Genomic DNA, 144179 nt, shown 5'->3' with positions numbered 1-144179 from the left:
AATATATATGTAATAAACCTAAATCAACAATTTTAATTAAATACTTTCCCAACTCTTTGTAGCCGCTCAACTGCACATCCTAACACTGTTGGAACATATCAAGGTACAGCAGATGCAGCTTGCTGCTGCCATTAGTAATCTTGCTGCACGTATGGCGACAGACACCATGTCTGAAGTTGAGGAGTGGCTTAAAGATTCAAGAAAATCGCATGCTAAGCAAACCATGGTATTGTAACCTTTTCTAATTTAAATAATTTAAAATGTAAATAAAACTGCATCATTACTGTGCCAATATACTGCTTATATTGTATCAGATCTCTGAATATTGACTACTTTCATCGTTTACCATTAACATACAGTAGTTCATGAAAACAGCAAAACCGAATAATAAATTAGGTTTAACGTTCAGATAAACCCTGAATTGTTTGTATGACATGATTTGATGCACAATCAGGAGCTCCTACAGTTGGTTTTCACAGTTTGTATGTACAGTCGAACCTCGTTACAACGTACCCCGTTTATAACGTTTACACCAATACGACGTTCAAATTTCTATGTCCCGAATTCGCGTAATGCATTATTCCATTTGCCGGTATCGCTTAGAACGTATACCTTTACAGCGTAAACTTCGATATAACGTATGATTTTCAGAGGAAAATAGGCAAACTGACCTTCGTTACAACGTACAGCCTCATCTTCCGAGCGTGCGCACAATTCAGAATCGGCTGTTGCCGGCCATCTACATCACTTAGCAACGCCTAACTGTATGAACCTATCCTCACGAAGCATTCCACGCCAGCCGGACTCCTTGCATGCAGCCCCCGTTTTTTCATGGTTTTGCATGGTGTCATGCTGCCGCATATCAAGCAAGATGCCTGCTAAAAGGAAACGGATTTCGCTGACCGACAAGGTGGAAATAATTCAGAATTATACATGGCAGACTTATACTGCCGATGCGAACTAAGTTCTGAAACTGTGTGGTTATTGGGGTAGTTGTGTGACATATAGTGAAAGAAATTAACAAAAGACAGATGTCTAACACATGTATCGAAATTTATTTCAGCCAATTGAATCATATACAGGTGCATAATTTCGGTTTGACATTAGGTTACAGTAGGGCTGGACAATAATTCGATATCAATATATATCGCGATAGAATTTTTTTCAATAACGGTGATACGATTTTTAAACACATTTCCGATATTTCGATATACATTTGAATATATATATATCATCACGCAATTCTGTTCTGCTCTTTCTGACGTCTGAGCACTGAACGTCATTCAGTGACAAATGCTAATGTATAAAATTATATATATATATTATCAGATATATATATATATCTCATTTTGTTGCTAAAACTTTCCGCGACGGAGCTTAACCAACTACTGCTGAGCGCTGGCAGCGTGTCTGTGATGTACGTCATCACGCAATTCTGTTCTGCTCTTTCTGACGGCTGAGCACTGAACGTCATTCAGTGACAAATGCTAATGTATAAAATTATATATATATATTATCAGATATATATATATCTCTCATTTTGTTGCTAAAATATTCTGCGACGGAGCTTAACCAACTACTGCTGAGCGCTGGTAGCGTGTCTGTGATGTACGTCATCACGCAATTTGTCACTGAATGACGTTCAGTGCTCAGCCGTCAGAAAGAGCAGAACAGAATTGCGTGATGACGTACATCACAGACACGCTGCCAGCGCTCAGCAGGAGTTGGTTAAGCTCCGTCGCGGAAAGTTTTAGCAACAAAATGAGTACCCCTGACCGCAATACAGATGTGGATGAACAAGCTTCCATAAGTAAGAAGGCAGACGAAATAGTTGATAAGACAGGAAAGACTAATTCAGTGGTGTGGAAGTGGTTCGGCTTTTTAAGTTCGGATAAACTTCAGGTTTCGGTGCTCTGCAAAATGTGCCGGAGAGTGGTGCCGACTAGCAGCGGGAACACATCAAATCTGTTCCACCATTTGAAGCAGTTCCACCCGATAGAACATACTGAGAGTCAGAAGATGAGGCATCATAAAAGTTTAAGCCAACCTGTCCCCGGACCATCACCACCACCTCCATCCCCCTCCCCGACACCAAAACCAGAGAAGTCAATGAAGCAAACACAGATGGCTGCATTCCTACCTTATGACAAACAGTCTAAACGTCATAAAGACATTACTAGGGCTGTTACAAACTTCTTGGCTAAGGACATGATGCCATTTAGTATGGTGGATAGCGTGGGCTTCAGAAAAATGATGTCAGTCATTGACCCCCGATTCGAGCTCCCTAGTCGAAAATATTTTTCACGCACGGCTATACCTGCACTTTATAGTGAAGTTAGGGACAGGGTGGAGGAGCAACTTAAGTCAGTGTCGTATTTTGCGACCACAGCTGACCTCTGGTCTAGTCGAACCTCGGAACCGTACTTGAGCCTGACAGTCCACTTTATTGACAAAGGTTGGAATCTTGTCAGCTTATGCCTCCAGACGGTCTACTTTCCAGAGGATCACACGGGCGAAGCAATTGCAGCCGGACTTGCAGATGCGCTCGCCTCCTGGGGACTCAGCGACGAAAAACAGGTCTGCATCACCACAGATAGCGGGACCAATATCATCAAAGCCGCTGAGTTGAATGGATGGACAAGACTACAATGCTTCGGGCATCGATTGAACTCGGCCATTGGTAAGTTATACACAGTTCATGCAAATGCTCGCCATTATATCAGCGCTGGCCGCTTCAAATAGATTTTCATAAAGGCTTTGACTTCGCTAAATAAAAATGTGGCGCTGTTTTTTTTTTTTAAAATGAATGTGTCTAAAAAGGAAACTTACTGTATTCAGAAAAGTTTCTGTCATTTTCATTTAATTTTTACTATAATTCATGACCACTGCGCTACTTTGTGTCCAAATGTTACCAGGAAAATGTGGGAAACAGCACCTCCTGGAAGAGGATTAATAATTAATTGGCGTAGTGGCATAATTTTTATTATGATTTCTTTCCCTCTTTTTAAGCGATTTTATAGGGAATTCATTTAGTCTTTAGTCAAGACATACATATTTGTATAGATTCTTCACAGTTCTCTCAATTAAATTCAAATGTGTTTTACTGGCATGGGGAACAGATGTTTACTTTTTTTTGCCAAATCAGATGTGAAAATAATTAGATAAATTATTATTATTAAATAAGCAGAATTGTGAATTTTTCTGCAAAATAATATCTTATTAATAATATCTAATATTATTAATAAAAAAATAATAATAACAATATAAATTGTAGTTGAAATATAAATACAAATGATAACTATTGCAATCTGGAATCATTTTTTTTCTCTCTGTTTGCAGAGAAAGTTAACCAAGACAAGCGAGTGGACAGAGCTATTGGAGTCTGTAAAAAGGTAGTGGCTGCCTTCTCCTATTCATGGAAGAAGAAACGGGACCTGGCAACTGCTCAGGAGGAGTATCACTTGCCAAAGCACAAACTCATCAGTGAAACACCAACAAGATGGGGCTCCCGTCAACAAATGGTGAAGCGGGTTCTGGAGCAGAAAAGGGCCATCACAGAGGTTCTGTCAAAGGACAAGAAGACCAGGCCACTGATTCCTACCTGGCAAGATGTAGATGTTTTAGAGTCTATAGATGCAGCTCTAAGCCCACTCCTCGAATTCACTGATGCATTGTCCGGTGAATCCTATGTCAGTGTATCATTCCTAAAACCGGTGATGCATCTCTTCAACACCTCCATCTTGAAGGAGTCAAAGGATGACACAGAGCTCACCAGGACCATAAAGACAACAGTGATGGGATACCTTAACAAAAAGTATGATGACCCAACCATGGATGATCTACTTGACATGGCATGCCTCGTTGACCCAAGATTTAAGCTTCAGTACACTATGGAGGAGAAGAGAGAATACATCAAAGAGAGAGCTGTGTTGGAGATGCTTAAGGGAGAGAGAGCTGATGTGGTAAGGGAAGAGGAGTCCACAAAAGAAGCCATGGGAGATGCTTGTGCACCAGCCAAGAGAACAAAGCGGTCTCTGGCTAGCTTTTTTGCAAACAGGCCCACCACTACTACCAACACAGAAGGCTTGAGTGCACAGCAGGCAGTTGAGAGGGAGCTCAGCAACTACCTTCTTTCTCCAGATGCTGACAATGACTCAAACCCTCTGGATTGGTGGAAAGTCTATCAAAAGAACTTCCCCAGAGTAAGCCAACTGGCACAACATTACTTGTGCATTCAAGCCACAAGCTCCCCCTCTGAGAGAGTTTTTAGTACAGGTGGCAACATTGTCACATGTAAAAGGGCATCACTGAAGCCAGATAATGTAGACCAGCTTGTATTTCTTGCCAGAAACCTCTAGAGCCTGTCATAGGGTGTCATCAACACTCAACAATGTTCTGGCCAGAGCAATGTGTTCTTGTTGTTGCTCACTCTTTATTTATTTTATTATTTTTGTTTCTTTATCCTGGCTGAAGCAGTTTGTTTGTTGTTTCAATTTATATGAATAATCAGCCTGTTCTAGTTTAAATGGAAATATAATATTGTTAAGCTGAGTCTGAGAGTTTTATTTATTTGATAGTTTATTTCACATTTCTTATTTGTAAAGGCTAAATACAAATAAAAAGTGAACCTTATTTTTTTTTGTACTGTTTTTATTTAAAAAAAAAATTATATAATTTTAATAGGAGGAGTCTGGAGGTATTATAGACTTTGCAAATTCAGTTTGCAGACATCCATTGTGCGTGTCCTCGGCAGTTTTTTCCTGAGGCTTTTTAATATTGTCCATATCGATATCGGAATTATATCGTATCGACCAAAATTAAAAAATATATCGTGATATAAATTTTTGCCATATCGTCCAGGCCTAGGTTACAGTAAGGCGATTTGAACGATAAGCTGGCAGTGGATTTTGCGTTATGTCGGCTGTCTATGAGTAACTGAGATTAACCTAGTTTGAAGAATATAGTTCCTATTATATTCTTCAAACTACACAAGCTGTATGTCATAGTGTCAACTTGAGGGGCGTTTTCTAAAAGTTTTTTTTATATACATTTTGTGTTCTATCATTCATTTTGAGGGACTTGGTTACAACGTATTATGGTTATAACGTACAAATTCTTAATGTCCCCCGAGGTACGTTGTAACGAAGTTCGACTGTATACTTATCTTTGCCTTTTTATATGAAATATTTTTCTCTTCTCAGATTTCTGCTCTGGGTACTACAGGAGGACAAACACTAAGTCACATGGAACATACTTTCAAGGTTTTTCTCAGATGCAGTAGCCAAAAAAATAAACTGGAAAGGAGTTAATGGGAAGAAGTGCTTTAAAGAAATGCATACAAGAAGTTTGTTGATCAGTAAGTATGGTATATACACAGAAGCTGGGTATTAGACACCTTTCCTGCAGGGCTGTTTATTTTATGGTACATAGGGCAAAGATACTACTTTTTTTTAATCAGTTTTTTTTTTTTAACTATGTGAGTTTGTGTTTCTTTTAAACATTTCAACATTGCAAGAACTCAGAAATAATTGGACAATTGGCTATGAATGTTTCTTGGGCAGCTATGTTTTATTTCAGCATTAGGTCACGCATGTCTTTGAGTTGACTGATGGTTGAGAGTTTCTATTTAGATTATACACAACAGGTAAAATATAATGCAAAAAGTCCATACACCTCTAACTCCGTCCCTGCAAACAGAAAGGCACAGCATGTAGTAATTCATCATGTGTAGTAATTCCTCAAGTTATGCCTCACGTGACCAATTTTGATCAATTAAAATTAATATTTTAATCACTGACATAGCTGTTTTTTCCTTAGCTGATCTGCATTACACCAAAGCTTTCAAAATACAGTGTAGCAGATACTGAGAGAGATTCTTACGCCGTCCATTGGTTTAACCGGGCATCTGACTGGAGGTGGCCGGAAAGAACGTGCAAGAGCCAAAGAGGCTTCAACTGAGGTCAAATTTAGAAGGAAGAAGCATTATGGCTGTGTGTGTTTTTTAGCTTTGAAGATTTTTGCACTTGGTTCAATTTTAAAAATGTGACTTGGGTTGTCTTGGTTAGTCTGAGGCTTGACTCGTGTTCACAACATAGTAAGTATGTGGAATCGTATTTTCTGAGCAATAGCTGCTAACCTCCAAAAAGAAAAGGACATTTAGCATTTAATGTCATACCCTGCTACAATAACAGTGCACCCTGAGTGCAGCTGCAGCACATTTGTATGGCAAGATATAATGTTACAGTATAACCATACAAAATACATTTCCTAAATGGCTGTCTGTAGCTGTGTCATGCAGCTCCTTGATGACGCTGAGCGAAACTTACACAAAGCCTACAGTAAATTGTATTCTGGACCTGCAAAATGCACCGTCATCTTGGGCCCGGGTGTCAAAGCAACACCAGTGCTCTGCCTTGCTGCCATGGTTAATGCGCTAGATTTATGTTTCAGTGAGAGGAAGTGCCATGTGAATGCAGTGCAGGACTCAAGTGTGGCTGCCTGAAGTAGCTCACAGGTGTCACATTATTTAATGCAACATTATAGAGGTAAAGTTTACATAACATTAAAAAGCATGTTCATAAGACATGCTCAATACATTAAGAACTATAAAAATAAGATTTTTTAAGACTTAAGCACCCGCATAAACCCTTTTAGAAACAGGAGTTGGACAACATAAAATAACTATTACCTCACTCTCCTGAAATGATTGAACGTCGGTTAATCGCCCACCTTTCCCTCATGTCACCTACAAATCAAATTTGATTAAAACTTCAGATTATTTTAGTTTCATATCCTTCATACTTTTTTGCCAGTATGGATGTGAAATGTCTTACATTGTCCCCAAAGAGGTCTAAAAAGATTTTAGTCTTAAATTTAACTTTTTGAAACTTAAAGAAGCCCTGAAATTTATGTTTGTTCCCTCTTGGGAATTAAACAGCATTTATGAAGTTTGTGTATAATTTTTCATTGAATTCACATTTAGTATTAAACAATTTCTAAATTTACAGTTAGTGAATTTTTGTATGTTAAAAAATAATTAAGTAGTCATAAATATACAGTCAGTACTTGTGCTTGTAAAACTGATGTAATTTTGCATAAAGTTTTCTTTTTTTTGGTCCTCTGTGTCCTGCAGTTGGGACAGCGGACCCGTCGTCCTGAGGGGAGCCACTCAGTCTCCGGGCACAGAGCATGGGAGGGGTCCTGCAGAATCCTACACGCTGTTCTTAGAGTTTGCTGCTCACTCAGGGATGAAACTGCTCTGCCTGGGAGTCGGATGATCTTTTACTGTCCTGTGGAAAGCAATCACTGCAGCAACAAATGCAGCAAGCAACTCTTTGGGAAGCTTAGTGATGCTGCCACTGTTGGGCAGAAGCGTGGGAGGCGTGGGCGCAGGTGTGGTGAAGGTGGGGGCTGAAGGTTTGACTGAGAAGAAACAGAGGGGACACTACTGTTGGACAACCACTGCTTTAAAACTGGGCCAAATGCAGTTTCAATATAAACTGGATGGAAACCTCACCAGTCAGTCGGTATTTCAAGCTGGTCAAAACCTTCTTGTTGCTGTCCATTAAATGGCACTGGTACAATCCTTGCTGGTCCAAGTTTATGTGATTCAGCACCATACTTGATGAAGAGCTGGCTGAGAACTGGTACAGCTTGTCTCCCTTCACCAAGTTGTGCCAAGGAAAAGAGCAGTCCAGGACTTTTGCAGCCTTTAAGGCTTCAATATAATACTCTGAGTGGAAAAAAAATCTGGTCACTATTGACAGTCACAATCAAGACTACAGCTGATAAGTGTCACACCCACCTGGTCACGCCCACTTCTGACATCAGCAACAACTGCCGGTCCTGCCCACGAATGATGGGACTCCCTATTTGAGCCCCGCACCGGCAACAGGTCGGTGCGAGGTATTGTTGGCATGCCACTACTGAGCACTCTAACTCTGTCTTTCCCGCAGTTACGTTACGTCTCTCTGGTCCTCCCTGAGTTACCCGCACCTCCTGCCTGCCCTCCTTCCCGTCCGCCCTCCCCATGATTCCCCTCGTGGATCTCTCCCCTTCGTGTGTCTGCATCCTAGGACAGACTCCCTGGCTCTTCGACCCATGGAATCCCTCTCGACTACGGCATCTGGACATGTTTTGGCTTCAGGCGATACCTACCGACGGACTCCTGGAAAGACCTCGCTATGACCTCTGACCTCTCTCTGTCTCATCCCAAATAAACTTGGTAGCTCGGAATATTCTGTCCTGGTCTTGTGTTCCAGTACAATAAGTTCGCAATATTTTTGAATTTATAATTAAGAATTGCATTACTTGCAATTTGATAAATACAAACTACTTTTAAAAATGTATAATTCAAACGTGATAAGCACAAACAATTTTTAAATAAAATAATCTTTATAATTTATCAGTACATGTGATACAAGTGATAACTATGAACCATTTTTAAATGAGCTAATAATCTAAATTATGAAATCAAGAAGGAGCAGCTGCTGTGAAGCAGTAATGTGTGCTTCAGAGTGGATCTGTGACGTAATTTCCGGACCAACAGTGGACTTCCTCCCTGTCAATGGATGTATCATAGAAGAGCTCCTCCGCTCTAATTCGCACTAAACTGCTCTGCTCAACACCGCTCCTTGCTCCACTAAAATTTCCTCCTGCTCCATCAAATCGCTCCACCCTCGCTCCAATTTAAAAGAGGGACAAATAATCTGCATGCCTAACAAATGTCACCTCAAACCAAAGCCTTATATCTTAAATAAATATGAGTAATGGAAACATTGCCACTCAGAATAGAAAATATTTATTTTTAAACAACATATAGGTGTAATTTTATAAAAATTTATAAAATGTAGCTTCCAACGTAATAGTATATGAACTGAAAGAGATAGGTACATTGGGTTTGCATTTTGAGGTAAAGATGGTGACATTTTAAGAATATCAAGTCTGGGAGCCCAGGGGGGTATTCCAGAAAGCAGGTTATGTGACATACCCGGGTAAGTTTAAGGGTAAGTTAGTGGATAACCTCATCTTTCAGTTCCAAAAACGGAGGTTAACTTTCTGGGTATGTACGTAACCATAGCAGCTTACTCTCTGAAGATAACCTGCTACTGAGCAGGTTATGTTCCAGGGTCGGTTTGTTGCAGAAGGTTACTGAGCATGGCGTGCCCTTTTGATGACGATCCTGTGGACGTGGAGGCACAAATTATACAAGGTTTTTTTCGCCGGGAGAGAGTTATAAGACCACGTATTGATATCTTTTCATTTCCTAATGATTATTTAATGATTTTGTATCCTTAATTTTTTGCCTTGTTACAATCATCAAACTCATTACTTTTTTCCACTAACTATAGGTAATCATTACAGGACAGTACAATGCTGGTTACCACTGGTTGCCCTCAGAAGGGGTGAGGGGAGGTGGTGGTGGGCCCCCGCCAGTTAGACGGGCTTCAGCCTTTTTTCTATTAGCTACATGACAGAAAGAATATACTAAATCGTGTTTAATAAATAGTTCAGTGATCGTGTAATCAAATATTACCTTTTTGCAGAATGTTTTTGTGTTTCATTTTGACTTGGCTCAAAGTTCTTCTGGCTCCAGAAGGATTACACCTTATTAAATAAGAAACCATATATTCCTAGTCGATACACATTGTTATTTTAACCTAAAGAAATGAATGGCAGGACAAGTAAATGCTTTCATAGTGATTTAACAGTCAAAAGGATGCGGAAGCGGTGTTTAATTATTTTGCATTATAATAAAAGGGGAGGCGATGTCAAATTTGCAATTTAATACACACGCATTTACTCTGTCCGTTATTTTTTGCCAAGCCAACTCTCTTTCTTTAGCCGATGCAGCCGTATTGCTTTTTTTCATTATTATTGGCTTGAATTCCTCATATGCGTGCATTAAAACTTCCAACTCCGCCTCTGTGAAGTATGCCGCTCTCTTTTTTTCACTTTGATTTTCCATTTTGACTCGTGAAATCGGCGATCAATTGAAAACGTCTTTATGTATGCACGGTGCACGCGCATTAACTCTGGGTAACCAATAGGAGGTTGATTGAACTTACTCTTCTCAGGTGTTTTGGAACCGACATACTCATGGTATGCGGGTTTGGGGTATATCAACCCAGAGGTTATGATTTACCAAATGGTAAGTTAACCAAGCTTTCTGGAATACCCCCCAGGTGTCTGAGACATTAACCTTTTGTCTTTATGGACTTCCTGACCACTGGGTAGGGTCCCAAAGTAAATGTGAATGCTAATCTTTGTCGCTATGATAATGTGAAGGTCTGGGTGATACTGTCAGGCTGATTAGATTAGCACCTATGCATTTGAAAGGCACTGCTATGCTGATGAGATCAGGGCTGGGGAACTTCCAGGCTGATGCCTGGACTATACTTTGAGAGAATGTAATGTTGTGATAATGCGCTATACAAAAATAAATTTGTTGTTGTCGTTGTTGTTGTACTATGCTTTGTTTAGATTGTCTCCACCTCTGTGTATCCCTCCGCCCTTCAAACATATAAACTCTCCCGAGCTGAGTTTTAGTCAGACTTGGATGACTACAGCGACACACGGCAAGTTCTCAATAAAGAGTAACTTCTGCTTGAAAGATATCCCAAGGTCTCCTGGTCTCTGCTTCGACAAAGGAAAAAGTTTCCAACATAAGCAACAACGGACAGGTTTGCCAATGGCATTCCACACAAAAATAGGCTTAAAAATAAAGGAATCATAAGAACATAAGAACTATACAAACGAGAGGAGGCCATTCGGCCCATCAAGCTCGCTTGGGGAGAACTTAACTAATAGCTCAGAGTTGTTAAAATCTTATCCAGCTCTGATTTAAAGGAACCCAAGGATTCAGCTTGCACTACATTATCAGGAAGACTATTCCATACTCTGACTACACGCTGTGTAAAGAAGTGCTTCCTTAAATCCAGTTTGAAATGTTCTCCCGCTAATTTCCACCTATGGCCACGAGTTCTTGTATTTGAACTAATGCTGAAGTGATTATTTGGTTGAACAGCATCCAAACCTGTTAGAATCTTATATACCTGGATCGTGTCCCCCCTCAGTCTCCTTTGCTTGAGGCTGAACAGATTTAGCTCAACTAACCTTTCCTCGTATGACATTCCTCTAAGACCAGGAATCATTCTTGTGGCCCTACGCTGCACCTTTTCTAAGGCCGCAATGTCCTTTTTAAGATATGGTGACCAAACCTGCACACAATATTCTAGGTGAGGTCTCACCAAGGAATTGTATAATCTTAGCATTACCTCCCTTGACTTAAACTCCACACACCTGGAGATATACCCCAACATCCTATTGGCCTTTTCTATTGCTTCCTCGCACTGGCGAGAATGAGACATGGAAGCATCAACATATATACCAAGGTCTTTCTCATAATCAGTTACCTTTATTTCAGTAGGTCCCATAAAATACCTGTACTTTATATTTCTGCTCCCTACATGGAGTACCTTACATTTATCTATGTTAAATTTCATCTGCCAGGTGTCAGCCCAGTCACTAATTAAATCAAGATCCCGCTGTAGCTGCTGAGCCGCTAGTTCAGTATCTGCTACACCACCCACCTTGGTGTCATCTGCAAATTTCACCAGTTTACTGTATATATTGGTGTCTATATCATTTATGTAAATTAGGAACAATAGTGGTCCTAAAATTGAACCCTGCGGCACCCCACTATGAACGCAGGCCCACTGTGACATTGTGCCTCTTATAACTACTCGCTGCGTCCTATCTGTTAACCAGTTATCAATCCAGGTCGCTACAGTTCCTAAAATACCTGTCGCTTTGAGTTTAAGTAAGAGCCTCTTGTGGGGGACAACATAAATCAGTGGGCTTAATAGCATAAAGAATAAACAGGCTAAGCATCCACGTTTTAAATTCCTCATTTTTTTCTGTTGATGCTGCTGCTGCGTCTCTATAAAATAAATTTTCACTGACAGCATTACGTGAAATTAAAAAAATCCTATTAGACCTACTTTGAATGAATTTTTTGATTACCAATATTTACTTTATTTAGGAATAAACTGGTGACCTGCAACCTCTCCACGTGTCAGCTGTGAATCTCTTCACCTGGTGGAGACGGTGTACTCCAACACAGCCTTGCATCAGGCCACGCAGGCAAATCATACATCAAATTAAAGTAAAGCATTTGTAGTCCACAAAGAGCCCAGACACATGCTTATAGCCCCAGTAGTTTTAGAGTAACCCTTCAAAATATTAGGAGCATTATACACTGGGCCACTACCAATCTGATGCATGGCACACTGACCTGTAATAGATTGGAAATACACCAACGCACATTACATACTCAAACACACACCCCGTCTGCTCACGGAATCATGCTTTTATTTTACAGTTTGCAAAGGAATTAGCAAGATAACCATAGCAAAATCACAGAGGTCAAAACAATGCAATCAGTGAAAATAGCCTAATTGATCAGGGCTGATCTGCAGCAGCATCACAGACAATATAAAATGTACTCAGGCAAATAAAGCTGAAAACCTACAGTATCTGTGGAGCATAAAAACATGATGAATAATGGGACCATTTAAGGAAGCCTCAAGAATTACCAGTGTGACCCACAGGACAATCGTTCACATTAACATCTGGGATGAGGGGACACATACCTGGGATGGGCTTGCCAGCCTAGGGCGATTGTTTCATTGATGGCTGTTTTGCACCTCTCTGCGATGCACATGCAGGGCTATCCATCCCCCAACAGTCTGGGAACACAACAATTAGGCTGAGATCACGTAAACAGCAGGTCACGTAATAAAGCAGAGTGAGTCAAATAAATGTATTAACACTAGAACTATTGAGCTTTTTATTTTCTGGTGAAAAATACCTAGAACTACTAAGGCAGCACAGATTTCCACAGAGCCATCAGCTCAGACTTTGAAACAGACAGACAGACAGACTGTGAGGGAGAGTAACCACTGAGACAAAAGACAGAATGCTCCATGTTATCAACCATGGAGCATGACTTCACTCAGCTTATGACATTTGGAGTGTGTGGAGTTTAAGTCAAGGGAGGTGATGTTACATTTATATAATTCCTTGGTAAGACCCCACCTAGAATATTGTGTGCAGGTTTGGTCACCATACCTTAAGAAGGACATTGCTGCCTTAGAAAAGGTGCAACGGAGGGCTACGAGAATGATTCCTGGTCTTAGTGGAATGTCTTATGAGGAGAGGTTAGCTGAGCTGAATCTGTTTAGCTTTGAGCAAAGGAAACTAAGGGGGGACATAATCCAGGTCTTCAATATGCAGTGGTGTGTAAGATTTTAACGGGTCTGGATGCTGTTCAGCCAAATGGCTATTTCAATATTAGTTTAAAAACTAGAACTCGTGGCCATAAGTGGAAATTAGCTGGAGAACATTTTAAAACAAATTTGAGGAAGCACTTATTTACACAGCGTGTAGTTAGAGTATGGAATAGTCTTCCTGCTAGTCTAGCGGAAGCTAAAACCCTGGGTTCCTTTAAATCAGAGCTAGATAAGATTTTAACAACTCTGAGCTATTAGTTAAGTTCTCCTCAAACGAGCTTGATGGGCCGAATGGCCACCTCTCGTTTGTAAATTTCTTATGTTCTTATGACTTTTGTGTACAAACATACATTGGAGACTTATGGGTAAGTATGTTTTCACTCTATTCGTTTCATTCTATTAGCAACTTTTCATTTCATTTTCACTCTATTTTTTATAAATAAAACAGACTTGTGTTTCCATATATTTTGTGAATATGTGTCTTTCATATTTGCAGGTCAGTCAGTGTGTGGGATATTTTGTATAGATATGGCAGGCTTTTGTGAAGGTTTCCATGTCACACACAAAGGTTTGGGCTACCAGTCTGAGTAAATGCAAATGTTTCAGGTTTCACAGGTAATTGGTGTGTTTGCACAACAAAAGCAGGAGGGCAATGAAGCTAATGGCTCAGCGAGAATCTGTGGCAGGCCTAGTAGCGCTAGAAAATATACGCAGATTTGTGCAGGTTTAGTACTTCTAGCGTTAATGACATATTTTGGAAGGTTTTTTTCTTTTAACCAGTAATGCCGATAGCCCCATTGGCTGAAGAGCAATACACCAAAATTTTAGGAACATTTTAGACTGAGCCTATCCTCCTGCTAATACTAGTAGTCACTGTATGTCAATTTGTCTGTGTCAGAACAGTACGGATTAGAACAATCTGTGGTACCATCTGTAATGCGATCTGGGCCCTTTAAGGCTGGCTTGCTTCAAATAGTGAGCGAGTGCGAGTGTGCGTTAGAGCAAGACGGGGGCGGGGTGGCAATTTCAGGCAGAAATTTCAGGGTAAAAACGGGGAAATCGAAATTGGATCATACTGGCAATGTTGCTCAGAATCGCTGTAGCTTTCCGATGGTATGCGGGGCGTTGCAGTGACCGACACATAAGAAAACAAACATTCATTATTACATTCTATTTATGTTAAATTGCGATCTTCCACATTAATCAAGAGGTAAAACTGACATAATTACAGCTCCGATAGCTTATATTAAAATCACCCCACAACATGGTTTTGAAATGGCAAAGACAGACACAAATCAAATGTATATGAGCAGCAACATAAGGGATCTGTTGTTTGGGTAAATTATATTATAGTATACTATATACATATGTGGTGTGGTGGCGAATTAGTGCAGAAGTTTTAGAACTTTACTCTATTTAGAAATATAAATTCGGTTCTTATCTTTCTTAAAAGTTACTTTGTTTCACATTTGAAATCGTCATTCAAAGTGTCCCTCACAATGCCACTGGGGGTGGGGTGGGCGGGGCTACGTGGGGGGGGGGGGGGGGCGGTCAGAATGGTATATTAAGAGGAGACCTCCACATGTACTGTTACTCTACCTCTGCTTCCAGCGAGACAAGAGCTAAAGACTCTGTAGAAGATTTCATCTATTGTTGAAGAATTTATCAAGAATGGCTTCCAAATTGTAAGTTATGATCAATTTATTATTGCATTTGAATCTGTAATAACTGTGGATAAATTTGTTCTTCCTTGTATGTACTTTACTGACACTGTGTAAAAGTCTGACTATTTATTGATTGTTAAAACTTAAACTGCATCCATTACAAAACTAAAACAATTTTTCGAAGCAATTTAAGGGTAGAATACTATTTTTTCATTTGACTAAATAGTCAACATGATTATGATTAAGAAATTTATTGTCAAATGCATGGTAAAAACAGTCAGTTACACCGTACAATGAAAATCTTACTCCCACATGTTCCGTCGCATCGCCCTAAACATAGAACAGTAAACACAGAGTGACAATACAATGTGCATTACAAAAATAAATAATATTTAGACAAAGGCAGAGAGAGATAGAATGCCGGATTCGTCAAAATGACAGGTTGGGTCAAAGGTCACAAAGGTCAAATAAATCAAAAAGTGACAGGTCCGCGCTGCAAGCCGGGTGACGTCATGAGGTAGTGGGAGGGGGGGCTTTTTTTTTGGCTGTGAGCCAGTTGAGCATTGGGATAGGGGTTTATTTGTATATAGTTTATTTATTTATTTATTATAATTATTATAATTTAATTATTTATTATTATTTAATTATTTATTATTATTTAATTATTATTATTTTAATTTGAGGAGAGTGCTTATGAGTGTGTTGTTTTGTCTGCATCCACCGGGTGCCGAGCAGGGGACTGAGCAGGGGGGGTTGGTGCGTTAAGGTCCCAAACACTGGGTCTGAGTGGGTGGGTTACCTGATGGAGTGTGAGCGTACGCTGTACCACCGTGGTAAGGTCCCGTGGCTTTGGATAATCCGCAAAGGACTCGGAGAGAGCGATGCCGGAGAGCTGAGAGTTGTGCTGCGCGAGACTGAAAGAAATCCTGTGAGAATGAACAAGTTGGAGCTAAGAATGAGAGGAGGAGGAGGGTCTGACGTCCAGTAAAAAACGCTTAGCAGTAGTTTGACCATCTGTGTGTGTCTGTGTGTGTGTCTGTGTGTGTGTGTGTGTGAAAGCCGACACCCCCCTGCAGCAGTAGCAGTTTGGCCTTGTGTTTTTCCTCATGCAACCTATGTACATCCCGATAGGTCAAATCCCGGTCAAACTGTAATTTCGGCCACACATCAAGTTTGACACTTTGTATTTCAGTAAATTTTGGTTGAAGTTTTGTCTTTTACCCCTGACTCCCCGCCACACATCAAGTTTGACATTTTGTATTCCAGTAAATTTTGTCTTTTCCCCCCGACTCCCCCCATACCGTCTGCACAGTTAAAACGTACATCGAAATAGACAACAGATAAAACTTGACAGGACGTATATTTCTCCTTAAATAAATCCTAAAAAGTAAGCAACCGCAGATATTTTTATTACCTTGAGAAGGGTTTCCCTCCTTTGGTAAAGAGACACAAGTACCCCACACCCAGTATCATCAACGCCTTGCCCTACTGGAAAGAGAAAACTACACGGGACCTGCATAGAGTGAGTATATTATTTCTTTTATACGTGTTTTATGATAAACACCATACAATAAAATAACTTAAAATAATTATTTTATTTTTAGAGATTCAGCTATTTTGGGTTTGTTTTTTTTTTCTCTACGGGAGACGCTGCGGATAGAAAACTCCATATAGTGAGTATATTATTTCTTTTATACATATGATAAACGCTATACATTAAACACTATACATTATAACTTATTCTAATAATAGGTATTCCCTGTTTTCTATGTACAAGAGAGACGGCGCGGACCGGTCAAGAGAAAATCTACGCAAGACCTGAATCAGCAGGTATGGACGGAGCAACACCCCCCTCCTATACCTGAAGCGCTATTAAATGAAATAGACAACATCAACAACGCTAATAATGATGAAAATGATGCGGTTTACTTTGCTCAACACGACTCGCCACCCGCAGCGTCTGGTGAAGCGACGGCCCAAGAGCCCTGTTTGCTACCATCCTTAGAGACATTATTAATAACCTTCCTGTGCTGTTAGGGTCGGCACCGACCCATTTTTAAGTTTAACATGCATAAAAGCACCACATATATTTGTGCATACTCTTAAAACGAAAGGCTCCATATTGAACCTTTTAGATTGGTACATATATGACACTCCTTGGACATTCTCAATTAAAAGAAATGGCACCTTTTTGAAGGCAATGGTTATATTTCCTCTGGTTAGAACCCCTATAGTTCTATATAGCACACCCAAGAACCTTTTTTTCGAAATATATACTGCATCAAAGCTTTTTGACTTTGTCAGGAATCTCTATTTAAACTAAATAAAAATTAAAACAAAATCAAGGTAAGGCATCCCCACACATGTAAGGTAATATAAGACCAGTTCAGTTTATTTATATAATTCTCTAGAGGTTTATTTTATCATTATTTTTTATTGAAAACGAGAGGAATGCTGTCAAAAGAAAGGTCCACAAAGCCACACCAAAAATATTAAAACCAGTCTTTTCATGGATAAGGAAGCCTAACAAGGTAACCAAGAGGTAAGAAACAAATTGGATGATAAATAATTGTTTTGAGGGTATCTTATGGCTGATGTAAGACACGTGCTGCTTGACACCGACCCGTCTAACATAAGAGACAGGAACAGAAAGCTAACATAGGCCGAAGGTTAAGCGTGTTAAATGAAAGGCAGCGGGATAATTCCCCATAATGCCGCACTATAACAAAATCAAACGCGACGTGAAAATGTTTAATAAATAAATAAAAATGTCAGGGACGTCTACGACAAACGCAGATTGTTGACTAGTGCGGAAACTGCCTTTTGGATACCGAACTGTAAAAACTAGCAGCATCGCAAAAAGGGTGTTGTAAGTCTTTAAAAATATTTCATCGAATGAATTTGTTAGTGTAACATGAAAGTGTTTCAAAGATGTACAGATGTTTTAAAATGTAATATGAAAGTTTTTCAAAGTAAGATGTACAGATGTTTTAAAATGTAACATGAAAGTTTTTCAAAGTAAGATGTACAGATGTTTTAAAAAATGTAACATGAAAGTTTTTCAAAGTAAGATGTACAGATGCTTTAAAAATGTTCGGGTGTTTTATTTTCTAGACGCGTTGTACAAAAACGTTTTGTTATGTGTACGCAGCGCAAGCATGTTTGTACAAAGTTTTATGCATTCATTTTGCGAATCAGTTTTGAAATCTAATATGAACGTGGCTTTTATTTTACAAAAACAAAGTTGCAAAAAATTTGTAGGCTCTTTATCAAAGCAGATTTTGTTAATATAACAGTTAAACAAGTTTTTTTTTTATTTTCAAAGTTGCACAAGGGTTTTAAAATGTAACATGTACACGTGTGTTTTATTTTTCAAACTTGTACAAAAATGTGTGTGTACATTTATCAAATGAGTTTTAAAATGTAACATGTACAGGTATTTTATTATTCAAAATAAAAGTTGTACATACATTTTGTTATATGTATGCAGCACGGTCATGTTTTTAAAATGTACTAATTTTTGCGGGGTGGTGGGCACCTCTCGTGGAATCTATCAATCTTTCGCAGCTTTTGAACCCTGAGCCACAAGGGGACTGGGGCTTTTAACCGTGAGACTCGACACCTACACATTAGATCCTTACTTCAGCAATGGTTCCCATGTACCCAGTGTATAGGGTCAGGTCCATCGCAAGAGAATGTCTCCGCCGTGAGAGAACGATCCACCAGCATTTTGTGTATCAACGAATCTGTAACCATTCTTTCCATTCATTATATGCTGAGTTTTCCAAAACTGTTTTTTAGCTGAAGCATAAAAAGCTGTAACTTCGAGTGCACCTGGTTTAATAGCATTTTATTTATAACAGTAGGAGCTTGTAAACTGCATTTAGCGGTCGCATTAAAACACATTAAAAACTTTAAAGAATAAAGCCTTAGTTATTTTTAATAAAGACGGCTTTCTAGTAAATGGTTTTCCTACAAGGTGATCCCGTGGCCTATACTTAAGACATCCGGGCGCCTGATTTGAGATGTTTACTGAGGACGGTATGTTAAGTTAACAGTAGTGACTGAGTTTTTTGCACTATTTGTTTATTGTTTGTTGTGTGTTCTACATACATGTTTTCACTGGAGGATCTGCATTTATTCTCATTGTACATGTGTATAGTGACAATAAAAAGGCATCCATTCATTCATATAATATGTCGGACACAATGGCTCTGAGCACGAGGGAGTCTGCGGTGAGGTGCACGAGCTGCTAGCTGATGTAACGCTGCGAACAGTGGGGCTCTGACATTCTTAAGGTGCGGCTAACTATCCCCGAGACACTTTAGCCAGGATCGTGTATATTTGCGCTTAATGCTGCTGTCAATGTCAGGGTTTTGCTGACTCTTATAGGGAGCTGGCGAGCAATAACATTTTTTAGCTGGTCCTTTTCATTCAGTACATACACGCTTTAGAAGAAAACCTAATCACCATTAAAATAAATAAATAAATAAATGTACAAAACTATTGAAATCTCCCAGAAGCATGTGCATATTTTTCTGGTTTGCGTGTGTTTGTGTGTGTGGGTGGGTGGGTGTGTGTGCGTGGTTGCCTAAGCCCAGTCGGCCTAGTGTTTGATAGGTGATGGAGAAGCGTACGGTCGTGGGGACAATAAACTACATGCGCCTATGCCAACATGTGTTTAAGTACTGTATAGCGACAAACATGGACGCTTTCTTTAACGTAAAACAGTTAAAGGCTCATTCGGTTTTGTTAACATTCTTAATTTTTTTAATTTCAAGTAGCCTCTAATCACCTTACATTAGTTCTGATTTACCGTAGTCACCAATTAGAGTATTTTAAAACAATGTCACCACATGTTAAAGCTATCAAGGAAACATGATTATATCAGCGGAACAAACCAGTCGCCGGTATGTATAGACAGATCATGTGTTGCTCATCAATCGACAGCATTTTGAAATCTATTTGTATTTAGACAAATATATAGGGAATAAAGCGTTGTGTTTTAAAAGCAGACATTGAGGCCGAATTTAAATTGGTCACAATTGTATTTTTTTCCGCAGCTAGAAGTGTCGGCTGAGCCTGATTTTAATTGGCATGTCGGTTTAGGATTCTTGCAGTAGAAGTTATGCAGTGAATTGCGGTACTCTGAAATTAAGTGATATGTGTATTAGAATCGTGAAGCGTCATCTTCCTTTGTTTTAGGTTCACCCCAGGCATTTTATGAATTGTAATGTAATATCAGACAGTGTGTGATGAATTTCTGAAGGCATGTTATATATGACCATTTCGTGGAAGCGTCTCATGGAAAAATGTAGTTGCAGTTTGTCAGGACTAAAGGCTGGCTAATATGACATGGTGAACAAGTCCTGTGGTTAAAGAATGCTTGCCTGCTGCTTAAAACATTGTGTTGTATGCCGAATATTTCTTGCCCATAGACTACATGTTGCTATACTGTTCCTTTGTAATATTCAAGTATTATTTTTTAAATCATTTAATGAAATAGGTAAATATCTCATCATTGATGACTATGGTCCACCTGAGTGACAAGTAACCTGTCCTGGACAGAGGTTTCTTTAAGGCCTGTTGTGGGAACCCCATGGTGTAGCATTAAGAGAAAGAATACAGGGAGTGGTACAAATGAGCAGTTGTCCTGCCCCCTTTTACTCATTTTGGATGCTTAAATTACTAAATTGTGATTTTAATGCTAATCTGTATGATTCTATGGTCTGAGTGAGTCTCCAGTACTACATGAATGGTAAACTTAAAAACTCTACTTCTCTTAGCTTAATGATATTTTCTTTTACTGTGTACGATTGGTAGAAATGAAAATCGTGATTTGCCTCTCAGCTTGTGTGTGTGTTTGTGTGTGTGTGTGCATGCGGTGTATCAACAATGACAATTAATCACTAAATTCTAAACAAACCCACATATAAAACCCCCTCCCCACCCTCCCCAGACACCTATAAAGCACAGCATTCTTGCTCTCACCCCCCTCTCATTTTGTGAAAAGCATGTCTGTTGCCAAGACTACAGCTCGTGTCTTGAGTCGTACATACTATGACCCCAGCCACCCGGGGTCATACGGAGGGGCCTCCAGACTGCAGAGAGCCGTGCAGGAAGATACGGGGAAAAAAAGTAGGTACTGATGACATCAGAGAGTGGCTGTCTATGCAAGACAGTTATACTTTACATAAGCCGGCTAAAAAGAATTTCCCCAGGAACAGAGTGTTTAATACCGAGAGCCATGTATCAGCGGCAGGCCGGTTTATGCGACATGTAAGGGCTGGTGACGTACAACGACAGGTTAAAGTATAAGGGTGTTATATTAGCATGCTTCCAATCTGATGGTAGCACACCCGCACTTTTCAAGCTGTAGGAAAATACAATTTGACTTGGACATCCTCTCTTTTAACGTTTGGTTAAATGGTGAAATGGGTGATTTTATTACTTTTTAAAAGTTTCTGAAAAGTTCTTTCTTCAAACTCATTACCCGCATCCGTGTGTAACTTGAGGGACACGCCTCCTCGGTTAAAATAAAATCAAAGGCCTCCGTTACAACCACCCCTGTCTTGTTTCTTAACACACGCAAGTAGGCCTTTTAGGAAAAAAAATCAATCACCGTAAGGAGATACTTTAACCTGTCGTTGTACGTCACCAGCCCTTACATGTCGCATAAACCGGCCTGCCGCTGATACATGGCTCTCGGTATTAAACACTCTGTTCCTGGGGAAATTCTTTTTAGCCGGCTTATGTAAAGTATAACTGTCTTGCATAGACAGCCACTCTCTGATGTCATCAGTACCTACTTTTTTTCCCCGTATCTTCCTGCACAGCTCTCTGCAGTCTGGAGGCCCCTCCGTATGACCCCGGGTGGCTGGGGTCATAGTATGTACGACTCAAGACACGAGCTGTAGTCTTGGCAACAGACATGCTTTTCACAAAATGAGAGGGGGGTGAGAGCAAGAATGCTGTGCTTTATAGGTGTCTGGGGAGGGTGGGGAGGGGGTTTTATATGTGGGTTTGTTTAGAATTTAGTGATTAATTGTCATTGTTGATACACCGCATGCACACACACACACAAACACACACACAAGCTGAGAGGCAAATCACGATTTTCATTTCTACCAATCGTACACAGTAAAAGAAAATATCATTAAGCTAAGAGAAGTAGAGTTTTTAAGTTTACCATTCATGTAGTACTGGAGACTCACTCAGACCATAGAATCATACAGATTAGCATTAAAATCACAATTTAGTAATTTAAGCATCCAAAATGAGTAAAAGGGGGCAGGACAACTGCTCATTTGTACCACTCCCTGTATTCTTTCTCTTAATGCTACACCATGGGGTTCCCACAACAGGCCTTAAAGAAACCTCTGTCCAGGACAGGTTACTTGTCACTCAGGTGGACCATAGTCATCAATGATGAGATATTTACCTATTTCATTAAATGATTTAAAAAATAATACTTGAATATTACAAAGGAACAGTATAGCAACATGTAGTCTATGGGCAAGAAATATTCGGCATACAACACAATGTTTTAAGCAGCAGGCAAGCATTCTTTAACCACAGGACTTGTTCACCATGTCATATTAGCCAGTCTTTAGTCCTGACAAACTGCAACTACATTTTTCCATGAGACGCTTCCACGAAATGGTCATATATAACATGCCTTCAGAAATTCATCACACACTGTCTGATATTACATTACAATTCATAAAATGCCTGGGGTGAACCTAAAACAAAGGAAGATGACGCTTCACGATTCTAATACACATATCACTTAATTTCAGAGTACCGCAATTCACTGCATAACTTCTACTGCAAGAATCCTAAACCGACATGCCAATTAAAATCAGGCTCAGCCGACACTTCTAGCTGCGGAAAAAAATACAATTGTGACCAATTTAAATTCGGCCTCAATGTCTGCTTTTAAAACACAACGCTTTATTCCCTATATATTTGTCTAAATACAAATAGATTTCAAAATGCTGTCGATTGATGAGCAACACATGATCTGTCTATACATACCGGCGACTGGTTTGTTCCGCTGATATAATCATGTTTCCTTGATAGCTTTAACATGTGGTGACATTGTTTTAAAATACTCTAATTGGTGACTACGGTAAATCAGAACTAATGTAAGGTGATTAGAGGCTACTTGAAATTAAAAAAATTAAGAATGTTAACAAAACCGAATGAGCCTTTAACTGTTTTACGTTAAAGAAAGCGTCCATGTTTGTCGCTATACAGTACTTAAACACATGTTGGCATAGGCGCATGTAGTTTATTGTCCCCACGACCGTACGCTTCTCCATCACCTATCAAACACTAGGCCGACTGGGCTTAGGCAACCACGCACACACACCCACCCACCCACACACACAAACACACGCAAACCAGAAAAATATGCACATGCTTCTGGGAGATTTCAATAGTTTTGTACATTTATTTATTTATTTATTTTAATGGTGATTAGGTTTTCTTCTAAAGCGTGTATGTACTGAATGAAAAGGACCAGCTAAAAAATGTTATTGCTCGCCAGCTCCCTATAAGAGTCAGCAAAACCCTGACATTGACAGCAGCATTAAGCGCAAATATACACGATCCTGGCTAAAGTGTCTCGGGGATAGTTAGCCGCACCTTAAGAATGTCAGAGCCCCACTGTTCGCAGCGTTACATCAGCTAGCAGCTCGTGCACCTCACCGCAGACTCCCTCGTGCTCAGAGCCATTGTGTCCGACATATTATATGAATGAATGGATGCCTTTTTATTGTCACTATACACATGTACAATGAGAATAAATGCAGATCCTCCAGTGAAAACATGTATGTAGAACACACAACAAACAATAAACAAATAGTGCAAAAAACTCAGTCACTACTGTTAACTTAACATACCGTCCTCAGTAAACATCTCAAATCAGGCGCCCGGATGTCTTAAGTATAGGCCACGGGATCACCTTGTAGGAAAACCATTTACTAGAAAGCCGTCTTTATTAAAAATAACTAAGGCTTTATTCTTTAAAGTTTTTAATGTGTTTTAATGCGACCGCTAAATGCAGTTTACAAGCTCCTACTGTTATAAATAAAATGCTATTAAACCAGGTGCACTCGAAGTTACAGCTTTTTATGCTTCAGCTAAAAAACAGTTTTGGAAAACTCAGCATATAATGAATGGAAAGAATGGTTACAGATTCGTTGATACACAAAATGCTGGTGGATCGTTCTCTCACGGCGGAGACATTCTCTTGCGATGGACCTGACCCTATACACTGGGTACATGGGAACCATTGCTGAAGTAAGGATCTAATGTGTAGGTGTCGAGTCTCACGGTTAAAAGCCCCAGTCCCCTTGTGGCTCAGGGTTCAAAAGCTGCGAAAGATTGATAGATTCCACGAGAGGTGCCCACCACCCCGCAAAAATTAGTACATTTTAAAAACATGACCGTGCTGCATACATATAACAAAATGTATGTACAACTTTTATTTTGAATAATAAAATACCTGTACATGTTACATTTTAAAACTCATTTGATAAATGTACACACACATTTTTGTACAAGTTTGAAAAATAAAACACACGTGTACATGTTACATTTTAAAACCCTTGTGCAACTTTGAAAATAAAAAAAAAACTTGTTTAACTGTTATATTAACAAAATCTGCTTTGATAAAGAGCCTACAAATTTTTTGCAACTTTGTTTTTGTAAAATAAAAGCCACGTTCATATTAGATTTCAAAACTGATTCGCAAAATGAATGCATAAAACTTTGTACAAACATGCTTGCGCTGCGTACACATAACAAAACGTTTTTGTACAACGCGTCTAGAAAATAAAACACCCGAACATTTTTAAAGCATCTGTACATCTTACTTTGAAAAACTTTCATGTTACATTTTTTAAAACATCTGTACATCTTACTTTGAAAAACTTTCATGTTACATTTTAAAACATCTGTACATCTTACTTTGAAAAACTTTCATATTACATTTTAAAACATCTGTACATCTTTGAAACACTTTCATGTTACACTAATAAATTCATTCGATGAAATATTTTTAAAGACTTACAACACCCTTTTTGCGATGCTGCTAGTTTTTACAGTTCGGTATCCAAAAGGCAGTTTCCGCACTAGTCAACAATCTGCGTTTGTCGTAGACGTCCCTGACATTTTTATTTATTTATTAAACATTTTCACGTCGCGTTTGATTTTGTTATAGTGCGGCATTATGGGGAATTATCCCGCTGCCTTTCATTTAACACGCTTAACCTTCGGCCTATGTTAGCTTTCTGTTCCTGTCTCTTATGTTAGACGGGTCGGTGTCAAGCAGCACGTGTCTTACATCAGCCATAAGATACCCTCAAAACAATTATTTATCATCCAATTTGTTTCTTACCTCTTGGTTACCTTGTTAGGCTTCCTTATCCATGAAAAGACTGGTTTTAATATTTTTGGTGTGGCTTTGTGGACCTTTCTTTTGACAGCATTCCTCTCGTTTTCAATAAAAAATAATGATAAAATAAACCTCTAGAGAATTATATAAATAAACTGAACTGGTCTTATATTACCTTACATGTGTGGGGATGCCTTACCTTGATTTTGTTTTAATTTTTATTTAGTTTAAATAGAGATTCCTGACAAAGTCAAAAAGCTTTGATGCAGTATATATTTCGAAAAAAAGGTTCTTGGGTGTGCTATATAGAACTATAGGGGTTCTAACCAGAGGAAATATAACCATTGCCTTCAAAAAGGTGCCATTTCTTTTAATTGAGAATGTCCAAGGAGTGTCATATATGTACCAATCTAAAAGGTTCAATATGGAGCCTTTCGTTTTAAGAGTATGCACAAATATATGTGGTGCTTTTATGCATGTTAAACTTAAAAATGGGTCGGTGCCGACCCTAACAGCACAGGAAGGTTATTAATAATGTCTCTAAGGATGGTAGCAAACAGGGCTCTTGGGCCGTCGCTTCACCAGACGCTGCGGGTGGCGAGTCGTGTTGAGCAAAGTAAACCGCATCATTTTCATCATTATTAGCGTTGTTGATGTTGTCTATTTCATTTAATAGCGCTTCAGGTATAGGAGGGGGGTGTTGCTCCGTCCATACCTGCTGATTCAGGTCTTGCGTAGATTTTCTCTTGACCGGTCCGCGCCGTCTCTCTTGTACATAGAAAACAGGGAATACCTATTATTAGAATAAGTTATAATGTATAGTGTTTAATGTATAGCGTTTATCATATGTATAAAAGAAATAATATACTCACTATATGGAGTTTTCTATCCGCAGCGTCTCCCGTAGAGAAAAAAAAAACAAACCCAAAATAGCTGAATCTCTAAAAATAAAATAATTATTTTAAGTTATTTTATTGTATGGTGTTTATCATAAAACACGTATAAAAGAAATAATATACTCACTCTATGCAGGTCCCGTGTAGTTTTCTCTTTCCAGTAGGGCAAGGCGTTGATGATACTGGGTGTGGGGTACTTGTGTCTCTTTACCAAAGGAGGGAAACCCTTCTCAAGGTAATAAAAATATCTGCGGTTGCTTACTTTTTAGGATTTATTTAAGGAGAAATATACGTCCTGTCAAGTTTTATCTGTTGTCTATTTCGATGTACGTTTTAACTGTGCAGACGGTATGGGGGGAGTCGGGGGGAAAAGACAAAATTTACTGGAATACAAAATGTCAAACTTGATGTGTGGCGGGGAGTCAGGGGTAAAAGACAAAACTTCAACCAAAATTTACTGAAATACAAAGTGTCAAACTTGATGTGTGGCCGAAATTACAGTTTGACCGGGATTTGACCTATCGGGATGTACATAGGTTGCATGAGGAAAAACACAAGGCCAAACTGCTACTGCTGCAGGGGGGTGTCGGCTTTCACACACACACACACACACAGACACACACACAGACACACACAGATGGTCAAACTACTGCTAAGCGTTTTTTACTGGACGTCAGACCCTCCTCCTCCTCTCATTCTTAGCTCCAACTTGTTCATTCTCACAGGATTTCTTTCAGTCTCGCGCAGCACAACTCTCAGCTCTCCGGCATCGCTCTCTCCGAGTCCTTTGCGGATTATCCAAAGCCACGGGACCTTACCACGGTGGTACAGCGTACGCTCACACTCCATCAGGTAACCCACCCACTCAGACCCAGTGTTTGGGACCTTAACGCACCAACCCCCCCTGCTCAGTCCCCTGCTCGGCACCCGGTGGATGCAGACAAAACAACACACTCATAAGCACTCTCCTCAAATTAAAATAATAATAATTAAATAATAATAAATAATTAAATAATAATAAATAATTAAATTATAATAATTATAATAAATAAATAAATAAACTATATACAAATAAACCCCTATCCCAATGCTCAACTGGCTCACAGCCAAAAAAAAAGCCCCCCCTCCCACTACCTCATGACGTCACCCGGCTTGCAGCGCGGACCTGTCACTTTTTGATTTATTTGACCTTTGTGACCTTTGACCCAACCTGTCATTTTGACGAATCCGGCATTCTATCTCTCTCTAAAGGCTATTGTGCAAACACATAAACATTCAGAAATAATTTACAATATTGTGCAAAAGAGCAATTAAATGAGACCTGAAGTGAATATAAAGTTCACTGACTGGTCCATGTGTTGTACAGAGTCTGCAGAAATTGTTCTGTGTGTGTGTGTGTATGTGTGTGCATGGGTGGAGAGTGGTTATGGTTCTCCTTGTTCACAGGGTAATTGTCCTGACAATTAAGTCAGTGTTATGGGGGGAAGGGATAGTGGGTGTGAATCATTCACCAGCCTGATGGCCTGTGAATAAAAACTGTTCTTTAATCTGGTGGTTCTTGATTTCACACTTCTGTAGCATCTGCCTGAAGGCAGAAGTGTGAACAGTCTATGCTGAGGGTGGCTATTGTCTCTAATGATGTTACGGGCTTTCCTGATGACTCTGGGGTGATAGTTGTCCTCCAGTGATGGTAGAGCGGCTCCAATAATGGTTTGGGCAATTCTCACCACCCGCTCCAAGGCTTTCCGGTCCTTTGCAGTTGAGTTCCCAAACCAAACTGTGATGTTGCTGGTGAGAATACTCTCAATAGTACTTCTGTAGAAGTTTTTAAAAATTCTGGTTGCCATTCCAAATTTCCTCAGCCTTCTTAGGAAATACAAACGCTGTTGAGACCAGCTGATTGATGTTGTGAGACCAAGTGAGGTCATGACTCAAGTGAACACCAAGATATTTCACTCTCTCCACCTCCTTCTCTTCAATATGCAGTGGTGTGTGTTGTTTTTCTTTCTTCCGTGGGTCTACAATCATCTCCTTGGTTTTGTCAGCATTTAGGGGGAGATTATTGTCCTGACACCACTCCACTAAACTCACCACCTCTCTCCTATATGCTGTCTCATCACTACCAGTAATCACTCCAGTGACCATTGTATCATCAGCATATTTGATGGTACTGGTGTTGTTCTGTGATGCAGTACAGTCAGAAGTAAAGAAGGTATAAAGCAGGGGACTAAACACGCAACCTTGAGGAGTCCCTGTGTTGAGAATTTGTACAGCAGAGGAGCGGCCCCCAATCCGAACTGACTGTGGTCTACCTGTACTTGTTTCAGTAGTTGTGATAGATGTAGTTAACTAATTACTTTTCCCAGACTGGGACTCATCAGGATGAGAATAAATATGCAAATGTTATTTATCCAAAACAGTGAGGAATGAACAATGGAGAGGATGACTGGAATGTTTACTTATTCAACTAAAAATCATCAATCTAATCTAATCTTAAGTAACACTTCCATGAGCTAACTGTAAATAAATAAATGTTTGTTTTTTTTTATTATCCCAAGTGCTTCCAACAGGCATTTCCTGCTCTGCCCCATGTGCAAGAAGACACAGACACGCCTTCCAGTGCATCTGACTAGGGTGTGCATGAAGAGGTCTTCAAAGAAGGACATCCGTGAAGTAGTGGAGAAGGCGAAGCAGGATTCGCTTGAAGTTCTGCAGTGGGGCAGGGTGTTCAGCTACAGGCACCTGCGAGACATTTTGGATGATGCTAATCCTATGAGCAGGTTGGTGGGAAAACCCTTCAGTCTTTTTTACACATCTCACGTCGTTTCTTCTGTATGACATTTACTAGCAGTTTTTTATTTACTTATTTTTTTGAAAGGCTGATCCAGGAGCTGGAGCGTCGCCACATGGTGGTGACAGACACACCCTCCCCAGCAGTGGTGGCGCAGACCAGCAGTGTTCCTGTGGTGGCTGGTACAGTCACAGCCGGGCAGCGACCGGAGAGCACTGAGAGTGAGCAGTCAGAAGACATTGTCGGTGTCAGCAGTGGCGAGACCTTTCAAGTGTGAGTATGAGTATCTCGGCTTTACAGCTCCATTGATACTCTATGCTTTTGTTTGTTAGCCAATTTAATGTGCAATTTTATGACAAAATATATTTTCCACATGGCAGTACCCGGGAGGTGCAGTGGCCACAGACCTCCAGGCGCATGATGCAGGAGAAGGGACTGTACAGGAAACATTCTCTGGACCATCCCCTCCTGAAGGGATTCGCCACATACTTGGAGAAGGATCTCCTGAATGAAAATTTTAAGCAGGAGGTGAGGATTCCCTTAGAATGCACTCTTCTTTTAGCTTTATAGTAAGTAAAATATTCATATATTCATTCATTCTCATTCTGTTTTTTTCTTTTTAGGTGGAAAATGTCAGCAGGTTCATGTTTTATATGAACCCTCTGAAGCCTTCCCTTGAATTTGTCAGGGAGAGGGAGAAGGCCAGGTTCTTCTTCCGGGAGCTGAGTGAGGCCGGGCTGTCCGGGCAGACCCAGGTGAACTACCTGAAGAGCTTGAAGAGGTTGGTAGCATGTTTTGTATATTTTTTTTATAGTATTTTAATGCGTATTTTATATATGTGTTTAGGTGTATATGTATATATGTGCATATGAACATGTGTGTATATCGTACATATGAATACTTAGATACCCGTACTTCCTCTGACAGATTCCTGAAGTACCACACTGTCATCACTGACCTCCGGCACGACAGCAGAGGACTGTGGAACAACGCCAAGTTCTTCATGGAGGAACTGAACTCACTACAGCTGAGCTGTTCTAAGCTGGTGACTAAGGAGATCAGCCAAAGGAGGTAAGTTCAATTGTTATAACCTATTTCATTTGACATCGTGATTTGCTTATAAATTCTGCCCATAGTCCCCTCCGTGTGGACTGTATAAATCAGGATTGAGAATAATTGATTTTTCTATAGACATGCCATTCTGACAGAGAAGAACCATCTGAATCCAGAAGATTGCTGGGCCGTGCTGAGGGCTGCCAAGCACGACTTCTTGGCGATCGTCGGTAAGGTTTATCCAGAAGAAACACCCCTGGAGCTGAAAGAGTGCTGCCTCCTGCTCTACTACCTGGAGGCCATTGTCATCCTGAAGCATCTCCAGCAAGCAGGCGTGGTGGAGCACATGACTGTAAGTACTGTACTCTTCTTTATCTGTCACTTTCACTTTTGCCATTACCCTTATTAACCAGTGTGACGTCTTTGTTTTCTGCAGGTCCAGGAGTGGATGAAGAGGACCAGAGAGGAGTCGGGCTACACGGTCATTGGGGTAAAGGAGCACAGATCTTCCACACGACGAGTGGCTGCGTTTGCCCTATCCTCTGAGGAGGAGAAGGTAAGTTGTTCAAACTGTTCCAGATTTATTTCATATTTCCTGCCCGAACCAAACAGCACCTTTTCAAAATTAAATCCTTGTTCATGTTTTTCCTCTGTCGACAGTGGTTTCAGACCTACTTCAGTCACGTGCGTCCGCAGCTCCTGGCCTCCAATTGGAGCAAAAGAACCACCAATCAGCCGGGGCGAGATGAGAGGTTCTTTGTCTCCACCTCAGGGAGGCCGATATACAATGCATCAAACGACCTCCACCGGCTGCACCAAAGGTAAGCTAATCATCGTGATGCATTTCCCCCACAATATGTTCTGATTACACGTTATCAGGCATCATGTGAGAAGTATTAATAAAGGCCATGTTAATTTTGCACTTTAGATACCAGCTGGACCCAGTGACCAGCCAGACGAGTGTTTGGGACAGCCAGCAAGAACATGACAGACTCTGAAAAGACTTTAGTGGCTGATTATCTCAGTCACTCTGCTGCGACGGCTCAAGATGTGGTGGCAGCCAGTAAGCTGCTGAGCAAGCTGGCAGGTGACTTAAGGTAAGCATGATTTATGTTTGCTGTCGGACTTTCAACACACACAATCAAAGCCTTCATAACTGAACACTAATCTTAAACTGTTTGTATTTCAGTGCCTCCTCTGCAGAAGAGGGAACCATCCGTGCTACCCGTGGCGCTGTGCGGAGTGCTGCCCCTGGATCAAATCAACGGACCGACGTCCAGGCAGCATATTACCGGCTTCTGCAGACTCATCCGGTGACCCTGGATGGAGATGTGCCAGACAGGACCGTTCGTTCACAGACGTCAGGCCAGTTCCAGAGGCAGCTTTACGAGCGCTGGCTGAAGGCCCAGATGAAACTGCACGTGAAGCATGTCCTCTGTTGAGTATTGTTATTGACACTAATTAATGACCTTTTTACTGAGAAACTATCCTATGTACACGATTCACATGGTCTTCTTGACTAACCAACCAATTTCATTTGCTTTTGACAGCACACTTTGGCAGACGGGAACCCACAGAGTCGAGGGTCAACGCTTGGATAAAGAAGCAAGGTTGGAAGAGCAACGTCCCCAGCGCTGCCAGGATCCTAAAAGACTGGAAGCCCACCGGATCTGTCAAGACGGCGATGGACTCGAGGCGCATCCAGAAGCTCATCACCACACAAAAGTGGAAGGGACTGGTGGTGGTGGACATTGTGGGGAAGGGCAAGAGCGTCTGCACGACCCGGCATTTCCAGGCTGGTGAGGTGGTCTGTGACTATCATGGGCGGGTAGTCACAGCCACAGAGGGCTGGCAGATCCACCAGGCTACAACTGAGGAGCAGACTGGGTATATGTTTTTCTTCAAGAACAGTAAAAATAATCACAGTTGCATTGATGCACACGCACCTCAATGTGTGTCACCCCAAGAAGCAAACTTTTGGACGGCTAATTAATCATTCCAGGAAGAAAGCCAACATTCGGCCCAGGCTCTACACCGTGGAGATAGACGGGAAAGAGCAGGACGTCATCCTTTTCTAAGCTCATTGGAAAATTGATCTTGGTGAAGAACTTCGTTTTGATTTTGGTGTAGAGTGAAAGTCATTCAGAGGAGAGGGTTTAGACCTATGCTGGGTGTGAAAAGCTGCATGGGGCTCTGTACATGTGTGGGTTCATGTACAAGAAGTTCTCCACTGACCTTAACATATAGTTAGATAATGTATGAATTTGTGTGACATAATGTAATAATATGATCTACCACATTAAACTAGAGATTGTGAAGCCAAGTGAGTCCAGCTCTAATAGGGTACGTTAAATGTACGTTTAGGGCAACTCAGTAACTCCAATTAACTTCAGTTTGTCTTGTGGGGGGAAACCGGAGTACCTGGAGGAAACTCCATGACAACATGGGGAGGACATGCAAACTCCACACGCATGTAACCCAGGCGGAGACTCAAACCGGGTCCCAGAGGTATGAGGCAACAGTGCTAGCTGCTGCACCACCATGCCACCCCATGAGATACTTAATAGTTATTTAATTAATGCAACAAGTTTGAAAAGCATTCAGAATTGCAAGAATATTTTTATTTTAGTTACAACTAGTAAGTAAACAGTCTAACATCATACAAAAAAGAAATAAAAAATATCTAACAGGAAAAAGTGATGTATGATTTGATTAATTAATACAGTATTAATTAGTTATTAAAGAAGATCTACTAACAACATTTATCTCTGCATGAAACATAAAATATAAAGCACCACTGAGTAGCAAAGTGTCCGTATGGAATAAAACATGCTGGTGTGTGACGGTTTTGTTTTTTGACATTGATATTAGTCAATAATTCTTTTCAGTGGTGTTGGATGAAGTGATGCAATAAAAGTCTAAATAAATGACTCTGACTGTGACTCACTGAGGAACAGATTTGGATCTGCATAATGCTTCGATTCCTTTGTAAGCAGGACATGGATTCTCAGATCACAGATGGTGTGTCACTTGCGAACAGATTCGTCTACCAAACGCCTCCTTATCTGCCCTCAGTGCCCTCACAGCTGTCCATCTGAGTTCCCAGTAAAAACCAGAGTTGCCATCAAGCTGCGTGTTGCGACTCCTCTATATAATATCCAGGGTGCCCTGAGAGATAAAGCACCTCCTTCTAGAAATACTGGCAACACCAACACAACCCTCCACAACCTTCAGGATCTTATCGCGGAAGATCTCCCACATAACGTGAGGTTCAGCAGCCACACCAAAGTCTGTAATTTCCTCAGACAAGCTGCATGCAAACTCATTAGAAGCAGCCTAATCTCAGAGTCTGGCCAGTTCCAGCCTCATTCTCCTAGTACGTGGTAGCCTACTGGACCTAAGCTGAACCCTCTCAGTAGCAACAGGTTTGTCCTCAGAATTCATCAACTGGCTACTTAAGTAGACCCTGCAGTTCTGTAGGAACCTCTAGTGTCTGCCCACAAGGATGTGATCAATCTCCTTCACTGCACCACCAGCATAGGGGTACCCAGTCTGACGATGCAGCTGAGGGTGCTGGAACCAAGATCCAGAGACCGGCAAACCCTGACGTTTTGCAAAGTCAAACAACATCCTTTCTTGTTGTTCCACATATAAATAATGTGACATTTGGTGGCAAAGCATCATGCTACAGGGCCCCTATATTATGGAATGGTTTACCGGCCTATGTTCAGGATACTGAATCAGGCTCAGTCTTCACATCTGAACTGGATACCTATTACTTCAACTTAGCCTATCCACAACTTAACATATTACACACTGAAACTATGGCTGCTGGTACTGTCATACATGCCATTTTTATCCACTATGCTTGTCAACACCTCGGCACCACTCCAGTCCCAATCTGCATGACCCTGTTGGCTCTCCAGCAGTTTTGACTTTCAGTTTAGGCCTTGCTTGATTTTAAAATAGTATTTCATGTAGTTTCCATGTAACAGGACGATCATGGTACTGATTTAAACAGAAATTTTCATTACATTTATTCACAACACAGTGCAATTATTTCCATGCTGTAATTTCTATAATAGAAAAAAAACATAGATTCAGAAACAAATAATTCAAATTACTACTATGTGTAAATGCATGTGCTTTTAGCTTTTTGCACACCATGGAATTTACTATTGACACTAAACATTTAGAAAAGCACAGAAACACACTCTCATAAATATGTTTAAAGGTTTTTATTATGAAATAACTTCTTGGGTCTGTTTCTCTTTTTCTCCATTACCTACGTTCCTCCTTGGATTGCCACCTTATCATGGGGGAGGGGTTTGCGTGCCTCAGTGACCCTGGGGGCTATGTTGTCGGGGGCAATAGCCCCTGGTAGGGTCTCCCAAGGCAAAAAGGACCCAGGGGAGGGGCCAGACAAAGAGCAATCCAAAAAAACCCTTATGACAAAGAATTCTATCAAGGTCTCGTTTCCCTTGCCCAGACTAGGGTCACCGGGGCCCCACCCTGGAGCCCGGCATGGGGGAGGGGCCCGTTTGCCAGCGCCTGGTAGCCGGGCGTGGGAGGAGTTTGGTGAGGTCACACCGGCGGGGATGAGGATTTGCACCTCTAAGTCCGAGACCACGTCACGCCACGTCGAAAGGAGCCAGTTGAGGTGGTTTGGACATCTGGTGCGGATGCCTCCTGGGCGGCTACCCGGAGAGGTTTTCCGTGCATGTCCTACAGGCCCCGGGGCAGACCCAGGACATGCTGGAGGAATTATATCTCTCGGTTGGCCTGGGAACGCCTTAGAGGGAGAGGGAGGTCTGGGTATCTCTCCTGAAGCTGCTACCCCCGTGACCCGAACTCCGGATAAGCGGAAGTTAATGGATGGATGGATGGACCTACGTTAGAAAGAAAAGCTTAGAAGACAAAAATAAAAACAGAATACACATTAACTGAATTAGACACTAGAATACACTACCTGGCCACATGGCAAACATGGAGTTGCAGAGGTACAGGAGGGCGGTAGAATATCACTCTGGTCATTTATACTTCTGGGCTTAGGAGGATTTTAACAGCTCCAGAAGTGACCCAACAGCTCCCAAGTAGCCCTGTAAAAAAATAAAAATCATTATACACATTATAAACAGTATACATTCATTATGTGGTGCTCCAAGCAAATAACTGCTTAATGAGGAAAAAAAACATGAACAATGAAATGGCTGATTCTTTAGCAGCATATACAAAAAGTTCATAAGCTAGCGGCCATTAACATTAATTAGCTATTACCAAAGGTGGAAATTTCAGATCCAGAAAGTATAAATCCAGACCATGATTTTGTTTCAACCAACCAGCTGAGTACTCTGTGACATTGACTCTTCATACACAATTGGTTGGTTGAAACAAAATCCAGGTCTGGATTTTTACTTTCTGGACCTGAAATTTCCACCTCTGGCTATTACAAAACATTAAGGGAGGCTTGAGGTTAAAATGACTCATACCTCATGCTGAAGAAACAGTGCTTTCAATCGTCCAGCAGACCAGTACTCCATAGAGTAGGCCAGCAACTTCATGGACAGCATGTTACCCCTCAGGAAGTTGCCCACGAACACCACTCTCTCGATGTTCTTCAGAGAATAAAGAAAGCAGCTAGCAAGCAGTTTTAAACAAATTCCCCATTTTAAAACAAAAATATACTTCTTGCCCCAGTGGTCACTGAACAGCATGAAGGAAAGGCTTTTACTACTACTGGAATTTGGGTTTTGCATCATGGGAGACATTACAGAGAAACTGTCTTATGAGACTTGCTAGACACAAAAACACAGTAAGAAATATTTAATATCTTAACAAAACAGAGAGCAGGGCTGTTTAGTAGGGATAAGCCAGAAGTCTTTGTTCTGGAGGTATGGTTTTGCTCTACATAGTGGGAAATTTCTTTAGTAATGCGGTTCATCCCACTCTGTATCACGTATGTGAATCATATGTGAACAGAGTACACAGGCACGGTGTGTGTAATAGGGTGCGGTGAAAAAATCTAAATTTCCAATAGCAATTTCCAATAGTGCAGAAAAGTTGTCACTGGACCTCGTTATTAAATTCTTTGAAATTTTGAAGGTTAATATTTTCAGGTGATAATCACTACAAAATACCAACGTTCAGGTAACGCAGATTTTTACTGGGTATCAGCCATACACATACATAACGTCGCTCTGCGGCACTACGTGCATTACGATTAATCACCTGTCATGCACAGATCCATGCTACGTATCATCCATATCATAACGCCATGTAAAATTGTTCCTCAGTGCCACCAAAATGAAAAGTATTAAGCATGACAGTCAAAATGGTTAGATACACTATATTACCAAAAATATTGGGACACCCAAATTCAATGATTTGGAGTGGCGTACCAATATTTTTGGTAAGACCCAGATGGATAAAGCGGTATAAATAATGGATGGATGGATGGTATAGATAATGGATAGTGTATATTGCCAGTATGTCAGTGTACAGTAAGCATGCTCCACATTTCTGAATGAATCGTTCCCCACTTATTCATTGTCACTGACTGATTGTTAGGTTCTTGTATTAAATTGTAACAATTTACATTGCGTTATATGGATGATACATAGCGCGGATCTGCGCATTGATGTGACAGGTGAAAACTTCGATCGCGTTGCAGAGCCTGAAAATATTAACCTATTTCAAAGATATTTTGCACGTTTAATAACGAGGTCCAGTGACAACTTTTCCGCACTATAGGAAATTGCTATTGGAAATTTTGATTTTTTCACCCCACCCTAGTATGTAAGCTGTGACAAAGGCTTACCTCATTCAAGGCACACATCCTGCTGATGGAGCCGATGTTATTCGTGACGGTAACTAATGCTGCCCTGGCCAGGTCTTCTTTGGACACTGAATCGCGCTGCTCTTTATAAATCATGTTTCCAAAACTGAAACAAAGAGTACACAGCAATAAATAAACCCTATTTTTTTCTTCTCTGACATGTCTTGGTTAATCCTGCAGCATCAGGTACAATGCAGGTTATTGCTAATACCTCTAGGTTTAAATATGACTGAGGGTTACTGAACGACAGCTGCTTTTCAGATTACTCAGCACCCAGCACCTCCAGGCATCCTTCCTTGCTCTTGTGACTTCTTACAGTATTACATTGCTTGAGCACAATTTTAAGCCTTGTATCAGGGCCGGGGTTGCGGCTCATTCTAGGCTGGCTTACACTATATTATATGACCACATCCTACCTGGAGGCCACAATCCAGCCTGGGAGACCAAACCTCTCATAGTCGCCCCCATATATGTCCCGCACAAGTTTATCTACTTGTGTACTCTCCCCACGTGAGGCCATCTCCAGTGCTTCCTCAAACGTGGAGCAACCCGTCAGCAGACAGCACAGCCCAAGGAAAGTCCCTCCACCGAGACTGAAAGCCAGACATTAATCAAACTGTTATATCAATGTTAGCTTTAGAAGATATAAAAATTATCATCAGAGCCTAGCTCACCTTGTTCCAGAGACACGTTTGAAATTATCTCTGGAATGGACTGCGAGAATGCTGACCCCAGACCCGATGTTGACAAGAAGGAATGGGTAAGGGTTCTCCAGTGGGTAAGGTTTGAGGAAGCACTGCTCTGGATGAGTTGGATTTTCCAAGTAGAAACACTCGGAGGGTCCACTGGAGTTCATGTACAGGGCCCCACGGATGACACAATCCAACTCATCCAGTTTCACGAGCTGTAGACCAGCAATCTGAAGGGGTTACGGGGAAAACAAAACTGATAATAGGATTTGTGATTTCCTCTGGAAATTTCCCCTTTTCAAAGACAAAGTGAATCGCATTACATTGTAAAAATCTGAGTCAGAAACATCAGCTGAACTCACCGTTTGGAAATCAGCCTCAAACTTGTAGGCCCCACCACCCGTGGCACAGAGTGTTTTATGGAGCCTGGAGAACTGCTTGTCACGGGTCATTCGCAGAAAGGCAGGGAGGTCTTGGGTGGGGAAACGAATGAAATGCAGGTTCCCCATTCGGCCACACAGCTCCAGACCCTTCATTTCCAGGTGGACATCCCGGATGCCGGTAGAGCCATAAGCCACATTAGAGGTCAAACAGGAGCGGATGTTTCTAAGGTTTTCCGTTTCTTCCTGTTCCTCCTCTGTTGTGATGTCCTTTGGTTCGAAGTAGACTAGTTTCGCAAGGGTCCCACCAATGTCCATTCCGAACCAGGGAAAGGCTTTAGCAAGAAAAAAAGGGAAGTAATTACTTTCCTGTTTTATATTCATAAATCTGAAGATCAACAATTACTACCAGAATAACTACAGACGATCAAAGAATTTATCCATCCATCCACTGGATAGCTTACTTATCTACTTATTGGTCCGGACCAGCATCTCTTACATTACATAAAAATGGGAAACCTGGGAAATAACATGAGAAAGGCCTTTGGATGGGAGTGGTGGGGACACTTACGTGGCTTGTTCAACCTTGGCGGCTCCGCTGTGTGTCCGGCAGGGCTGGGCGATGTGCAGGGTTTGGTCGGCTCCTCTGGTTCCCTGGGCACTGCCATTGTTAAGTGTAAGTGATATGTTACTAAACATATATTTAATCAAAACAAATTATTATTGTTTTAAGTGTTGATCTGTGGACATATTATTTATTACTCTTTCAAGGGTATAGGGCATACGTGTGTAAAAATGTTTTTTTTTTTTTTTTAAATCTACTGCGAAATGTATATACAGTAGTACCTCAGTTCTCGAACTCACTAAAACTCGAATTTCTTGAAAGTCGAACAAACCAGTTTGACCTAGAACTTGATCTGAATATCAGAAGTCGAACCGTGAACGTGAATATAAATTGTACATGCCAGGAAATGAGTCATACTACAATGCAATTCTTACTTGAATGCCTTCTTCACAGACTGGACGATTAACCAAATAAAGCAGCGCAACATTACAGTAACAAACAATAAATAAACCACTAACTTACGTGTATTATTAGAGCATTTATGTCATTTATTTAAACTTTATTTTACCAGGTAAATTAACTGAAAACCAGTTCACACAGCTTTACGTGATATTCGGGAGAAATAGCAGATTACGCATTGGAACTGCCTGAGATACAAACGTCATGCGTGTAACTAAACTCTTCAGCCAATAAGGGCAAAGGTGTGTCGTCACGGAGGCGGTTCCAGTTTGTGCAGCCGGATGAGAGGTCGCAATGCATCTAACCGTAATGCATTGCGTCAGGATCAGAATGCGTTGCTTAAGCCAGCGCTGTAAGCCAGTCGAACGCACCCAATGACCGGACTGGGGAAACAAACTGAAAAGCAAACTTAACACAGAGGACTAATGACAACAATCAGAAACAGCTGATCACATGGGGATCCCACACGAGGTTAACGAGGGGGCGTGGCACACGGAAGGTACGTGCGGACGATCGGGGCATTTCCATTATTTCTTACGGGAAAAATTCGATCAGAACTCGAACTTTTTAGGATTCGATCCGGAGTCCTGAACGGATTAAGTTCGAGAACCGAGGTACCACTGTATATTACACACATAGACTATAAGTATCAAGGTACCTTCCTGTAGCTCCACCCTTTTACTGAGTCGCCGTACAAGGTACGCTGTACCGGCTGCCGCAAGCACCACTCCGGTTGCGCAGAGCAAATGGCGCGGCTGGAAATAGCGAAATAAACTGGCCATCGCTATCACTTGCTGCTTCCTCCAGGAACTACTAAAAGGAAATGAGAATCGTCTGCCCGGGTTCTAGAACATATGTTATGTTAACAACCTCACTGCAACGTAGACGGGGAAAATACGTCATCGGGGGCGGAGCTTATGGAAGGCCGTCATGGCCGAAGCGTCCTTTCGTCTAGAAGCAGATCGTTTCACGCCTGCAGACTGGCAATGTTAGGCAATGCACGCGAATGCGAACATAAAAAGACGGCAATAATTCACACGTTAATATTTCTGCCCGTCGACCTTACATCTTTACCTCCACAGACAACCATATAAAGCTCCGCGTACTGGCGGCATTTTGCAACGGGTCTTGATGTCAACAAAGTGATCCTTCAGGATAAAAGCACAATCTTCCGTGGTAGTTTAGAAGTTCTTTCATACCTTCCCACAATGAAGATAATTGACTGAGAACTGTGTGTTCATCTGGGCAGACTGCAGTTTGATGTGCTTAGTGAAGCTGCACTTATATCGTACCCTATATAACGTGCGTCGGGAGTGGATCTTTTATTTTATAGTGACCTATTCCACATTAATTTCCCTAAACTGACTGACTACCACCAATACATTGTACAGTGTATCCACCCATGATTTCCTTATATTGCTTACCCAGTGTTTAAGAATAAAGTGCAAATATACTCGTGCACAATATTTGTTCTTTGGCGCCTTAGCATTCAACATTTTCTGAGCGATCATAAAGTTAACATGGACTTAGTTACAAAACAAATATTAATCCCTTTTCAGAATTCGAGCATAGGTTAACATACTGTGGTTTAAACGTGTTACACTCAAAGTTGGCATGATAGTTCCAGGTCGTAACTATTAAATTATCGTCGTAAAAGTTACCGTGCATTTAGCGTAATTACAGGATACGTCCACCATTTTCATCTGGTTTAGATTTCAGTAATAAAAACCAATACATAAAGACATAACCTTACTTCTGGAACCATGACCTCTAAAGCAAATGAGCTTTGACCTGTCCAGTTTATATATATACACACACACACACACACACACAGTGGTACCTCAGACCTCGAATTTAATCCCTTCAGAACCCCGGATCGAATCCTAAAAAGTTCGAATTGTGATCGAATTTTCCCCATTAGAAATAATGGAAAACCAATTAATTGATAAGATAAATGCCTTTTGTAAGGCAGTGACTTCCAGAATATTCAGTTTGTTTTCCTCTTTTTGGATGGTTGAAGACACAGTTTGTCAAAGGAAATATAATGGCTATAAAATAAAAGCCATCACTGCATACCTCAGGTGAAATATCTTTTACCAGACATGATGCGTGATATATTCAAAGATGACACAGCTGTCCAAGTTGAAGTACCTCAGGTGACATTCTTGTTTCCTTAACATCTATCTCAGCCAACTGTTAAAGAGCTACAACTTAGTAGGTTTTTGCAATATTACCAAAATACAACAAAAAAATATCTGTTTAAACATACCGTGCATAACAACACCCCACAATTGAAGTCATCTGTGTGCTTCCACATCTGAGGACAGGAAATTGTCCAGCCATCTAAGGAGTTGTGCTAGCGAAAAATGTGTCTAAAAAACACAAATCACAACTTACTCATGATTTCTGACCATATGAAATATATATCTCTGTAAACACACAAGATATTACACCTGAGCATTTCCATCACTTCATCATCTATTGTGTTGTGTTGCTCATTTGTTACTTCACCTGTGTCCCATTAGTGGTTCGGCTCTTTGATTCCAGAACCAGTGCAAAAGATGCAATGCTGAAACAAAGCCTCCAAATCCTACACTGAAGTTGATTTTTCAGCAAGTGCAATCTCCATCTCCGCTTTTCAGAGGGGAGAAACTGCTTTCTGGAGTACCACTGCAAGTAAATACTGAGCACTGTTTCTTCGGTTTTCATTTAGTTTTATCTTTGGATAACATGTACATTCTATTTCCTAATCAATCATCAATCATTTCTCAAACTTTGAAGGTTTCCCTAAGAAATCCACCTCAGGAAGCAGTGGGAGGTAGCCCTTAGGCGTGAAGGTTTTAGCGCCAATGATGCATCCAGGCTCTGCTATGAGCACTTTAGACAGGAGGATTTTGACAGGACAGGTCAGACTGTGAGAATCAGAGATGGAGCTCTTCCCTCTGTGTTCAGGTTTCCAACTCATCTCCAAAGGGTAGGTGTGTAGTTAGGCTATAAGGATTAGATAGTCAGTGAAAAGTAATTTTTTTTTAAAGGAATCAGTCATGTATTCCATAGCATTAGGCTGTGACATATCTAACTCTGTTAATGTTTTTAAGCATTTTATTTTCTTTCAAATTAGCCCATGGCAACCAGGACCACACTGACTTCAGTGAGGGCACAGGAGAACCTGTCAGTAGACTGTTCTTTGCCTGTCCAAGAGACTGAAGCTCTGCCTGATCCTAGTGTTGTGAGTACTAAGGTCCTTTTCAAACCTCTTTTGACACAAAACCCTACCCCCTGTCATGCTTTTCAGATAAACTAATGCATACACATGCATACACATTGAAACGTGCTGCTGTTAAATCAGATACACGCACGCATGCAGTGCTCACAGTGGAATTGCGGGGTGACGTGATTACAAATACAGACCAGCAGACAGCACGTTATACTAACTATGAATTGACTGATGTGATATAAACTTGACTCCTTGTGTCTACTAGGACCATTCCTACGCGCTGCCTACATCTCTTGAAAATCTAAGGACTAGACTCAATGAAATCTTTTCTAGGGTGGAGAGCATGGAAAGAGAAAAGAGAAACGCTAAGGATCGAGAACGGAGAACAAAGAACAGAGTATGTGGTCTTCTGCAAAATTTGAGGGAGAAGAACCTCATTAATGAAGGGCTGAAAGAGAGGCTGGATTTATACTCAGGTAGAATAGAAATAAAATACAAATATGGAGAAAGTGGTATGTACTTAAGGGTAAAATTCCAAAAGCCATCCTAATTATTATTTCAAAGGGAGTTTCTAATTTGTGTGTGCTAACTGAATTTTAGCTCTTCCAGTGCATCTCCTGTCCAAACAGAGCCATGAGTATACAAAAGATCAGAAAGAGTTTGCCCTCAGTCTCCACCTACATGGTCCCAAAGCCTACAATTATCTCAGAGAGTCTCTCCATCTTAATTTCCCACATCCACATACATTGCAAAGGTATTCATCCATTTGATGTATTCTTTCTAAGCTTTTATTTTTATCCCTTAATCATGACATGTAAAAGGTGGTGTAGTTAATCAATACCATAAATAAATAATGATGCATAATAAATTTTAAGTGAATCCTCATCATGTGATCAAATTGTTGCTTATGGTTATCGCCCACAGTGATTATTAATTGGTCGAAAAATCCTGAATTGGGCATTTGGATTAAACTGGATTTTTTCATTATACCAAGTTCTTTTAGATGCCAACCCTGGACTCAACATGATGAAGATCCGGCTAAATATAGACGCGTGAGTCTTCTATTGGATGCCATGACCATCAAAAAACATGTCCAATATGATCCACATACCTAGGAAATGTCTGGCTTTGTGGATATGGGGGATGGAGTGAATGAAACGGATGTGGCCACACAGGCTCTTGTTTTTATGGTGGTTGGCCTATAAGGCCATTGGAAGGCTCCAACTGCATACTACCTGATCAACTCCCTGTTGCCAGAGACACAGAAGGTGCTACTTGTTCATGCATTGGAGGAACTGCATGAGCATGGGATGACAGTGGCGTCTGTTACAATGGATGGACATGCCTCCAATGTCAGCATGTGTAACCAGCTTGGATGCCGGCTGAAGGTCAACCCTGGTGAACCGTTAAAAACTTTTTTTGCACATCCAGTGACTGGTGCAAAGGTGTTTGTGACGATGGATCCTTGCCACATCTTGAACTTGGCACGAAATATGTTGCAGGCCTACAGCCCAATAAGCAGCACCACTAGCCAGATCAACTGGACATACATAGTTAATCTGAATGATGTCCAAGCAAAAGAAGGGCTGCATGCTGCCAACACAATCACAGACAAGCATGTGAATTTTGATTCACAGAAAATGAAGGTGTCCGTGGCTGCACAAACACTGAGTCGCTCTGTGACAGTAGCTCAGCGCACATTGAGGGACCTCGGCTATTCACAGTTTCAACACTGTGAAGCAACAGCCGAATTCATTGAGGTAATGTTACATGCAAAGTTTAATAACCATGAAGCAAATAGTGAAAAACATTGATGCTATATTTTAGTAATTAGCTAATGATACATGGAAACATGTTATTTATGCTAATGATTCAGATTCCTCCTGTTATAATACATATATTTGCTTTTAGATGATTGACAGGCTCTTTGACATCATGAACAGTTGCAATCCCCATGCCAAAGGTTTCAAAACTCCACTGAGCTGTTTGAATTGGGCAGAGAGAGTAGAGTTTTTGTTGTGAGGCAGGAACTACTTGATGAGTTTGGTGATGAAAGATGGCACACCCCTTCATTGATCAAAGAGGTTTTAGGACATAGTGAAGCTTTTCTTTTCATGAGGAGTTCATAAGTTCATGACATCAAGTTCATATGATGTTATTTCAAGGCTGGGAGAAATGGATTTTTTTTTTTTTTGACCAAAATATTCAAAGAATATTGTAGAGATGGCTATTGATGCTTTCATTTATGTTCATACAGTACCAGTCAAAAGTTTAGGCATGCAACTCGTGTTTATTTTTTTTATTTATTTTTTTTAACTTTAACTATAACAAAGTATGTTTCAAAACAGCCAACAATTGCTCAACACATATGGGAACTCTTTCAGGACTACTGGAAGGAATTCCTTTTCTTTAGATTTGTGTACACTTATTTTGTTTACTTCATAACCCCATCTGTGTTATGTTGTAGTTTTAGTCATAAAAAGAGCTCCATAAAGCATAATTGTCTAAACTTTTGACTCGTATTACATTACTAATCCTACTCTGTTTTCTTTTCCTGCATGCTGCATCATTAGTTCATATGATGCTCTGTTCTCTGCTTCTAATGTTGTTGCAGTCTGCTGTTTTTTTGTTTTGTTTTGTTTGTTTTTCCAGTTCTTGGAGGTCTCATACTGGCAGTGTGGCATCATCACACCTACAGTATGCCTTATGTATGGCGGTGTTCATATTTTCAACCTTGGCCATATCTGTTTTATTTTTTCTAGTTGTCTTATATCACGCTCTCTTGATGTATCTTGGTTTACAGTAATAATATTGACAAAACATTTTGTTTTGAAGGTACCTATCTGTTGTGGGGTTCATCATCAACATTGACACCCTGATGATGATGATTCCAGAACTGCTTCAGTGTCAGCGATACATCTGCACCTATCGTTTCAGTCAAGACCACTTAGAGCTCCTATTTAATTCAATCAGGGCATCGGGTAGGTATTTTAGAATTTAGGTTTATTTATTTAACCACACAGCATTTTGTGTGTATGTATGTATGTATATCTGTCTGTTTCCATAAAGGTTTCCATAAGACTATCTGTTTGCCATGGTACCTAGTTGTGGCCAGTCACAGCTATCCTGTGTTACCATGGTAATTGCATCGTCTTTATAATATCTTCAGACTGACAGCTGTGATCAACTTTGTGGGGACAAACAGACATGCATGTAAATCTCTTACTTTGTACAATTTATGAAGCCAAATTGTTACTAGCAGTGCAGTTTTTTTTCTTTCTCAAGAAATTCATCTGAAAAAGAGTAAAGATCTGTAAAAGTGGTGCATGTGTGTTTTCGGGGGCTGGAATAACAACCCTTCAGCTGGTCGGTTCCGGGCCATTTTCCGTCGTCTCATGGTTCGATGTGGTGCCTCTCCAAGCACATCTGGAAACGTGGCAGCACAGGATGAGTCTCCCTGTCTGCTGTTGAGGTGTTTTCTACACCACCAGCAGAAGAAGATCTCCTTTTGCAAACATCCTGGCAAATGTGTGTGACCATAGCTACTTACCAACCCGCTTAGGTGGCATCGTGGAAAATGCCCTTGTTTACATCTCAGGGTTTGTCGTTTGACAGATCTTGAGAAAGCTGTCCTGTGATGTGTGCCGTGCTAGTTTGGTAACAGATGCTGTACCGGCATCATATGATCAAAGCTACCACTTGCTCACATTAAAAAACAATGGAGGTTTGATGACTCCTTCTGACGGTACAGTCAGGGTGGTCAAAGTAGCTGAGCGTGTTATCCGACAGTCGACATTAGGGCAAGCTGTCAGTGTATTTTTGATCAGTTTGTTCGGGCTGAGATTGGTTCAGATGATGTGTTTTTTCTCAAGAAGCACATTCAGGAAACACAGTTTGAAATTGACAACCTTCATTTTATGCTCATGTCTTTAGTTGTGTCTGTCTTCCACAAACTAAGGCTGCACCATATTCCAGTGGAAGTCTTACTATTTTGACTTTCAGACAATGGTCAAGTTTTTGTCTGAATAATTGCCATTATTAGTGTATAAACGGATATAAGTAATTGTAGTTAAACGATTCACCAAAATCTGTTGTATGTAAACAATGCTGTTTTAAATGTTTTTTCATCAGAAAACCCGGTTTCCACGTCCACCTGTATTAGTTTAAATGGCACTTCTGCCACTCGCAATATGACGGACGCACAGACGTATCGTGTAGACTGGGCTGTGGCTGCCCGATCTGCGATCCTGGCCCGATCTGCGGACGCATGTGTGGAAGTAAAACTGGACATTAGTAGGCCTGTGAGGGGAGGCATATTGGGTCTGTTATGTCTTAGGCCTTAAGCAAGAAAAGATTGTTTTGAATACTGTATGACCTTACTTTGTGATAGCTGCCTGCAGTTGGTTCCACAGACCCTGAAGAGAGATCGGACCTTGGAGAGGCAGACAGCGGAGCAAAGAGGGGGAGAAACCACCTGCAGGAAGAGACTTGAAGCCGCCCCAACTGGTGCACAAAGAATTATAGCTTAATAAAGTAGTTGCAGTAGACAATATATATTATGTTACGCAATTGGAAATGTATAAGTAATCATGTTAATCATACTAATGTTAATCATACTAATCATATGTTAACCATGTATTTGCAGTGATTCAGGGACAATACATCAATGTGTTAATTATTAATCAATGGAACACCCAAACATTAACAGTGATTCAAGTAAGGAATAATTGACGACGGGCCGTTGAATTATTAGAAAAATTTTTCTAATAATTCAACGGTCCGGAGTCAATTATTCCGCTTATACTACGGTTGCCACATCTCAAGACATCGATCAGATTATATATTTCAAGGGATTCGTCCGGTTTTTCTACTTAAATCGCTATTGTGAGTAGGATTATTTCTTCCGCATCTCATCCAACGACTCTTTTGCTAGTTCCAAAACGTCATTAGCTGTTGTTTTTTTGGTGTTTTCTTCGTGTTTTTCTCCCTCGAGTATGTCTAGCTGTTCTTCGCTGATCGTTTTATGTCTTTTGTTGTTGCCGGCTGCCTTTGATGTCCGCTTCCGTTTATGTTGTTTTTTCATCTGGACTGTCTAATACTGCTGCAGCCCAGTTGTTGAAAGTTTCATATTCACCGTAAATATTAAAATTTACTTTCGGAAAATCGTCTGTCATGTTGTTGTTTTTGTTAGTTCTGTGTGCTGTATAGGTACTGTATGCTAATTTCCGTTATTACAGTTAACTATGCGAAGTGATATGGAACTGTAATGCGGTCAAGAGAGCTGCCTGGAACTACGTTCGCCGTGCGTTTCCCTGAAAATAATTGCACACCTCAGAACGTTCGTCAGCCAATCAGATTCAAGCATTCAACGGTCCCGTAGTATAATGTCATTTAATTAATATCTATATACATATCTCAAGTAGAGTCTAGAAGCCGAAATTGCGTAAAATGGGTGAACTTTACCTTGCTACCAAGGTGAACCAATGGAGCAGCAGAATTGTGTTTGTTATACGTTTCAGCTTAGTTTGTTGGTGTTTTGTGACCAATCAGGACCTAGCAGTCCTTGGAGTTATGGTTTATCAACTGGTTGTGCTGGGTGTGACTTGGTAAAGAGTGCCAGAGTGTGATGGGAGCGCTTTGCTGAAATCACTGGAATAAAAGAGATTCTCTTTACTCACCAAACTGAGGTCCAGACTTTTATTCTAAGTGCCTCTCTGTTATCAGAGAGGTTGATTTATATAATTTTTCTACCACACATGCGCACACTGGTGCCCGATCTGCGAAGGCATGCGCACACTGGTTTTCCATGTATGTCACTACTTGATCTGTATACTGACTGCCTGGCCGATAGGCGAGCACATACTGTACGCAATGCACTGATGACTGCGAACGCTGCGCAATGCACTGACTATCGTGAAATGTCTACCTGATTATGTTTTGACATTACAAAACAACATTACATATTTGACAGATCATCATACAGTAATTGGTAATCATTGCTTTACTCACAACTATGTGCAGGCAATAATGCATTTGTAGAAAAATGGAATGCAGTAGAATGTCTTATTCTAAGCAAGTGTATGCTACAATTTCTGCTCAGAAATATTGAATACCACTAATAACAGTTAGTTGTTGGAATACATATAAGTAAATGAATCAGATAAATATTCACCTAAAATAACTGCAATATTCCCAATAAACAGACTGAAAAGTGGATGTTGATCCTTTTGTGTCTTCAATATTTAAATACTGTTCATAGTGTTTTGTATGCTGTGTATATTTAACTAACAATACATTTCCCATATATTTTGTCTTACACCAAGTGTCCATGCTTAAAAGACTCACTACGTCCGGACTGCTTCTTAGAATCTTGGGTCCTCTCACATTTTCTTTGCTGTATTTAATCTGTGGGGAACTGTGGCCTCCCTAAATGTGCTTATTATGTTTTGAGAAGTTATCAAGATCTTCATAGTGTAAGCAAAACAAAATTATCACAGTGTCAACCTGAAATGGTGCATTGTACAGTATGTAGCTCAGATCTATATAAGGAATGAAACAATGACAGAAGAAATACTAGAAATGCAAATCTAAGCAATACAAGAACATAATAAAATATTAGGTCAGTGTGCAGATAGCATTAGCAGTGGTAAGTTCAAGATCAATTTGTCTTCCGGTTGTGTGCAACTCATTTATTGTGGAAAGTGAAGAATAAGTGAAGAGCAAAAACACTATGAGGGTAGTCAGTACTTGCTTTATATATAAATTATTTATTGCAAATTGTGTAAAGTAAAAATTCTCTTTTGAGAAAAGAAAAAAACCACTTAGATAAGTGAAAAGCAATAATAAAAATGTACAGTCCTACAGCAGACCGTCCTTTTTCATTTGAGAGGTTATTCTCTGGTCAAAGTCTTCAGTCTCACTAGAACAGACAAAAAAGTACACAGTTAACAATGTTACATGCACCATTTAACCTTGCAGGTGTTTTCCTGCAACTCTTAGCTTCTGCTGTGCTGAAGACCAGCAAGGAACAAGTTCTCTGCTTTCTGTGTGGACACACCTGTCAGCTGAGCTAGAGCACAGATGATGGACTAAACAAAACAAACAAAAGTACATTATGAAACACTGTTGTACTAAAATCATGTAAGGTTGACATTGTATTTCAATAAAAGAACTAATAAGCCATTAAAAGCAAATATAGTACAAGATACATTTGGTTATTTTTTATTACTTGTAATAAAGCGTTTTTAGAAGCGAACCTAAGTGTGCCTGTTTGTTCATTCAAGAGCCCTATATCCCCTTCACATCGCCTTAACATATTGACAATCTATAAATCAAAGAGCTAGCAGGATATTTTTTGTTCATAAACATTCACCTTCTCTTTTTAAGTGCAGTGCATGTCGAGGCTGATTCATTGAACCTCCACAACAAAGATATAAGCCTATGCCGTCTTGGGCCCGTGTGTCAGACTTGTGGCTGCATGTTGGTGCACTGAACACCAAGCCAAGGCATTAGCTGAAATGATCCCATATCTTTAACCAATTCTGCACTGAGTGTTAGAACCACCCACTTTACTAACATAGAGATAGAAATTAATAAAATGTATTCAGGTAAATGGAGAAATGGAAAAATAGATAAATGAATTAGCGTAGCCCAAAATGTATGTACATATTTCTTTATTTGCACATTTATTTAATTATACTTATGTTTAGTGCTCCATAGCTCAAGTGTCACGTTACTAAAATCATCAGAATCACAAAAAAATTGTGGGAATCCTTACGTTCACTGTTATTACCATTAGATCAGTGAAAAATATAAAGTACATTTATATTAAAATAAAACAAACCAACTTCTTTTAAGTTGGTTTGCATAAGGCTACACACCCATGTTTTGTTTGTAATTAGTTGGGCCAAGGATTTACTTTATTACTTAACACTTAATGTTGCTAAAGATTTGTGTATTCAACTGGGTTTAGCTTCTCAAATGATCTCTTAAAGAAAAAAATGCATGAAATTTAGTTTAGTTGTGGATTTTCTTCATATGTGGAAATGTATTTTTTACATGTTAAGAAATAGAAATCACATAAAATTCTATATATATATATATATCCATACACAGGAATAAATAAGTGATAAAATGTCAGAATGCAGAAATAAACAAATATGTGGATAAAAACAGAAATGTAGAAAAAGAGAAATTAATAAGTGTAGAGCTAATTATGGCATTTTCAGGGTTGCCTACTCTCACACATCTGGCATGACACTCGCTTTCAGACTCTCACACTCACAAAGGAAATCTTACAGCAAATCAATTTTATTCCATTATTAACCTAAAGTGAGTTATATCAAAAACATTGGGGTAGTTTGCAAACTCTTCTGACTGTTTACAGGGTAATTGAACTGTTACATACATGGAAATGCATGTGCATGTGTGTGTAGATTTGCCTTCAATCGGGGGTTTGTTCCTGTCATGTTATATGCACAGTCCTCATCATTAATGTCATTAGGTTCTCCCTCCCTCCAGTTACTGAACAACAAACAAGAATACACAACATTAATAACAATCATAATCATTATCATCAAACAAAGGTGATTCATCATTTTACCAAAAGACCACACACACGTTATTAAATAAGCACAAAACCTGTCTGCTCAAGGAAATTAGCAATAGCAGTTGCATATTTGTGTAAGTTAATGAGGGATTTACTGCTGCTTATCGTTATTTTGGTCATGTTAAGGGGGTGCGTTGTGGCTCTGTGGGTTAGGCCTAGTGATTTCACTGTTGGGTCCTTTCAGCAAGACCCTTAACCGTAATTAATATGAAGACTGGCCGACCCTGCTTTCTCAGCTGTATGTCACTTTAAATAAGACATCTACTAAATAAATAAATGTAAATACAAAATGAATAGGAGAAGCATACTACAACTCTGCTGCATGAGCATCACTGCATCTCCTTCTCTGTGTCTATAATGATGTTACATATATAACCTCTCTTGTGGTCAGTGGTGTCCCATCCACCCATTTTCAGGTTCCTTCAAGTTCTCTGTCTATCAGACCGATCCAGGCCTCCGTATGAAGAATAATGTTCCTGAGTGGAATAATAAATCATCAAAACATTAACTTAAATTGTCTACAATCATTGCATTTTCTTAAAGTAGAACAGAATCAGGTGAGGAGAGTTATAAAGTGTACAGGTCAATCCTTTCATTATTTCTCTTTCCTCTCTAATATTATTTTCTGGAGTAGGAGAAAATCAAGAGGAAATGTTTAAATGTTGATTTAAGGAACTCATCCTGCAACCTTCTCTCCTGCTTCAAAATGGAGAACAACTTCTCCATCCTGCGCTGCTTGCTGTACTGCATGGAGAAGAATCCTGTCCTTCACACTCTTCCACCATTCGGCCACGGAGGGGAAGGTAGGTTTGTCCTTCTGCCACTCGGAGAAGTGATCTAAAAAAAGGTGCCTAAAATCGCTCTCCTCCGGGATCTGCAGGTTCATTTTCCAATAGCCGCCCCCATATACAGGGGCGTCTATGGAGACAGTGGCCTCCACTGCCAAGTGGTCAGTGGGCCACTGTGGGGAGAGGGACACCTTTTTAAAAACAACGGGGGGTGAAGCTAAAATGTAGTCAATGTGACTGCTAGCTCTGCGACTATTATGCCAGGTGATGCCCGGCATGTCGGGGTTTCATGTTTTAAAACCGTCAGCAAGTTTAAAGGAACGAATAAAATGGCAAAAATGCCCTGAGCTGACATCCTCTCTACCTTCCAACAAGATGTTAGAAACCAGCTATTTAAAAACAATACAATCCTACTGCCCCCCCCCCCCCAGTCAACCTCGAAAGGTCCCCCAGTTCCAACTCCGCCAGCTACTCCTGATCATTAGCGGAGTCCTGAAGTCTGCTGAACTCTTGTCCTTCTATGTCATACACCAGGTGGGGGGCCTGTAGCATTGGGGAGGGGGGACACTCGCGGCCTTGGTCCCCAGTCACCTCTGGGGCTGTATGCGTCAGGTTGGGCCTCCCTTCAGCTAGTCTTCCTCCTCCGCGGGGATGCCCCACTCCTCCTCCTCCTGCTGATGCCTGGAGCCAGGCTTGACTGTAAGGACTTACTTGGAGACCCCTCAGGCATTGTCACCTCAATCAACGGGGCCTCCTTCTCCTAGACCAGGGCTTTTCGTTCTGCCCCCATCGCCACCTGTTCCTGCTCCAGAATGGGGGCTTGAGCACCCCTGCCACTCTCCTTGCTGACAAAATCCCTACAAGAAGGCAATGGCTAGCCCCATGGCAACAGTGGTCAGGCCACCTTCAGGTCATGCATTAAGTTCAACGTGTCCTCCTCTAAAAAACCCTAATGCAAAAAATCCCTCCAAAAAAAGCACTGATAAGAACAACTGCACTTGATATTAGCCAAAACACCGAGGAGCAATACCCACTAGAGTGAAAAACAATCAAAATTTCTAATAGCAATTTCCAATAGTGTGGAAAAGTTGTCACTGGACCTTGTTATTAAACGTGCAAAATATCTTTGAAATAGGTCAATATTTTCAGGTTCCGCAACGCGATCGAAGTTTTCACCTGTCTCATCAATGCGCAGATCCACGCTTTGTATCATCCATATCATAACACAATGTAAAATTGTTCCAATTTAATACAAGAACCTAACAATCAATCAGTGACAATGAGTAAGTGGGAAACGACTCATTCAGAAACGTGGCGCTCAGGAGCATGTTTACACTGACATACTGGCAATACACACTATCCATTATCTATACCATCCATCCATCCATTATTTATACCGCTTTATCCATCTGGGTCTTACCAAAAATATTGGGACACCGCACCAAATCATTGAATTCGGGTGTCCCAATATTTTTGGTAATATAGTGTATCTAGCCATTTTGACTGTCATGCTTAATACTTTTCATTCTGGTGGCACTGAGGAACAATTTTACATTGCGTTTTGATATGGATGATATGTAGCGTGGATCTGTGCATTGATGTGACAGGTGATTAATAGTACTGCACGTAGAGCCGCAGAGCGATGTTATATATGTGTATGGCCGATACCCAGTAAAAATCTGCGTTACCTGAACGTTGGTATTTTGTTGTGATTATCATGTTACGTAACATTCTCTTGATAAAATGGCATAGTCATTATCCAAAATACACCAACGGTAGCATATTAATGTTGTTTTAAGCATTTTCATAAAACTTCATTTGGTAGAAGATTTTTTGAAATAAGAATAATGACACACTTTGCTCAGTATTGAAACATTGTCTCTAAATAAACTAAAATGTCCTTAAAATCATCGATCCTTAATGCAAACTGCAATGCTTATAATAAGACATTTATTAAAACCAAGTGGTTGAATAAAAAACACAATCAGTAGGGTAATAAACTGTTTTATTAGAGACATGGAACACTTGCTCATAAAGTAATTACATTCCAGTAATGCAGATAAAGACAAGTATGGCAGTGTCATAGACTGTAACTAAATGTGTTTCTGTAATTTAAAGATTACAGTTCAATTTGCACAGTTCTGGAAGTTACAGTTCAATTTGCACTTGGTTTAACAGAGAACATACTGGAGCTTTAAAACTGGGCCATGTTCCTAAACAAGTTAGGTTGTTTTCATTTTTAACAAACAATCAGTACCTGCTGGTTGAAATTAACCTTTTTAAAGTGGGAAAACCACACTTCTCACGAATTAAAAACAAGTCACGTACATAAAATACATTAACTAAATTAGAATTTTATTGTAACAATATCAAATAATAATCACAAAATCAAAATGAATTACGAGATGTTGTTACATTGCTGCAGGTGACGACACTGAAAGCAACTCAAAGCATTACGCACATCTGAATATGTTCGTCGGAGACTTGCACTCAGGGCCAGTAATGGATGACACTGCAGTTGTGACCCGCTGGGCCGGCTACTTTGAGCAGTTGTTTAAAGCTGACCCTCCGCTCAGCTGTGAACCACCCAATCTCACTGAGATCGCATGGGTGATGAATCAGCTGGGGCTAGGGAAGGCCACAGGAGACGCCTCCAGACATGACGTTTTAGTGGATTTCATTTAAATTTTCTGGAAGAAAAAGGCCGCTCACATTTCTTTTCCCGGTTTCTGCTCCTCAGTCTGGCAGCGTCCCCTCCTCCGCCATCACAATTTCTTCCCGCCGCTCTCGTCTCAGCGCTAAGCTATAGAGTTTCATTTATTATTTTTAATACCTATTCAAACCAGCTGACATAATTTATTAGGACACACAATTTACCTTGATTTCGGCTTGCCCAAATATTTCTACTCAGGATTAGTTTGATTATGTCATTCTTCATTTAATGGGCATGTGTCAGTGTCTTGTTTCCTCATGAGTACCTTGCCCAAGAAATTACTCACCCAAAAGCTACTGCTAGGCCGCAGCAGCCAGCCAGACCCAAAACAATCACTGCAGCAACAAATGCAGCAAGTAGGTCTTTGGGAAGTTCAGGAGGGAGGCTGCCGCTGTCGTCGGGAGGAAGCGTGGGAGGCGTGGGCACAGGTGTGGTGGGGGCTGAAGGTTTGACTGAGAAGAAACAGAGGGGACACTACTGTTGGACAACCACTGCTTTAAAACTGGGCCAGATGCAGTTTCAATGTAAACAGGATGGAAACCTCACCAGTCAGCCGGTATTTCAAGCTGGTCAAAACCTTGTTCTTGCTATCCAGTAAACGGCACTGGTACACTCCTTGCTCGTCCAAGTTTATGTTATTTAGCACCACACTTGAAGAAGAGGTTGCTGAAAACACCATAAACTTGCCGGCAGGATTTGAGTACTGAGAGACATAAAACAATAAATAAGAAAAACACTAGCAAACCTCGACAGCCCGATGTGCCCATACATTTCAGTAATACTGGTTTGCTAAATGTTTTTATTCAACCAATGTATCTGCACCTTACGTTTTTATTGTCAGCCAACTTGTTCTTAAGTTCTATTTCACACAGATAGACACACACACAAATGGATGATATAAGAAAGACACAGTGATCATTTATTGTGAGTCTTACCCGGGAGAACTGATAGACCTTGTCTCCCTCCACCAAATTGTGCCAGGGAAAAGAGCAGTCCAGGACTGCAGAGCTTCCCTCCTCGGCTTCCAGGTGGCGCTCTGACCAAGGTGGAGAAAGAAAAATTAATACTACCCTGCTGGTGATGTGCGGTAGCAAACAAAAAAGAGGAGCAGAGCAGAAAGGAAGACATACTGTGCATTTGTGTATACAGATATGGACAGACAGACAGATGGATGGATGGAGAAGTGTCACAATCACTCACCACCACAGGTACTCCGGTCGGGTGGAGAGGGGCAGGTGCGTATCTCAGAGGCACAGGTGTAACAATTGATTACTCTCTGATACAGCAACCCTGAATGGTGGGGGGTGGGAGAGAATCACAGGGAAGAAAATATCCAGACATAGGAAGAAAAAAATGACAGCTTTGAATACCTATGGAGCTCTTCTCTTATTGAAGCAAGATTCACAAGTACAGTCTGTCACACGTATAGGGAAAACAACCAGCATAAAGCCTTTGCTGAATGAAAAAGATAATTAAAAAAGCCTTACGTACCACATTTGTTTGGGCAAAGACCTGCAAGAAAACCAACAGGAAGTAATGCATATGTCATTTCCAGCTGACACTAACAGATTGCAAACCGTTATTTATAACATGAGAGCAAAAGTCTGTACCTGTATGGACAAAGGTTTCTAGATTCTCCTGTAAAATTCTTCTCCCCTTGTCCATCATGTCTTTGGTGACATTCTCTCGGTCTTGTTCTGGGCAGAAAAAAATTTTTATTGTTAGAATGTCCATGTACAAGTACACAGTGCATTGGCATCTGGTTTCCCTTGGGTCCCCTATGGTGCTACACACAAATACAAACACAATAAATGCATGTATGACATCAACAACACAATACAATATAAATAGTGGACAAAACTATGTTTGATTTTGTGCATGTATGCAGTATGGTGAAAATGTGCAGTGTGGTGCATATATTTGTTTCGCTGCCACAAATTCCCACATGTGCATGTGTTTGAAGAAGCTCCAGAGAAGCATCATACATGCGGGCTGGGGTGCAGTAAGGGCATTAATAACTCCACAATAGGCTGCTGTGTGACTAGTGAACTGTCTTACCAGTATGGAGAGAAACGTCATGAAGAAGCACATCGATCTCTGTCCGATATTCCTTACTTGCCCTGGACAGTGTGGTGGCATCTTGGACAAATGTAATAGGTCAGACACCATTAGTTATTGTACCACCAGTGCAAAACCAAGCCCAGATACGAGTCATTTATATTTTACAGATGATGAAAAAACATATTGTTTAGTTATTTAACTACGCATATGAAATTATTAGGATGCTTTATCATTGTTGCTTGTCGATAAGACAGCACACACACACACACACCTACCTATTACTCCATAGGAGTATCTGCTGCTCTTTGCAAAGCTGTAATTTAAATAACGCATTATTTCATCATCATCCACTGATGCATTGGAGAATGCTTTCAAAAAGTTGTTATGCATTAGCTGCACCAGTGGATCACACTGCAGGCAGGTGTGGGCAATGGGAAGCAAGCACTGGAAAAGGCAGAGCCAGACAAGCACAGTCGGAGCCATCACGACAACAGAGATAAGCATCCAACAGTGATAATTCCACAACTCTGCATGCGCCTTAGAATTTATAGAACTACTGACTACGTAGCTCTACACTTTGTGTCGTAGCCATCTCCATGGAAACAGAATTCAGGGGGACAGATTGACGTGCAGCCGTTCCAGAACAGAAGCAAGTCTGACGTATTTTTAGGCGGTTTGTTTACATTTCTCAATATCTGGGGTTTCTGAGAAAAGTAATGAAATTTCAGGAAGTCAGTGAAAATGACATATGTAATGTAAACCGATTATTAAATAAGCTTCTCGTTTTGTCGGATGAGATGAATTCTTTGTTGCTCCTGGTATATTTCGACGAATTTTAATGTTTCACACAGGAGAAATTAGCATGTTGCTAACGTTTTGCTAAAGGAAGTGAAGAATAAAACCTCAATTCACAGATTTCCAAACATCACTCCCAGTGGCTGCATGTCTAGCAGCCTCTGATGTGAGGCAAGTTTTTTTGCCGGACTTCGTTATCCTGAAGTAGGCGTATCTTTGTCATCTTAATTATTGTATTTAAAATATAGCGGATATACGATTTGAATGTCATCAAAAAGCATTGAAAGGTGATAAATCAATTTCGTGAAAATTATTAAAAAGTGATATTTCAAATAATTTTTCAATGACTATAACCTCCGAGATGACTCCGGATAACTCGCGACCCTGAATAGGATAAGCGGTTACAGAAAATGGCAGGATGGATGGATCAACACTATTACCTAAATATCACATATCTTGAGTATTAATTTATATTTCCATCATTTAAAATTGATGCTATCCAGATGACATGGCGTTTTATAACTGATTCACTCTGAACTATGAAGCTTGACGTATTTTACGTTTGTTTCAGCCATATTTACATCATTTCTAATCAGTGTGATCAGGAAAATTTTGAAAAAACAAATAGTACATTTCCTTAGTTTTTTTTTTTTGTCCTACGGGCATAATTACTCACGGCCGCCGTCAGTGACACGTGTAAGTTTATGTCACCGTCATAGCTCTCAAGTCTCCCGTTTTGGCCGGGAAACTACCGTATTTTACCCCTCTTTCCCGCCGTCCTCCCGTATTAGTATTTTCCTGTAAATCCCCCGTATTATCATTTTTAAAAATTCCTCTGCCTTAGGGCTGCAACAATTCATCGAGTAATTCGAATAATTCGATTACAAAAAATCCTCGATGCAAATTCTGTGCTTCGATGCTTCGTGTAATCCGCACGACTATGTACCGCTTAGTGATCAGCGTGTTTCACTCGGAGGATTATTACTGTCGCACAGTGTGCTTACGCTGTGTTACGTGTAGCAGGTTTGATTCGTTGGCGCGTTGGTGGAATTCGGAAATTCAGAGAAAAAGACGAAAACTTTCTCAAGTTTGGGACCATTTCAAACAGAAGAAAAGCGAAAATAATGTCCATTGTAAAAAAGAATTAGCTTACCACAATAGCACAACGTCTGTGATTCAACATCTCAACAGAAAGCACCCAGTCTATGCATCCATTCCACAGAGCGGAACCAATACAAGGTAAGCGCGAGCGTTTCACATTTGCGGCTAAACAAAGACCTGCGATAGAAACGTATTTATGGACATATGTGTGAATAAAAAAGTATACCAAGATTCAGCCCAAGCAGTCCCTATTTTTCCTAAACAAAAACACTGATAATACAACAGCAGTAAAAATGATGCTGTCGTAGTTTAATTAATATGGAACTGGAACCTGTCTATACACTGCCCGATCGGGCAGCCACAGCCCGGTCTACACGATACGTCAGTGCGTCCATCATATTGCGAGTGGCAGAAGTGCCATTCAAATTAATACAGGTGTACGTGGAAACCTATGGAGGGTTAAGAGTGCCAAAATTAAATAAATAAATACACCAATAATTAATTACTTAAATGTGTCATGAATTATTTAAAATGGGAAATATAAAGAGAAACTATTACTTAAATGTGTCATGAATTATTTAAAATGGGAAATATAAAGAGAAAATATTACTTAAATGTGTCATGAATTATTTAAAATGGGAAATAAAAATATCGTTAATTAAATGTGGCATGAATTATTATCTACCATTAGAAATAAAATAATTATTAATTACATGTGTCATTTACAATTATTTTACTATTTATTTAATTTTGGCACTGTCACCACATCATGAATTAATTTTATCTGTCAGTCTGACCCATCAAAGTCAGTAGGCGGGACAAACGATGATCTATCTGGATTTTGTGCAGCCGATTGTTTTGGTCTGAAGCGGTGTCATTTCCAACATGGTGCTACCAATTATGGAGGAAGCTACTGATTTCACAGCAGAGTTGATGATTGATATTTTAGAATTAGCAAACAACATTGAAGCAGGTGATGCTGACCCCGAATACGTGGTGGGTAAAGCGGAGGAATTTCTTGAGATAGTCGGAGTTATTTCGGCACTCTCTGACCAAGATTTTGACCGGCGGGTGTTTGCAAACTTTGAGGAAGTACGTAGGCGCTTCTCAGGTACTACTGCAGAACAATATACACAAGGACCGGGTCGTCCAGCTTTTGACATACCGAGGTCTGCCGTGGAGCATCATGTTCTTTGTGGATTAAAAGCGACAGAGATAGCAGAGATATTCCGTGTATCTGTGAGGACCATCCGGAGGCGCATGGACCAAAACAGTCTAAGGTATTTACAGCTCAATGTACCACTTTTCTTGAGTTAATATTAACAGTATGGTAAGTGACCATCACACCGTGTTTTTGTCTGCACAGACAGACAGATGTCTATTCATCTATTGCGGATGAAGAATTGGACCGTATTGTGACTGAAGTTCACAGAAGTCATCCAAACACTGGATACAAGCTAATGCACGGACATCTGAAAGCTAGAAGTGTACTTGTTCCCGGTGAGTATTACCTGAACCTGCAATAGTTCAAAACTAAATATGGAGTTAGTGAGCCTAGCTAATGTGAGGCAAATTGACCTGTATTATTTAGCCATGTAATGATACACACTGCTGTGATGTTTTAAATATTGAGTTTTTTACGCTTTGAAAATTAAGTGAACTGTTCACTTTTGAGGCTGTGGTTGTTTTCTTATTGGGTTTCATTATAGTGAGAACTTAATACTTTTACATATCACCATTTTGCAGGTTATTCCTACACTGTTGAGTATAGCATCAAAATGACTGTATCTAATTGTATTTATATAGCACTTTTATAATCTTAACTACTCTAAGTGCTTCCAACTAGATTCCCCCACAGGGCTAGTAACCTATCAGGACCACTTATGGCTAGTTTCAAATCACCAGTTAACCTGACAATCATGCAGGCAAGCAAACACCACACTGACAGTTCCTGCTAACTTGTGGATTTATGCTGCAATACTGCAGTAGTAATTTGCTGTATATCTGAAACCCCAATGGCATTTAGTGCTGGCCAATAGTATTATTCAGGTGATGTAGTGAAATTATTCTCATTTCAGTCTCAAGACTGCAGGAGTCTTTACGCAGGGTTGATGCAGAGGGAGTGCATATGAGACGCTTAAGGCTGCAAATATTGCGACGACGGCAGTATTCTGTTCCTGGCCCAAATCATCTTTGGCATATTGATGGTAACCATAAGCTCATAAGGTATTGGAAATACTGACAGATGATCAATACATCATTCTACAGCTGTCTTAAAAATTTCTCTACAATAAAACTTTGTGTTCAAAATTTACAGGTGGAGATTTGTGGTGCATGGCGGGGTGGATGGATTCAGTAGATTAGTGGTTTACCTTACTGTAGCTGGTAATAATAGGGCAAGCACAGTCTTGCAAAGTTTTATGGAAGCTGTTGAGCAATATGGGCTGCCATCAAGGGTTCGGTCTGATAAAGGTGGGGAGAATGCAGATGTTGCAGAATTCATGATCAGGAACAGAGGTACGGACAGGAATAATCACATCACAGGCAGAAGCGTCCACAATCAACGGTAAATACATCTGCATGGCAACCAGGCATCTGAATCAGTTCTGTATTGTAAAGCTTTTGAATATGTTACGAAGAATTTAACACCTTGTCAATTTCATCCTGTTCACAGAATAGAGAGGATGTGGAGAGATGTCTATGAGCATGTTCTAGACCTCTTCTACCAGATATTTGTTTCACTGGAAGATCGGGGACCACTAAATCCAGACAATGAAGTCCGTCTTTACACCCTGCACCGGATCTTCCTTCATCAAATACAGAAACATCTCGAGACTTTCAGAGCTGCATGGAACTGTCATGGTCTTAGAACTGAAAGGAATCAATCACCCCAGCAACTATGGACAAGATATAGAGAGCCAGCCACTGTGTTGGAGCTTGTAGAGGTTATATTAATTTTCAACATTTGAACACCACTATTAAAATTAATCTATATTTCATTTTAAGTATCAGCTGCAGGTGCCTTGTGTAATGACATTTGAAACCACTGTTAAATAAGTAATTAAGGTTATTCTTCTTTCAGGTGACCGAAAACTATGGAATTGACTGGAATGGGCCTCACAGTCACCATGAAGACGCCGTGTCAGTCCCAGAGATTCAGCTTGCCCGTGAGCTCACAGATGAAGAGGTTGCTACTTTGCCAGTTCCAGGAGTATCCTTAACAGATGCAATTGGATCATACTTTGAAACAGTGCAAGTTTTGTCCAGAATTATAGGACACTGACATCCCAGCCATGCTGAAACAGCTTTTTAAATTGACTTCTATCCCACCACTCTTCTCTCTTACCTCCTCCTAATGAGTTGTGACTCTCCCCTAGTTAGGGCCTGGACATTAAATTGAGAAAATGTAAGCTTTACCATAAATGTACATGTCTAATCCCCACCATTATCTATTTGGTAAAGGTTTATATTAGTAATATTTCAAGCATGGCTAAAAATTGTTTCAGGATTAATTTTTCAGTTTTTGTTTCAACGATTTTTAAAATGTAACTTGTTTTATTAAACCTCATGCACAGGAGATTGTTTTCCACTGTAAAGTCTTAAACTTGAGTCTATTTGTGAATGTAGTAAAGCAAGGCTGCAAATACTGTAGTTATGGTTAACAGTAGGATAAACTTACAATTAAGAGCAATGAACAAATTGAGAATGAAAACCCAGCGAAGTACAAAGATTATAACTGCTGCTGCACAATATTGTAAACATTGAGGGGGAAAAAAACCCTCAAATCAAATGGACCTGGTCTACTAGATGGAACACACCTATCTGAAATACTTAAACAAGTCCAAATCCAGTGTGTGAACTATTTATGGCAGAAACAAGTGCTTCCTCAAAGTCTTTGTAAGTTTTGAAATGAGCTGGCAGCTTCAGCGTTTCAAAGCATGTGACAGATGTGGGAAGGCCTGCCCCGGAAATCTTCACTATGAGCTCAGGAGGGAGCATCTCCCAGCCAACCCAGAATCTCAGCAGTTGGGCCAGTGTATCCGATGATGCTAATCAGACATAAAATAAATTCAAGAAACGTTTAGTTAATGGTTCAAACTGTTGCACTGCAACTGATTAAAACGTATACACTCTCATACATTAGCAAATTTACCTGGTCATATTTGCCTATGGAATATAGAGCAATAAAATTAGCCAAATATTGACAACCAGACCTGTTTCAATGAACATCCTTAGAAAACCAGCGATGCGGCACTTAGTCTCTACATCACATTCATCATCTTCATCGTCACTTTCTTCGACTGGCCATGTGATTTTTCCTAGGAGCATCTGAAACAACACTTCAATATAAATTTGTTTTTTTGAATGTGAACATAATGTTTAACACTAGTAAAAAATATACTCTACGGTCATGGTAAATGTTAACATGAACCAAATGTTAATTTCATAAAATAACTAGTGCTGGGCAAGTTAACGCGTTAATATCGCGTTAACGCAGTACTTTATTAACGCCGACAATTATTTTATCGCGAATTAACGCAGTTTATTATATTAGTAGTAGTATTATTTTGAAAGTCTGTTGCTCGCTGGCTCTGAATCAGAGCATGTGAGCGGAGTGGAGCGGAGCGTGAGCGAGGAGCGGAGCCGGCTGAATTTGGTCAGATCGCCAAGCGGTTTTTTAATTAAGGCTGGAGCAGTCGCTCTGTCTCTCCAATTTCGCTCCGATACCGCTCACACTACGATTCTGAGGTGCGCCCAAATCTACCCAGAATTCATCTGTACAATTATCAAGACTGTCACACAAATTGGAACGAGATGGAATTCGCAAAGTATTTCACAAAGGAAACTGATAAATCATACAAGTGTACTATTCTTATCAAACGTATAGATGACAATAATGTAGAGCAAGAACAATAATGTGGTGAAACTGTTTCAGTGAGTAAAGATTCACTTTGGAATCACTTTTCTCAGAAACATGAGAGGGTGCTACACGAACAGGCGGAAGCCAAAGCAAAACGCGAGCAAGTTTTATATGGTTGTACCATATCAAGTCTATAGTAAATTAAAGTATAAAAGCCTATAAAGTAAAGATCGGTAATCAAATAAATTCATTTTGTCATTCAAAGTAGGTCTAATAGGATTTTTTAAATTTCACGTAACGCTGTCAGTGAAATTTTATTTTATAGAGAGACGCAGCAGCAGCATCAACAGAAAAAAATTGAGAAATTTAAAACGTGCATGTATATTTAGGCTATTAAGCCCACTGATTCCTTTATTTTTAAGCCTATTTTTGCGTGGAATGCCATTGCCAAACCTGTTCGTTGTTGCCTATAAGTTGCTTAAAAATAAATATTTTCTGTTCTGACTGGCAATGTTGCCGTTGCTCATATTTCTTTATGACATAAGGCTTCGGTTTAAGGTGACTTTTGTAAGGCATGCAGATTATTTGTCCCTCTTAAATTGGAGCGAGCGTGGAGCGATTTCACTGGAGCGGGAGGAAATTTTAGTGGAGCGAGGAGCGGTGTTGAGCTCCGGCTTAGTGCGAATTACAGCGGAGGAGCGGGCGGAGCCAACAGCCTCGTGAGCGAGGAGCGGAAATTCTCACCGCTCCACTCCGCTCACATGCTCTGCTCTGAATACACCTACAAACCATGGGTCACAGGAGGGGAGGGATGTTGATCAGTACTGGCTTGGAATGGGCTTCATCACGCGTTTCAATCAATGAGAGCATTTGGGGTGGGGCTAAGACTGCTGCATTGTTACATGTACTTTTATTCAGCACCAATAATCTGAGACCACTTAAAATGTTATTATTCTATTTTTTGTTAAAATCTTTAAACATATACTTTTCAAAAACCTATTTTCAGACATGCTGAGAAATTGTAAAAAATCACATTGTAGACATTTCTAGGTAAGACTTTTGAGCTCTGAAGCTTAGACACAGGGGTTGGCTACACATAGGTGAAAGAGACATTCTGAAATTTTATGTGGTTTGGTTACTAAAGTGTTAGAATTTTGGAGTGACACTCTTTTTCCTCAAAGTCAGTGGCTTTCACAATGAATATTGATTGAAACGCAAGAAAGTAGCAACAATAAAATCCCTTTCACAGTTTATTGGTAGATGGAATGAAAAATGAAACTGTGACCATATAAATATAGAAAGCGATAAATATGATGCAGTGACTATTATTAACACTTGGGACGAGGGCATCGTCAACCGCGTATCTTTCTTGTGTATTTCAGTTTATATCTCGCTGAAATCATTATGTAGAATCATGAAAAAACACTGACTAAATCTGTAATCGGTCTTCTTTTCAAAACTTCCATTTTTGGAAGTATTAAAGTTTTTTAAATTAGGTTAAATAGGAAAAAAGGCAAACTGTACCACCTTTCTTTGTCTTACTTGCATCAGGAGTGTATAGGACTGCTCTCAGCTGAAGATCGCTATTCACGTTCTAAATAGGATGGGTTTGAACTGGCGATCTTGTGATTACAGGCAGACAGGCTTAGCACACTGAGCCATGGACACAGGTACAAGAATTGCTGCTGAAAATGGCAACAATTTCTACCTATATATATTTGAAAAGTAGACCGTCCAAGGTTTCTGAGGGTGTTTTTTAAATGTTTATATGACAAAAACTCGCAGTGTTACTTACATGATTTGGCGAAATTTCTGTCAGGCGGGACCGCCGACCCCAGAGGGTTAAAATAAAGTGCACAAAACACTACTTTTGAATTCATTATAAAATTTTCGCATAACATTGCGATTAATCATGATTAATCAGACAAATCATGCGATTAATTACGATTAAAGATTTTAATCGTTGCCCAGCACTAAAAATAACACATTACAAATAAATTAATTGATGAAGTTATGCAAATGACTTGAAAGAACTTTACCTGGGGAGTGTACATAATTTCTGCCATTCTGGGGAAAAGAAGAGGGACAACATCTGGCCTGGATGTTAGCAGGGGCCATACCATCACATCTTTCAATCCCTTCCTCAACTGTTTGATCTGGCGCATGATCCTCCCAATTACCTAACAGACAGACCCATTCTATATTGTAAACAAAATCTTTTTTTTCCCTGTCATACGCAGGAAAAACCTTAACTTATTTTTTTATTTATAGAAACATCGCACAAGTAAATATCAAAAGATTCAATATTTGGATTATTGTAGAGCAGTATATGCTGCCATGCAGCTGTGTTTTCCAGGGATATCCCTTCATTTTACAACACCTAAACACACTGCCTGGATTAGAAGTGAAAGAGTGCATGTTCTACATGTGTCTGAAGCAGAATATGTGAGGTTCATGAAGCACAGTGCAGTGACAGACTCGATACTGCTGCTCATTTTAAGACACAAAAGATGGAAAATAAATTGTCATGCAACAATGCTGAAGTTTTTTGGTACGTCATCTAAAAGGCAAAACCACAATGTGTTATGTATGAAGTCAGTATACTGGAGGGTGAACAGAATTTGCTGTGAATTGTATTTAGTTTAGTGCATTCAGTACTTTGCCAGATTTGTGTAATTAAATCAAAATATGATTGCTGTCAAAATTTAGTGAAGATCTGAAATTCATGCTGAAAGTACTTTATTTTTGTAGAGCTTCAGATTATGTGCAAATATTAGCTTTTCAGAAACAAGCATTTACAGCATGAATTTCATGCTTTTAAAATTTGACCATTTCTATACACAACAGGGTTGATAATTCAAGGCATGGTACACAATACTGTCCGTTCAGCAACTGCAACTATTACAATAATGTTATAATAAAAAACTTACCGCATGGACTAGAAGTTTGTTATGTAGCCATCTCTTATTTGTTTTGGTGACTGCTGGGAGATCCCAAGACATGCAAAGATCTGAAACAGTGTCTTGCTGTTCCTGACTAAGTTCTTCAACTTCAAGCTAGAATCAGGATTACACAAGTTATTACACCTGCCCAGACAATACAAAATTGCTTTGCGAAATGAATGCTATATACCATTTTTATGATGCTCCTGATGTGTAGATCAGGACAGTCTTCTGGAACAATTGTTGCCATTTCAGGGTCCCCATTGAACAGTGTGTGAATTACAGCTGGACTTAATCCTGTGACACGGGGGCCATGATGCAGAAAGGTGTGGCCTAACATTCTCCCTGCAACTTGGAAGAGGTTGCTCTCAATAAGTACCTCTGATGCTGCAGGAACAAGGTGGTCAGGCTCACCCTCAAAGAGCACAGTTCGGCCTGTTCCTCCTGTCAGTACCCATAGATCAAAGTAGTTACCTTCTTAGATACATTTAGGTATTGAGGCATGTTAATCTTCAAAGTTGTAATACACTTACCAAGATTTAGACTGAATCCAAACTGAAGCTTGGATGTCACTGTTGTCAGAAAGTAGCGCACCACTCCCTGTCCAATAGCAGTATCCCCTGAAATAAAATACCAATAACACGCTGGAAAAACTTGTTACTGACTAATTCAGGCAACTTCCACTACCAAAATCAATGCTGATATTTACAAAAGTGAAAAATAGAATGTTGTACTCCGCATATTTTATTTATCAGTGGTAACTATTTTTATCTAGCATTCCATTCCTAAGTCTGGATCTTTGCAAATCAAACAACTATGCTCGTCTTAGTATTTCAATGTGACAAGCCTGTTTTGTGATTACTGGAGTTAAAGGAAATGTAAACACTTTAAGAAGGCATAGAAAGTTTACAGTAAGTGTTAATAGCACAATCAGCAGATGCAGATGGTTATACGTCTAAAAAATTAAATTAGCTTATGGGATCAATAGCCCACTAAAACAATTCCATGAACAGACATTAAAGAGACGATAAATATTACTAACCATCAAGGGTGCAGTGAAGTGGACATGCCCATTCCTGTTGCTGTTTATAGAATGAGAGAAGCGCCCGTTCCCTGTCCTCCTCAAAATTCCATAAATCCATCCTCAGCTGGAGTGGTTTCCCAGATGCATGTTCACTCAGCAGATTCTCTATGAAAACTTTGGCCGCTTGAGCAGGTTCTTTAATAAGCTTCCAATCTTTAAAAACGTCAATACCAGCAAACACAAAGTGAGTTAGAACATTACATATACCAATAACCTGAGCAACACTGCCAATCAGCAGAAAGACCTAAAAAAAATGCAGCATCTTGCAACAGTCTTCAAATAAATACAAGATCTGTCAAAATGGCCAGATTCTCTTTAGAATGTTCGATTCATTCACCTCAGGGACTTTGCAATTTATTTTGTGTAACTGCATTGAAAACATGTTCTACAGATGTTATTGACAAGAATGCAAATAATCAATCTAGTGTCATGGCAGTCATTGCAGCCTACTGAATAAGCACAGAGTTGACATAAAACAACAAGCAAAGATGTATGTACATACTGTAAATGTATTTTATAGCAGCCCTGTTGTAATAACACCTACCGTTGTGATCAACCTCTTCAATGTCAGTCATGAACAGCACAACTGCACGTTCCTCAGATGATGCTGATGTTTCAGGCCTCACTGGAATCCTGTCACTAACAGGGGCTGACTCTCTGTTTTCAGCAGGGCCCCCCTCTCGTTCTCTGTCTGCTTCCTGCATGGCCAACCTTAAAGTTAACAAAATTAACATGATTTTACTCTCATGTGTGCACAGTAATGTAAGGGAAAGACATTTCCCATTGAAAATTTGTTATGTATTGTCACAGGTCTATAGTAACTACATACCCATCACACCTAGCCCTATGTATTCTCATTTCAGAGAAGGGAACTTCCTTCTGACAAGTGATGCAGGACATGACTGGACCAGAGGCCGGACCGGAGTTCTCCTAATAATTTTTTAAAATGCAAAGTTAAAAGTCTATAATGCACACTTATTTTGTACCAAAGTCAGTCAGTGTATAAATATACATACACAATCCAAGGGCAGGTCCTGTTGAAGAGGACGTATGTAGATTGTAGCCTGTCCAATCATTGTTGATGGATCTTTCAGATAGGCAAGGGTGTATCCAGTGCTAGGACACTGAAGCAATGCAATATTGCGACTGCGAGTAGATCCTGCAACTTTTAGAAATTCAAAGCCTCCCCCTTCTTGCAGCTTTGGAAACACTTCGATCAGTTTGTTTGTTACAACCATCGGATCGGTGTCATTCCCTGTGTTAAGAAGTATACATAATGTATATTACTTGAAATACTTCAAATGAGTCAAAAATTATGTTAAATTACTTCGACAATAAGACAGCAAACTTTTGTCTAATATAAACATACGGAAATACTGTTAAACGCAGTGATCGACAAATTAAAAATGGGTTTTGTTAAGTTTCGCGAGTCCCTTGTTTCAGACTGACCTGAAAATGTAACCTTTTGCTCTCCAAGTCCTGAAGCAAGGAGGTCTTCTTTCAGTAAAATGGTTGGAACTTTATCAGCCTTGTGGTCAGCCAAACAACAGAAGGTGTGGGTGTAGCTTCTTCGACTAACACCGCGGTTAAGTTAGCCTCATATTCGATATTCAGTTTTCTAGCTTCAATAACTTTTCACGGAAGTAAGGTGGGACGTTATTAATCACAGAATCGTGTTGTCCAGTACGCAGGCTAAGATGCACACCGATTATTTTTGCGCTTCAAACCATTTCGTGATTTGTGCAAAATCGTGTTAATAGCTAATATATTAGGTGCTGTCAGCTGTAATGACATGGTCATTTTGGGCTCATGGCGACTGTTGCACACCCCTTTGTTTCCCAGATTGCTTTACGTACGATTTTTAATTAATTTTTGAATGTTCGAATGTATCCGTGTAATGCGAAATGGGACAATGCATGAATGGGTTAATAACTTTAAAACTAGACAAGACGGGCACTTCTAGTGAAGTGTGCTTTGATCAGTGGACTACAGGGAACAATGCACACCCCTTGGATTTTCAGAATAACTTTCTCTCTAACAGTTATTAATTAATACATTGTATGCATATTACATGGCATAGGGGCAATGCACTAAAGGGTTAATAGCTTTGGAACGAAATGGGACAGCCACAATCTATCAAGTGTGCATGGATCAGGGGAACCTGGGGGACAATGCACACCCCTTGGATTTTCAGAATAACTTTCACTCTAACAGTTATTAATTAATACATTGTATGCATATTACATGGCATAGGGGGAATGCACTAAAGGGTTAATAGCTCTGGAACCAAATGGGACAGCCATGTCCCATGAAGTGTGCCTTGATCAGAGGACGCTGGGGCACAATGCACACCCCTTAGATTTTCAGAATAACTTTCACTCTAACAGCTATTAATTAATACATTGTATCCATATTACATGGCATAGGGGCAATGCACTAAAGGGTTAATAGCTCTGGAACAAAATGGGACAGCCATGTCCCATATAGTGTGCATGGATCAGGGGAACCTGGGGGACAATGCACACCCCTTGCATTTTCAGATTATTTTTGTCTGTAATAGTTATTTGTTAATATATTGCATCCACTTAAAGTGCAATGGGGCAACACACTAAAGGGGTAATAGCTCTGAAACAAAATGGGACAGCCATCCAGAGCTATTAACCCTTTAGTGCATTGCCCCTATGCCATGTAATATGCATACAATGTATTAATTAATAACTGTTAGAGAGAAAGTTATTCTGAAAATCCAAGGGGTGTGCATTGTTCCCTGTAGTCCACTGATCAAAGCACACTTCACTAGAAGTGCCTGTCTTGTCTAGTTTTAAAGTTATTAACCCATTCATGCATTGTCCCATTTCGCATTACACGGATACATTCGAACATTCAAAAATTAATTAAAAATCGTACGTAAAGCAATCTGGGAAACAAAGGGGTGTGCATCAGTCGCCATAAGCCCAAAATGCTAAAGCACCATGTCATTACAGCTGACAGCACCTAATTTATTAGCTATTAACACGATTTTGCACAAATCACGAAATGGTTTGAAGCGCAAAAATAATCGGTGTGCATCTTAGCCTGCGTACTGGACAACACGATTCTGTGATTAATAACGTCCCACCTTACTTCCGTGAAAAGTTACTGAAGCTAGAAAACTGAATATCGAATATGAGGCTAACTTAACCGCGGTCGACTAACTTGGCTCTGTGTTGTCCGTCTCATTGTATTCCTTCTCGAATTCACATTATACGGAGCAAAGAGCCTTGCCATCTCGACTTCAACACAGAGAAAATCTCAGCACTACTTATCACCAATCAGCTAAAATATTCAGTTTAATAAACTGTTTAGCATGATTTCAAACATTATAATTTTAAAAAGTATAACAAAGAAAAAACACTACATGCTATAGCTAAAAACATCAGCGGCAGACAACACAATTTTGCCGTCAAGTTGTATGTCCCCACGATAAACATACACGCATTCAACACATAATAAACAGTTTCGCAATTACCACAAACAAATATATGGACCATAGCCTCTCGCTATCATGTTGATATTCTCGTAGAGGCATGCTACTTGATTAGTAGCACAACCAGCTAATTACTTACCTTGTATAGGTGTACGCGATGAAGCAACAGGTGTAGATGATGGAGCAGTAAGTGTCTGCGATGACGGGGCTGCCGGAGCTGTCGGAGTTCTTCTAAGAGCTTCTTCGATCAAATTTGCTGCTTCTCTCAGCAACTCCGGACACGTTTTCGACATTTTCCCCCTACCTATATCGTTCAATTAAGGCCGTTGCGAAGTTCTTCTTCTTCTTGATTATTATAGGTAGCAATGTAAAAACAAATACTGCCATCTATTGTCTCGGAGTATGTTGACGGGTCCCGTACCGATCCATTATCTGGGATCTATTTGTTTTGACTTGCTGTACAGGGTAACCAATCAGATGTTACTCTCGGTTGACGACCCGCAGTGACAGATAAAATTAATTCATGATGTGGTGACAGTGCCAAAATTAAATAAATAGTGAAATAATTGTAAATGACACATGTAATTAATTAATAATGATTTTATTTCTAATGGTAGATAATAATTCATGGCACATTTAATTAACGATATTTTTATTTCCCATTTTAAATAATTCATGACACATTTAAGTAATAGTTTCTCTTTATATTTCCCATTTTAAATAATTCATGACACATTTAAGTAATTAATTATTGGTGTATTTATTTATTTAATTTTGGCACTCTTAGCCCTCCATAGAAACTGGGTATTCTGATGAAAAAACATTTAAAACAGCATCATTTACATACAACAGATTTTGGTGAATCGTTTAACTACAATTACTTATATCCGTTTATACACTAATAATGGCAATTATTCAGACAAAAACTTGACCATTGTCTGAAAGTCAAAATAGTAAGACTTCCACTGGAATATGGTGCACCCTTAGTTTGTGGAAGACAGACACAACTAAAGACATGAGCATAAAATGGTGGTTGTCAATGGCTGATGAAAGGAGAGTGCTGATGTACGTCAGTGTAAAACTTGACACTGCAGAAAAAAGACACCCTGCATGCACAAGGCATGCAGCAGGAGTGGCCAAAATTATTCAGAGAACAGCACACATAGTAATGGGACACGCGCTGCATATTTTGACCTCACACAGCGTGGTGGCCTATGTAAACTCACAAACGTTCACCATGACATCACTCAGGCAGCAGAGACTTAGCAAAATACTAGAAGCACCTAATTTGAATTTTTCCCATGAAGGAATTAACATGGCCGACCGGATGAGCGGGGGAGAATCACATGTGTGTGAGTACCGGGTTCAGAAAGAAGAAAAGGTGAGGATAGATTTGGAAGCAGAAAAAATAGAGGGGACGGAGGACTGGTTCTCAGATGGGTGTTGTTTTAGAACAGACACAGGAGGGTTGCAGGCAGGATACGCAGTCGTGGCCAGACAAGGTCAAGGCTACGTGACCTTGAAGGCAGAAAGGCTGGAAGGAACCCAGTCCCTCTCCAAAACGATGCATGACCACTCCGGGATTTCTGATCTCTGGGATGACTGGCTGACCTCCGTGTTTGGTAGATGGAAAGGTTTGATGGCTTCGATGTTAATATCCATTGCTAATTTTACTGGTATTATAGTTACTTGTGGATGTTGCTGTATTCCTTGTGTACGCGCACTGTCAGTTCGCCTTATTACCACTGTGATAGAGAAGCGAGATAACCCCTATGTGCCAATGATGCCTCTCCTGCCCACCGAGCAGGACGAAGGGGAGACTCTTCAGGCGGAGACTGATCTTTCTTGCCCGTAAGGTGATCTCCTAGCAGGGATAAAAAAGGGGAATGCGGAAGTTCATAAATGAATCAAAAAAAATAATAATCAGTAAAAATCAGGGTGATCTCCTATCGGAGATCAAAATGGGGAAATTGAGGGGTTAATCATATCATAATTTACTTACTAGAAATTGAGGGGTTAATCATATCATAATTTACTTACTAGAAATTGAGGGGTTAATCATATCATAATTTACTTACTAATTCTAAAAATATGTCTAACATAATGTGGACATCAGATTTGGGAACCAATACTAGCCCGGTAGGACGGGGTGATCTCATCCCACCCAGTTTGGAGAAATTGGGAACTGACGGTACGCCAGTAAATGTATCCATGTACATTTTAAGAATGAGGATCTGCAGACAGTGGAGAAAGCGTTGGGATTGAGACACGCGTTCGGAACTGTGTATCATCCGCAATCTCAGGGAAAAGTGGAGCGAATGAATCAAACAATAAAACAAAAATTGCCAAAAATCTGCGCGCAGACTAAAATGAATTGGGTCGATGCTTTACCAATGGCACTGATGTCAGTGAGGTGTTCTGTAAATAGGGGGACCAGGTTCACCCCCTTTGAGCTTCAGACAGGGAGACAGTTTCCAGGACCCCAGAGAGGGCTATTATTTACCCCTGATCAGAAGGGGGAACGAAATCATAAGGCATACTATGATGGTTTACAAGTTCTCGTTGCAGATTTCTCCAAACAGATCCAGGAAACAAGGGCCGAGAATCACCCACACGAACCACATACAGCAGAGTGGGTCCTTCTGAAAGTCATCAAACGGAAGTGGTCAGAGCCCAGGTGGACCGGCCCCTTCCAGGTTATTGAAAGGACGTTACACGCGGTTCGTCTGAAAGGCAAAGGCGACACGTGGTTCCATTGGAGCCAGTGTGCGGCTGCAGAGGAGCCAGGCAGAACCACACCAGAAATCCAGAAGGCCCTCAGGGAAGACACACAGAGCGTCAGTTCGGCTGAACTAGACGCGACTCAGGTCTCTACAGAAGGGCAGAATAATCCCTTGGCCTGAGCAGATCAGCAGGGTAGTCTACCCCTGGCTGATTGAAGAAAAGCAACACTTCATCCGCTGCAGAACATCAGGACCAGAAGGCAGTGATTCAACATGAGAAGGGGAATTATGTGGGGAACCAATGTATTCTGTATAATGCTTAAATTGCTGATGATTATATTACTTCCCATGGTCCAGACTGGAGAGGCCAGCCATCCAGAGTGTGTGGGATCACGGGGAGAGGCGCCTCTGCAGTTTCAGTACATAAAAGGCGCCCCCACCACCTTCGTGTTTGATTTATGTGATGTAATAGATTGCCTGGAGCAAACTGCATCATACCAGGGTTATCCTGTGTGGCTTTGCCATAACTGGTACTATCAGTCTTTGTGTGGCTCTGGTCGACCCTGGGTGAAGGGTTGGTTCGCGGGATGTGAGCGTTGGGACATGGTGGCTAAGTATACCGGGCCCTGGGTGCCCGCTGGTCCAGAATTTAACAAGGATTGGTGGACCAACGTCACCCTCTCCAGGGTGGCTTACACGGGGAGAGTCGGCCTTAATCCACTGGCACTCTCTCTAGGGGAGTATTATCGTCCGCCAATGGCAGGGGACGAGCTGATCGCCCTGCTGGGGGTCGACATAACCAGAGTAGACCCCTGGGGTATAATAAGCATCCAGTTTGTTGACCCTCCCAGAGAGGTTTTACAACTTCCGGGAGGTCCAGAGATACAATCACCCGCCACCCTATCCCCGCTCACCAACGAGTCCAGAGTGTTCCAGATAGATTATACTAGGTTAAATCCGTTAGACATTCTAGGTTTGACCACAGGGTATAAGGAGGGTAACATTTGGTTATCCTGGATTGCGCAGACAGCAAAGGAACAGCAGATGGAGGGCTGTGTGGCCTGTGCCTCGGCCAGACCCCAGCTCTACACTGAGCCGGCCCCATTGCATGTCTCAGACCCCTGGGGATACGGCTGTATGATAGCATTGACTCGAGAACCCAACCCAGAGAATTGTGCAGCTTTAGCATCCCTCTTCCCACCGATTGACCCCAGGACCAAAGCAGGACCATTCATTCCCCGCCTAGGGGAATACCTTTGTTTTAACTTTACAGGCACTGGTCCGTACATTGGGGATATACCTAGCGAGTGGTGCTACAGGACCATCTACAATGGTTCCTGTGCCACCCGTATCGGACATTTGGCCCGTTCTGGCCTCTATTGGTTCTGTGGTCATGATAAGTTATTGGTTAGGATGCCTCTTAGCGGCCAAGGGACGTGCGCCATGTTGAGACTAGGGGCGCCGTTAGTTTTGATAGGAGGACGTCCCGATACTTTGGTATTCGGCACCGGCGCACCTACGGCAGCACGGCAAAGGCGTGTCTTTACTAGACGCAGACGGGAGGTTTCTAACTTTGACCCCACGCTAGGTTCCCCAACATACATAGACACCATAGGAATACCGAGGGGAGTGCCAGAGGAGTTTAAATTAGCTGACCAGGTAGCTGCGGGATTTGAGAACCTTCCTATTGTGGCGGCTTTATTTCCCATCACCCCCAACAAAAATGTGGATCGTATTAACTATGTTCATTACAATGTTTTACGTCTCTCAAATTTAACTAGAGATGCAGTGGCGGGCCTTGCGGAACAGTTGGGTCCGACCTCTCTTATGGCCGTGCAGAACAGGATGGCACTAGACATGTTACTAGCCGAAAAGGGCGGGGTGTGCGCAATGTTCGGGGAAGTTTGTTGTACTTATATCCCTAATAACACCGCACCAGACGGCTCCGTGACCAGGGCACTTGAGGGTCTCCGGACCCTCTCCAAAACGATGCATGACCACTCCGGGATTTCTGACCTCTGGGATGACTGGCTGACCTCCGTGTTTGGTAGATGGAAAGGGTTGATGGCTTCGATGTTAATATCCATTGCTACTTTTACTGGTATTATAGTTACTTGTGGATGTTGCTGTATTCCTTGTCTACGCGCACTGTCAGTTCGCCTTATTACCACTGTGATAGAGAAGCGAGATAACCCCTATGTGCCAATGATGCCTCTCCTGCCCACCGAGCAGGACGAAGGGGAGACTCTTCAGGCGGAGACTGATCTTTCTCGCCCGTAAGGTGATCTCCTAGCAGGGATAAAAAGGGGGAATGCGGAAGTTCATAAATGAATCAAAAAAAATAATAATCAGTAAAAATCAGGGTGATCTCCTATCGGAGATCAAAATGGGGAAATTGAGGGGTTAATCATATCATAATTTACTTACTAGAAATTGAGGGGTTAATCATATCATAATTTACTTACTAATTCTAAAAATATGTCTAACATAATGTGGACATCAGATTTGGGAACCAATACTAGCCCGGTAGGACGGGGTGATCTCATTCCACCCAGTTTGGAGAAATTGGGAACTGACGGTACGCCAGCAGGTCAGGACGACCTGGCACAAGACACGAGGAAAACAGGAACCCACCATAGAACGGATACTTATTTTTGCTTATGCTTAACAAAAGAGGGAAACACGCACTTACTGATTAATTAGGAACATGTACTCACGGGCTAACTAGAGCGAATGTCAAGATGTGTTGGGGTCACGCGAAGGGAAAATTACCGAGATGGGGGGTGACACCCCAGAAGGCCTATAAAGGGACAGCCCCGATCCTTATGGATTGAGCATCTTGTTGTACATGCTGAATGTATGTCAGATAGTCGCTCCCAGCTTGCAACCTGGCAGAGAATAAACTGGTGACTTGCAACTACTCCTCGACTGTGCTGTGAATCTCTTCTCATCAACGGACCCGGCGGAGGTTTGACTCCAACAGAAGACTTTTGTTTAACTGTTGTGTTGGAAACACTTAAATTTAATAAGCACAAAAACATATGACATAAACACGACTGTATTGTGGGTTTTATGGCTTTTTTGGAGGTCACCGACTCCTGACTGTCTCATTGTTTTGATGGGTTAGCGGTATACTAATGCTATTGCCTATTAACAAAAACCAAAGGTATGATACGCTGAAGAATATTGCAGCTGGTGTTTAAAAGGAGCTCGCCGGTTCTATTGATGATAGGACCTTTCTGAAACAATCTCGGACCATGAAATAGGAAGGCAATTCACTTTCTCCGCACCGCGAAAGTAACATTTTCCTTGGGTTTCACGTGTTCGCTGTTTGTGGGCCTATACGCCTTCTTGGGCCACTTCTGATTGGTGAGCATGACTGGCACGCGAGAAGCATGGCGCGTGTGATTGGTGAGAATGACTGTCACACAGGGAGCACAGCATGAATTTGTAAAACTATTCTCACAGCAGTTTTAAACCCTAGGTCCGTCGTGCTGTATAATGTATATCCTAAATCGCAATTTTTGAGACTTGCTAATCGCGTTGTTTCAAATCGCGATTCCGATTTGAAATCAATAATTCGTCCAGCCCTACATTATGCTTAAAAGTCCATTGTTATGCTCATTTTCACTGTTGAAAACTTTATTTTCAGGGTCTATTAGAATAGATTTACCTCCTCCAATGCTTCAAAAACACATATTTACCCCAAACACTATGGTATTACACATTACTGTAATACTGCCTAGCAAAGACAAAATGGCATAAGGATTTACAGACAGACTTCACAGACAGAACTGTGCGGTTTCCCTTAGACAGACAGAAACATGACTTACGGGCTTGAAGGCGGTTAGATCAACAATGTCCAATCATGCGCACATACAATAAGCACAAACTATAGATACTGCTTCTGATTGGACTAGCTTCAAATCTGTCCCACCCTGACAATCAATTCTCGTTCTCATTCATTGAATAGTGTCAAAACATTTCTTCATACTTTCTGGCTAATTACATTTTTAGGTGGTTTCCATAGAAACAAAATTATTGCAAGTTAAACATAAACTTTCTGATAGAGAGATGGCGCAGACGTGAGCAGCATTCCTCAGATGTTATCGCACCTCTCTGCGATGCACATGCAGGGCTATCCATCCCCCAATAGTCTGGGAACACAACAATTAGGCTGAGATCACGTAAACAGCAGGTTACAAACAGCAGAGTGAATCAAATAAATATATTAACGACTTATTTTGGAAGTCCCATTGGATGAAGAGCAATACACCAAAATTTTAGGAACATTTTACAACAGTTAAATGTAAAAGATCTGAAATATTTACAATGACCGTGGCGGTCCGATCCCCGGCGGACAAAACTGGCTTTCGGGACATGGAATGTCACCTCTCTCGTGGGGAAGGAGCCTGAGCTTGTGCGTGAGGTTGAGAGACACCGACTAGATATAGTCGGGCTCACCTCAATGCATAGCGAGGGTTCTGGAACCAATCTCCAGGAGAGGGGCTGGACGGTCTTTTCTTTTGGAGTTGCGGCGGGTGAGCGGCACTGGGAGGGGGTGGGGCTACTGGTGGCCCCACAGCTGGGTGCATTAATAACGGAGTTAACCCCGTTGAACGAGAGGGCTGTCTCCCTGCGCCTTCGGGTCGGGGATAGGTCTCTGACTGTCATCTGCGCTTATGCGCCGAATGACAGTTCAGAGTACCCGGCTTTCTTGAACTCCCTCAGTGGTGTGCTGGTTAGCGTGCCACGAGGGAATTCCATCGTTTTGCTGGGGGACTTCAATGCTCACGTGGGCAATGACAGTGTGGCCTGGAGAGGGGTGATTGGGAGGAACGGCCTCCCTGATCTGAACCCGAGTGGTGTTCTGTTACTGGACTTCTGTGCAACTTCACAACCTCGCGCACCAGCTCAGGCTCCTTCCTTGTCAGAGAGGTGACATTCCATGTCCCTAGAGCTAGCTTCTGCAGCCGAGGATCAGACCATCGAGGTCCCCGCCTCTGGCCACTGCCCAACTCACATCGCACCCGACCCCTATGGCCCCTCCTACAGGTGGTGAGCCCACGTGCCTTGTTCAGGCTGTGCCCGACCAGGCCCAATGGGTGCAGGCCTGGCCACCAGGCGCTCGCCATCAAGCCCCACCCCCAGGCCTGGCTCCAGGGGGGGGGGGCCCGGTGGCCCGCGTCCAGGCAAGGGAAGCCGTGGATCCAATATTTTTCTCATCATTAGGGATCTTGTGAGCCGCACTTCGTCTGGTTCCTCACCCAGGACCTGTTTGCCTTGGGTGACCCTACCAGGGGCATAAAACCCCAGGCAACTTAGCTCCTGGGATCACTGGAACACGCAAAGCCCTCCACCACGATAAGGTGTCGGCTCCAGGAGAGGCAAATGGGAGTTTGCCTGTCCAGTCTACATGTGTTTTGTGGACGTGGAAAAGGCTTACGACCGGGTTCCCCGAGGTGCCCTGTGGGAGGTGCTTCAGGAGTATGTGGTTCATGGTCCACTATGGTGGACGATTCGGTCCCTGTTTGAATGGAGCAGATGCTTGGTCCGCATTGCTGGTAATAAGTCTGACGTGTTCCCAGTGAAGGTTGGGCTCTCGTAATGTGGAAGTAAAATTGGACATTAGTAGGTCCGGGAGGGGAGGCATATTGGGTCTGTTATGTCTTAGGCCTTAGGCCAGAAGAGATTATTTTGATACTGTGTGACCTCGCTTTGTGATAGCTGCCTGCAGTTGGCTCCGCAGAAGCTCGGACCTTGGAGAAGCAGACAGTGGAGCAAAGGGGGGGAGAAACCACTTGCAGGAAGAGACTCGAAGCCGCCCCAACTGGTGCACAAAGAGTTATAGCTTAATAAAGTAGTTGTAGTAGTCAATATATAATATGTTACACAAATGATCGCATCATCATGTTAATCATACTAATCATATGTTAACCATGTATTTTTAGTGATTCAGGGACAATACGTCAATATGTTAATCATTAATCAATGGAACACCCAAACATTAACAGTGATTAAATGTCATATAATTAATATCTATATACATATCTCAAGTAGAGTCTAGAAGCCGAGGCTGTCTCCAGTAAGTTGCGTACAATGGGTGGACTTTACCTTGCTATCAAGGTGAACCAATGGAGCAGGAGAATTGTGTTTGTTATACGTTTCAGCTTAGTTTGTTGATGTTTCATGACCAATCAGGACTTAGAAGTCCTGGGAGTTATGGTTTATCTACTGGTTGCTCTGTGTGCCGGGGGTGACTTGGTACCAAGGGCCAGAGTGTGATGGGAGCACTTTGCTGAACTTGCTGGAATAAAAGAGATTTTCTTTACTCACCAAACTAAGACGTCCAGACTTTTATTCTAAGTGCTTGATTTATAATATTTCTACCACAGTAAAGGGTAGAATGGTCTCTCCGGGTCGGAGATGGGGTCCTCCACCAAGTGGAAGAGTTTAAGTATCTCAGGGTCTTGTTTATGGTTTGAATTACAGGGTGTACTGTACCCCCCGATCAAATCCCAGACCTCCCCAAACAGACAAAAATAGCAGTTTGAGGGGGGGGGGTCCTTAACATTTTTCTTTTGTTGTAAAAAAAAAAACCGATAACCTCACCTGGTAGGAAAAGTTTATGTAAAACTATTTCAGACACCCCTAATGTGGACCGTACTATTTTACCCACCTCGGCTCTAGAAGCAGCCAATCGGTTGCGTCATTCATTCTCATTGAGTGACCTGTTCATTGTTTTTGTCTGTCATGGTACTGTTTGTCGTGTGTTGGTAAATGTAAGTAGCCAACAGAAGTCTATCCTGTTGAAAATGTGTTTTTACAACCTTCATTTATTCGTTTAAGTGTTTCATCTACTAATGCAAGCTGACATCTTTATAAGTTGAATTACTTACCATTGTCCTTCTGAGGCCGGTGTTCTGTCGAGTTGAGCTACTTTGTCGAGGTAAGCTACCGTAGTGCTAATCGATAGCCCTAACCATTGCTTACCTCGACAAAGTAGCTCAACTCGACAGAACACCGGTACAGTCAACTTTAGTTACGTTAACTAGCAAGATGAGCTAAGTTCTCTATTTAAACCAGGCCTATTTGTTGAGGTAAAATCGATCATGGTCATTTTCCAAGGAGATGAACTCCCTATGTTTTCATTCTCATTTTATCACGAATAAATTGTCCCTTTCTGAAATTAATTCACCACTTAGCCTGTGTGGTTTGTTATTAGGCTAATGGTAACGCATAACAAGGTCTAACGTTATGCTCTGAAAAAATATTACTATACTGTAAGTGAAACCTATAGGGCCAACGTAAAAGAAACTAGCTAGCAAATAATAAGCCCTATTATTTGAATTTTAGTGGTATTGATTCTGCATTCCACAATTTCATATTTATAGACATTTTTAGAAGCTTCATCTGATAGCCCAGATACTGTTTTGTTAAACATAGATTAGATTTTATTCACAGACACACTATGAGGACAAGGAAAGATGGAGACATCAGACATGTTTTTGGTGGTAAAAGAAGAGTAAGTAGCTACAGAACATTACACTAAAAGTATAGGCGCAGTTTTGCAAACTTAATGTGTATGAATTAAGGAAAGTGGTGGTCAGCAGAAGGCAGGAGAGGCACAGGAGAAGGGAGATGGCAGGATCAGGACAGTGTGCAGGCAGCAGGGAGATGGCAGGATGAGAACAGAGCGCAGAACCAAGAGGTGAGTTATAAATTAGGCTGTACTTTAAGAACTACTATATCATCAATACAGATATTAGCCTGATAGGCAAATATTTATTTCTGAAGGCTGTTGGAGCTGGGGGACTGAGAGGGCAGGAATAACACCAGACTGCTGGACCAGACCAGGCTGTTTGTAAATGTATAGGCTTATTACTTTTACTAGTATACTTCTCCTAGCATAATTCCTGGGAGTTATCAAATCCAAATTCTTTTGGACAGGGATAAGGACAATGAGATCTTCTGTATTGATTCTCATTTTGTCACATGTCCAGACCATGACCGTGTGTTGCATACATGTTAGTAAACACCCCTAGCGCATCTTTCAGTCTTAACATCAGTAAAAACCAGAGTTGCCATCAAGCTGTGTGTTGCGACTCCTCTATATAATATCCAGGGTGCCCTGAGAGATAAAGCACCTCCTTCTAGAAATACTGGCAACACCAACACAGCCCTCCACAACCTTCAGGATCTTATCGAGAAAGATCTCCCACATAACGTGAGCTTCAGCAGCCACACCAAAGTCTGTAATTTCCTCAGACAAGCTGCATGCAAACTCATTAGAAGCAGCCTAATCTCAGAGTCTGGCCAGTTCCAGCCTCATTCTCCTAGTACGTGGTAGCCTACTGGACCTAAGCTGAACCCTCTCAGTAGCAACAAGTTTGTCCTCAGAATTCATCAACTGGCTACTTAAGTAGACCCTGCAGTTCTGTAGGAACCTCTAGTGTCTGCCCACAAGGATGTGATCAATCTCCTTCACTGCACCACCAGCATAGGGGTACCCAGTCTGATGATGCAGATGAGGGTGCTGGAACCAGGATCCAGAGACCCGCAAACCCTGACGTTTTGCAAAGTCAAACAACATCCTTTCTTGTTGTTCCACATATAAATAATGTGACATTTGGTGGCAAAGCATCATGCTACAGGGCCCCTATATTATGGAATGGTTTACCGGCCTATGTTCAGGATACTGAATCAGGCTCAGTCTTCACATCTGAACTGGATACCTATTACTTCAACTTAGCCTATCCACCACTTAACATATTACACACTGAAACTATGGCTGCTGGTACTGCCATACATGCCATTTTTATCCACTATGCTTGTCAACACCTCGGCACCACTCCAGTCCCAATCTGCATGACCCTGTTGGCTCTCCAGCAGTTTTGACTTTCAGTTTAGGCCTTGCTTGATTTTAAAATAGTATTTCATGTAGTTTCCATGTAACAGGACGATCATGGTACTGATTTAAACAGAAATTTTCATTAAATTTATTCACAACACAGTGCAATTATTTCCATGCTGTAATTTCTATAATAGAAAAAAAACATAGATTCAGAAACAAATAATTCAAATTACTACTATGTGTAAATGCATGTGCTTTTAGCTTTTTGCACACCATGGAATTTACTATTGACACTAAACATTTAGAAAAGTGGTAAAACACACTCTCATAAATATTTTTAAAGGTTTTTATTATGAAATAACTTCTTGGGTCTGTTTCTCTTTTTCTCCATTACCTACGTTCCTCCTTGGATTGCCACCATATCAAGGGGGAGGGGTTTGCGTGCCTCAGTGACCCTGGGGGCTATGTTGTCGGGGGCAATAGCCCCTGGTAGGGTCTCCCAAGGCAAAAAGGACCCAGGGGAGGGGCCAGACAAAGAGCAATCCAAAAAAACCCTTATGACAAAGAATTCTATCAAGGTCTCGTTTCCCTTGCCCAGACTAGGGTCACCGGGGCCCCACCCTGGAGCCCGGCATGGGGGAGGGGCCCGTTTGCCAGCGCCTGGTAGCCGGGCGTCACAGGAGTTTGGTGAGGTCACACCGGCGGGGATGAGGATTAGCACCTCTAAGTCTGAGACCACGTCACGCCACGTCGAAAGGAGCCAGTTGAGGTGGTTTGGACATCTGGTGCGGATGCCTCCTGGGCGGCTACCCGGAGAGGTTTTCCGTGCATGTCCTACAGGCCCCGGGGCAGACCCAGGACATGCTGGAGGAATTATATCTCTCGGTTGGCCTGGGAACGCCTTAGAGGGAGAGGGAGGTCTGGGTATCTCTCCTGAAGCTGCTACCCCCGTGACCCAAACTCCGGATAAGCGGAAGTTAATGGATGGATGGATGGACCTACGTTAGAAAGAAAAACTTAGAAGACAAAAATAAAAACAGAATACACATTAACTGAATTAGACACTAGAATACACTACCTGGCCACATGGCAAAGATGGAGTTGCAGATGTACAGGAGGGCGGTAGAATATCACTCTGGTCATTTATACTTCTGGGCTTAGGAGGATTTTAACAGCTCCAGAAGTGACCCAACAGCTCCAAAGTAGCCCTGTAAAAAAATAAAAACCATTATACACATTATAAACAGTATACATTAATTATGTGGTGCTCCAAGCAAATAACTGCTTAATGAGGAAAAAAAACATGAACAACGAAATGAAAAACTGTGCATCAACAAAATGGCTGATTCTTTAGCAGCATATACAAAAAGTTCATAAGCTAGCGGCCATTAACATTAATTAGCTATTACCAAAGGTGGAAATTTCAGATCCAGAAAGTATAAATCCAGACCATGATTTTGTTTCAACCAACCAGCTGAGTACTCTGTGACATTGACTCTTCATACACAATTGGTTGGTTGAAACAAAATCCAGGTCTGGATTTTTACTTTCTGGACCTGAAATTTCCACCTCTGGCTATTACAAAACATTAAGGGAGGCTTGAGGTTAAAATGACTCATACCTCATGCTGAAGAAACAGTGCTTTCAATCGTCCAGCAGACCAGTACTCCATAGAGTAGGCCAGCAGCTTCATGGACAGCATGTTACCCCTCAGGAAGTTGCCCACGAACACCACTCTCTCGATGTTCTTCAGAGAATAAAGAAAGCAGCTAGCAAGCAGTTTTAAACAAATTCCCCCTTTTAAAACAAAAATATACTTCTTGCCCCAGTGGTCACTGAACAGCATGAAGGAAAGGCCTTTACTACTACTGGAATTAGGGTTTTGCATCATGGGAGACATTACAGAGAAACTGCATTATGAGACTTGCTAGACACAAAAACACAGTAAGAAATTTTTAATATCTTAACAAAACAGAGAGCAGGGCTGTTTAGTAGGGATAAGCCAGAAGTCTTTGTTCTGGAGGTATGGTTTTGCTCTACATAGTGGGAAATTTCTTTAGTAATGCGGTTCATCCCACTCTGTATCACGTATGTGAATCATATGTGAACAGAGTACACAGGCACGGTGTGTGTAATAGGGTGCGGTGAAAAAAATCGAAATTTCCAATAGCAATTTCCAATAGTGCGGAAAAGTTGTCACTGGACCTCGTTATGAAACGTGCCAAATAACTTTGAAATAGGTTAATATTTTCAGGTTCCGCAACGCGATCGAAGTTTTCACCTGTCACACCAATGGGCAGTATACATTATCCATTATCTATACTCATCGATGTTGTGTTTGTGCACTTTCACAACATGATAATCGCTACAAAATACCAGTTTGTGGGTATTAGGGTGGGGTGAAAAAAATCAAAATTTCCAATAGTGCAGAAAAGTTGTCACTGGACCTCGTTATTAAACGTGCAAAATTTCTTTGAAATTTTGAAGGTTAATATTTTCAGGTGATAATCACTACAAAATACCAACGTTCAGGTAACGCAGATTTTTACTGGGTATCAGCCATACACATACATAACGTCGCTCTGCGGCTCTACGTCATTACGATTAATCACCTGTCATGCACAGATCCATGCTACGTATCATCCATATCATAACACAATGTAAAATTGTTCCTCAGTGCCACCAAATTGAAAAGTATTAAGCATGACAGTCAAAATGGTTAGATACACTATATTACCAAAAATATTGGGACACCCGAATTCAATGATTTGGAGTGGCGTCCCAATATTTTTGGTAAGACCCAGATGGATAAAGCGGTATAAATAATGGATGGATGGTATAGATAATGGATAGTGTATATTGCCAGTATGTCAGTGTAAGCATGCTCCACATTTCTGAATGAGTCGTTCCCCACTTATTCATTGTCACTGACTGATTGTTAGGTTCTTGTATTAAATTGTAACAATTTACATTGCGTTATATGGATGATACATAGCGCGGATCTGCGCATTGATGTGACAGGTGAAAACTTCGATCGCGTTGCAGAGCCTGAAAATATTAACCTATTTCAAAGATATTTCGCACGTTTAATAACGAGGTCCAGTGACAACTTTTCTGCACTATAGGAAATTGCTATTGGAAATTTTGTTTCTTTCACCCCACCCTAGTGTGTAAGCTGTGACAAAGGCTTACCTCATTCAAGGCACACATCCTGCTGATGGAGCCGATGTTATTCGTGACGGTAACTAATGCTGCCCTGGCCAGGTCTTCTTTGGACACTGAATCGCGCTGCTCTTTATAAATCATGTTTCCAAAACTGAAACAAAGAGTACACAGCAATAAATAAACCCTATTTTTTTCTTCTCTGACATGTCTTGGTTAATCCTGCAGCATCAGGTACAATGCAGGTTATTGCTAATACCTCTAGGTTTAAATACGACTGAGGGTTACTGAACGACAGCTGCTTTTCAGATTACTCAGCACCCAGCACCTCCAGGCATCCTTCCTTGCTCTTGTGACTTCTTACAGTATTACATTGCTTGAGCACAATTTTAAGCCTTGTGTCAGGGCCGGGGTTGCAGGTCATTCTAGGCTGACTTACACTATATTATATGACCACATCCTACCTGGAGGCCACAATCCAGCCTGGGAGACCAAACCTCTCATAGTCGCCCCCATATATGTCCCGCACAAGTTTATCTACTTGTGTGCTCTCCCCACGTGAGGCCATCTCCAGTGCTTCCTCAAACGTGGAGCAACCCGTCAGCAGACAGCACAGCCCAAGGAAAGTCCCTCCACCGAGACTGAAAGCCAGACATTAATCAAACTGTTATATCAATGTTAGCTTTAGAAGATATAAAAATTATCATCAGAGCCTAGCTCACCTTGTTCCAGAGACACGTTTGAAATTATCTCTGGAATGGACTGCGAGAATGCTGACCCCAGACCCGATGTTAACAAGAAGGAATGGGTAAGGGTTCTCCAGTGGGTAAGGTTTGAGGAAGCACTGCTCTGGATGAGTTGGATTTTCCAAGTAGAAACACTCGGAGGGTCCACTGGAGTTCATGTACAGGGCCCCACGGATGACACAATCCAACTCATCCAGTTTCACGAGCTGTAGACCAGCAATCTGAAGGGGTTACGGGGAAAACAAAACTGATAATAGGATTTGTGATTTCCTCTGGAAATTTCCCCTTTTCAAAGACAAAGTGAATCGCATTACATTGTAAAAATCTGAGTCAGAAACATCAGCTGAACTCACCGTTTGGAAATCAGCCTCAAACTTGTAGGCCCCACCACCCGTGGCACAGAGTGTTTTATGGAGCCTGGAGAACTGCTTGTCACGGGTCATTCGCAGAAAGGCAGGGAGGTCTTGGGTGGGGAAACGAATGAAATGCAGGTTCCCCATTCGGCCACACAGCTCCAGACCCTTCATTTCCAGGTGGACATCCCGGATGCCGGTAGAGCCATAAGCCACATTAGAGGTCAAACAGGAGCGGATGTTTCTAAGGTTTTCCGTTTCTTCCTGTTCCTCCTCTGTTGTGATGTCCTTTGGTTCGAAGTAGACTAGTTTCGCAAGGGTCCCACCAATGTCCATTCCGAACCAGGGAAAGGCTTTAGCAAGAAAAAAAGGGAAGTAATTACTTTCCTGTTTGATATTCATAAATCTGAAGATCAACAATTACTACCAGAATAACTAAAGACGATCAAAGAATTTATCCATCCATCCATTGGATAGCTTACTTATCTACTTATTGGTCCGGACCAGCATCTCTTACATTACATAAAAATGGGAAACCTGGGAAATAACATGAGAAAGGCCTTTGGATGGGAGTGGTGGGGACACTTACGTGGCTTGTTCAACCTTGGCGGCTCCGCTGTGTGTCCGGCAGGGCTGGGCGATGTGCAGGGTTTGGTCGGCTCCTCTGGTTCCCTGGGCACTGCCATTGTTAAGTGTAAGTGATAAGTTACTAAACATATATTTAATCAAAACAAATTATTATTGTTTTAAGTGTTGATCTGTGGACATATTATTTATTACTCTTTCAAGGGTATAGGGCATACGTGTGTAAAAATGTTTTTTTTTTTTAATCTACTGCGAAATGTATATACAGTAGTACCTCAGTTCTCGAACTCACTAAAACTCGAATTTCTTGAAAGTCGAACAAACCAGTTTGACCTAGAACTTGATCTGAATATCAGAAGTCGAACCGTGAACGTGAATATAAATTGTACATGCCAGGAAATGAGTCATACTACAATGCAATTCTTACTTGAATGCCTTCTTCACAGACTGGACGATTAACCAAATAAAGCAGCGCAACATTACAGTAACAAACAATAAATAAACCACTAACTTACGTGTATTATTAGAGCATTTATGTCATTTATTTAAACTTTATTTTACCAGGTAAATTAACTGAAAACCAGTTCACACAGCTTTACGTGATATTCGGGAGAAATAGCAGATTACGCATTGGAACTGCCTGAGATACAAACGTCATGCATGTAACTAAACTCTTCAGCCAATAAGGGCAAAGGTGTGTCGTCACGGAGGCGGTTCCAGTTTGTGCAGCCGGGTGAGAGGTCGCAATGCATCTAACCGTAATGCATTGCGTCAGGATCAGAATGCGTTGCTTAAGCCAGCGCTGTAAGCCAGTCGAACGCACCCAATGACCGGACTGGGGAAACAAACTGAAAAGCGAACTTAACACAGAGGACTAATGACAACAATCAGAAACAACTGATCACATGGGGATCCCACACGAGGTTAACGAGGGGGCGTGGCACACGGAAGGTGCGGACGATCGGGGCATTTCCATTATTTCTTATGGGAAAAATTCGATCAGAACTCGAACTTTTTAGGATTCGATCCGGAGTCCTGAACGGATTAAGTTCGAGAACCGAGGTACCACTGTATATTACACATATAGACTATAAGTATCAAGGTACCTTCCTGTAGCTCCACCCTTTTACTGAGTCGCTGCACAAGGTACGCTGTACCGGCTGCCGCAAGCACCACTCCGGTTGCGCAGAGCAAATGGCGCGGCTGGAAATAGCGAAATAAACTGGCCATCGCTATCACTTGCTGCTTCCTCCAGGAACTACTAAAAGGAAATGAGAATCGTCTGCCCGGGTTCTAGAACGTATGTTATGTTAACAACCTCACTGCAACGTAGACGGGAAAAATACGTCATCGGGGGCGGAGGTTATGGAAGGCCGTCATGGCCAAAGCGTCCTTTCGTCTAGAAGCAGATCATTTCACGCCTGCAGACTGGCAATGTTAGGCAATGCACGCGAATGCGGACATAAAAAGACGGCAATAATTCACACGTTAATGTGAACTGTGTGTTCACCTGGTCAGACTGCAGTTTGATGTGCTTAGTGAAGCTGCACTTATATCGTACCCTATATAATGTGCGTCGGGAGTGGATCTTTTATTTTATAGTAACTTATTCCACATTAATTTCCCTAAACTGACAGACAACCACCAACACATTGTACAGTGTATCCACTCATGATTTCCTTATATTGGGTTGACATGATTACAAATACAGACCAGCAGACAGCACGTTATACTAACTATGAATTGACTGATGTGATATAAACTTGACTCCTTGTGTCTACTAGGACCATTCCTATGCGCTGCCTACATCTCTTGAAAATCTAAGGACTAGACTCAATGAAATCTTATCTAGGGTGGAGAGCATGGAAAGAGAAAAGAGCTAAGGATCGAGAACGGAGAGCAAAGAACAGAGTATGTGGTCTTCTGCAAAATTTGAGGGAGAAGAACCTCATTAATGAAGGGCTGAAAGAGAGGCTGGATTTATACTCAGGTAGAATAGAAATAAAATACAAATATGGAGAAAGCGGTATGTACTTAAGGGTAAAATTCCAAAAGCCATCCTAATTATTATTTCAAAGGGAGTTTCTAATTTGTGTGTGCTAACTGAATTTTAGCTCTTCCAGTGCATCTCCTGTCCAAACAGAGCCATGAGTATACAAAAGATCAGAAAGAGTTTGCCCTCAGTCTCCACCTACATGGTCCCAAAGCCTACAATTATCTCAGAGAGTCTCTCCATCTGAATTTCCCACATCCACATACATTGCAAAGGTATTCATCCATTTGATGTATTCTTTCTAAGCTTTTATTTTTATCCCTTAATCATGACATGTAAAAGGTGGTGTAGTTAATCAATACCATAAATAAATAATGATGCATAATAAATAGAAGCCTTTTAAGTAAATCCTCATCATGTGATCAAATTGTTGCTTATGGTTATCGCCCACAGTGATTATTAATTGGTTGAAAAATCCTGAATTGGGCATTTGGATTAAACTGGATTTTTTCATTATACCAAGTTCTTTTAGATGCCAACCCTGGACTCAACATGGTGAAGATCCGGCTAAATAGAGACGCGTGAGTCTTCTATTGGATGCCATGACCATCAAAAAACATGTGCAATATGATCCACATACCTAGGAAATGTCTGGCTTTGTGGATATGGGGGATGGAGTGAATGAAACGGATGTGGCCACACAGGCTCTTGTTTTTATGGTGGTTGGCCTATAAGGCCATTGGAAGGCTCCAACTGCATACTACCTGATCAACTCCCTGTTGCCAGAGACACAGAAGGTGCTACTTGTTCATGCATTGGAGGAACTGCATGAGTATGGGATGACAGTGGTGTCTGTTACAATGGATGGACATGCCTCAAATGTCAGCATGTGTAACCAGCTTGGATGCTGGCTGAAGGTCAACCCTGGTGAACCGTTAAAAACTTTTTTTGCACATCCAGTGACTGGTGCAAAGGTGTTTGTGACGATGGATCCTTGCCACATCTTGAACTTGGCACGAAATATGTTGCAGCCCAATAAGCAGCACCACTAGCCAGATCAACTGGACATACATAGTTAATCTGAATGATGTCCAAGCAAAAGAAGGGCTGCATGCTGCCAACAAAATCACAGACAAGCATGTGAATTTTGATTCATAGAAAATGAAGGTGTCCGTGGCTGCACAAACACTGAGTCGCTCTGTGACAGTAGCTCAGCGCACATTGAGGGACCTCGGCTATTCACAGTTTCAACACTGTGAAGCAGCAGCCGAATTCATTGAGGTAATGTTACATGCAAAGTTTAATAACCATGAAGCAAATAGTGAAAAACATTGATGCTATATTTTAGTAATTAGCTAATGATACATGGAAACATGTTATTTATGCTAATGATTCAGATTCCTCCTGTTATAATACATATATTTGCTTTTAGATGATTGACAGGCTCTTTGACATCATGAACAGTTGCAATCCCCATGCCAAAGGTTTCAAAACTCCACTGAGCTGTTTGAATTGGGCAGAGAGAGTAGAGTTTTTGTTGTGAGGCAGGAACTACTTGATGAGTTTGGTGATTAAAGATGGCACACCCCTTCATTGATCAAAGAGGTTTTAGGAAATAGTGAAGCTTTTCTTTTCATGAGGAGTTCATGACATCAAGTTCATATGATGTTATTTCAAGGCTGGGAGAAATGGATTTTTTTTTTTTGACCAAAACATTCAAAGAATATTGTAGAGATGGCTATTGATGCTTTCATTTATGTTCATACAGTACCAGTCAAAAGTTTAGGCGTGCAACTCGTGTTTATTTAAAAAATATATATATTTTTTTTAATTTAACTTTAACTATAACGAAGTATGTTTCAAAACAGCCAACAAGTCCTCAACACATATAGGAACTCTTTTAGGACTACTGGAAGGAATTCCTTTTCTTTAACTTTGTGTACACTTATTTTGTTTACTTCATAACCCCATCTGTGTTATGTTGTAGTTTTAGTCATAAAAAGAGCTCCATAAAGTATAATTGTCTAAACTTTTGACTCGTATTACATTACTAATCCTACTCTGTTTTCTTTTCCTGCATGCTGCATCATTAGTTCATATGATGCTCTGTTCTCTGCTTCTAATGTTGTTGCAGTCTGCTGTTTTTTTGTTTTGTTTTGTTTGTTTTTCCAGTTCTTGGAGGTGTCATACTGGCAGTGTGGCATCATCACACCTACAGTATGCCATATGTATGGCGGTGTTCATATTTTCAACCTTGGCCATATCTGTTTTATTTTTTCTAGTTGTCTTATATCACGCTCTCTTGAAGTATCTTGGTTTACAGTAATAATATTGACAAAACATTTTGTTTTGAAGGTACCTATCTGTTGTGGGGTTCATCATCAACATTGACACCCTGATGATGATTCCAGAACTGCTTCAGTGTCAGCGATACATCTGCACCTATCGTTTCAGTCAAGACCACTTAGAGCTCCTATTTAATTCAATCAGGGCATCGGGTAGGTATTTTAGAATTTAGGTTTATTTATTTAACCACACACCATTTTGTGTGTATGTATGTATGTATATCTGTCTGTTTCCATAAAGGTTTCCATAAGACTATTTGTTTGCCATGGTACCTAGTTGTGGCCAGTCACAGCTATCCTGTGTTACCATGGTAATTGCATCGTCTTTATAATATCCTCAGACTGACAGCTGTGATCAACTTTGTGGGGACAAACAGACATGCATGTAAATCTCTTACTTTGTACAATTTATGAAGCCAAATTGTTACTAGCAGTGCAGTTTTTTTTCTTTCTCAAGAAATTCATCTGAAAAAGAGTAAAGATCTGTAAAAGTGCTGCATGTGTGTTTTCGGGGGCTGGAATAACAATCCTTCAGCTAGTCGGTTCCGTGCCATTTTCCGTTGTCTCATGGTTCGATGTGGTGCCTCTCCAAGCACATCTGGAAACGTGGCAGCACAGGATGAGACTGTCTCCCTGTCTGCTGTTGAGATGTTTTCTACACCAGCAGCAGCAGAAGATCTCCTTTTGCAAACATCCTTGCAAATGTGTGTGACCATATGTCTTAAAATGGATGAGAGAGGGATATAGGGCTCTCGAAGGAACAAACAGGCACGCTTAGGTTCACTCAAATACACTTTAATAAGTAATACAAAATGATCTCGCATTAACACCAATACTGAGCTATCATACTGAAGGCAATGCAAAACAACTCGTACTACAACGGATATCAAATAATATATATCTTATAGCTAATAGTATTAGGTGCAAAGGTATGAATATATATAGAAAAGAAGCAATTACACATACAAGAAGCAAGGAAACATAAAAAGTTACGAAATATTATCACAAGCGCCGATAATTTACTCGCAACAATCAAGGGAAAGCATAAGCAGTTGCAAAGCTATTTACACTCGGACGTGCCATCATCACCCACCTTCATGGACTGGGGAGCCCTTTCAGTCCTGGCAGGAGACCAACACGTGAGTTCCAAGAAAGTGCCGGGCGATGCGCGCTCTATCCCACGGCTGAACTCCGATCAGTACTGGGATCTCCCCCTTCCTTTATACTAAATTTAGAGTTGCATGTGGGCAGGGGGTAAGCTGGCCAGGCTCACCCCTTCCCCCCAGGCAATATAGTGTGCTCCAATTGCCCCTTTTGTCCGAGTGATGCTGCTTGCGATAACATACTACAATAGGCGTCCTTGCGCAATGCCTCCCTGTTCCCCCCTAAAGGCAATACAGTGTGCTGTATACCGACCCCCCACCCTATCTCCCGAAACCAAGATAAGCATCCTGCATGCCGATCTAATGGCCCAGATGAGCATCCTGGCTTCTCTTTATGAGCCCAAGTTATTTATGGCAAAATTAGGTTTTACAGGGGATCGGTAAATAACATGTTCGTGCAGTTTAGTAACATTCGGGGTGAATCATGGACGATTGATCTGAATTTCAGGACGATCAGTCAACACGCGATCGGAATTAATCCACAATTACAACTTTCCAGAATATTATAGTAAAGTTAATTCCATGTCACGTGGGTGACGTAATCGTCCGCGAATTCATCCTAATACACCATAGCTACTTACCAACCCGCTTAGGTGGCATCATGGAAAATGCCCTTGTTTACATCTCAGGGTTTGTCGTTTGACAGATCTTGAGAAAGCTGTCCTGTGATGTGTGCCGTGCTAGTTTGGTAACAGATGCTGTACCGGCATCATATGATCAAAGCTACCACTTGCTCACATTAAAAAACAATGGAGGTTTGATGACTCCTTCTGAGGGTATAGTCAAGGTGGTCAAAGTAGCTGAGCGTGTTATCCGACAGTCGACATTAGGGCAAGCTGTCAGTGTATTTTTGATCAATCAGTTTGTTCAGGCTGAGGTTGGTTCAGATGATGTGTTTTTTCTTAAGGAGGACATTCAGGAAACACAGTTTGAAATTGACAACCAAAAATAGGGAATGGGCTGAATTGGGCTGAATCTTGGTATACTTTTTTATTCACACATATGTCCATAAATACGTTTCTATCGCAGGTCTTTGTTTAGCCGCAAATGTGAAACGCTCGCGCTTACCTTGTATTGGTTCCGCTCTGTGGAATGGATGCATAGACTGGGTGCTTTCTGTTGAGATGTTGAATCACAGACGTTGTGCTATTGTGGTAAGCTAATTCTTTTTTACAATGGACATTATTTTCGCTTTTCGTCTGTTTGAAGTGGTCCCAAACTTTAGAATTTTTTTGTCTTTTTCTCTGAATTTCCGTCTTCCACCAACGCGCCAACGAATCAAACCTGCTACACGTAACACAGCGTAAGCACACTGTGCGACAGTAATAATCCCCGAGTGAAACACGCTGATCACTAAGCGGTACATAGTCGTGCGGATTACACGAAGCATCGAAGCACAGAATTTGCATCGAGGATTTTTTGTAATCGAATTATTCGAATTACTCGATGAATTGTTGCAGCCCTAAGGCAGAGGAATCTTTTTAAATGATAATATGAGAGATTTACAGGAAAATACTAATACGGGAGGACGGCGGGAAAGAGGGGTAAAATACGGTAGTTTCCCGGCCAAAACGGGAGACTTGAGAGCTATGACGGTGACATGAACTTATACGTGTCACTGACGGCGGCCGTGAGTAATTATGCCCGTAGGACAAAAAAAAATAAAAAACTAAGGAAATGTACTATTTGTTTTTTCAAAATTTTCCTGATCACACTGATTAGAAATGATATAAATATGGCTGAAACAAACGTAAAATACGCCAAGCTTCATAGTTCAGAGTGAATCAGTTATAAAACACCATGTCAACTGGATAGCATCAATTTTAAATGATGGAAATATAAACTAATACTCAAGATATGTGATATTTAGGTAATAGTGTTGATCCATCCATCCTGCCATTTTCTGTAACCGCTTATCCTATTCAGGGTCGCGAGTTATCCGGAGTCATCTCGGAGGTTATGGTCATTGAAAAATGATTCGAAATATCACTTAAGACTTTTTAATAATTTTCACGAAATTGATTTATCACCTTTCAATGCTTTTTGATGACACGCGATTTCAAATCGTATATGCGCTATATTTTAAATACAATAATTATGATGACAAAGATACGCCTACTTCAGGATAACGAAGTCCGGCAAAAAAACTTGCCTCACATCAGAGGCTGCTAGACATGCAGCCACTGGGAGTGATGTTTGGAAATCTGTGAATTGAGGTTTTATTCTTCACTTCCTTTAGCAAAACGTTAGCAACATGCTAATTTCTCCTGTGTGAAACATTAAAATTCGTCGAAATATACCAGGAGCAACAAAGAATTAATCTCATCCGACAAAACGAGAAGCTTATTTAATAATCGTTTTACATTACATATGTCATTTTCACTGACTTCCTGAAATTTCATTACTTTTCTCAGAAACCCCGGATATTGAGAAATGTAAACAAACCGCCTAAAAGTACGTCAGACTTGCGTCTGTTCTGGAACGGCTGCACGTCAATCTGTCCCCCTGAATTCTGTTTCCATGGAGATGGCTACGACACAAAGTGTAGAGCTACGTAGTCAGTAGCTCTATAAATTCTAAGGCGCATGCAGAGTTGTGGAATTATCACTGTTGGATGCTTATCTCTGTTGTCGTGATGGCTCCGACTGTGCTTGTCTGGCTCTGCCTTTTCCAGTGCTTGCTTCCCATTGCCCACACCTGCCTGCAGTGTGATCCACTGGTGCAGCTAATGCATAACAACTTTTTGAAAGCATTCTCCAATGCATCAGTGGATGATGATGAAATAATGCGTTATTTAAATTACAGCTTTGCAAAGAGCAGCAGATACTCCTATGGAGTAATAGGTAGGTGTGTGTGTGTGTGCTGTCTTATCGACAAGCAACAATGATAAAGCATCCTAATAATTTCATATGCGTAGTTAAATAACTAAACAATATGTTTTTTCATCATTTGTAAAATATAAATGACTCGTATCTGGGCTTGGTTTTGCACTGGTGGTACAATAACTAATGGTGTCTGACCTATTACATTTGTCCAAGATGCCACCACACTGTCCAGGGCAAGTAAGGAATATCGGACAGAGGTCGCCATGCTTCTTCATGACGTTTCTCTCCATACTGGTAAGACAGTTCACTAGTCACACAGCAGCCTATTGTGGAGTTATTAATGCCCTTACTGCACCCCAGCCCGCATGTATGATGCTTCTCTGGAGCTTCTTCAAACACATGCACATGTGGGAATTTGTGGCAGCGAAACAAATATATGTACCACACTGCACATTTGCACCATACTGCATACATGCACAAAATCAAACATAGTTTTGTCCACTATTTATATTGTATTGTGTTGTTGATGTCATACATGCATTTATTGTGTTTGTATTTGTGTGTAGCACCATAGGGGACCCAAGGGAAACCAGATGTCAATGCACTGTGTACTTGTACATGGACATTCTAACAATAAAGAATTTTCTCTGCCCAGAACAAGACCGAGAGAATGTCACCAAAGACATGATGGACAAAGGGAGAAGAATTTTACAGGAGAATCTAGAAACCTTTGTCCATACAGGTACAGACTTTTGCTCTCATGTTATAAATAACGGTTTGCAATCTGTTAGTGTCAGCTGGAAATGACATATGCATTACTTCCTGTTGGTTTTCTTGCAGGTCTTTGCCCAAACAAATGTGGTACGTAAGGCTTTTTTAATTATCTTTTTCATTCAGCAAAGGCTTTATGCTATCTGTTTTCCCTATACGTGTGACAGACTGTACTTGTGAATCTTGCTTCAATAAGAGAAGAGCTCCATAGGTATTCAAAGCTGTCATTTTTTTCTTCCTATGTCTGGATATTTTCTTCCCTGTGATTCTCTCCCACCCCCCACCATTCAGGGTTGCTGTATCAGAGAGTAATCAATTGTTACACCTGTGCCTCTGAGATACGCACCTGCCCCTCTCCACCCGACCGGAATACCTGTGGTGGTGAGTGATTGTGACACTTCTCCATCCATCCATCTGTCTGTCTGTCCATATCTGTATACACAAATGCAAAGTATGTCTTCCTTTCTGCTCTGCTCCTCTTTTTTGTTTGCTACCGCACATCACCAGCAGGGTAGTATTAATTTTTCTTTCTCCACCTTGGTCAGAGCGCCACCTGGAAGCCGAGGAGGGAAGCTCTGCAGTCCTGGACTGCTCTTTTCCCTGGCACAATTTGGTGGAGGGAGACAAGGTCTATCAGTTCTCCCGGGTAAGACTCACAATAAATGATCACTGTGTCTTTCTTATATCATCCATTTGTGTGTGTGTCTATCTGTGTGAAATAGAACTTAAGAACAAGTTGGCTGACAATAAAAACGTAAGGTGGAGATACATTGGTTGAATAAAAACATTTAGCAAACCAGTATTACTGAAATGTATGGGCACATCGGGCTGTCGAGGTTTGCTAGTGTTTTTCTTATTTATTGTTTTATGTCTCTCAGTACTCAAATCCTGCCGGCAAGTTTATGGTGTTTTCAGCAACCTCTTTTTCAAGTGTGGTGCTAAATAACATAAACTTGGACGAGCAAGGAGTGTACCAGTGCCGTTTACTGGATAGCAAGAACAAGGTTTTGACCAGCTTGAAATACCGGCTGACTGGTGAGGTTTCCATCCTGTTTACATTGAAACTGCATCTGGCCCAGTTTTAAAGCAGTGGTTGTCCAACAGTAGTGTCCCCTCTGTTTCTTCTCAGTCAAACCTTCAGCCCCCACCACACCTGTGCCCACGCCTCCCACGCTTCCTCCCGACGACAGCGGCAGCCTCCCTCCTGAACTTCCCAAAGACCTGCTTGCTGCATTTGTTGCTGCAGTGATTGTTTTGGGTCTGGCTGGCTGCTGCGGCCTAGTAGTAACTTTTGGGTGAGTAATTTATTGGGCAAGGTACTCATGAGGAAACAAGACACTGACACATGCCCATTAAATGAAGAATGACATAATCAAACTAATCCTGAGTAGAAATATTTGGGCAAGCCGAAATCAAGGTAAATTGTGTGTCATAATAAATTATGTCAGCTGGTTTGAATAGGTATTGAAAATAATAAATGAAACTCTATAGCTTAGCGCTGAGACGAGAGCGGCGGGAAGAAATTGTGATGGCGGAGGAGGGGACGCTGCCAGACTGAGGAGCAGAAACCGGGAAAAGAAATGTGAGCGGCCTTTTTCTTCCAGAAAATTTAAATGAAATCCACTAAAACGTCATGTCTGGAAGGCGTCTCCTGTGGCCTTCCCTACCTCCAGCTGATTCATCACCCATGCGATCTCAGTGAGATTGGGTGGTTCACAGCTGAGCGGAGGGTCAGCTTTAAACAACTGCTCAAAGTAGCCGGCCCAGCGGGTCACAACTGCAGTGTCATCCATTACTGGCCCTGAGTGCAAGTCTCCGACGAACATATTCAGATGTGCGTAATGCTTTGAGTTGCTTTCAGTGTCGTCACCTGCAGCAATGTAACAACATCTCGTAATTCATTTTGATTTTGTGATTATTATTTGATATTGTTACAATAAAATTCTAATTTAGTTAATGTATTTTATGTACGTGACTTGTTTTTAATTCGTGAGAAGTGTGGTTTTCCCACTTTAAAAAGGTTAATTTCAACCAGCAGGTACTGATTGTTTGTTAAAAATGAAAACAACCTAACTTGTTTAGGAACATGGCCCAGTTTTAAAGCTCCAGTATGTTCTCTGTTAAACCAAGTGCAAATTGAACTGTAACTTCCAGAACTGTGCAAATTGAACTGTAATCTTTAAATTACAGAACACATTTAGTTACAGTCTATGACACTGCCATACTTGTCTTTATCTGCATTACTGGAATGTAATTACTTTATGAGCAAGTGTTCCATGTCTCTAATAAAACAGTTTATTACCCTACTGATTGTGTTTTTTATTCAACCACTTGGTTTTAATAAATGTCTTATTATAAGCATTGCAGTTTGCATTAAGGATCGATGATTTTAAGGACAGTTTATTTAGAGACAATGTCTCAATACTGAGCAAAGTGTGTCTTATCATTCTTATTTCAAAAAATCTTCTACCAAATGAAGTTTTATGAAAACGCTTAAAACAAGATTAATATGCTACCGTTGGTGTATTTTGGATAATGAATATGCCATTTTATCAAGAGAATGTTACTTAACAGGATAATCACAACAAAATCCCAACATTCAGGTAACGCAGATTTTTACTGGGTATCAATGCACAGATCCATGTTACGTATCATCCATATCAAAATGCAATGTAAAATTGTTCCTCAGTGCCACCAGAATGAAAAGTATTAAGCATGACAGTCAAAATGGCTAGATACACTATATTACCAAAAATATTGGGACACCCGAATTCAATGATTTGGTGCGGTGTCCCAATATTTTTGGTAAGACCCAGATGGATAAAGCGGTATAGATAATGGATGGATGGATGGTATAGATAATGGATAGTGTGTATTGCCAGTATGTCAGTGTAAACATGCTCCTGAGCGCCACGTTTCTGAATGAGTCGTTTCCCACTTACTCATTGTCACTGATTGATTGTTAGGTTCTTGTATTAAATTGGAACAATTTTACATTGCGTTATGATATGGATGATACAAAGCGTGGATCTGCGCATTGATGAGACAGGTGAAAACTTTGATCGCGTTGCAGAACCTGAAAATATTAACCTATTTCAAAGATATTTTGCACGTTTAATAACGAGGTCCAGTGACAACTTTTCCGCACTATTGGAAATTGCTATTCGAAATTTTGATTTTTTTCACCCCACCGTAGTGGGTATTGCTCCTTGGCCTTTTGGCTAAGATCAAGTGCAGTTGTTCTTATCAGTGCTTTTTTTGGAGGGATTTTTTGCATTAGGGTTTTTTAGAGGAGGACACGTTGAACTTAATGCATGACCTGAAGGTGGCCTGACCACCGTTGCCATGGGGCTAGCCATTGCCTTCTTGTAGGGATTTTGTCAGCAAGGAGAGTGGCAGGGGTGCTCAAGCCCCCATTCTGGAGCAGGAACAGGTGGCGATGGGGGCAGAACGAAAAGCCCTGGTCTAGGAGAAGGAGGCCCCGTTGATTGAGGTGACAATGCCTGAGGGGTCTCCAAGTAAGTCCTCCTGGCTCCAGGCATCAGCAGGAGGAGGAGGAGGAGTGGGGCATCCCCGCGGAGGAGGAAGACGAGCTGAAGGGAGGCCCAACCTGACGCATACAGCCCCAGAGGTGACTGGGGACCAAGGCCGCGAGTGTCCCCCCTCCCCAATGCTACAGGCCCCCCCGCCTGGTGTATGACATAGAAGGACAAGAGTTCAGCAGACTTCAGGACTCTGCTAATGATCAGGAGTAGTTGGCGGAGTTGGAACTGGGGGACCTTTCGAGGTTGACTGGGGGGGGGGGGGCAGTAAGATTGTATTGTTTTTAAATAGCTGGTTTCTAACATCTTGTTGGAAGGTAGAGAGGATGTCAGCTCAGGGCATTTTCGCCATTTTATTCGTTCCTTTAAACTTGCTGACGGTTTTAAAACATGAAACCCCGACATGCCGGGCATCACCTGGCATAATAGTCGCAGAGCTAGCAGTCACATTGACTACATTTTAGCTTCACCCCCCGTTGTTTTTAAAAAGGTGTCCCTCTCCCCACAGTGGCCCACTGACCACTTGGCAGTGGAGGCCACTGTCTCCATAGACGCCCCTGTATATGGGGGCGGCTATTGGAAAATGAACCTGCAGATCCCGGAGGAGAGCGATCTACAGCCCTAACTGCTATATCCAAGGAAGAGTTTGCTACTGCCTCTGCATCCTGCCCTGAGCTCTCTGCATTACGCATGCAAATCAGCCGTAGCTGGCCTGCTTCGCTTTCTGCTCTGGATCCTGTTCTGCAACCATACTACAAACTCAGAGCTGAGCTCAGTGTTCAAGCTGACTTTGTCTTCAGGGGTGCTCGTCTGATAGTTCCAGGAGCATTGCGTGATTCTCTGGTTCATATTGCACATGAAGGCCATCAGGGAATAGTGCGAACGAAACAACGCTTGAGAGACATCTACTGGTGGCCAAAAATGGACATAAATGTCATGGACAAAATCGCTGCTTGTCAATTGTGCCTTTCATTGGATAAGACCGCTAAGGTTTCTCAGGTTCCTCTGCAGCCTGTGCCATTGCCTTCTGCACCTTGGGAGAAGTTGGCAATTGACATCGTAGGCCCTTTTGAGACATAACAAATTGGCGACGAGGATGTTCGCATGAATCTTCGCAGATGGCGTCAGTGAGTGCTCCCTTTCCGACTCCCTTTCTGCCGTGTCCCGGTGAGCCCGTGGTACCGCTTGCAACATGGCTAAAAATGTTTCGGAACTACTTGCTCATCAAATGCTACAGGGGAATCCTGGCCGGAACCTAGGAAAAGGGCTTTACTTCTTCACTGTCTTGGAACTGAAGGTCAGAGACTGTTTTATACCTTACCTGCTACCGGTGACAATCTGGAGCATGCCATTAAGGCGCTGGAAGAACATTTTCTGCCAAAAAGAAATGTGGTGGTGGAAAGGCATGCTTTCAGGAAACGTGTGCAAGCTCACGACGAGACAGTTGTGCAATACATTGCTGCTTTAAGGGACTTAGCTACTACTTGCGATACCTTTTCAACCATTGATTTAGAGAGTGCGTATCATCAAGTGCCTCTTCATGAGGACAGCCGTGACCTCACTGCGTTCATTACGCACAAAGGACTCTTCAGGTTCAAACGGGTGCCGTATGGTTTGGCTTCGGCTCCTGCTGCTTTTCAAAAAATGATGGCAATAATCCTGGACGGACTTCAAAATGTTGCAAATTACCTTGATGACATCATAGTCTGGGGACGTACTGTACAGGAGCATGACCTTGCACTACAGAACGTGCTACAGCGCCTGAGGGATGCTGGACTGCAGCTGAACAACTCAAAATGTCAATTCAGAAAACAGAGCTTGAAGTTTTTGGGCCACAAGGTGACTGCGCAGGGTATTCAGGTGGATCAAGAGCATCTGTCTGCGATACTCGATGCGCCTGTGCCATCTGATGCTGTTCAATTGCGTTCATTGATAGGACTTTTATCTTGGTATAATAAATTCATTCCAAATTTTGCTTCGGTGGTGGTGCCTCTACGTGCATGCCTAAAGGTTGAGAATGGGTTCTGCTGGTCTGAAGATGCGCAAAACAGCTTAACAGAAGTAAAGAAGTTGCTTGTTAATAGTCCTGCTCTCGCACTGTTTCATCCTGAGTGGCAGGTGGTCATTTCCACCGATGCGTCTGCTTATGGACTGGGTGCTGTCTTTTCGCAAATAGTGCGCTCCTGTCCATCAGGATCTATCGCTTTTGCTTCCAGAACACTTTCGACTGCAGAACAGAAATACTCCACTGTGGAAAAGGAGGCCTTGGCTTGTGTGTGGGCAGTCGAGAAGTGGAGGACATACTTATGGGGCCGCAGATTTATTCTACGGACTGATCATCAGGCCCTGACCACACTGCTGACCACAAAAGGAACTGATTGTGCTGGCATGCGAATAGCACGATGGGCCGCTCGATTACTATGTTTTGACTATTCAGTTGAGTACCGGGCTGGATCTGAAAACTACACTGCAGATTGTTTGTCTCGCTTGCCTCTGCCTTTTGTTTCAGATACAACATCAGATGCTGAACCCGAATTTGTCACTCTGGTGTCTACAGCCCTAACTGCTATATCCAAGGAAGAGTTTGCTACTGCCTCTGCATCCTGCCCTGAGCTCTCTGCATTACGCATGCAAATCAGCCGTAGCTGGCCTGCTTCGCTTTCTGCTCTGGATCCTGTTCTGCAACCATACTACAAACTCAGAGCTGAGCTCAGTGTTCAAGCTGACTTTGTCTTCAGGGGTGCTCGTCTGATAGTTCCAGGAGCATTGCGTGATTCTCTGGTTCATATTGCACATGAAGGCCATCAGGGAATAGTGCGAACGAAACAACGCTTGAGAGACATCTACTGGTGGCCAAAAATGGACATAAATGTCATGGACAAAATCGCTGCTTGTCAATTGTGCCTTTCATTGGATAAGACCGCTAAGGTTTCTCAGGTTCCTCTGCAGCCTGTGCCATTGCCTTCTGCACCTTGGGAGAAGTTGGCAATTGACATCGTAGGCCCTTTTGAGACAGCTGTCTGGGACTGTCGGTATGCTATTACGCTCACGGACTATTATAGTAAGTGGCCTGAGGTCGCTTTTACTGCATCTATAACTACCAAACAGGTTACTTCATTTCTGACTACTGTCTTCAGTCGGCATGGTAATCCAACGACCATTGTGAGTGATAATGGTCCTCAATTTACTTCACCAGAATTCGCTGCATTCTTGAAGGGAAGAAATATTGCGCATGTTCGAACTGCAAATTACCACCCTTCTGCGAATGGAGCCGTTGAGCGCTTTCATAGAGTGCTTAAGAGTACGATTCAGTCTGCTATTCTCCAGTCCGCCTCGTGGAAGGTAACTGTTACTGACTTCCTACAAGTTTATAGAGCTACACCTCATGCTATCACTGGTGTGTCTCCTTTTGAGTTGCTCCACGGCCGGAAGATGCGTACTAGTTTGGATGTTCTGGCTCCTCCATCTGCTGTTCTTGATCCTTCACAACTTCGGAAGCGTGTACTGGCACGGCAGGAAGACATGAAATTGCGCTTTGATCACTCACGTCATGTTCGTCCTACTTCTTTCAAAAAAGGGGATAGAGTGCGGATTAAAAAACCAATGCATGTGATGAAAGCACACCCAAAGTTCACTCCTCCTGTGGAGGTGAAAGAGAAGGTTGGCTCTTATACTTACCTTTTGGAAGATGGTAAGAAGTGGCATGCCTCCTGTCTGGCTCCTGTGCCAGATGTGGCGTCAAAGGGAACTGGTGACACTGAAACTGAACAAGGGAAGCCTTCTCATGCTTTCTTGTCGGGACACACACACACACACACACAAACACGCTGTGGGCTAAATGTTTAATTTTAAGTAAAAGCTACCAGTGTTTCCAAAACGAACTGCAAATACAGGGTTTCCTTATATATATATATACACACAGCATAACAATTCAGTATAGACATTTGCATTATTGCAAACAAGTCTCAAAATGAAGACAAAAATAAATTATGCATAGGCTTATATCTTCGTTGTGGAGGTTCAATGAATCAACCTCGACATGCACTGCACTTAAAAAGAGAAGGTGAATGTTTATGAACAAAAAATATCCTGCTAGCTCTTTGATTTATAGATTGTCAATATGTTAAGGCGATGTGAAGGGGATATAGGGCTCTTGAATGAACAAACAGGCACACTTAGGTTCGCTTCTAAAAACGCTTTATTACAAGTAATAAAATATAACCAAATGTATCTTGTACTATATTTGCTTTTAATGGCTTATTAGTTCTTTTATTGAAATACAATGTCAACCTTACATGATTTTAGTACAACAGTGTTTCATAATGTACTTTTGTTTGTTTTGTTTAGTCCATCATCTGTGCTCTAGCTCAGCTGACAGGTGTGTCCACACAGAAAGCAGAGAACTTGTTCCTTGCTGGTCCTCAGCACAGCAGAAGGTAAGAGTTGCAGGAAAACACCTGCAAGGTTAAATGGTGCATGTAACATTGTTAACTGTGTACTTTTTTGTCTGTTCTAGTGAGATTGAAGACTTTGACCAGAGAATAACCTGTCAAATGAAAAAGGACGGTCTGCTGTAGGACTGTACATTTTTATTATTGCTTTTCACTTATCTAAGTGTTTTGTTTCTTTTCTCAAAAGAGAATTTTTACTTTACACAATTTGCAATAAATAATTTATATATAAAGCAAGTACTGACTACCCTCATAGTGTTTTTGCTCTTCACTTATTCTTCACTTTCCACAATAAATGAGTTGCACACAACCGGAAGACAAATTGATCTTGAACTTACCACTGCTAATGCTATCTGCACACTGACCTAATATTTTACTATGTTCTTGTATTGCTTAGATTTGCATTTCTAGTATTTCTTCTGTCATTGTTTCATTCCTTATATAGATCTGAGCTACATACTGTACAATGCACCATTTCAGGTTGACACTGTGATAATTTTGTTTTGCTTACACTATGAAGATCTTGATAACTTCTCAAAACATAATAAGCACATTTAGGGAGGCCACAGTTCCCCACAGATTAAATACAGCAAAGAAAATGTGAGAGGACCCAAGATTCTAAGAAGCAGTCCGGACGTAGTGAGTCTTTTAAGCATGGACACTTGGTGTAAGACAAAATATATGGGAAATGTATTGTTAGTTAAATATACACAGCATACAAAACACTATGAACAGTATTTAAATATTGAAGACACAAAAGGATCAACATCCACTTTTCAGTCTGTTTATTAGGAATATTGCAGTTATTTTAGGTGAATATTTATCTGATTCATTTACTTATATGTATTCCAACAACTAACTGTTATTAGTGGTATTCAATATTTCTGAGCAGAAATTGTAGCATACACTTGCTTAGAATAAGACATTCTACTGCATTCCATTTTTCTACAAATGCATTATTGCCTGCACATAGTTGTGAGTAAAGCAATGATTACCAATTACTGTATGATGATCTGTCAAATATGTAACGTTGTTTTGTAATGTCAAAACATAATCAGGTAGACATTTCACGATAGTCAGTGCATTGCGCAGCGTTCGCAGTCATCAGTGCATTGCGTACAGTATGTGCTCGCCTATCGGCCAGGCAGTCAGTATACAGATCAAGTAGTGACATACATGGAAAACCAGTGTGCGCATGCCTTCGCAGATCTGGCACCAGTGTGCGCATGTGTGGTAGAAAAATTATATAAATCAACCTCTCTGATAACAGAGAGGCACTTAGAATAAAAGTCTGGACCTCTTAGTTTGGTGAGTAAAGAGAATCTCTTTTATTCCAGTGATTTCAGCAAAGCGCTCCCATCACACTCTGGCACTCTTTACCAAGTCACACCCAGCACAACCAGTTGATAAACCATAACTCCAAGGACTGCTAGGTCCTGATTGGTCACAAAACACCAACAAACTAAGCTGAAACGTATAACAAACACAATTCTGCTGCTCCATTGGTTCACCTTGGTAGCAAGGTAAAGTTCACCCATTTTACGCAATTTCGGCTTCTAGATTCTACTTGAGATATGTACAGTATATAGATATTAATTAAATGACATTGAATCACTGTTAATGTTTGGGTGTTCCATTGATTAATAATTAACACATTGATGTATTGTCCCTGAATCACTGCAAATACATGGTTAACATATGATTAGTATGATTAACATTAGTATGATTAACATGATTACTTATACATTTCCAATTGCGTAACATAATATATATTGTCTACTGCAACTACTTTATTAAGCTATAATTCTTTGTGCACCAGTTGGGGCGGCTTCGAGTCTCTTCCTGCAGGTGGTTTCTCCCCCTCTTTGCTCCACTGTCTGCCTCTCCAAGGTCCGATCTCTCTTCAGCGTCTGTGGAACCAACTGCAGGCAGCTATCACAAAGTAAGGTCATACAGTATTCAAAACAATCTTTTCTTGCTTAAGGCCTAAGACATAACAGACCCAATATGCCTCCCCTCACAGGCCTACTAATGTCCAGTTTTACTTCCACACATGCGTCCGCAGATCGGGCCAGGATCGCAGATCGGGCAGCCACAGCCCAGTCTACACGATACGTCAGTGCGTCCGTCATATTGCGAGTGGCAGAAGTGCCATTTAAACTAATACAGGTGGACGTGGAAACCGGGTTTTCTGATGAAAAACAGCATTGTTTACATACAACAGATTTTGGTGAATCGTTTAACTACAATTACTTATATCCGTTTATACACTAATAATGGCAATTATTCAGACAAAAACTTGACCATTGTCTGAAAGTCAAAATAGTAAGACTTCCACTGGAATATGGTGCAGCCTTAGTTTGTGGAAGACAGACACAACTAAAGACATGAGCATAAAATGATGGTTGTCAATTTCAAACTGTGTTTCCTGAATGTGCTTCTTGAGAAAAAACACATCATCTGAACCAATCTCAGCGCGAACAAACTGATCAAAAATACACTGACAGCTTGCCCTAATGTCGACTGTCGGATAACACGCTCAGCTACTTTGACCACCTTGACTGTACCCTCAGAAGGAGTCATCAAACCTCCATTGTTTTTTAATGTGAGCAAGTGGTAGCTTTGATCATATGATGCCGGTACAGCATCTGTTACCAAACTAGCACGGCACACATCACAGGACAGCTTTCTCAAGATCTGTCGAACGACAAACCCTGAGATGTAAACAAGGGCATTTTCCACGATGCCACCTAAGCGTGTTGGTAAGTAGCTATGGTCACACACATTTGCAAGGATGTTTGCAAAAGGAGATCTTCTTCTGCTGCTGCTACTGGTGTAGAAAATATCTCAACAGCAGACAGGGAGACAGTCTCATCCTGTGCTGCCACGTTTCCAGATGTGCTTGGAGAGGCACCACATCGAACCATGAGACAACGGAAAATGGCCCGGAACCGACTAGCTGAAGGGTTGTAATTCCAGCCCCCGAAAACACACATGCAGCACTTTTACAGATCTTTACTCTTTTTCAGATGAATTTCTTGAGAAAGAAAAAAAACTGCACTGCTAGTAACAATTTGGCTTCATAAATTGTACAAAGTGATAGATTTACATGCATGTCTGTTTGTCCCCACAAAGTTGATCATAGCTGTCAGTCTGAGGATATTACAATGCAATTACCATGGTAACACAGGATAGCTGTGACTGGCCACAACTAGGTACCATGGCAAACAAATAGTCTTATGGAAACCTTTATGGAAACAGACAGATATACATACATACATACACACAAAATGGTGTGTGGTTAAATAAATAAACCTAAATTCTAAAATACCTACCCGATGCCCTGATTGAATTAAATAGGAGCTCTAAGTGGTCTTGACTGAAACGATAGGTGCAGATGTATCGCTGACACTGAAGCAGTTCTGGAATCATCATCAGGGTGTCAATGTTGATGATGAACCCCACAACAGATAGGTACCTTCAAAACAAAATGTTTTGTCAATATTATTACTGTAAACCAAGATACTTCAAGAGAGCGTGTTATAAGACAACTTGAAAAAATAAAACAGATATGGCCAAGGTTGAAAATATGAACACCGCCATACATAAGGCATACTGTAGGTGTGATGATGCCACACTGCCAGTATGACACCTCCAAGAACTGGAAAAACAAACAAAACAAAACAAAAAAACAGCAGACTGCAACAACATTAGAAGCAGAGAACAGAGCATCATATGAACTAATGATGCAGCATGCAGGAAAAGAAAACAGAGTAGGATTAGTAATGTAATACGAGTCAAAAGTTTAGACAATTATGCTTTATGGAGCTCTTTTTATGACTAAAACTACAACATAACACAGATGGGGTTATGAAGTAAACAAAATAAGTGTACACAAAGTTAAAGAAAAGGAATTCCTTCCAGTAGTCCTAAAAGAGTTCTTATATGTGTTGAGGACTTGTTGGCTGTTTTGAAACATACTTTGTTATAGTTAAAGTTAAATTAAAAATGATGATACGGTGTAAAGCAGTAAGATGCAGAAGCTGTCCTCTTATTACTCTTTTTTGTTCTACTGTTTATGTATTATTTCTCTTTCCCTGTCTCTCTCTCTGACCTCCCTCCTTATTTTATTTTTATTTTTATTATGCATTTATTTATTTTTCTACTTCCTCTGTCTCTCACCCCTTTCTCTCCTTTCTCACTTTCTCTCTCTATCTCTTTCCCACTAACCCCCCCTGTCAGCTCTGGCTTTGTGGCGCAATGACATACAACCGATTAATAAAGAGTATACCTCAAGTAACAAGAGGAGCTTAAATCCGAAGCTCCACTTGGCAAAATAAAAGTGTTGGCACAATAAAGCACCCAGACTAACATCCTGCTTGCTAAACTGCTGGACACGACAGGGGGAAAAAAAAATTAAAAAAAATGAAGGGGTGTGCCATCTTTCATCACCAAACTCATCAAGTAGTTCCTGCCTCACAACAAAAACTCTACTCTCTCTGCCCAATTCAAACAGCTCAGTGGAGTTTTGAAACCTTTGGCATGGGGATTGCAACTGTTCATGATGTCAAAGAGCCTGTCGATCATCTAAAAGGAAATATATGTATTATAACAGGAGGAATCTGAATCATTAGCATAAATAACATGTTTCCATGTATCATTAGCTAATTACTAAAATATAGCATCAATGTTTTTCACTATTTGCTTCATGGTTATTAAACTTTGCATGTAACATTACCTCAATGAATTCGGCTGTTGCTTCACAGTGTTGAAACTGTGAATAGCCGAGGTCCCTCAATGTGCGCTGAGCTACTGTCACAGAGCGACTCAGTGTTTGTGCAGCCACGGACACCTTCATTTTCTGTGAATCAAAATTCACATGCTTGTCTGTGATTGTGTTGGCAGCATGCAGCCCTTCTTTTGCTTGGACATCATTCAGATTAACTATGTATGTCCAGTTGATCTGGCTAGTGGTGCTGCTTATTGGACTGTAGGCCTGCAACATATTTCGTGCCAAGTTCAAGATGTGGCAAGGATCCATCGTCACAAACACCTTTGCACCAGTCACTGGATGTGCAAAAAAAGTTTTTAACGGTTCACCAGGGTTGACCTTCAGCCGGCATCCAAGCTGGTTACACATGCTGACATTGGAGGCATGTCCATCCATTGTAACAGACGCCACTGTCATCCCATACTCATGCAGTTCCTCCAATGCATGAACAAGTAGCACCTTCTGTGTCTCTGGCAACAGGGAGTTGATCAGGTAGTATGCAGTTGGAGCCTTCCAATGGCCTTTTAGGCCAACCACCATAAAAACAAGAGCCTGTGTGGCCACATCCGTTTCATTCACTCCATCCCCCATATCCACAAATCCAGACATTTCCTAGGTATGTGGATCATATTGGACATGTTTTTTGATGGTCATGGCATCCAATAGAAGACTCACGCGTCTATATTTAGCCGGATCTTCATCATGTTGAGTCCAGGGTTGGCATCTAAAAGAACTTGGTATAATGAAAAAATCCAGTTTAATCCAAATGCCCAATTCAGGATTTTTTCGACCAATTAATAATCACTGTGGGCGATAACCATAAGCAACAATTTGATCACATGATGAGGATTCACTTAAAATTTATTATGCATCATTATTTATTTATGGTATTGATTAACTACACCACCTTTTACATGTCATGATTAAGGGATAAAAATAAAAGCTTAGAAAGAATACATCAAATGGATGAATACCTTTGCAATGTATGTGGATGTGGGAAATTAAGATGGAGAGACTCTCTGAGATAATTGTAGGCTTTGGGACCATGTAGGTGGAGACTGAGGGCAAACTCTTTCTGATCTTTTGTATACTCATGGCTCTGTTTGGACAGGAGATGCACTGGAAGAGCTAAAATTCAGTTAGCACACACAAATTAGAAACTCCCTTTGAAATAATAATTAGGATGGCTTTTGGAATGTTACCCTTAAGTACATACCACTTTCTCCATATTTGTATTTTATTTCTATTCTACCTGAGTATAAATCCAGCCTCTCTTTCAGCCCTTCATTAATGAGGTTCTTCTCCCTCAAATTTTGCAGAAGACCACATACTCTGTTCTTTGCTCTCCGTTCTCGATCCTTAGCGTTTCTCTTTTCTCTTTCCATGCTCTCCACCCTAGAAAAGATTTCATTGAGTCTAGTCCTTAGATTTTCAAGAGATGTAGGCAGCGCGTAGGAATGGTCCTAGTAGACACAAGGAGTCAAGTTTATATCACATCAGTCAATTCATAGTTAGTATAACGTGCTGTCTGCTGGTCTGTATTTGTAATCACGTCACCCCGCAATTCCACTGTGAGCACTGCATGCGTGCGTGTATCTGATTTAACAGCAGCATGTTTCAATGTGTATGCATGTGTATGCATTAGTTTATCTGAAAAGCATGACAGGGGGTAGGGTTTTGTGTCAAAAGAGGTTTGAAAAGGACCTTAGTACTCACAACACTAGGATCAGGCAGAGCTTCAGTCTCTTGGACAGGCAAAGAACAGTCTACTGACAGGTTCTCCTGTGCCCTCACTGAAGTCAGTGTGGTCCTGGTTGCCATGGGCTAATTTGAAAGAAAATAAAATGCTTAAAAACATTAACAGAGTTAGATATGTCACAGCCTAATGCTATGGAATACATGACTGATTCCTTTAAAAAAAAAATTACTTTTCACTGACTATCTAATCCTTATAGCCAGTGGCGGAGCCAGGAAATTTTCTGTGGGGTGGCCAGGATGATTATGTGATCATTTTGGGGGTGGCATAAATTAGAACTATATTTAGGTCACCTACTGTAAACCACACACCTCCTTAAGAAAGAACATACAGGAAACAGTTGTCTTATTATAACCATTAGTTGTTTTATTTTAGTTATAAAAAAGTTTTTACTATCTTTTCTTTTGTATTAGATTAATAGTGTTTAAACAAGATTACCTGTAATTATTTGTTGTTCCGTCGCATTTTCAAATTCCCGCCAGTGGTATTGGACTCCTCTCCGCTCCACTCCACTCCACTCATAGAAATATATCCGCTCCACTCAATGACAGTAAAAGAACTCCACTCCACTGGCAGTACCAGGATGTGCGCACACAAAAGTGTCCGGCATTGCTGTGGCAGTACAAAAAAGGTTCCGCGTCGCGCATGGATGGCTGTGGTCAGACCAGGGGGGGCCAATAGGGTGGCCGGGGTTCGGCGGGGGGTGGCCACGGCCCCCCCCGGCCACCCCCTGCCTCCGCGCCTGCTTATAGCCTAACTACACACCTACCCTTTGGAGATGAGTTGGAAACCTGAACACAGAGGGAAGAGCTCCATCTCTGATTCTCACAGTCTGACCTGTCCTGTCAAAATCCTCCTGTCTAAAGTGCTCATGGCAGAGCCTGGATGCATCATTGGCGCTAAAACCTTCACGCCTAAGGGCTACCTCCCACTGCTTCCTGAGGTGGATTTCTTAGGGAAACCTTCAAAGTTTGAGAAATGATTGATGATTGATTAGGAAATAGAATGTACATATTATCCAAAGATAAAACTAAATGAAAACCGAAGAAACAGTGCTCAGTATTTACTTGCAGTGGTACTCCAAAAAGCAGTTTCTCCCCTCTGAAAAGCGGAGATGGAGATTGCACTTCCCTTTGGGATTAATAAAGTTCTTTGAATCTTGAATCTTGAAAAATCAATTTCAGTGTAGGATTTGGAGGCTTTGTTTCAGCATTGCATCTTTTGCACTGGTTCTGGGATCAAAGAGCCGAACCACTAATGGGACACAGGTGAAGTAACAAATGAGCAACACAACACAATAGATGATGAAGTGATGGAAATGCTCAGGTGTAATATCTTGTGTGTTTACAGAGATATATATTTCATATGATAATGTGTATGGTCAGAAATCATGAGTAAGTTGTGATTTGTGTTTTTTAGACACATTTTTCGCTAGCACAACTCCTTAGATGGCTGGACATTTTCCTGTCCTCAGATGTGGAAGCACACAGATGACTTCAATTGTGGGGTGTTGGTATGCACGGTATGTTTAAACAGTTTTTTTTTTGTTGTATTTTGGTAATATTGCAAAAACCTACTAAGTTGTAGCTTTTTAACAGTTGGCTGAGATAGATGTTAAGGAAACAAGAATGTCACCTGAGGTACTTCAACTTGGACAGCTGTGTCATCTTTGAATATATCACGCATCATGTCTGGTAAAAGATATTTCACCTGAGGTATGCAGTGATGGCTTTTATTTTATAGCCATTATATTTCCTTTGACAAACTGTGTCTTCAACCATCCAAAAAGAGGAAAACAAACTGAATATTCTGGAAGTCACTGCCTTACAAAAGGCATTTATCTTATCAATTAATTGGTTTTCCATTATTTCTAATGGGGAAAATTCGATCACAATTCGAACTTTTTAGGATTCGATCCGGGGTACTGAAGGGATTAAATTCGAGGTCTGAGGTACCACTGTGTGTGTGTGTGTGTGTATGTGTATATATATATATATATATATAAACTGGACAGGTCAAAGCTCATTTGCTTTAGAGGTCATGGTTCCAGAAGTAAGGTTATGTCTTTATGTATTGGTTTTTATTACTGAAATCTAAACCAGATGAAAATGGTGGACGTATCCTGTAATTACGCTAAATGCACGGTAACTTTTACGACGATAATTTAATAGTTACGACCTGGAACTATCATGGCAACTTTGAGTGTAACACGTTTAAACCACAGTATGTTAACCTATGCTCGAATTCTGAAAAGGGATTAATATTTGTTTTGTAACCAAGTCCATGTTAACTTTATGATCGCTCAGAAAATGTTGAATGCTAAGGCGCCAAAGAACAAATATTGTGCACGAGTATATTTGCACTTTATTCTTAAACACTGGGTAAGCAATATAAGGAAATCATGGGTGGATACACTGTACAATGTATTGGTGGTTGTCAGTCAGTTTAGGGAAATTAATGTGGAATAGGTCACTATAAAATAAAAGATCCACTCCCGACGCACGTTATATAGGGTACGATATAAGTGCAGCTTCACTAAGCACATCAAACTGCAGTCTGCCCAGGTGAACACACAGTTCTCAGTCAATTATCTTCATTGTGGGAAGGTATGAAAGAACTTCTAAACTACCACGGAAGATTGTGCTTTTATCCTGAAGGATCACTTTGTTGACATCAAGACCCGTTGCAAAATGCCGCCAGTACGCGGAGCTTTATATGGTTGTCTGTGGAGGTAAAGATGTAAGGTCGACGGGCTGAAATATTAACGTGTGAATTATTGCCGTCTTTTTATGTTCGCATTCGCGTGCATTGCCTAACATTGCCAGTCTGCAGGCGTGAAACGATCTGCTTCTAGACGAAAGGACGCTTCGGCCATGACGGCCTTCCATAAGCTCCGCCCCCGATGACGTATTTTCCCCGTCTACGTTGCAGTGAGGTTGTTAACATAACATATGTTCTAGAACCCGGGCAGACGATTCTCATTTCCTTTTAGTAGTTCCTGGAGGAAGCAGCAAGTGATAGCGATGGCCAGTTTATTTCGCTATTTCCAGCCGCGCCATTTGCTCTGCGCAACCGGAGTGGTGCTTGCGGCAGCCGGTACAGCGTACCTTGTACGGCGACTCAGTAAAAGGGTGGAGCTACAGGAAGGTACCTTGATACTTATAGTCTATATGTGTAATATACAGTGGTACCTCGGTTCTCGAACTTAATCCGTTCAGGACTCCGGATCGAATCCTAAAAAGTTCGAGTTCTGATCGAATTTTTCCCATAAGAAATAATGGAAATGCCCCGATCGTCCGCACGTACCTTCCGTGTGCCACGCCCCCTCGTTAACCTCGTGTGGGATCCCCATGTGATCAGCTGTTTCTGATTGTTGTCATTAGTCCTCTGTGTTAAGTTCGCTTTTCAGTTTGTTTCCCCAGTCCGGTCATTGGGTGCGTTCGACTGGCTTACAGCGCTGGCTTAAGCAACGCATTCTGATCCTGACGCAATGCATTACGGTTAGATGCATTGCGACCTCTCACCCGGCTGCACAAACTGGAACCGCCTCCGTGACGACACACCTTTGCCCTTATTGGCTGAAGAGTTTAGTTACACGCATGACGTTTGTATCTCAGGCAGTTCCAATGCGTAATCTGCTATTTCTCCCGAATATCACGTAAAGCTGTGTGAACTGGTTTTCAGTTAATTTACCTGGTAAAATAAAGTTTAAATAAATGACATAAATGCTCTAATAATACACGTAAGTTAGTGGTTTATTTATTGTTTGTTACTGTAATGTTGCGCTGCTTTATTTGGTTAATCGTCCAGTCTGTGAAGAAGGCATTCAAGTAAGAATTGCATTGTAGTATGACTCATTTCCTGGCATGTACAATTTATATTCACGTTCACGGTTCGACTTCTGATATTCAGATCAAGTTCTAGGTCAAACTGGTTTGTTCGACTTTCAAGAAATTCGAATTTTAGTGATTTCGAGAACTGAGGTACTACTGTATATACAGTACATTTCGCAGTAGATTAAAAAAAAAAACACATTTTTACACACGTATGCCCTATACCCTTGAAAGAGTAATAAATAATATGTCCACAGATCAACACTTAAAACAATAATAATTTGTTTTGATTAAATATATGTTTAGTAACATATCACTTACACTTAACAATGGCAGTGCCCAGGGAACCAGAGGAGCCGACCAAACCTTGCACATCGCCCAGCCCTGCCGGACACACAGCGGAGCCGCCAAGGTTGAACAAGCCACGTAAGTGTCCCCACCACTCCCATCCAAAGGCCTTTCTCATGTTATTTCCCAGGTTTCCCATTTTTATGTAATGTAAGAGATGCTGGTCCGGACCAATAAGTAGATAAGTAAGCTATCCAATGGATGGATGGATAAATTCTTTGATCATCTTTAGTTATTCTGGTAGTAATTGTTGATCTTCAGATTTATGAATATCAAACAGGAAAGTAATTACTTCCCTTTTTTTCTTGCTAAAGCCTTTCCCTGGTTCGGAATGGACATTGGTGGGACCCTTGCGAAACTAGTCTACTTCGAACCAAAGGACATCACAACAGAGGAGGAACAGGAAGAAACGGAAAACCTTAGAAACATCCGCTCCTGTTTGACCTCTAATGTGGCTTATGGCTCTACCGGCATCCGGGATGTCCACCTGGAAATGAAGGGTCTGGAGCTGTGTGGCCGAATGGGGAACCTGCATTTCATTCGTTTCCCCACCCAAGACCTCCCTGCCTTTCTGCGAATGACCCGTGACAAGCAGTTCTCCAGGCTCCATAAAACACTCTGTGCCACGGGTGGTGGGGCCTACAAGTTTGAGGCTGATTTCCAAACGGTGAGTTCAGCTGATGTTTCTGACTCAGATTTTTACAATGTAATGCGATTCACTTTGTCTTTGAAAAGGGGAAATTTCCAGAGGAAATCACAAATCCTATTATCAGTTTTGTTTTCCCTGTAACCCCTTCAGATTGCTGGTCTACAGCTCATGAAACTGGATGAGTTGGATTGTGTCATCCGTGGGGCCCTGTACATGAACTCCAGTGGACCCTCCGAGTGTTTCTACTTGGAAAATCCAACTCATCCAGAGCAGTGCTTCCTCAAACCTTACCCACTGGAGAACCCTTACCCATTCCTTCTTGTCAACATCGGGTCTGGGGTCAGCATTCTCGCAGTCCATTCCAGAGATAATTTCAAACGTGTCTCTGGAACAAGGTGAGCTAGGCTCTGATGATAATTTTTATATCTTCTAAAGCTAACATTGATATAACAGTTTGATTAATGTCTGGCTTTCAGTCTCGGTGGAGGGACTTTCCATGGGCTGTGCTGTCTGCTGACGGGTTGCTCCACGTTTGAGGAAGCACTGGAGATGGCCTCACGTGGGGAGAGCACACAAGTAGATAAACTTGTGCGGGACATATATGGGGGCGACTATGAGAGGTTTGGTCTCCCAGGCTGGATTGTGGCCTCCAGGTAGGATGTGGTCATATAATATAGTGTAAGTCAGCCTAGAATGACCTGCAACCCCGGCCCTGATACAAGGCTTAAAATTGTGCTCAAGCAATGTAATACTGTAAGAAGTCACAAGAGCAAGGAAGGATGCCTGGAGGTGCTGGGTGCTGAGTAATCTGAAAAGCAGCTGTCGTTCAGTAACCCTCAGTCATATTTAAACCTAGAGGTATTAGCAATAACCTGCATGATACCTGATGCTGCAGGATTAACCAAGACATGACAGAGAAGAAAAAAATAGGGTTTATTTATTGCTGTGTACTCTTTGTTTCAGTTTTGGAAACATGATTTATAAAGAGCAGCGCGATTCAGTGTCCAAAGAAGACCTGGCCAGGGCAGCATTAGTTACCGTCACGAATAACATCGGCTCCATCAGCAGGATGTGTGCCTTGAATGAGGTAAGCCTTTGTCACAGCTTACACACTAGGGTGGGGTGAAAAAATCTAAATTTCCAATAGCAATTTCCTATAGTGCGGAAAAGTTGTCACTGGACCTCGTTATTAAACGTGCGAAATATCTTTGAAATAGGTTAATACTTTCAGGCTCTGCAACGCGATCGAAGTTTTCACCTGTCACATCAATGCGCAGATCCACGCTATGTATCATCCATATAACGCAATGTAAATTGTTACAATTTAATACAAGAACCTAACAATCAGTCAGTGACAATGAATAAGTGGGGAACGATTCATTCAGAAATGTGGAGCATGCTTACACTGACATACTGGCAATATACACTGTCCATTATCTATACCATCCATCTATCAATAATTTATACCGCTTTATCCATCTGGGTCTTACCAAAAATATTGGGACGCCACTCCAAATCATTGAATTTGGGTGTCCCAATATTTTTGGTAATATAGTGTATCTAACCATTTTGACTGTCATGCTTAATACTTTTCATTTTGGTGGCACTGAGGAACAATTTTACATTGCGTTATGATATGGATGATACGTAACATGGATCTGTGCATGACAGGTGATTAATCGTAATGCACGTAGAGCCGCAGAGCGACGTTATGTATGTGTATGGCTGATACCCAGTAAAAATCTGCGTTACCTGAACGTTGGTATTTTGTAGTGATTATCACCTGAAAATATTAACCTTCAAAATTTCTAAAAAATTTTGCACGTTTCATAATGAGGTCCAGTGACAACTTTTCCGCACTATTGGAAATTGCTATTGGAAATTTAGATTTTTTCACCGCACCCTATTACACACACCGTGCCTGTGTACTCTGTTCACATATGATTCACATACGTGATACAGAGTGGGATGAACCGCATTACTAAAGAAATTTCCCACTATGTAGAGCAAAACCATACCTCCAGAACAAAGACTTCTGGCTTATCCCTACTAAACAGCCCTGCTCTCTGTTTTGTTAAGATATTAAAAATTTCTTACTGTGTTTTTGTGTCTAGCAAGTCTCATAATGCAGTTTCTCTGTAATGTCTCCCATGATGTAAAACCCAATTTCCAGTAGTAGTAAAAGCCTTTCCTTCATGCTGTTCAGTGACCACTGGGGCAAGAAGTATATTTTTGTTTTAAAAGGGGGAATTTGTTTAAAACTGCTTGCTAGCTGCTTTCTTTATTCTCTGAAGAACATCGAGAGAGTGGTGTTCGTGGGCAACTTCCTGAGGGGTAACATGCTGTCCATGAAGCTGCTGGCCTACTCTATGGAGTACTGGTCTGCTGGACGATTGAAAGCACTGTTTCTTCAGCATGAGGTATGAGTCATTTTAACCTCAAGCCTCCCTTAATGTTTTGTAGTAGCCAGAGGTGGAAATTTCAGGTCCAGAAAGTAAAAATTCAGACCTGGATTTTGTTTCAACCAACCAATTGTGTATGAAGAGTCAATGTCACAGAGTACTCAGCTGGTTGGTTGAAACAAAATCATGGTCTGGATTTATACTTTCTGGATCTGAAATTTCCACCTTTGGTAATAGCTAATGAATGTTAATGGCCGCTAGCTTATGAACTTTTTGTATATGCTGCTAAAGAATCAGCCATTTTGTTGATGCACAGTTTTTCATTTCGTTGTTCATGTTTTTTTTCCTCATTAAGCAGTTATTTGCTTGGAGCACCACATAATGAATGTATACTGTTTATAATGTGTATAATGGTTTTTATTTTTTTACAGGGCTACTTTGGAGCTGTTGGGTCACTTCTGGAGCTGTTAAAATCCTCCTAAGCCCAGAAGTATAAATGACCAGAGTGATATTCTACCGCCCTCCTGTACATCTGCAACTCCATCTTTGCCATGTGGCCAGGTAGTGTATTCTAGTGTCTAATTCAGTTACTGTGTATTCTGTTTTTATTTTTGTCTTCTAAGTTTTTCTTTCTAACGTAGGTCCATCCATCCATCCATTAACTTCCGCTTATCCGGAGTTCGGGTCACGGGGGTAGCAGCTTCAGGAGAGATACCCAGACCTCCCTCTCCCTCTAAGGCGTTCCCAGGCCAACCGAGAGATATAATTCCTCCAGCATGTCCTGGGTCTGCCCCGGGGCCTGTAGGACATGCACGGAAAACCTCTCCGGGTAGCCGCCCAGGAGGCATCCGCACCAGATGTCCAAACCACCTCAACTGGCTCCTTTCGACGTGGCGTGACGTGGTCTCGGACTTAGAGGTGCTAATCCTCATCCCCGCCGGTGTGACCTCACCAAACTCCTCCCACGCCCGGCTACCAGGCGCTGGCAAACGGGCCCCTCCCCCATGCCGGGCTCCAGGGTGGGGCCCCGGTGACCCTAGTCTGGGCAAGGGAAACGAGACCTTGATAGAATTCTTTGTCATAAGGGTTTTTTTGGATTGCTCTTTGTCTGGCCCCTCCCCTGGGTCCTTTTTGCCTTGGGAGACCCTACCAGGGGCTATTGCCCCCGACAACATAGCCCCCAGGGTCACTGAGGCACGCAGACCCCTCCCCCATGATAAGGTGGCAATCCAAGGAGGAACGTAGGTAATGGAGAAAAAGAGAAACAGACCCAAGAAGTTATTTCATAATAAAAACCTTTAAAAATATTTATGAGAGTGTGTTTTACCACTTTTCTAAATGTTTAGTGTCAATAGTAAATTCCATGGTGTGCAAAAAGCTAAAAGCACATGCATTTACACATAGTAGTAATTTGAATTATTTGTTTCTGAATCTATGTTTTTTTTCTATTATAGAAATTACAGCATGGAAATAATTGCACTGTGTTGTGAATAAATGTAATGAAAATTTCTGTTTAAATCAGTACCATGATCGTCCTGTTACATGGAAACTACATGAAATACTATTTTAAAATCAAGCAAGGCCTAAACTGAAAGTCAAAACTGCTGGAGAGCCAACAGGGTCATGCAGATTGGGACTGGAGTGGTGCCGAGGTGTTGACAAGCATAGTGGATAAAAATGGCATGTATGGCAGTACCAGCAGCCATAGTTTCAGTGTGTAATATGTTAAGTTGTGGATAGGCTAAGTTGAAGTAATAGGTATCCAGTTCAGATGTGAAGACTGAGCCTGATTCAGTATCCCAAACATAGGCCGGTAAACCATTCCATAATATAGGGGCCCTGTAGCATGATGCTTTGCCACCAAATGTCACATTATTTATATGTGGAACAACAAGAAAGGATGTTGTTTGACTTTGCAAAACGTCAGGGTTTGCCGGTCTCTGGATCTTGGTTCCAGCACCCTCAGCTGTATCGTCAGACTGGGTACCCCTATACTGGTGGTGCAGTGAAGGAGATTGATCACATCCTTGTGGGCAGACACTAGAGGTTCCTACAGAACTGCAGGGTCTACAGAAGTAGCCAGTTGATGAATTCTGAGGACAAACCTGTTGCTACTGAGAGGGTTCAGCTTAGGTCCAGTAGGCTACCACGTACTAGGAGAATGAGGCTGGAACTGGCCAGACTCTGAGATTAGGCTGCTTCTAATGAGTTTGCATGCAGCTTGTCTGAGGAAATTACAGACTTTGGTGTGGCTGCTGAAGCTCACGTTATGTGGGAGATCTTTCGCGATAAGATCCTGAAGGTTGTGGAGGGTTGTGTTGGTGTTGCCAGTATTTCTAGAAGGAGGTGCTTTATCTCTCAGGGCACCGTGGATATTATATAGAGGAGTCGCAACACGCAGCTTGATGGCAACTCTGGTTTTTACTGGGAACTCAGATGGACAGCTGTGAGGGCACTGAGGGCAGATAAGGAGGCGTTTGGTAGACGAATCTGTTCGCAAGTGACACACCATCTGTGATCTGAGAATCCATGTCCTGCTTACAAAGGAATCGAAGCATTATGCAGATCCAAATCTGTTCCTCAGTGAGTCACAGTCAGAGTCATTTATTTAGACTTTTTTTATACAGCATCACTTCATCCAACACCACTGAAAAGAATTATTGACTAGTAATACCAATGTCAAAAAACAAAACCGTCACACACCAGCATGTTTTATTCTATACGGACACTTTGCTACTCAGTGGTGCTTTATATTTTATGTTTCATGCAGAGATAAATGTTGTTAGTAGATCTTCTTTAATAACTAATTAATACTGTATTAATTAATCAAATCATACATCACTTTTTCCTGTTAGATATTTTTTATTTCTTTTTTGTATGATGTTAGACTGTTTACTTACTAGTTGTAACTAAAATAAAAATATTCTTGCAATTCTGAATGCTTTTCAAACTTGTTGCATTAATTAAATAACTATTAAGTATCTCATGGGGTGGCATGGTGGTGCAGCAGTTAGCACTGTTGCCTCATACCTCTGGGACCCGGTTTGAGTCTCCGCCTGGGTTACATGCGTGTGGAGTTTGCATGTCCTCCCCATGTTGTCATGGAGTTTCCTCCAGGTACTCCGGTTTCCCCCCACAAGACAAACTGAAGTTAATTGGAGTTACTGAGTTGCCCTAAACGTACATTTAACGTACCCTATTAGAGCTGGACTCACTTGGCTTCACAATCTCTAGTTTAATGTGGTAGATCATATTATTACATTATGTCACACAAATTCATACATTATCTAACTATATGTTGAGGTCAGTGGAGAACTTCTTGTACATGAACCCACACATGTACAGAGCCCCATGCAGCTTTTTACAACCAGCATAGGTCTAAACCCTCTCCTCTGAATGACTTTCGCTCTACACCAAAATCAAAACGAAGTTCTTCACCAAGATCAATTTTCCAATGAGCTTAGAAAAGGATGACGTCCTGCTCTTTCCCGTCTATCTCCACGGTGTGGAATGTTGGCTTTTTTTCCTGGAATGATTAATTAGCCGTCCAAAAGTTTGCTTCTTGGGGTGGCACTCACATTGAGGTGCGTGTGCATCAATGCACATGTGATTGTTTTTACTGTCATATACCCAGTCTGCTCCTCAGTTGTAGCCTGGTGGATCTGCCAGCCCTCTGTGGCTGTGATTACCCGCCCATGGTAGTTACAGACCAGCTCACCAGCCTGGAAATGCCGGGTCGTGCAGACGCTCTTGCCCTTCCCCACAATGTCCGCCACCACCAGTCCCTTCCACATTTGTGTGGTGATGAGCTTCTGGATGCGCCTCGAGTCCATCGCCGTCTTGACAGATCCGGTGGGCTTCCAGTCTTTTAGGATCCTGGCAGCGCTGGGGACGTTGCTCTTCCAACCCTGCTTCTTTATCCAAGCATTGACCCTCGACTCTGTGGGTTCCTGTCTGCCAAAGTGTGCTGTCAAAAGCAAATGAAATTGGTTGGTTAGTCAAGAAGACCATGTGAATCGTGTACATAGGATAGTTTCTCAGTAAAAAGGTCATTAATTAGTGTCAATAACAATACTCAACAGAGGACATGCTTCACGCGCAGTTTCATCTGGGCCTTCAGCCAGCGCTCGTAAAGCTGCCTCTGGAACTGGCCTGACGTCTGTGAACGAACGGTCCTGTCTGGCACGTCTCCATCCAGGGTCACCGGATGAGTCTGCAGAAGCCGGTCATATGCTGCCTGGACGTCGGTCCCTTGATTTGATCCGGGGGCAGCACTCCGCACAGCGCCACGGGTAGCACGGATGGTTCCCTCTTCTGCAGAGGAGGCACTGAAATACAAACAGTTTAAGATTAGTGTTCAGTTATGAGGGCTTTGATTGTGTGTGTTGAAAGTCCGACAGCAAACATAAATCATGCTTACCTTAAGTCACCTGCCAGCTTGCTCAGCAGCTTACTGGCTGCCACCACATCTTGAGCCGTCGCAGCAGAGTGACTGAGATAATCAGCCACTAAAGTCTTTTCAGAGTCTATCATGTTCTTGCTGGCTGTCCCAAACACTCGTCTGGCTGGTCACTGGGTCCAGCTGGTATCTAAAGTGCAAAATTAACATGGCCTTTATTAATACTTCTCACATGATGCCTGATAACGTGTATTCAGAACATATTGTGGGGGAAATGCATCTCGATGATTAGCTTACCTTTGGTGCAGCCGGTGGAGGTCGTTTGATGCATTGTATATCGGCTTCCCTGAGGTGGAGACAAAGAACCTCTCATCTCGCCCCGGCTGATTGGTGCTTCTTTTGCTCCAATTGGAGGCCAGGAGCTGCGGACGCACGTGACTGAAGTAGGTCTGAAACCACTGTCGACAGAGGAAAAACATGAACAAGGATTTAATTTTGAAAAGGTGCTGTTTGGCTCGGGCAGGAAATATGAAATAAGTCTGGACCAATTTGAACAACTTACCTTCTCCTCCTCAGAGGATAGGGCAAACGCAGCCACTCGTCGTGTGGACGATCTGTGCTCCTTTACCCCAATGACCGTGTAGCCCGACTCCTCTCTGGTCCTCTTCATCCACTCCTGGACCTGCAGAAAACAAAGACGTCACACTGGTTAATAAGGGTAATGGCAAAAGTGACAGTGACAGACAAAGAAGAGTACAGTACTTACAGTCATGTGCTCCACCACGCCTCGTTGCTGGAGATGCTTCAGGATGACAATGGCCTCCAGGTAGTAGAGCAGGAGGCAGCACTCTTTCAGCTCCAGGGGTGTTTCTTCTGGATAAACCTTACCGACGATCACCAAGAAGTCGTGCTTGGCAGCCCTCAGCACGGCCCAGCAATCTTCTGGATTCAGAGGGTGGTTCTCTGTCAGAATGGCATGTCTATAGAAAAATCAATTATTCTCAATCCTGATTTATACAGTCCACATTTTAAAATGCGCGTAACACGCAGGAGACTATGGGCAGAATTTATAAGCAAATCACAATGTCAAATGAAAAATATAACAATTGAACTTACCCAGAGTGCGAATTACCCCTCCATAATTGGGGCTTACTGCCTTCATAACACTTCTATGACCATTATGGTCTGCTACCGCGTCAATACGAATAGCCGCCACCAGGATCTGTGTTACTAACATGTATGCAACACACGGTCATGGTCTGGACATGCGACACAATGAGAATCAATACAGAAGATCTCATTGTCCTTATCCCTGTCCAAAAGAACTTGGATTTGATAACTCCCAGGAATTATCCTAGGAGACGTATACTAGTAAAAGTAATAAGCCTATACATTTACAAACAGCCTGGTCTGGTCCAGCAGTCTGGTGTTATTCCTGCCCTCTCAGTCCCCCCAGCTCCAACAGCCTTCAGAAATAAATATTTGCCTATCGGGCTAATATCTGTATTGATGATATAGTAGTTCTTAAAGTACAGCCTAATTTATAACTCACCTCTTGGTTCTGCGCTCTGTTCTCATCCTGCCATCTCCCTGCTGCCTGCACACTGTCCTGATCCTGCCATCTCCCTTCTCCTGTGCCTCTCCTGCCTTCTGCTGACCACCACTTTCCTTAATTCATACACATTAAGTTTGCAAAACTGCGCCTATACTTTTAGTGTAATGTTCTGTAGCTACTTACTCTTCTTTTACCACCAAAAACATGTCTGATGTCTCCATCTTTCCTTGTCCTCATAGTGTGTCTGTGAATAAAATCTAATCTATGTTTAACAAAACAGTATCTGGGCTATCAGATGAAGCTTCTAAAAATGTCTATAAATATGAAATTGTGGAATGCAGAATCAATACCACTAAAATTCAAATAATAGGGCTTATTATTTGCTAGCTAGTTTCTTTTACGTTGGCCCTATAGGTTTCACTTACAGTATAGTAATGTTTTTTCAGAGCATAACGTTAGACCTTGTTATGCGTTACCATTAGCCTAATAACAAACCACACAGGCTAAGTGGTGAATTAATTTCAGAAAGGGACAATTTATTCGTGATAAAATGAGAATGAAAACATAGGGAGTTCATCTCCTTGGAAAATAACCATGATCGATTTTACCTCAACAAATAGGCCTGGTTTAAATAGAGAACTTAGCTCATCTTGCTAGTTAACGTAACTAAAGTTGACTGTACCGGTGTTCTGTCGAGTTGAGCTACTTTGTCGAGGTAAGCTATGGTTAGGGCTATCGATTAGCACTACGGTAGTTTACCTCGACAAAGTAGCTCAACTCGACAGAACACCGGCCTCAGAAGGACAATGGTAAGTAATTCAACTTATAAAGATGTCAGCTTGCATTAGTAGATGAAACACTTAAACGAATAAATGAAGGTTGTAAAAACACATTTTCAACAGGATAGACTTCTGTTGGCTACTTACATTTACCAACACACGACAAACAGTACCATGACAGACAAAAACAATGAACAGGTCACTCAATGAGAATGAATGACGCAACCGATTGGCTGCTTCTAGAGCCGAGGTGGGTAAAATAGTACGGTCCACATTAGGGGTGTCTGAAATAGTTTTACATAAACTTTTCCTACCAGGTGAGATTATCTTTTTTTTTTTTACAACAAAAGAAAAATGTTAAGACCCCCCCCCCCCAAACTGCTATTTTTGTCTGTTTGGGGAGGTCTGGGATTTGATCGGGGGGCACAGTACCTCCTGTAATTCGAACCATAAACAAGACCCTGAGATACTTAAACTCTTCCACTTGGTGGAGGACCCCATCTCCGACCCGGAGAGACCATTCTACCCTTTACTGTGGTAGAAAAATTATAAATCAAGCACTTAGAATAAAAGTCTGGACGTCTTAGTTTGGTGAGTAAAGAAAATCTCTTTTATTTCAGCAAGTTCAGCAAAGTGCTCCCATCACACTCTGGCCCTTGGTACCAAGTCACCCCCGGCACACAGAGCAACCAGTAGATAAACCATAACTCCCAGGACTTCTAAGTCCTGATTGGTCATGAAACATCAACAAACTAAGCTGAAACGTATAACAAACACAACTCTCCCGCTCCATTGGTTCACCTTGGTAGCAAGGTAAAGTTCACCCATTGTACGGAACTTACTGGAGACAGCCTCGGCTTCTAGACTCTACTTGAGATATGTATATAGATATGAATTATATGACATTGAATCACTGTTAATGTTTGGGTGTTCCATTGATTAATGATTAACACATTGACGTATTGTCCCTGAATCGCTGAAAATACATGGTTAACATATGATTAGTATGATTAACATAAGTATGATTAACATGATGCGATCATTTGTGTAACATATTATATATTGACTACTACAACTACTTTAATAAGCTATAACTCTTTGTGCACCAGTTGGGGCGGCTTCGAGTCTCTTCCTGCAAGTGGTTTCTCCCCCTCTTTGCTCATACATGGTTAACATATGATTAGTATGATTAACATAAGTATGATTAACATGATGCGATCATTTTTGTAACATATTATATATTGACTACTACAACTACTTTAATAAGCTATAACTCTTTGTGCACCAGTTGGGGCGGCTTCGAGTCTCTTCCTGCAAGTGGTTTCTCCCCCCCTTTGCTCCACTGTCTGCCTCTCCAAGGTCCGAGCTTCTGTGGAGCCAACAGCAGGCAGCTGTCACAAAGCGAGGTCACACAGTATTCAAAATAATCTCTTCTGGCCTAAGGCCAAAGACATAACAGACCCAATATGCCTCCCCTCCCGGGCCTACTAATGTCCAATTTTACTTCCACATTACGAGAGCCCAACCTTCACTGGGAACACGTCAGACTTATTACCAGCAATGCGGACCAAGCATCTGCTCCATTCAAACAGGGACCGAATCGTCCACCATAGTGGACCATGAACCACATACTCCTAAAGCACCTCCCACAGGGCACCTCGGGGAACCCGGTCGTAAGCCTTTTCCACGTCCACAAAACACATGTAGACTGGACAGGCAAACTCCCATTTGCCTCTCCTGGAGCCGACACCTTATCGTGGTGGAGGGCTTTGCGTGTTCCAGTGATCCCAGGAGCTAAGTTGCCTGGGGTTTTATGCCCCTGGTAGGGTCACCCAAGGCAAACAGGTCCTGGGTGAGGAACCAGACGAAGTGCGGCTCACAAGATCCCTAATGATGAGAAAATTATTGGATCCACGGCTTCCCTTGCCTGGACGCGGGCCACCGGCCCCCCCCCCCCTGGAGCCAGGCCTGGGGGTGGGGCTTGATGGCGAGCGTCTGGTGGCCAGGCCTGCACCCATTGGGCCTGGTCGGGCACAGCCTGAACAAGGCACGTGGGCTCACCACCTGTAGGAGGGGCCATAGGGGTCGGGTGCGATGTGAGTTGGGCAGTGGCCAGAGGCGGGGACCTCGATGGTCTGATCCTCGGCTGCAGAAGCTAGCTCTAGGAACATGGAATGTCACCTCTCTGACAAGGAAGGAGCCTGAGCTGGTGCGCGAGGTTGTGAAGTTGCACAGAAGTCCAGTAACAGAACACCACTCGGGTTCAGATCAGGGAGGCCGTTCCTCCCAATCACCCCTTTCCAGGCCACACTGTCATTGCCCACGTGAGCATTGAAGTCCCCCAGCAAAACGATGGAATTCCCTCGTGGCACGCTAACCAGCACACCACTGCGGGAGTCCAAGAAAGCCGGGTACTCTGAACTGTCATTCGGCGCATAAGCGCAGATGACAGTCAGAGACCTATCCCCGACCCGAAGGCGCAGGGAGACAGCCCTCTCGTTCACCGGGGTTAACTCCGTTGTTAATGCACCCAGCTGTGGGGCCACCAGTAGCCCCACCCCCGCCCAGTGCCGCTCACCCGCAACTCCAGAAGAAAAGAGCGTCCAGCCCCTCTCCTGGAGATTGGTTCCAGAACCCACGCTATGCGTTGAGGTGCGCCCGACTATATCTAGTCGGTGTCTCTCAACCTCACGTACAAGCTCAGGCTCCTTCCCCACCAAAGAGGTGACATTCCATGTCCCGAAAGCCAGTTTTGTCCGCCGGGGATCGGACCGCCACGGTCATTGTAAATATTTCAGATTTTTTACATTTAACTGTTGTAAAATGTTCCTAAAATTTTGGTGTATTGCTCTTCATCCAATGGGACTTCCAAAATAAGTCGTTAATACATTTATTTGATTCATTCTGCTGTTTGTAACCTGCTGTTTACGTGATCTCAGCCTAATTGTTGTGTTCCCAGACTATTGGGGGATGGATAGCCCTGCATGTGCATCGCAGAGAGGTGCGATAACATCTGAGGAATGCTGCTCACGTCTGCGCCATCTCTCTATCAGAAAGTTTATGTTTAACTTGCAATAATTTTGTTTCTATGTGTGGGGATCTGAAGGGACTGGCAGGAGTAGTCACATGGTACTGGTAATTACACCATATTGGTAACCACATGATCTACCAGGAATGTATAAAAGGCCGCCAAGGTAGAATCTCATCCTCTTGCTACTGGGTTACTGCTGGACATGGGGTGGGTTTGTCTTCCCTGTGGGTAAGGAAAGGGGGAGAGGGTTGTGAGAATTTGAATGTTTATGTGTGATTTTAATTTTACCAGGGTGATTACTAGCAGCGTGTAACTCTTCATGGAGGACACAGAGGTGACTGTTTGGAGTTTTATCATTTGAAGTTATCTCCAATGAGCTGCTGGGCTACAGACATTGAGGCTCTGGTAACTTGGGTTATATTGGGGGATTTAGCAAGGTCTGTGTTTCTTTGTTGATTATGTTTCTTTGTATCTGTAGCATTGGAACGCATCTTCTTGGTCTTACTGTGCTGAGAGGGCATTAAGCATTCCTGCAAAGGACCAGACCAGCCACTGTTTTATGGTTATTGAACAGGGTTTTTTTGGGTTTCTTTTATTAGTTGCCCTGGTTGCTGCTATGGGCTAAGCTGTAAGGTAGTAACGCAGCATTGTATATTGGGTGGTGGATACCGGTTGCTCCCCTCCCCCTGTGTTTGTATCTGAGATCTGTCTGTACAGGGCCAGATCCGCACGGGCTTTTGCTCTTCGCTGTTGGGCGCCACACTGAGGGGGCACTGTATTAGTGGATGTCTGAAGTCTCACGTTGAGCCGCATATTGCAGTGGTATTTGTTGTGTGTAGTGCTTGTTGTGTTGCATGTTGTGTGGTGTTGGGTTTTGTCTTTTTGTCACTAGGCTTCCTGAGCTGAGAGCTGCGCGTGCTGATCTGACCTTATTATCTGGAGGAGAGTCCGCTGGCCACCCCTAGCAGCATTTTTATTTGTTTAATGATTTTAGTTCTGTGTAATAAAGTGGATTGGGTTTTAATTTCCTATGCCTCTTTGTTATTGCCCCTTTGCGGGGAGGGTTCAAACCTAGCCACATTGCAGGCATGAACAGTAGGGGTTCCTCCTGCCCTTATTAGGAGGTGGCGTAGTCAGAGTAGTGTGGGCATCCGGTGCTTGGGGTACCACATATGGAAACCACCTAAATTTAATTAGCCAAAAAGTATGAAGAAATGTTTTGACACTATTCAATGAATGAGAACGAGAATTGATTGTCAGGGTGGGACAGATTTGAAGCTAGTCCAATCAGACGCAGTATCTATAGCTTGTGCTTTTTGTATGTGCGCATGATTGGACATTGTTGATCTAACCGCCTTCAAGCCCGTAAGTCATGTTTCTGTCTGTCTAAGGGAAACCGCACAGTTCTGTCTGTAAATCCTTATGCCATATTGTCTTTGCTAGGCAGTATTACAGTAATGTGTAATACCATAGTGTTTGGGGTAAATATGTGTTTTTGAAGCATTGGAGGATGTAAATCTATTCTAATAGACCCTGAAAATAAAGTTTTCAACAGTGAAAATGAGCATAACAATGGACTTTTAAGCATAATGTAGGGCTGGACGATTTATCGATTTCAAATCGGAATCGCGATTTGAAACAACGCGATTAGCAAGTCGCAAAAATTGCGATTTAGGATATACATTATACAGCATGTCGGACCCAGGGTTTAAAACTGCTGTGAGAATAGTTTTACAAATTCATGCTGTGCTCCCTGTGTGACTCAGTCATTCTCACCAATCACAGGCGCCATGCTTCTCGCGTGCCGTTCATGCTCACCAATCAGAAGTGGCCCAAGAAGGCGTATAGGCCCACAAACAGCGAACACGTGAAACCCAAGGAAAATGTTACTTTCGCGGTGCGGAGAAAGTGAATTGCCTTTCTATTTCATGGTCCGAGATTGTTTCAGAAAGGTCCTATCATCAATAGAACCGGCGAGCTCCTTTTAAACACCAGCTGCAATATTCTTCAGCGTATCATACCTTTGGTTTTTGTTAATAGGCAATAGCATTAGTATACCGCTAACCCATCAAAACAATGAGACAGTCAGGAGTCGGTGACCTCCAAAAAAGCCATAAAACCCACAATACAGTCGTGTTTATGTCATATGTTTTTGTGCTTATTAAATTTAAGTGTTTCCAACACAATAGTAAAACAAAAGTCTACCTTTAGCATAAATACTAAAAGAATAGATCGCTTTAATCGCTATTGCAGTTGGGTATGGGCACGCGGTCTTATTTAGAAAACATGCAAAAAGAGACGCGAATAATGTTTAATTATATTTAATTAATTGTATTTGTCCGAATAATAAAGCAAAGGAATGATGAGCTGCTTCAGTCGAAAACTGCATTTCACTTCTCATTTAAAATAAAATGCAGGGTTGGCAACTTTGGTCAGCTGCATGGAGTGAGATTTTCTGTTCTCTGTTCTGCACACACATTTACATGTATGTAAGTTTTATTACCTTGTAAATAGTCTGTAGAGTTTGCAAACTGCCGTAACGTTTTTGATGTGAGTTGAGCTACTTTGCCGAGGTAAGCTACCGTAGTGCTAATCGATAGCTCTAACCACGTTAGCTCTAACGTTAGTTACGTTAACTAGCAAGATAAGCTAAGTTCTCTATTTAAACCAGGCTTATTTGGTGAGGTAAAATCGATCATGGTCATTTTCCAAGGAGATGAACTCCCTATGTTTTTGTAACCCACATGGTATTTGGAAATTGATTTTATTTTATTTTTATTTTTTTTCTTGGTTCTGTTTTAGTAGGAGTCGGACATGTGTGTTTATATGTAGACATTTTTTATATATGTAACTATGTGTGTACTTTTATATTCTTTAAACAAATTTTGCCATTTTTTTGTCTAGTTGTTTTTTTGAGCTTACCTGGCAATTGCACTTGTTTTAAGTGAAGGAGGCATATTGTTGGTACTATCGCACCAACTCAGAGCAACGTATGCTCCGCGTCATTACGCTCTGCGTAGGTTGGCGAACTGTTTTACAAGTCTCCTTGAGCGAGCGGGGTATAGACAGAGCTGAGTGTTGCTGCCGACATTTGTGGCGCCTATAATATCTCACTATCAAAAATCTGCCTCTCTTGCCAGGTAAGCAGGTGTTATGTCAGATTAGGGGTTTTCTTTGTTTTAAGTATATATGTTAACTTATGTACTCGACCATGTGCACCAGACAGCATGGTGTAATATGATTTTTTTTTTTATTTCTGCATCATTACGCTCTGCGTAGGTTGGTGAACTGTTTTACAAGTCGCCTTGAGCGAGCGGGGTATAGACAGAGCTGAGTGTTGCTGCCGACATTTGTGGCGCCTATAATATCTCGCTATCAAAAATCTGCCTCTCTTGCCAGTCTCCTTTGCCAGGACGAGCGGCCGAGGAAAAACAACTACGTCGCCATTTCGCCGATCCCTTCCCGCCGAAGGACACCAAGAGCGCCAGTCTCCATTTTTTTTTCTCTCTCGGACGGGACAGTGAGCAGCTGGCCAGAATTTTTTTTTTTATATTTCACACTTGGATGCCCAGTGAAGATTATAAATATATATGTATATTTTTGATTTATCGAATACATTTTTTTCTTTGGACTCTATTGAAATAATATACACTTTTATTATTGGTTTATATACTGGGATTTTATGTTAAATTGACTGGCTAGTTGAAATGTTATATAAAATGGCTTTGAAGTAAGGCATATCGTGTCCACATCACATTTCTTTCAAAACCCCAGTGATTGGACTCAGACTATATAACGAGATTGAAGGACCTGGTACCCTACCCCTGTTTTATATATATATTTTGGTTCAATAGAATTAGGGGTTACATTTTCATTCTCATTTTATTTAAAATAAATTGTGCCTTTCTGAAATTAATTCGCCATTTAGCCTTTGTGGTTTGTTATTAGGCTAATGGTAACGCATAAGAAGGTCTAACGTTATGCTTTGAAAAAACATTACAATAAGTGAAACCTATAGGGGCAACGTAAAAAAACTAGCTAGCAAATAATAAGCTCTATTATTTGAATTTTAGTGGTATTGATTTTGCATTCCACAATTTCATATTTATAGACATTTTTAGAAGCTTCATCTGACCAGCCCAGATACTGTTTTGTTAAATATAGATTAGATTTTATTCACAGACACTCTGAGGACAAGGAAAGATGGAGACATCAGACACTTTTTTGGTGGTAAAAGAAGAGTAAGTAGGAAATATTAGTGTTAAGTACGGAAGCGCATTGCATTCACAAAAGAAAAAAAAACACGGGACTTATGTCATAATTATGACTTAATATCTCATAATTATGACATCCTGATCTCATAATTATGAGATATCTCATAATTATGACATCCTGATCTCATAATTATGACTTACTATCTCATAATTATGACATCCTCATCTCATAATTATGACTTACTAACTCATAATTATGACTTACTATCTCATAATTATGACATCCTGATCTCATAATTATGAGATATCTCATAATTATGACATCCTGATCTCATAATTATGACTTACTAACTCATAATTATGACTTAATATCTCATAATTATGACTTATTATCACATATAATTATTGGGGTTAGGTCATTGCTTCTGAGAAGACAGGGACAATGGAGCAAATATTGCCAAATTTAATTTGCTTTTATTTCTTTCTTGGATTGAGACACTGGGAGATATTAATGTCATTGAGTAATTTGGATGATATTATCATTAGTATGTCAACACTGCGCAGGTATCTAAAGTGCTTAGGACTGTTCAGGAGGAAAGCACATTCTGACCTTCTCGAAGTGGCTCTCTTCCTTCAGGAGCAGCTAAACCAATATGGAATGCTTCATGGATACAAAATCATGCATTTGAAATGCATCCAAGCTGGCTTTGTGGTATCTCAGAGAACTATCAGGCACTTGCTTAAAATTCTGGATCCTCGCGGAGTTCACCTGAGGCGCCGAAATCGTCTAAGACGACGTCTTTACTGAAACCCAGGCCCCAACTTTTTGTGGCACCTAGATTCCTACGATAAACTCAAACCATATGGAATATGTATTAATGGCTCAATTGATGGGTTTTCACGCATGATCATATGGCTCCATGCTTACTCCACAAATAGCAATCCGAAAGTTATTGCTGGTTATTTCATTGATGAAGTAGAAAATAGGAAGGGCACTGCTACACGAATCAGGGCAGACTTGGGAACAGAAAACTGTTTAGTCGAACAGATGCAGTTATTTTTAAGAGGTAACCATGATGATGTGTTTTCAGAGAGATGCTACATTACTGGCTCAAGTAATCATAACCAAAGGATTGAACAGTGGTGGGGATTTTTAAGAAAACAGCATACACAGTACTGGATGAATGTCTTCCAAGACTTAAAGGACATGGATTACTTCTCAGGGGACTTCCTTGACAAAAATCTAATACAGTTTACTTGTCTGGAAATAATTGAGGTAAGACTTCTTTATTTTTATTTTAATTAAGAAAACTTCTTGAATACATAACTGTGTTTTATGGGATGGCACTGTGGCTTAGTGGTTAGCACTGTCACTTTGCACTTCCAGGGGTGATGGTTCAATTCCCACCGCAGTTTTGTGTCCATGGAGGTTGCATGTTCTCCCCGTGCTTGGTGGGTTTCCTCCAGGTGCTCTGATTTCTTCCCACAGTCCAAAGACATGCATATTAGGCTAATTGGCATTCCCAAAGTACCTGTAGTGTGTTAATGAGCATGTGAATGTATATATATGTGTGTGTGGCCTGCGATGGATTGGCACCCTGTCCAGGGTGTACCCCATCTGGATAGTCTACAGGCCACCTGTGACCCTGTATACAGGATAAAGCGGTTTAGAAGATGAGTGAGTCAATGAGTAAGTGAGTGAGTGTTTTTATGATTATGTGCGTTTTTCATTGGTTAAAGGCTACTTCGAGTGTTTTGTTTTCAGTCATTACTATTCATACCCATGGTTGCATACTGGAATAGAATAGCTATTGGATGCTTAATCATTCTTGCTGTTCATATTGTCCTTATTTTCTGACGCAATTGTAATGTAAGTAATAAGCACCAACAGTGCAATTCATTTACAAAAATAAATTCCAAGGTTCATCGGAAGCTAAAAGAGGCTTCAATGGTTTTTAAGACAAATGAAGTAGTTGTTCTTTTGTACGTTTCTACAGTATTTCCACTGTTTTGTTGGAATTATTAGTATATTGATCTTATTTGCTTGTTTGCTGAATTATCTCTGTTTTAATGTCTCTTGTCTCTCTGCCTCTCAATTTGTGTGACTTTTCTAATCTCTTAAACAATCCCATTTTTTTCCTCCAGAGGGAGCTGCATGAAGTTGCTTATCTGTGGAACTGCCACAGAATTCGCCCCAGCAGGAATGCAGTTTCTCCAAGTGGACGACCACTAATGATGTACACACTTCCTCGCCTCTTTGGCACTACAGACTACCTGAAGACTGTATCACATCAACAAGTACAGGCTTGTAGAGAGGAATGCCTGCCAAGAGGGCCAAATCCATGTGATGAGACTGTTTTTGACATTTGTTGCCTAGTAATGTCAGAAAACTATCTAAACCCACCCACTACTCCAGAAGAAGCAATTGAACTTTACCTTTTTTTACGAGCCTACCTGCATATTCTTTTAGAGCTTTAACAATAAGTGCCCATACCCATGGGTACCAAAGGCTGCCTGTCCTTTCCCACAAATCCCACTGTGTGCTGACACTGGACCCTTTGGGTTGTGGGATAGGGGCTCTGTGGCTCAGACATGTTTGTTGTGTTGTGGTTGATTAATGTGTGTGTATATATACACTGTATACAGTATATGCAGTGCCAGTCAACAAAGTTTGTACACACCTTCTAATTCAGTGTTTTTAGTGATTTCTTTTCTATATTCTAGAACAATACTGGAGATTTAAAAAATATAAAATAACACATATGGCATTAGGTAATTAAGTAACAACAACAGTCAGTTGTTATTTTAAGACATGAAGGTCAGCTGTTCTGGAACAGTTCTTACAAGAACAGTGTTGTGTCAAGTGTATTTGTAAAACCCATCAAGCTCCATGATGAAACTGGCTCTTATGAAGACCTTCCCAGGAAATCAAGACCAAAACGTTACCTCTGCTGCAGAGGAGAAGTTCATTTAGAGTCACCAGCCTCAGAAATCACCAATTAACAATCAGCACCTCAGAATAGAGCTGTTATGAAGCTTTAAAGAGCAGAAGTAGCAGATACATCTCAATATCAACTGTTCAAAGGAGATTATTGTGTATTTTGCATGCCTTCAGCATTGTTTCCCTTTTTTTTAAGAAATAAAAAATAGGAAAGACCATGGAATTAGAAGCTGTGTCTCAACTGTTGACTGATGTGTGTGTGTGTGTGTGTGTGTACGTATGTGCGTGTATATACAGTATACTGTATATATATACACACCTAAATCATTATACAGTAATGTGTAATAGTACCTATTTTAAGGAGTGTTTTAAAGTGGGATTTTCACCCAGAAAAAAATTTCCTTTTGAAGTATGTTTTATATTAGCTTAATACATACATATATTAACTAAAATACAGGTTGCCCACACGACAGTGAATTTACACAAACTGCAAATAAGACAGGACTTTTATTATATACAGTAACAGTTCACTTAACCAGCAGTGAAATACTACAGTCATAACATTATTTTTGGAACCTTTTACAGCAACCACTGCAATATTTGCCTTACATATGACAATTTTACATTTAAAAAACCTTTTGCCTAGACACAATGAACACAAACTTAACACCCAAGTAACAATGACCTCTCCAAGATTATATATATAAACATTAGTATCTAACATTTCTGTTGCTCGTAAATCTTAATGAAAATAGAGGTAAAAGTATAAACAGAAAATTAAGTCATTGTTATTGATCCCACTATGCACTGCTGGGTCTTCTTAAGTAATGATGTGATGCTAGGCATCTCAACTGGACACCGCCATCACCTCACTACGCAGATTACTACAACCAAAAAAAAAAAACTCTGTGGAAATCTGTGGAAAACTTTAAAGAAATGCATCTACTTTTATCATGCTACTGTATCTCTAAGAAATAAAAATATAAACTATGATTGCAGCACTAACATTAACTATATTAACTACTCTTTTTGGAATTTAAGAGCTATTTCAGGCAAATGAATCTTTGTTTGCAACACTGTTCTTTTTACTTATACTATACTGTTCAAATGATTATCTATATGACTGGAAATTGGTTTCTGTAAATAATGTAAATAAAATTGCCTTAGTGCATAAATGAACTTTGTTTTAAAATTTTTAACTAATGTTTCACAACAAACTATATGGGAAAAAAAAAACAAAATAAACAGTTATTCTTTGGAAGTAGCTACATGCAATGTGCAATGATAATTAACTGTGTTACTTCCAGAAATTACTGGTACCACAAATGCTATAATACTGCTTTTGGAAACACGGGAAATTCTGACTTATATCAAACAAGTTTGTCCAAGCAAACTCAGCATAAAATTTTAAATCCACTTCTCCCTAATCTTACAAATATTTAAGAGTTAAAACATTCAAAATTTTACAGCTACAAACTCTTCCTGCTATGTACTGTATGTGCATTGTCTCGCTAAACAATATCCATAGTGTAGTAGTTGCTGGTCAGTACATTCTCCATTTCTACACGTAGCTCTGGGTAGGAGTTGTATGTACAAGATAACTCCAAAACAGCTCCACAGGTGTGTGCAACTGGTCGACGTGCAAGTCCATCCAAAGTTGTAAATACAACTTGAATTTTTGTAACACAGATGACATCTGACCCTGTCACAAATCTCAGCATTCTTCTAAGACCCACCTGATCCAATCCACGTATGTACTGCTGTACAAATTTGAAGGCTTGGTTCTCAGCTGGTGTTGTTGGACTTGCTTCAATCAGCTTTAGGACTTTTCTGGAAGTTGGTTTCTTGTCATCATACATGGTCTGTATCTTTGCTGGTGTGGTCAGTGTGGTCCTCAGGGGTTGGGCTGCAACTGCTGACATGTTATCGAGAGCATATTTAGGTTGCTGAATTATTTGTTTGTGTGCTACTTGAATAAGGACTGATTTAAGGTTATCTTGTGATGGGACTGTTTTTACTCCTAGTCGATCCAGCAGATCTAATAACTCATCCTGACCATCACTGTCAAGGTCCTGCTGTAAAGCAGTAGTTATTAGATCTCTCTCACATTGACTCAGATACAACAGCAATGACTGATACAGTAAATCAGTAGATACAGCATGTTCTCCGAAAATCAGTGCAGTGGTAAATGCTGGGGCAATGCGCAATGGAAAGTAGCCTTGGTCTAGGAAACCCTTGGCCAATATTTTCCCCACAGCTTTCCATTCATCCTCTTGCCATTTTGGTGACAGAGATGGCACTCTCATTTCTGCCCCCTCGGCTGCACAATCTAAAAATTCTGTCCAAAATGCAGCATAGACATCCCTTGATACACCATCTGCATCATGGCCTTTTTCATTAATAAAGCTGTACTTTAAGGGGTAGTTAAGAATCAACTCATCTTTGAATTGACGAATCATTTCCTCTAACAGATTTACTCTGTGAAGTTTGATACCCACTGTAAGTAGCTCATAGTTTGCATCAATATTTGAACGAGCAATGTCATCCTCTACAAAAAGAGTGGACGTGGATGGGACAATACTGATGACTTCCTCTGTGGGAGAGAAAACTTGAAAAGGTTCAATCAGATGGGTTTCAGAAAGCAGCTCATAGTCTGCATTGCCAATTGAACGGATATTACGTTCAACATCATCTACTAATACAGGAGTGGAGGTAGACAAGGCAACATTAATGACTTCTGTGGATGGAACAATTGGAACAGTGTCATCTAGAGGGCTTGCAGATGATACATCTTCTATGCCACCTACGATCACCTCTGAATCATACGATAGAGAAGTAAGATCAATGACACCAACAACAGATAAATGGGCACTGGAGGTTTCATGGTTACACTGTTCAACTGTACCAGATGGTTTGGTTTGTGGATTATTTACACCAAAAGGCTTTTCTAGGTGTTGATCACGATTAATGCACTGTGCTGTCTTCTGCTGCTCTTCTAGAGAGCCACTATGTCTGTCCTTTTCATTGTCCACTTCTGTGTCAGATTTGTCTATGTGCCACATCGTATGTAAATAAAAGCGTAAAATACCAAATTTTGAGAGTGTGTACAGCTCACCAGCAGTAACGCTGTCTTCAAGTTCTGATTCCTTAAAGTCATAAATACTATGAGTGAATTCTTCCCATTTTCCTTTTTTTGATTCACCATGTGGAAAAAATAGTTCCTTGGCATGAGACATAAGGTCTTTCTTGGTTGAGTCCTTGGATATATCAAGAATTCTGGTTCCCCCACCACAGCGTTTTCTGACTTGCTTTCCCTCATGAATCCACCCCAACTCGATTTTTCTTGAAGACTTGGTAGCATTTCTTTTATAGCTTCCTTTTTTCGTTGGCCTACTTTCCTCTGTAGTTTCCTCATCAAGGCTTGTTGTTGTTGTCCTCATTTTCTTTCGCAGTTTTTCAAGAAGGGACATCTTCTAGCAGTTATCTTCTTTTCGTTTTTGTTTGTCCAGACAGTACTGCCTTGTAGCAATCCTGTCTCCATACAGTGGTATGTAGCATGCAAGGCAGGCGTCATCTAGTTCTCTGACAACTGATGTATCAATCTGTAAATTAAAAACTTAGCAAAGTTAGTTTTAAAGGAATGTGTCAGTTTGTTTTTAAGTATACTTTACAATGTTTATAATAATGGCTACGTCCAATGATGACATTCACAATGTGGTGAGCAATTTGCTGGGACAAAGTTAGTAATTGTATGAAGTTGTGGCCTCCTTCCATCTCACCGCTGGGACCCAGGCCACCCGACGCCTCTTCATTACCTCCTCTACCTGCTGTCCATATCCTATTTTCCAAGTGGGAAACCGAAAAAATCTCATGTTGTGGTCCACCTTTCTGCCATTTCTACCATGTGATTTAGTATGACAGCCTTTCACACAGCACAAGTGTCCCATCTTACCAAAGATAATGTTTCACGCAAATGCTGGCACTTGAGTTGTATACAACCAAAATGGCGATTCGACCCACAATACACTGACGATATAGTGAGTGAGACGTCAACTGTCAAAGACTGAACTGAATCTTTTATACATTGTTTTATTTTATTTGACTTGAAGCTTTATTTAAACTTCTGGACTTTAAGACACACCAGTGTCACCAATGTGCACTTTAGTTGTATTGTTTAATGCGTTTCTTTTTTATTGTGATGGTCACACTAATATAAAAACATCTGATTATTTTATGTATCACTGGTTATTTTATTTTGATTATTATAAATTTGAATAGTTTTAATGCAGACACATCAGGGGGACATTCACAGGGGGACAGATGTGAGCAGATGAGGTAAGACATGCACTGGAGCCCAGAACAGGATGTGTAACCACAGGTCATAGGCATGAAATAATCGTGACTAATCGACAAAAAATTTGAGCGATTTGTCAACTACCAAAATAATCATTACTTGCAGCCCTAGTAAGATGACCAAAATAACGATAAGCAGCAGTAAATCCCTCATTAACTTACACAAATATGCAACTGCTATTGCTAATTTCCTTGAGCAGACAGGTTTTGTGCTTATTTAATAACGTGTGTGTGGTCTTTGGTAAAATGATGAATCACCTTTGTTTGATGATAATGATTATGATTGTTATTAATGTTGTGTATTCTTATTTGTTGTTCAGTTACTGGAGGGAGGGAGAACCTAATGACATTAATGATGAGGATTGTGCATATAACATGACAGGAACAAACCCCCGATTGAAGGCAAATCTACACACACATGCACATGCATTTCCATGTATGTAACAGTTCAATTACTTTGTAAACAGTCAGAAGAGTTTGCAAACTACCCCAATGTTTTTGATATAACTCACTTTAGGTTAATAATGGAATAAAATTGATTTGCTAAAAGATTTCTTTTGTGAGTGTGAGAGTCTGAAAGCGAGCGTTGTGCCAGATGTGTGAGAGTAGGCAACCCTGAAAATGCCATAATTAGCTCTATACACTTAATTTCTCTTTTTCTACATTTCTGGTTTCATACACATCTTCGTTTATTTCTGTGTTCCCACATTTTTTCATGTATTTATTTCTGTATATATGTTAATAATGCCTGGGAATTACACATGTGAAAATTTCATTTAACAGGTTTAAATATAATTTTATGTGATTTCTATTTTTAAAAATACATTTCCACATGTGAAAAAAATCCACAACTAAACCAAATTTCTTGCATTTTTCTTCTTTGACATCATTTGAGAAGGTAAACCAAGTTGAATACACAAACCATTAACATTGTTAATGGTTTGTGTATGGTCAATGTATTTGAACTAAGGCTGAAGTAACTATTTGGTTGAACAGATATGTATGTGTAACTTTCTGCGGGCAGCAACACCTTACTTGAAAGGATAAAATTATTATCTCCACAAAAGGGGATCAAATGACTGGCAAATAGAGTTACTATCTGTAATATCAGCATTCATGTCTACCACCACATAAACACTGTAGGTGCTATATGTCTTGTATAAATGCATTAATATAAGCCAGCTTATTGAGATATTCATCCTCATTTTCACGAGACTCATATGGCATATACACATTTAGAATGACAAAATGAGTATATTCATGAGTATATTGTATACCAATACACCAATCTACATCGAGCCTAATCGGCTTTATCACACCATCGAGCTTTTTATCCCCGAGCACAGCTACCCCTCCTGGAATTCTACCTCTAACTATCGTCTCGCTAAGACCAATATTTGACTCCCCCACACCCAGGAAGTTTTGATCAATACAGTTCAATTTTTCTAAGTCTTGTTTAGCTAAAATGTCTCTTGTAAACATAAGATGTCACATTATGTCAGCAAACTGTCAACAACTGAACGCCGAGCTTTATCCCCTAAACGCAGGCCACGGCAGTTGTAAGACAGTACACTGCGGTTAAGTTAGCCTCATATTCGATATTCAGTTTTCTAGCTTCAATAACTTTTCACGGAAGTAAGGTGGGGCATTTTTAGTGATAAAATCGCGTTGTCCAGTCCACAGACAACGATACACACCGATTATTTTTTCGCTTCAAACCATTTCGTGATTTGTGCAAAATCGTGTTAATAGCTAATAAAATAGGTCCTGTCAGCTGTAATGACATGGTCATTTTGGGCTCATGGCGACTGTTGCACACCCCTTTGTTTCCCAGATTGCTTTACGTATGATTTTTAATTAATTTTTGAATGTTCGAATGTATCCGTATAATGTGCAATGGGACAATACATGAATGGGTTAATAACTTTAAAACTAGACGAGACAGGCACATCTAGTGAAGTGTGCTTTGATCAGTGGACTACAGGGAACAATGCACACCCCTTAGATTTTCAGAATAACTTTCACTCTAACAGTATTAATTAATACATTGTATGCATATTACATGGCATAGGGGCAATGCACTAAAGGGTTAATAGCTCTGGAACAAGATGGGACAGCCATGTCCCATAAAGTGTGCCTTGATCAGTGGACTACAGGGAACAATGCACACCCCTTGCCTTTTCAGATTATTTTTGTCTGTAATAGTTATTTGTTAATATATTGCATCCAATTAAAGTGCAATGGGGCAACACACTAAAGGGGTAATAGCTCTGAAACAAAATGGGACAGCCATGTCCAATTGAGTGTGCTTTCATCAGTGGAGTCTGGGGGACAATGCACACCCCTTGGATTTTCAAGATCACTTTCTGTCTAGCAGTTATTAATTATTACATCGCATCCATATTACATGCCATTGCTCCATTTCATACATATTGACAGTTAATTGATAACACAAATTTATCCATAAGTAAGTTGTAAAGTGTGAATTAGGCAGTGCACCGTGGGACAAAGCAAAAGTATCGCAGCTGAATTGCTTGATTACGTGTTTCGTCACATTTAATACATTAGCATTAAGCATTTATCCATTGAACAAAAAAGAAAACAATAATTAAGGAGGGTTGTTTTTTTACTGACTGCTCTTAATCTGAAACTGAAGAAATGGAACAGACTTCATACTCAATTGTAGCATCCTCAAAGTCAACATTACGTCTTTCTTCCTGGTGTGCAGTGGAAACAACAAAATTCTCATAATTACTCCATGGTGAGTGATCTGTTAATAGACTGTATTGTTTGCTGTCTGTGGGATCATCTTCTTGTGGAGTTTGGACATACTGATCTTGTGATGGAAAGGAAAGTTTTGATAAGCTTGAGAGATTCATTTCTGCATGGCCTGAGAACACTGTCTGATGCTCCAGAACTCTGTGTTTTACTTTGTTCCTGTTTTGGTTCCACACTGTCTTTTTATTTGCCACTTTTTATTTGCTTCTGACTAATCTCCAAATAATCTTTTTGCCATTGCTGACCAATTTTCAGAACTGAAACATACTGTATACCTGGATGTTACTAGAATGTAATGTCACTTTATTTCACTGGATGTCAATTTATTTCACATTTAAAGAGTTATTTCACATTAAAACTGCATACAAGAAAATAGTACAGTGCCTGACAAAAGTCTTGTCGCTTAACCAAGTTGTAGGAACAACAAATAATAACTTGACCTGTAGTTAATCAGTTGGAATCAGAAATGGCTTATAAGAAAAGGCAAAGCCCTCTAGATTATGCTTATTATACCAAAATAAAGTTTTGCATCATTCATTGAGTTTTGTCATGTAATTAGGACAGAAAGGTCAACTTTTGCCTGTACAAAAGTCTTGTCATATGCAAAAATAATGTAGAAATTATACATATACTTCATTTAGAATACACAAACATGCTACAATAACATCAGAACATAAAGTCATGGTGCCTTGGAAAAAAAAATTAATAATGTGTATGACTCCCATGAGCTTGGAGGACCACATCCATACGTCTTGGCAATGACTGAAATAACTTGTTGATGAAGTCATCTGGAATGGCAAAGAAAGCAGTTTTGCAGGACTCCCAGGGTTCGTCTAGATTCTTTGGTTTCGTCTTCCAAGCCTCCTCCTTCAACTTACCCCAGACATGCTCAATAATGTTCATGTTTGGTGACTGGGCTGGCCAATCCTGGAGCACCTTGATCCTCTTCAGTTTCAGGAACTTCAATGTGGAAAGTATTCTCATACCTTCTCATGCTGAAGTATGAGAAGGAGCGCCATCCTTCTGCAGAATTTGCCCTCTCTTATGGTTTGGAATGTAATGGGCAGCAAGAATATCTTGATAGTTCAGGCTGTTGATGTTGCCATCCACTCTGCAGATCTCTCGAACACCCCCATGGATGTAACCCCAAACCATGATTTTTCCTCCACCAAACATGACTATTTTCTGGGTGAATTTTGAGTTCATGCGGGTTCCAACAGGTCTCCTGCAGTATTTGCGGCATTTGGTATGTAGTTCAATGGATGATTCGTCAGAAAAATCAACCTTCTGCCACTTTGCCTCTGTCCATCCTTGCTGCAAGCTGTGGGCCTTGGCAAATTCAACATGCTTTTTTGTTGTGTTCTTGTTAATGCTGGTTTCTGAGCACTAATTTGGCCATGGAGACCACTGCGTGCGAGAATTCGAGAAACTGTTCTTGTAGACACAGTGGTTTCTGGTGACCAGTTCTGATGTAGCTCTGCTGCAGTTGAAAAAGGGTTGGCCCTGGATTTTCAAAGCAACAAACGGTCCTCTCAAAGAGCTGTCTTACGGGGTCTGCCTGACCTGGGCTTGTCATGAACATCACCAGTTTCTTCATATCTTTTTTTAATCCTCTCCACTTGATGTTTGGATACATTAACGATGTCTGCCACCTCAGCAGCAGACTTGGTCTGTGGTTGAATCTTTGGCATGTTGTCAGAAGTTAGGTTGCACTTCAAGTGAAGGTCTGGTGTGCTGGGGTTCTTTTTATACACACCTGGGATTATGTTAATTACAATATTTGTCACAGGTGAACCTCTAATTTGTGATTGGTTGAATAATTAAAAGACATGACAAGACTTTTGTCCTTGCAAAAACAGGTGTTATGGACTTTAACAAGCTGTGAACATCAGGACACTTTTTGACTGTTTCATTTTGTACCCAGTTATTAATGTGAAAGCCCTTGGCATTAAATTGATCCATTCAATGTAACAATTGATTGATTAGAAATAAAGTTATATGCCTTTTTAAGTTACTATGTCCTTATGTGACAAGACTTTTGTCAATGACTGTACATAGAAGAAAACAGAAAAAATTCAGCAGCTGCCTTCCTTGGATGTGGTAGCCGTTTCTCAGACTCCCTCTGCAGAATCGAACCCTGATTCCCCATGTACATTGTATGTTTTTTGTGTAATGTCGCTGCAGATTCGGCCTGC

The 144179-nt window shown here is 41.1% G+C and overlaps 8 protein-coding genes, 1 long non-coding RNA gene and 1 pseudogene across 23 annotated transcripts in view; 6 read left to right on the top strand and 4 right to left on the bottom strand.

The window, feature by feature from the left end:
* The window catches only part of LOC140583007 (uncharacterized), a 14659-nt gene extending 6409 nt beyond the window's left edge, over positions 1-8250 (top strand). For 3 of the 7 annotated variants that reach the window (XR_011985798.1, XM_072707575.1, XM_072707577.1), the window contains exons 5-6: positions 63-226; positions 5202-5797. Coding sequence is in view for 4 of the 7 variants with exons in the window: in XM_072707575.1 (XP_072563676.1) it covers positions 63-226; positions 5202-5309 (272 nt within the window). In the remaining 3 variants the exon portion in view is untranslated. Of the gene's footprint in view, positions 1-62; positions 227-2471; positions 2681-3339; positions 4840-5201; positions 5798-7132 lie in introns of those variants that run through there. The other 4 variants (XR_011985797.1, XM_072707576.1, XR_011985796.1 and 1 more) reach the window with 4 other exon arrangements.
* Positions 8251-34321: 26071 nt separating this feature from the next.
* LOC140582982 (pantothenate kinase 2, mitochondrial-like) lies at positions 34322-40215 on the bottom strand. 3 transcript variants are annotated; one of them, XM_072707532.1, is made up of 9 exons: positions 39685-40215; positions 38574-38663; positions 37985-38337; positions 37608-37852; positions 37350-37526; positions 36916-37039; positions 35588-35713; positions 35068-35197; positions 34322-34987 (listed from the first exon to the last, which is right to left on the bottom strand). In XM_072707532.1, the coding sequence occupies exons 1-8, from the start codon at positions 39806-39808 to the stop codon at positions 35147-35149; spliced, it is 1290 nt and encodes a 429-aa protein (XP_072563633.1). In that variant the 5' UTR covers positions 39809-40215; the 3' UTR covers positions 34322-34987; positions 35068-35146. The 3 variants fall into 3 exon arrangements, with proteins under 3 accessions (XP_072563633.1, XP_072563635.1, XP_072563634.1); XM_072707534.1 differs by lacking the exon at positions 39685-40215 and adding an exon at positions 39090-39458; XM_072707533.1 differs by lacking the exon at positions 39685-40215 and adding an exon at positions 39002-39140.
* A 935-nt stretch (positions 40216-41150) lies between these two features.
* Positions 41151-47925, top strand: LOC140583146 (THAP domain-containing protein 6-like; annotated as a pseudogene).
* Positions 47926-53627: 5702 nt separating this feature from the next.
* LOC140582880 (izumo sperm-egg fusion protein 1-like) lies at positions 53628-58138 on the bottom strand. Of its 3 annotated transcripts, none has more exons than XM_072707315.1 (10): positions 56689-58138; positions 56411-56491; positions 55963-56049; positions 55844-55864; positions 55553-55642; positions 55288-55388; positions 54899-55055; positions 54639-54804; positions 54352-54442; positions 53628-54267 (listed from the first exon to the last, which is right to left on the bottom strand). In XM_072707315.1, the coding sequence occupies exons 1-9, from the start codon at positions 56915-56917 to the stop codon at positions 54376-54378; spliced, it is 999 nt and encodes a 332-aa protein (XP_072563416.1). In that variant the 5' UTR covers positions 56918-58138; the 3' UTR covers positions 53628-54267; positions 54352-54375. The 3 variants fall into 3 exon arrangements, with proteins under 3 accessions (XP_072563416.1, XP_072563415.1, XP_072563414.1); XM_072707314.1 differs by having other exon boundaries at positions 53628-54261; XM_072707313.1 differs by having other exon boundaries at positions 53628-54442.
* Positions 58139-58224: 86 nt separating this feature from the next.
* Positions 58225-61913, top strand: LOC111845455 (uncharacterized). Its single transcript, XM_072707312.1, has 6 exons — positions 58225-59589; positions 59676-59809; positions 60388-60535; positions 60627-60875; positions 60984-61254; positions 61392-61913. The coding sequence occupies exons 1-6, from the start codon at positions 59195-59197 to the stop codon at positions 61590-61592; spliced, it is 1398 nt and encodes a 465-aa protein (XP_072563413.1). The 5' UTR covers positions 58225-59194; the 3' UTR covers positions 61593-61913.
* Positions 61914-61982: 69 nt separating this feature from the next.
* Positions 61983-68775, bottom strand: LOC111845454 (G2/M phase-specific E3 ubiquitin-protein ligase-like). Its single transcript, XM_072707311.1, has 11 exons — positions 68646-68775; positions 68213-68451; positions 68026-68126; positions 67741-67907; positions 67155-67349; positions 66646-66732; positions 66303-66556; positions 66101-66226; positions 65210-65350; positions 62524-62638; positions 61983-62358 (listed from the first exon to the last, which is right to left on the bottom strand). Exons 2-11 carry the CDS (start codon positions 68432-68434, stop codon positions 62141-62143), a joined length of 1626 nt encoding a protein of 541 aa, XP_072563412.1. The 5' UTR covers positions 68435-68451; positions 68646-68775; the 3' UTR covers positions 61983-62140.
* Positions 68776-82201: 13426 nt separating this feature from the next.
* On the bottom strand, positions 82202-93851 carry LOC140583003 (pantothenate kinase 2, mitochondrial-like). Of its 5 annotated transcripts, none has more exons than XM_072707567.1 (9): positions 93655-93851; positions 87090-87179; positions 86501-86853; positions 86124-86368; positions 85866-86042; positions 85432-85555; positions 83861-83986; positions 83318-83447; positions 82202-83237 (listed from the first exon to the last, which is right to left on the bottom strand). In XM_072707567.1, exons 1-8 carry the CDS (start codon positions 93686-93688, stop codon positions 83397-83399), a joined length of 1200 nt encoding a protein of 399 aa, XP_072563668.1. In that variant the 5' UTR covers positions 93689-93851; the 3' UTR covers positions 82202-83237; positions 83318-83396. The 5 variants fall into 5 exon arrangements, with proteins under 5 accessions (XP_072563668.1, XP_072563667.1, XP_072563669.1 ...); XM_072707566.1 differs by lacking the exon at positions 93655-93851 and adding an exon at positions 88192-88374; XM_072707568.1 differs by lacking the exon at positions 93655-93851 and adding an exon at positions 87513-87964.
* A 74-nt stretch (positions 93852-93925) lies between these two features.
* LOC140583004 (izumo sperm-egg fusion protein 1-like) lies at positions 93926-98488 on the top strand. Its single transcript, XM_072707572.1, has 9 exons — positions 93926-95429; positions 95625-95705; positions 96067-96153; positions 96252-96272; positions 96474-96563; positions 96728-96828; positions 97061-97217; positions 97312-97477; positions 97674-98488. The coding sequence occupies exons 1-9, from the start codon at positions 95201-95203 to the stop codon at positions 97738-97740; spliced, it is 999 nt and encodes a 332-aa protein (XP_072563673.1). The 5' UTR covers positions 93926-95200; the 3' UTR covers positions 97741-98488.
* Positions 98489-114913: 16425 nt separating this feature from the next.
* LOC140582934 (pantothenate kinase 2, mitochondrial-like) lies at positions 114914-119241 on the top strand. Its single transcript, XM_072707465.1, has 8 exons — positions 114914-114961; positions 115198-115550; positions 115683-115927; positions 116009-116185; positions 116496-116619; positions 117827-117952; positions 118366-118495; positions 118576-119241. Exons 2-7 carry the CDS (start codon positions 115215-115217, stop codon positions 118414-118416), a joined length of 1059 nt encoding a protein of 352 aa, XP_072563566.1. The 5' UTR covers positions 114914-114961; positions 115198-115214; the 3' UTR covers positions 118417-118495; positions 118576-119241.
* Positions 119242-130555: 11314 nt separating this feature from the next.
* On the top strand, positions 130556-135082 carry LOC140583048 (uncharacterized). The gene is made up of 3 exons (XR_011985843.1): positions 130556-131939; positions 133004-133188; positions 134058-135082. It is a non-coding gene; the product is annotated as an uncharacterized lncRNA (long non-coding RNA).
* Positions 135083-144179: the final 9097 nt, after the last annotated feature.

The sequence above is a fragment of the Paramormyrops kingsleyae genome, chromosome 25 (genome assembly GCF_048594095.1).
Source record: "Paramormyrops kingsleyae isolate MSU_618 chromosome 25, PKINGS_0.4, whole genome shotgun sequence".
Taxonomy (NCBI): Eukaryota; Metazoa; Chordata; class Actinopteri; order Osteoglossiformes; family Mormyridae; genus Paramormyrops; species Paramormyrops kingsleyae.
This window is presented reverse-complemented; position numbering and strand designations above follow the sequence as displayed.

Coding starts and splice junctions, on each gene's coding strand:
- LOC140582982 (XM_072707532.1), bottom strand. CDS start 39,808: ATGGCCAGTTTATTTCGCTATTTCCAGCCGCGCCATTTGCTCTGCGCA. Junction 38,338..38,573: donor GCCAAGGTTGAACAAGCCAC/GTAAGTGTCCCC, acceptor TTCTTGCTAAAG/CCTTTCCCTGGTTCGGAATG. Junction 35,714..36,915: donor GGATGTGTGCCTTGAATGAG/GTAAGCCTTTGT, acceptor TATTCTCTGAAG/AACATCGAGAGAGTGGTGTT.
- LOC140582880 (XM_072707313.1), bottom strand. CDS start 56,917: ATGCTTATCTCTGTTGTCGTGATGGCTCCGACTGTGCTTGTCTGGCTC. Junction 56,492..56,688: donor ATACTCCTATGGAGTAATAG/GTAGGTGTGTGT, acceptor CATTTGTCCAAG/ATGCCACCACACTGTCCAGG. Junction 55,643..55,843: donor TCTTTGCCCAAACAAATGTG/GTACGTAAGGCT, acceptor CCCACCATTCAG/GGTTGCTGTATCAGAGAGTA.
- LOC111845455 (XM_072707312.1), top strand. CDS start 59,195: ATGGTGCTACCAATTATGGAGGAAGCTACTGATTTCACAGCAGAGTTG. Junction 59,810..60,387: donor TAGAAGTGTACTTGTTCCCG/GTGAGTATTACC, acceptor TTCTCATTTCAG/TCTCAAGACTGCAGGAGTCT. Junction 60,876..60,983: donor AGAAGCGTCCACAATCAACG/GTAAATACATCT, acceptor TCCTGTTCACAG/AATAGAGAGGATGTGGAGAG.
- LOC111845454 (XM_072707311.1), bottom strand. CDS start 68,434: ATGGTTGTAACAAACAAACTGATCGAAGTGTTTCCAAAGCTGCAAGAA. Junction 68,127..68,212: donor AGGACCTGCCCTTGGATTGT/GTATGTATATTT, acceptor AAAAATTATTAG/GAGAACTCCGGTCCGGCCTC. Junction 67,908..68,025: donor CATAGGGCTAGGTGTGATGG/GTATGTAGTTAC, acceptor GTTAACTTTAAG/GTTGGCCATGCAGGAAGCAG.
- LOC140583003 (XM_072707566.1), bottom strand. CDS start 88,315: ATGGCCAGTTTATTTCGCTATTTCCAGCCGCGCCATTTGCTCTGCGCA. Junction 86,854..87,089: donor GCCAAGGTTGAACAAGCCAC/GTAAGTGTCCCC, acceptor TTCTTGCTAAAG/CCTTTCCCTGGTTCGGAATG. Junction 86,369..86,500: donor TTGAGGCTGATTTCCAAACG/GTGAGTTCAGCT, acceptor TAACCCCTTCAG/ATTGCTGGTCTACAGCTCGT.
- LOC140583004 (XM_072707572.1), top strand. CDS start 95,201: ATGCTTATCTCTGTTGTCGTGATGGCTCCGACTGTGCTTGTCTGGCTC. Junction 96,564..96,727: donor CGACCGGAATACCTGTGGTG/GTGAGTGATTGT, acceptor CACCTTGGTCAG/AGCGCCACCTGGAAGCCGAG. Junction 96,829..97,060: donor AGGTCTATCAGTTCTCCCGG/GTAAGACTCACA, acceptor TATGTCTCTCAG/TACTCAAATCCTGCCGGCAA.
- LOC140582934 (XM_072707465.1), top strand. CDS start 115,215: ATGGACATTGGTGGGACCCTTGCGAAACTAGTCTACTTCGAACCAAAG. Junction 116,186..116,495: donor GGCTGGATTGTGGCCTCCAG/GTAGGATGTGGT, acceptor TCTTTGTTTCAG/TTTTGGAAACATGATTTATA. Junction 116,620..117,826: donor GGATGTGTGCCTTGAATGAG/GTAAGCCTTTGT, acceptor TATTCTCTGAAG/AACATCGAGAGAGTGGTGTT.